Genomic DNA, 117,101 nt, shown 5'->3' on the forward strand with positions numbered 1-117,101 from the left:
TGCCCGAGGCTGGAATCGAGCCTGGGTCCCTGGCACTGTGAGGCTGCAGTGCTAACCACTGAGCCACCATGCCGCCCCATAAAGGTCTTTAAAATCATTAGGGGAATAGATAAGGTGTTTTTTCTCCAAGGTGAGGGATTTCACTGCTAAGGGGCAAAGTTTTAAGATGAGAGGAGGAAGATTTATAAAAGACATGAGGGCTTTTTGTTATACACAGAAAATGGCTTTGAGCATGGAATGAAATTTCAGAGGAAGTGGTGGGTGTAGACACAGTTACAATGTTTAAAAGACATTTGGATAAATACATTAATAGGAAAAGTTTGGAGGGACATGAGACAAGGGAAGGCAGGTGGGACTAGTTTAGTTTGTAATTATGGTTGGCATGGAATCGTCGAAACAAAAGGTCTTTTTCTATGCTGTATGACTCTAATAAATTGATAATTCAATAAAATGCATAATTTTAAAAATGATTGTCAAAAAGTGACAAGTGGCAGAGTAAACTAGCAAAGTCTTTTTTTCCTTTCTTTTCATCAAGTGCAGAGCTAGACAGACTGTATCAGACCTAAGCCTTAATTATCAGTGATGCACGTAGGACCAGAATTGAGCTAAGGCTTTAGGTTTAACCAAAACTGACTTTGCCTTTGCTTCCTTAGCTCTACACTCCAAATTCTGTGCAAAAATGAGCAGGTTCCCTTTTAGTACGGACTTCTTCAAGTCCCAGTGCTTAGTGGATAGGATTTTGGGGACGTCGGTACAGTTGTGTGTCTAGCATATGCTCAATCTCGAGGTCACGCACACTCTCTCTCCCCCTTATTCCTTCTCTCCCTTTCTTTCCCTCACCGACTCAATCCCTCCCAGACAGACTGAGTCGACTTCCTCAGTCGCTCCGCCCTCACAGTTCGCCATACTCTCTCACTCACTCTCTGACTCCTTCATGTTAAGCTTAAATAAACACAATTAAATAGGTATGAGTTAGTTAGGTCAGACTGACAATTAAAATGCATGATATTGCATGCAAAATCAGCAATGGCTGGTCAAAAGAAAATAGAAAATAGCATGTAACAAAACTGGCATGAAATATAAAAACAGATTAAAAGAGCTTGTTAATTCTTAAACGGGATGTGGGAATCACTGACAAGGCCAGCATTCATTGACTATCCCTTAAGTTCACCTCCAGGCCCCTCAGAGGGCAATTAAAAGTTAACCACATTTTGGTGGATCTGGACTCATATGAAGGTCAAACCAGATTTCATGCCCACACAGTAGCCCTCATTCAAGTTTAAAATTGTAGTCTCAGATCCACTCTTACAAACTGAATGTATACTTCAATAATATTAAATATTATTGTGAATCTGGAGTCACATGTAGGACAGGTCAACTAAGGATGACAAATTCCCATTTTGTAATTGATTAGCTTTATTTTAAATTTCAAAATCTGCTGTTGAGGGAATGAAACCCATATCCTGGGACCATTAGACTAAGATTCCAAATTATTAGTCCAGGGCACAGCACTAGCACCACCAACTCCGTTACAAGCAGTCTCTACAAGTATTTAAATAAAAAGAAAATCATAAGGCAAACCTGGGTTCTTTAGATTTTCACACAAGGATAAAGGAAAAGGTTTGTTAAAACAGTGTGTTTTCTTTCACAAAAGAACATTGAAAATTCATGCTAAAAATAGGAGGAGTCATTGATCTAATGAGAATCTCAAAGCAGTTACATTAATAAAGGAAAAAGTACTGGTGAAATCTGAAACAAGCAGGAACTTCTAGAGAAAATCAGCAGGTCTGGCAGCTTCTACAGACAGAAAACAGAATGAATGGTTTGAGACCAATGACCCTTCATCAGAACTGCTACCAAATCCCCTAAACCTGAAAGCCTTCATCCAACAATTCTAAAACATATAGCTGCACTGTCAGGATCATCTTAAAATTCCTTATCATGAATAGTCCAAATGGAAGTTACACAATGTATCATCACCAATCAAGTTCGGAGTAAGAGTGTGTGTGAGAGAGAGAATACCAGGGAACAGCAGACCAGTTATCCATTTGGAAAATGCTGGAGTCCATATCGAGGAAATCATAATATTATTATTCATAATCACCATGGCGTTATAAAAGGGAAACTGTTGTTGACAAATCCACCAGAGTTTCATCAACAATGTAACCCAGTGTAGAGTAGACAAAAAGAAACCAGCAGATTTATTATAATTGGGTTTTCAAAAAAATTCCATGAGGCAGTCCATTAAAAGCTCATTTAACATCAAATTCCTCTGAACATTTAAAAACCAAAGGGCTGTAGATGCTATAAATCAGGAACAAAAACAGAGGTTGCTGGAAAAGCTCAGCAGGTCTGGCAGCACCTAAGAAGAAAATCAGTTAACGTTCTAGGTTCTGAGGAAGGGTCACCAGATCCTCTAAACATTTACTTGTTTCTTAGCATTTAAATGCTTTTTTTTGATATTCCACAGAAGAAGAACTTCACACTTCACTACATTGTATTCCTTCTAGCACCTTCTCTTTCCCTTAACTCACGTAACTGACTATATATTCCTTTGTATCCTCAAACCTCCACTTTTCGACCTGGCTTTGTATTACCAACAAACAAGTTAATGATCTGATTGTTGAATCATGGTACAACCATGGCTAGATTACTGTGAACTGATATTAGTGCACACAAGTTATGCAACACGTTAGGAATATTTATCTGCATTGCTCATTTTAGCTCTCTGCAAGCTATAGCTTTCTTTTTGCACTTTTTCTTATTCTCAAATTATTCAAAATTGTACCATTATGCAGGGACAAATGAAAAACTTTTCACTTATTATATTCTTAATTTAAAATACACATGGCAATAAAATCAAAATCAATTTTACATAAGAACACAAGACCATAAGAAAACAAGCAGATCCCCTCCCCACCTATAATCTCCATCTTCGGTCCGCCTCCCCCTCTCTCCCTATTTATTCCAGAACCCTCTCCCCATCTCCCTCTCTGATGAAGGGTCTAGGCCCGAAACGTCAGCTTTTGTGCTCCTGAGATGCTGCTTGGCTGTGTTCATCCAGCCTCACATTTTGTTATCTTGGATTCTCCAGCATCTGCAGTTCCCATTATCACTGATCAGGAGTAAGCCATTCAGTTTCACAAGCCTGGCCTGCCATTCTCCTAAATCAACTCCTCAACTTATATTTTGTACCAATCTTCTTTAGTCCTCAAATTCCTCAACATTTCAAACATCTATCTATCTACCTAGTCGTTAAAAATCTTCAATGATCTAGCCTCCATGACTCTCTGGGGTAGAGAATTCCAGATATTCGTTAGTCTCCGAGAGCAAAAATTCTGAGGTCTGTTGAGTTGGGGGAGAGAAGGTGGGGTAAGGGGCGGGGCCTGTCTTTGGTGGGTAATGGGCGGGGTCCGTGGGAAATGAGGGGTGGGGTCTGTCGTGTGGATGGTGCTGGGCGGGGTCTGTTGTGTGTTGAGACTGGGGCAGGGTCTGCTGTCTGTGGGATGGGTTAAGGGGTGGGTCGGTCATGAAGGGGGCGGGGCCTGTTGCTAGGGTAATGAGCGGTGTCCGTGGGAAATGAGGCGCCGGTTCTGTTGTGTGGAGCGTGTTAAGGGGCGGGGTCTGTCGTGTACTGGAGGGTATTAAGGGACGGGGTCTATTATGTCTTGTGGTTTAGGGGCAGGGTCTGTTGTTTGTGGATTTCTGAAGAAGGGTCTAGGCCCGAAACAGCAGCCTTCCTGCACCTCTGCTGCTTGGCCTGCTGTGTTCATCCAGCTCTACACCTTGTCGGCTCTGCTGTTTGTGGGGTGGGTTAAGAGGCGGGTCTGTGGGGAAAGTGGGCGGGGTCAGTTGTGTCGGATAAGGGGCGGGGTTAGTGAGGTCAGGAGTGTGGGGTGAGCCGGTGAGGAGCGGGATGGTAACGTGTTGTGTGTGTGAAGAACTGTCGCCGAAATACCGGTGTCCGCGTTGCGGCCTGCGCTAGTGAGTGCTGTCCGGCGCTGTTTACTGCTCGAGTCCGCGGCTGCCCTGCGGCCTGTTGCCTGCATTTAGTTGCTGCTCCTGTGCGTGGCCTAAAGCCCCCTGAGCTGGGCCGGCCATAAAGAGCTACATGGTGGGGGAAGACCAACAGCCCATGCGGCACGGGCCTCACTGTGATGGTCTCGGTAGTCAAATAGCTTGGTCCCTGAGCGCAAGATCCAGTTGAGATCAAGGATCTTTCCACTTTATCCCCCTGGAGCCTGATGTTGTTTTGAATACTGAATGTTTAGTTTACAAGCGGGTGCCCGGTTTTGCGTTTTGTGCTGTTGAACTAGTTGCTTGTCAGTCCATTATCTGCTGCTGTCGGTCCCTTTATTTGCTACGTTGGAAATTTGTAGGAAGTGGAACTTAAGTAACCAGAGTCTAAGGAATCAAACGTTACTTTAAAAATATGCAGAGGATTGACACCATCATCTCGGGACCATCGCCAGTGTCACTTCTCTCTGGCTTGAGAAACAGTTGTCTCTGTTATGGTTCCTGACCCTTGGCCATTGTTTTCACTGTTACCACAATGTCCTGTTATTCTCATGGACTTAAATTTTGCAAACTGTTGTATTAGATTTAGGATCCAGTGTTCCTGCTAGGTTCTGTGGCTGTCCAGTCTAAATCTTACTGTGCAGGCCTTGTGTATAGCCATAAAAAGAAAACTGAAGGAACAATGAATGTAGAATAATGGGCAGCAAACAACAACAGAATTTTGAAATGGACGTTGGTGATGTTTACAAGCAGCTAATAAGTATTGTTGGAATTATAATTCTGGTTTATATTTATTTCCAGTTGTTCTGTGGGATGCTACAAGAAACACAAAGGTATGAATTAATCTTTGATTCCCTAAAATTGTTCTTTAAATAACTAACAACTGTCAGAAAGAACAAAGTTCTTGGGCAAACTCTGGCAGATGTTATCTGTGGAAAGAAATAGTTAAGTCAATGACCTTTCTTCAAACTGAAATGTTAACTGGTTCTGTTCATACCTGGCACTTGACCTGAATTTTTTCAGAAGTTTGATTTTTGTTTTGAAAGTTGTCCAGTGTGGAATTTCAGATTTCCTGTATCTGTATATCTTGCTTTTGGAATAACAATTTTGATTGTTAAACTGTCAGGCTAAAATTACTTAATGGTTGGTTGGTGTGAAATATTCGACTTGCTGAAGCTGATGGTATGACATTGGCTAAACATTGATTTTCTGAAGAAGGGTCGAGGCCTGAAACATCAGCTTTCCTGCTCCTCTGATGTTGCTTAGTCTGCTGTGTTCACCCAGCTGTACACCTTGTTATCTCAGATTCTCCAGCATCTGCAGTTCCTACTATCTCTGGTATAACATTGACTCTTGAGTTTGAAAAATTGATTGATTGTAAATGCCTAAGATTAGTGTTCCCCTTAGATGGGTTGGGGATGGAAGTGATGTCCAATAACCGTCAAGTTGGATGTTGACAGGTGTAGCTCAGAATTCCAGAAATGCAGATTGTTATCCAGGGTCTGCTGTATTAAAAGAAGTTTCAGAAGTTGCACAACACAGGGTTATAATCCATCAAGTTTATTTGATGAAGGAGCAGTGTTTCAGAAATTTGTGATTGCAAATAAAGCTGTTGTATAACCTGGAGTCATGTGGCTTCTGACCTGGTCCAACACTGACACCTCCACATCATCATTATTAAAAAAATGTAACGAATGGAAGGCTTACATCTTTCATCCTTTCAATTTGTTGACATTCTTTGTCTCACTTTGCTGTGATTTTGAATTAGCATACTGTATCCCCTTCATTTGTAAAGGTAATTGCATGCAACATCCATGTACAGCAAATTACAAGGCCAAATTAAAATCTGCATTTAGATGTACTTTCTCCAAATTGTTATTGTTTCGAGCCTTAATCTTTTTCAAAAGATTTAGTTGTTCAAATTAAATTTTTTGCTCTTTAGTGGGAAATCTTGCAACGCCTGACAAGTCTACATACTTCATGGGTTTATATCTATCTTTTAAGACCATAAAAGCATCAAGCGTAGGGACACGCGTATGCTGCTCAGCCCCTCTATCCTGCTCTGCCATTCTGTCGAATCATGGCTGATCCCACATTCCTCATCTATTTTCCTGCGCTTTCCCTGTAACCCTCGGTTTTTTTTTCCCCCCTCATCAAAAACCTATCAATCTCAGCTTTAAATATCCACAAGGACTCTGCCCCCACAACTCTCTGCAGCAATGAGTTCTGGACACTCAACACTCTGAAAAGAAATTCCTCCTTATCTCAGTCTTGAATTGGCTCTTATTTATTCCGGGACTGTGCTATCTGGTTTTAGAAGTTGCTATGTGGGAAAACATTCTCTCGGCATTTATCTGCAAATCCCTTAAGAATCCTATGTATTTCAATGAGATCACCTCCTCCTATTCTTCTCTACTCTAGTGAGCAGAGTCTCAACTTGTTTAAATGTCACTCAAAGACAATTCATCTGTACCTGGGAGTTCCCCACTAGGAATCATCTGAGTGAATGTTCTCTGAACTACTTCCAGTGAAATGATGCCCTTCCTTAAATAAGGTGGACCAAAACTGTTCACAGTTCTCCAAATGTGACTTTACTAGTACGTTGTAGAGCTGCAGTAATACTTTCCCACTCTTACACTCCAACCCCATTGAAATAACATTCCATTAGCCTTCCTGATTACCTACTGCATCTGTGTGTTGGCTTTGTGTTTCTGACCCTGAGTCCCTTTGCATTGCAGCTTTCTGCAGTATTTCTCCATTTAAATAATATTCTATTTTCCTGTTCTCATTTCCAAAATTAACAACTTCTTCTTTTCCCATCTTGTACCCCATTTTCCAACTTTATGACCACTTACTTAACCTATCAGTTTTTCTGTCTTGTAACTTGCTTTCCACCGTTTTTGTGTTGTCTGCAAATTTGGCAACAATACATTAATTTCTTTCCTCACAAGTCAATAATGGTATGGAGGGCTTGTCTTATAAGCAAAGGCAAAACAGGGTGGGTTTCTACCCAATTAGAATAGTAAGAGATGATCTCATGAAACATAAGAACTAAGAGCCGAATGGACTACTCCTGCTCCTCGAGCCTGCTCCGCCATTCAATAAGATCATGGCTGATCTTTTTGTGGACTCAGAGCCCTGCTTTATCACCATAACCCTTAATTCCTTTTTTTTTAAAATTACTTTACTTTAGGTTTAAACGTTTACTGAAGTAGCATCAACTACTTCACTGGGCAAGGAATTCAATAGATTAACAACCCTCTGGGTGAAGAAGTTCCTTCTCAATTCAATCCTAAATCACCTCCCTCTAATCTTGAGGCTATCCCCTCTTGTCCTAGCTTCACCTGCCAGTGGGGATATCCTCTCTACTTCTATCTTATCTATTCCCTTCATAATTTTATATGTTTCTGTAAGATTCCCCCCCCCCCCCGCCCCTGCCCCCACTTCTGAATTCCAATGAATATAATCCCAATCTACTCAGTCTCTCCTCATAAGCCAACCCCCTCAACACCAGAATCAACCTCGTGAACCTCCTCTGCACCACCTCCAGTGTCAGTACGTCCTTCCTCGAGTAAGGAGACCAAAACTGCACACAGTACTCCAGGTGTAGCCTCACCAGCACCTTGTACAGCTGCAACATAACCTCTCTGTTTTTAAACTCAATATCTTGAGCAATGAAGGACAAAGTTCCATTTGCCTTCCTAAATATTTGTTGTACCTGCAGACCAACCTTCTGTGATTCATGGACGAGGACACCCGGGTCCCTCTGTATAGCAGCATGCTGCAACATTTTACCATTCAAGTAATAATCCTTTTTACTATTACTCCTACCGAAATGTATGACTTCACACTTATTTACATTGTATTCCATCTGCCAGATCTTTTCCCACTCACTCAATGTATCAATGGGATAGACATGGGATAATCTAGCCACAGGAAATGCTGGGTTACAGGGATAGTGTAATGGGGTGGGTCTGGGAGGGATGCTGTTTGGACGGTCAGTGTTGATTCAGTGGAGTGAATGGCCTACTTCTACTGTAGGGATTCTATGATTCTTGCTTGGTGTCAGGGCAAAGATACAGGCAAATCTTTGAGAAACCTACCCTGACAATTTCCTGATAAATTTTGTCTTTATTTTCCAAACTGCATTAGCATGGTAGACTTTCTTCTCTTTGCATATTTATTCTTAGCCTAAGCTGTATTGGAGCTTCTTGCAATTCCTAACATACTCCCTTTTAAATTTTGTAATGGCTGCACAATTATTTGTCTGCTGTACAATCTCAACAACATGAAGTTTGAGATAACATGTAGGATTCTTAAGGGGTTTGACAGGGTAAATGCTGAGAGAATGTTTCCCCTTTATGGCAGAGTCTAAGACCATACGACACAGTCTCAGAATAAAGAGGTCTCAATTTTAGATTTAGTTTTTGTCAGAGGGTTGCAGTCTCAATACTGATCCCTGTAGAACCCCACTGGTCATTGGTTGCTACCTGAAAAAGATCCCCTGATTGTTGATTCCTGCCTATTAGCCAGTTTTCTATCCCTGCCAGTATACTGCCTCCAACACCATGGGCTCTTATCTTAAGACGTATTGTTTTATGAGGTATTTTGTCAAACACCTTTTGGAAGTCCAACTTCTGGTTCTCTCTATCCACTCTGACTTCCTCAAAAACTGTAATAAGTTAGTCAACCACAATTTCTCTTTATGAAGCCATGCACTATACTGACTCTGCTTGATTTAGATTTAGATTTTCCATATATTCAGCTATTACTTAGTTGATTCCAAAACTTTCCTTCAATTCTTCAGAATACAACAGGACATTGATCAGATGGGCCAATGGCCTGAGGAGTGGCAGATGGATTTAGCTCCGATAACTGAGGTGCTGCATCTTGGCAAGGCAAATCAGGGCAGGACATATATACTTAACGCTAAGGTCCTAGGGAGTGTCGCTGAGCAAAAAGATCTTGGATTGCAGGTTCATTGTTCCTTGAAAGTGGAATTACAAGTAGACAGGATAGTGAAGGTGGTGTTCGGTATGCTTGCCTTTATTGGTCAGGACATTGGTTGGAATACTGTGTGCAGTTCTGGTCTCCCTGCTGTAGGGAAAATGTTGTGAACTTTGAAAGGGTTCTGAAAAGATTTACAAAGCTGTTGCCAGGTTTGGAGGGTTTGAGGTATCTTGAGAGGATGATTTCCCTTGAGCGTTGGAGGATGAGAGTGACCTTTTATAGAGATTTATAAAATCATGAGGGTTATGGGTAGGGTTAATAGCCAAGTTCTTTTCCCTGGGATGGGGGAGCTCAAAACCAGATGGCATAAATTTAGAGTGAGAGGGGAAAGATTTAAAAGGGACCTGAGGGGTAAATTGTCCACACAGGGTGGTGCATGTATGGAATGAGCTGCCAGAGGCTGGTGGAGGCTTGCAAAATTCTTAACATTTTAAAAGGCATCTGGATGGGTGTATGAACAAGAAGGGTTTCGAGGGCTATGGGCCAAATGCTGGCTTAAGCGACTAGATTAATTTAAGATAATCTGGTTGGCAAAGATGACTTGGATCAAGGGTCTGTTTCTGTGCCAGCTTCTATAATAGATTTTGTCAAGTTTTAAATGTTGGACAAAAGCATATACTTTCCATAAAATAACTAAAGTCAACACTTTATTTTTGTAGATGATTGTAAACCCCAAAAGTCTGGTTCAGTTTCAACAATTTCAGAGCTTTCGCCACCATTTAAGAAACCTATACAGCAAGACAACAATGGTAAGATTGAAAGGAAAATATCTACGGGGATTGAATTGTTCAACTTCAGATGTTCCAAAAAGTTTTTTGATTTGTTTTAGACCCCAATTTTAAAATGTTTTTCATAATATTTTAAGCCGCAAACATGGGTTCAATTCCACCCTTGGGCCACTGTCTGTATGGAGTTTGCACATTCTCCCTGTGACTGCATGAGTTTCCTCCCACAGGCCAAAAATATGCAGATTAGGTGGATTGGTTATGCTAAATTGCCTATAGTGTCTGGGGATGGGTCTGGGTGGGATGCCTGAGAGTCAGTGTGGACTTGTTGGGCCGAACAGCCTGTTTCCACACTGTAGGGATTCTATGTACCTGCATCCACCACTTCCTCTGGCAGTTCATTCCATACAGTAACAACTGTTGTTTTAAAAAAAAAGTTACTTCTCAGGTCCATTTTGAATCTTTCTCCCCTTGCTTTAAAAGTATTCACCTTATCTCCCTACCTTGGAGACTTTTGCTATTCACCTCATCTATGCCCTCATGATTTCATTAACCTGTAAGGTCTCCTCTCAACCACCTGCACTCCAGTGAAAAATGTCCTAGCCTATACTCCATTCCAAGCAATGTCCTGGTAAATCTTTTCTGAATCTTCTCCAGTTTAATTTTGTCCCTATAGCAGGGCAACCAGAACTGCACAGTGTTTCCAGAGGAGACCTCGATGTCCTGTAATCTAAACATAACATCCCAACTCCTACACTTGAATTTCTGAGCAATGAAGGCTAGTCTAATGCCTCCTTAACCACTGTGACGCAAATTTCAAAGAATTATGTACCTGCAGCCCTAAGTGGCTCTGTTCTATATTACCCATAGAACTTCCACCCTATCAATGCTGGAGGTGTACCTGTACCAAATGGGCTGCAGAGGTTCAAGAAGTAGCTCACCAGCACCTTCTCAAAATGTATAGCATGCACATGGGAGAGGATAATAAAACATTGACAGCATCCAAAGGAGATGAAACAGATTAAAGTTTCAAATACACAACATCAATCCACTTCTCCTTTAAAATACTGTTTGTGCTCAGCTTTGGAGCATTTTCTGGATTTCAGTTATACTTAAAACTCCAGAAGATAAAAGTCAATGTTTCTAGAGACATTAACCATTTCTCACATTTCCCTATAATCAATTATGATTCAGGAACTGACTGCCTTTAAGTTCACTCATTTAAAGTGTGTTGAAAATGATTTTGCTATGTTAATAGGACACTACTCCTGCACAAATGAAATCTTGGATGATGATGATGAAGAATCTGATCGGGTACCACTGGAGAAACTGAGACAATTGGGTATGTACACTTTTAAAAATTGACTGTGCAAACAAAAACTGTCTTCCTATTATTTGCAGTTGGGAATTTAGTAATTAGAAGTAGTTAAAATTCTGTGATGTGCAAGAGTTGAACAAGTGCATAACCATTCACTTGACATAGGTTTTAGCTGCAAATTGTCTCCTTTTTATTCTTGTATTGGATGTGGGTGTTACTAACAAAATTAATTGCCCTCATAAGAAGCAGAAGAACTGCAAATGCTGTAAATCGGAAACAAAAATTAAGTTGTTGGAAAAGCTCAGCAAGTCTGGCAGCGTCAGTTCTGCAAAAGGGTCACCAGACCTGATTTCTCTTCACAGATGCTGCCAGACCTGCTGAACCTTCCCAGCAACTTCTGTTTTTGTATTAATTGCCTGTAAGCTGCTTGACTTGCTAGACCATTGCAGATGGCAGTTAAGATTCAACCCTATTGCTGTGGATCTGGAATCTCATGTAAGCTAGACAAGGTAAGGCTGGCAGCTTGCCCAAAGAATATTATGATCCTGATAGGTTTTCTCAACTGTAGTTTCATGGCAACTTTACTGAGATTAGTTGTATATTCCACATTTTATAAATTGAATTTAAATTCCATATGATGTTGTGGTGGGATTTGAATCTGTCAGAGTGTAAGTATTAGTCTTGGCCTGTGGGTTAGTAATTCAATAATGTTAACACAAAGCCATTTCTCTGCCTAAATTCTGAATGGTGGTACCATTCTCCCTTGGGCTTACAAGAAATATTTAACTTTCACTGCTTATTGTCATAGTGGTCAGGGCTCAAAATACACATGGTGGGAAAATATGCCCCCAAAATACTTGATAATGTACAATTACAGGACAACCGATCCAAGAAAAGTGGTCTATAAGCAGAATTGACAGATTTGAAGAGGAGCAATTTGCAGTTCGGGCATTTGTGGCAATTAGGAAGCTGTGCACCGTGGTCTTTGCCAGGGATGGAGGGAGGCTGTGAGGTGGGTCGCATCTGCTAGGGCAAGGAGGAAGCGGCTACAAAGGTGGGGACCTAGGGCAAGTCAGCTTCAAAGTGACTGAAGGCTAGGGCAGGCTGCAAGAAGTGAATTGAAGGAAACTGCAAACCACAGTAAATTTTAAATCCATCAACAATGGAATGCTGAGCTAAGTGGGAGCTGGAAAGTTTGAAATAGAGTGAATTCCTTCCCTAAAAAGTAGAACCTCTAGCTTGGGGTTGCATGTGCTCAGATTACAATTAGAGGAAAAATGCAGTGGATGCTACTGTAATGAACACAGCATCAATTGCTAAATTTTAAATCAGTGATTTGACCACTGAGATGCAGTAAATTGGTTATAATTGCCTTGTTAAAATATTCTAGCTTTGTTATAGAAGCACCTTAGCCTACAGCCATGCTAGTCTGAAAACACCTGATCTCATTTGCTCTCAAGCTAAGTAGACTGAGGCCTGGTTTCTGTTTGGATAGGAGACTGCCTGGGAATACCAGGTGCTCTAGGCTCTTTCTGCCAGCAGTGGCTACTCATATCATCCCTCTGCATTTGTATTACAGAGTCATTGATTTGTATAGCACAGAAACGGACCCTTCAGTCCAACTTGTCTATGCTGACCAAATATCCTAAATTTTTGTGGGAAGGCACTGGTCTTGTAAACCAGAAAACATGGGTTCGGTCTCCACTTCTGCCAAGCATTGATTCCTGGACCAAACTGTATGCCGTTGCCATGGACTGTTAGACATTGAACATTTGTCATTACCCCCTGCCACTTTTTATTTTAGAAAAGTTAATCCTTCAAGATATAGAAACACAATGGCATTAGTCTGCTTCAGCTATGTTTAAAGTCATGACTGTTTTATGTAGACTTGTCACTTCTTTTTGATGAAAAGACTTCGGCAATAAACCGGCAATGTAAATATTAATCTCAGTAAGAAATTACTGCTTTCCTTGTGCTGTGGCTTTAAATTTAAGAAACTAATCTATTGAGGATATTGTTGAATTCCTCTAACTCTGCTTCAGCATGTGAGCAAATACCCCATACGTCAACTAAAGTATAGAAGGTAATGTTAACTGTGTCTTTGCATCACCTAATACATGGATTTTTAATAATGAAAAAGGAACACGTGAAGTAGAGAAGTATTCTCCAAAGATCAATACATCCTGAACTCTTGCCCTCAGCCAAAGGGGGGAAAAAATTGACTCCTTGTAATGGTCAGTGGACTCCAGACAACACTTCCCCGATTAGAGCTCAATTACCTCTAAACTACTTGTATGCTTGGAAGCAGCCTTAGCCCTTGCTGGATTGCTAAAATCCACCATGTGAAGTAACACAACATTGTTGTATTATTCTGCTCATGGTACCAGAGGGAACTGTTTCTGAAACACCCTTTCACACTACCACTTGGATTCTTTGGAATTTGGGAGTTTCCAACGGAGTGGCCTTAGATTGTAAGATATTTGTTTAAGTATGTTCTTGCATTCCTGTTCATTCCATTTCTGTTGTTCCAACAGCAGGATCAGAGAAGTTGAAGGGTCTGCTTTGCAATCCACATCTTAAACAGTTGCTGTTGACAGTAGACAAGGCGGAGGATAAAGAAAGCATCATGAAGACAGCTATGCAAGAACCAATTTTTGTGGAGTTTGCAGATCAGTGTTTACAAATAGTTGAACCCCCAGAGAAAAATGAAACTGCTGCCTCCTAGTATAAACTGTCCAACCTTTGAGAAAATACTTTTGTAATTACTATTTTAAGATGTAAGTTTTTCCATTGAATTGAAAAAGTGTCTTAATTTTTTTTAAGCTGTGTTCTTTAAGAAAAACAAACAATCCAATATTGGTACCTAACCAGTGACTTGAAACAAATTCTTATTTTTATATACCATTACCAAATAAAATACAATCCAATTTTCTTGACTCCTTGTACAGGTTTTAAAAATCTGTTGCTACATTTCACTTTTATTTTGCTTCCTTTTAGTTGTTTTTTTTTTCGCCCCCGCAATCTCTGATTTGGCTTCCAAGCTTTATGTACATAGCTTTATACTTACATGTAATATGAAAATAAGTGAACTACCATCTGCATGTCAGAATATTCCTAAAGTCAATTTGTAACTATTTCCTTTTGAAAAAGAGATTAAAGTACTTTGAAGACCATTTGACAAATTACTAAAACACTTGCCATGCTTCCTTGCTTTGTATGCTGAATAAGCTACTGAAATGTAACCAGGCATTTCATTTATTTTGTGGGTTGTAACTCATTCAAACCTTCAATAATGAATGTATCCTGTACTGTCTAAACAAGGATTAAGTCCTCCTATGTGAGATTTTGATCTACTAGGGTTCTTGGAGGTGATGGCCTAGTAGTAGCATGAAATTGTGATAAGAGCTTGCATAAATTGTAATCACTGGTTTAAATCTAGACAAATGTGAATGATTTCAACTTCATAAGTACTGATCGCATGATTAAGTTTCGAGAAACTAGAAGTGCTGATGAAGAAACTGGGGTGTTGCAGTTATGAGTTCATTCTCACTTTTGAAATCAATTAAGCTTCATTTTACACAATCAGGTTTTACTATATAAAACTACAGAATTGGAAGGATAGAAGCCACTTTAAGGATCAAAATGTTGACAGATAATACAACGGTGGATAAGTTAGATTACCACTCCATAGAAAATGCATGAAAAAATAAGCATGATGTCCAAAAGCCTTCCCTAATCTAATTAAAAATCACAAACATCATCCGGTTGAAGAATGTTTTATTGCTACATACATCAGTTTCTCATTTGCATATAGTGTACATTCATTGAATAGATATTTTAATACATAAATATTTCAATCTATTATCACTAGTGTTATTTTTAAAGAACATTCCAGCATCCCATATTTTTGTTTAGTAACACCTGATTTGAAGCAATTACAGCATGGAAAAAAAACTCCTGCTTGAGACTGCCCTGCTCAAGAAATAAAAATTGTCACTATTGCTAAGAACTGGAGTGCAGCAGTTCTTGTCATCAGGAAAGGACAGTTCAACATTTTTTTTTAAACAAATATACTAGTCTGTCAAAGTATTTTTAAATCTAAACATTTTCATCTATCAACCCAAAGGTGACTACTTAGTGCAATTTTATTGTCCAGTTAAAACTTGCACCCCTCAGCTTACATTCAAAGCCCATAACACAATTTGTTACTTCCGTGAATGACAGCTGAATATAGTGTTGTGAACTCCTGCCTTACAAAAGAAAAAATACAAAAGAAAAGCTGTGATGAATTATGATCACAAATCAATTAGTCCTAAGACGTAGTTTCAACAAGGAAAATGTAGTCTAGCATCTCGGTAATAGAGAATAAAGCAGCAGACTGGAGAGTGCAATACTCTTCAACTAAGGTCAGCCACACACTGTTAGAATGTCTAAAGTGACAAACTTGATTCCAAATAGTTGTTCAGTTCTTTGTGAGGGGTTTTAGGCATGACCATCAGGAAATGGCAACAAGTAGCAGAAAGAAACAAAGGTAAGCACCTTTTTAAAAGCATGGTTACTTTGTGAGAGAACCTAAGAGCTTGACCTCCATGTTTTCTTGGCATTTCACTATATTTCCTTAAACTGAACACCATTAGCTGCTAATGAAAGTTCTTTTCTCCCCCTCTTCATATAAACCTACATTCAATACCCCATTCCCTGCTTAAACAGGGTCTGCTGCTGGCTGAGGCAGAGCATGTGGAAGTTTGGCAAGGGTGCAGAGGAGATTTACTAGGATGTTGCCTGGTATGGAGGGAAGGTCTTACGAGGAAAGGCTGAGGGACTTGAGGCTGTTTTCATTAGAGAGAAGAAGGTTGAGAGGTGACTTAATTGAAACATATAAAATAATCAGAGGGGTGGATAGGGAGAGCCTTTTTCCTAGGATGGTGACGGCGAGCACAAGGGGGCATAGCTTTAAATTGAGGGGTGAAAGATATAGGACAGATGTGAGAGGTAGTTTCTTTACTCGGAGTAGTAAGGGAATGGAACGCTTTGCCTGCAACGGTAGTAGATTCGCCAACTTTAGGTACATTTAAGTCGTCATTGGACAAGCATATGGACGTACATGGAATAGTGTAGGTTAGACGGGCCTGAGATCGGTATGACAGGTCGGCACAACATCGAAGGGCCTGTACTGTGCTGTAATGTTCTATGTAATATCAATGGCCAAATGTGGAGAAGCTACAGCCAAAAATATTCATCATCTAGCAAATTGGAAAGATAGTAATCTAAACATAATATAGCATGTTACGACTTTATATCTGACATGTCTTTAGGGATTTAACAAGACAAAACAGCCGGTTCTACACAAAACCCAAGTGTCTCAGTGCTGTGCAAGAGTTATTTGAAATTTTCAGTGTAATAACACAGTCAGCATCTGATATTAAGAAGTCAGTAAAATAGTTTTTCTTGGTTTGGTTCCAAAGACTATCGTCGCTCTAATCATAAATTGTAAATATAAACAAAAGCATGGTTGTGGTAATTAGTAAAGGCAGAAAACCAAATAAGTCAGTCAAAACTATCAAAGTTTTCTAAGACAGGAGTCAGGTTTAAAACGTGTGTCACATGTAGAAAACTGAAAGGTTTTACATTCCTCCAATTTTAAGACATTTCTAAATAAAAAAAAAACTGTAGTGCTCCTATAAATGCATATGCAATGCAAGATTTTGTTGAAATCAACTGTCCTGAGATAAGGCACTTAATTATAACATGGATTATTGAAATAGCAATGAATTTTTTCAATCAGAAAGGCAGAATAAGCTCAGGCTTAATAGAAAATTTAGTGTAGTGTAACAGGCAGAACATTACTAATCTCTATCTCAGGTTGAGATTCCCTGGCCAATTGCTGTAATGCACTGCTTTCATTAAAATGTCATTTTGCTGAACAATAAAAGTTCAATAAAACTTCTAAGTTATGTGAATTCAATTCAATAGGTGCAAAATTAAAACTGATCACTTTTGGTGATGGTACAAATACCAAATCTATCTTGTATGCACCTTTCCCAAACCTAATTCAGTCCCTCAATAATGTAGATCAGGGACTAATCTAAAAAAAGTTTGATCCTCATTTCTAGCTGTGGCTTCCATCAGTGTGAGAGATTGAAATTGAAGCTTTTCGCTGTAAAATTAAAGTGACAATAAATAATTCAATTCAAGATGATCTCATAAGATGTCTGTTTTACAAATTTCTATTAGAAAGGATTACAGGAACATGGCATATAAATAAAATGATTAATCTTCCTTTTTTTCCAATAAAATCTGGTTAAGGCCTATGATCGTGCAGTGTGTGTGTTCAGGATAAATATCAGCAAAAAGCAATGGTGAACGTCTGCAATGAAACTTTACTTGCACCTGGAAAAAGAAACAAAATTTAGTTACAATTACACAAGGAGCATTGAGCTTCACTAATTTTTAACATGAATACAAATATTACTTCTACAAAAAAAAATCCTTACCTCGGGTAATGCTCTAATAGAAGCAATACCTTGATCAGACTGATGATGTTCCACCTTATAGTTGCTTCTCCATTTCACCTTAAAGGCAGCCAATCGAGTAAAGGCCTTAAGTGTTTCAGATATGGATGGAGTCATTCCAGTAATGCAAACAGATGAAAGCATCAGACCCAGTGGCCAGGCATGTAACTTTAGATCTCTGAATTGAGTAGCTTGGGAAAGCTTGTTTGGTGATTCATACACACTCCGATATAAAGGTGAGCAAACGGGAGATTCCCGAACCAATGCCATTTCTTTAAAATCTGTTGTATCATCTAATTCCTTTGCTGCCAAGAAATCCATTTTAATCTGAAGATGTCAGCAAAAAGCATAGATTAGTTGAATGCTTAAATTTATGTGCCAGTTTAGCAGAGGGTATGGGATTGACCTACTCCAGGATCATTGTACAAAATATAAACCATCATTGCAATTCAGTACTGTAGGGGAGATGCTGTCTTTCTGAGTGGACATTAAAAGGCCCTTTAGTGCATGGTAAAGGATGCAATTACTCCATAAAAAGCAAAAAGACAATAGTGCATTTATACATCAACGTTCTTAAGACATTGCAACATACTTTATAACTAAGATTCAGTTTTGTAGTAGATTCATTGTTCTAATGCAGGCAAAAGAGAAGCAAAGTTCTCATGATGTCTTAGCCAACCACCCAAAAGTAGATTAACTGCTCATTAATTTCATTTGTTATGAATGGGATCTTCCACTGACTAAATCAATTGCTGCTTTTCCTGAACAAGTGCCTGTCACTCAAGAATAAATCACAAGATGTAAAAATTCACGAGAAGCTAAAAGATATAATAAATTCTGTAAAATTAAAGATTTCTATTGTTCAACATATCCAAATCTATATGTACTTAATTTTTAAAAAATTTCCATGTATTTAGTCTACCAATATAAAAATATTTCAAAATTCAAATTATTCTTTTTAGAGAAGACTCATCCAATGTCTGCGCTGTAATGCAACACTTGTAAATTAAGTAATTTAGGAAACATATACAAATTTAAAAATTTTTTAAGGTTTAGCTATTCAGTGCAGTAACGCAGTTTCAGTGAACAGTTACTGATTATAAGGGATAGCCTTGTAAAATTTAAAGTGCATTGGATTGGGGTTAGTCTATCGACAAGAACGGACAAGGGTACTGCAGGCACCAGTGCCTGGGCCCCAGTTATTCACAAGCTATTAATGATTTGGATGAGGGAACTGTAAGTAATATCTTCTGGGTTGCAGATGACACAAAGCTGGATAGAAGGGTGAGTTGTGAGGAGGATGCAGAGATGCTTCAGTGTGATGGGTGAAGTATAATGTGGATAAATGTTAATTATGCTTTTTAATAGAAAGAACAGGAAAATATCTGAATGAATGGAGATAGTTTGGGAAAAAGGGAGGTGCAATGAAACCTGGGTGTTCTTGTACACCAGTCACTTAAAATCAGCATGCAGGTGCATAGGTAGAGAACAAGGCAAATGGTACATTGGTCTCTAATAGCGAGAAGATTTGAGTACAGGTATAGGGATGTCTTGAAACAGGGCCTAGATGAAACCACACATGAAGTACTGTTTGCAGTTTTGCTCTCCTAATATAAGGAGGAATGTGCTGACTATGGAGGAAGTGCAACTAGACTCATTCCTGGGATGATAAGCCTGATGTCTGAGACTGGATCAGTTAGGATTATATTCACAGGATTTTAAAAGAATGAGGGGAGTTCGCCTAGAAAGCTATACAATTCTAACAGGACAAGACAGGGTAAATGCAGGAAGGGTGTTTTCATTGACCAGGTCATCCAAAATGGGATCACAGTCTAAGGAATTGGGGTAGGTCATTAAGGACAGATAAGGAGAAATTTCTTCACCCAAAAGATGCCATAAGCAGCAGCTGAGGCCAAAATATTGAATATTTTCAAGGAGTTAGATGTAGTTCTTAGGGTTAAAGGGGTCAAAGCGTATGGTGAGAAAGCAGGAACAGGGTTCCAAGTTTGATGATCAACCGTTATCATATTGAATGGCCAAGCAGACTCGGACAGTTGAATGGATGGTATCTGCTCCTATGTTCTAGAACATAGAACATCGAACAGTACAGCATAGTACAGGGCCTTCGGCCTACGATGTTATTCCGAACTTTTACCCTAAACCTAAGGTCTATTTAACCTCCACCACTACCTTATACTATCATCCATTTGCCTACCTAATAGCCACTTAGATGCCCCTAATGAGGCCGACTCCACTACCCTTTCCAGCAAATCATTTCACGGCCCTACCACTATCTGAGTAAAGAACCTACCTCTGACGTCTCCCCGATATCAACCTCCTTTCGCTTTAAAACTATGTCCCCTCACAAAAGCTATTCTCACAAGGGAAAAGTCTCTGGCTGTCTACTCTATCTATACCTCTGATCATTTTGTACACCTCTATCAAGTCACCTCTCACCCTTCATCATTGTAAAGAGAAAAGCCCTAGCTCTCTCAAACTTTCCTCGTAAGACCTTCTCTCCATTCCAGGCAACATCCTGGTAAATCTCCTCTGCACCTTTTCCAATGCTTCCACATCTTTCCTGTAATGACGTGACCAGAACTGGACACAGTACTCCAGATGTGGCCGAACCAGGCTTTTGTATAACTATTCTATAGTCTATGTTTCTGTGAACTGTATTACATTATTCATTTAAACTAGGTACAGTAACATTTTTGAATTCAAAACTCCAACTCACTTTCCAGGTTTTCCATGCTCGTTGCAGCACCACTGCAGCCTGATGAAGTTTTTTAATCCAACGTCTGGTCAACCATGATCTGATTGCTGTGAGAAACAAATCAATGAACTGTAAATGAGAAAGAACATGCATTTTAAAATACAGTGCTACAACCTGTATATATATAAAGCTTTAAACCACCTGCTTTTTGATCTAGCTTCATAATACATGTTTTTTTAAAAAGTCCTCAAGTTCAGTTGGAAACTGACATAGCATCCCACTTGCACATATATCAGCATATGAGGCACTCGATGGTCGCTGTTGAAAAAGGAACATCTGTAGAAAAATTTATAGCTGTTCCTTCAAACTTTCTGACAAATTAAAAATGGTTTTTAGTGATAAATTAATCAAGTTATTTCTAGACTATCTCAAGACAGTGTTACAAAAATTGCATACCTTACATATGATATTTTTAAGATAATCAGTTCGTTGTTGAGTTGACCAGAAGTTACATACCTTGATATTCTTCTTTAGTTCTACGATGAGCAGAAGAGATAATCAAAAAATTGAACGGAGTTAGTGATAGTTGGATTTGGATTTGGATTTGGATTTGGTGGGGGAAGCTAGTTTGAGGTGGAACTGAAGTAGGAAGGGAAAGAATGAAACTTAAACTTAGAAGTTAGATTGGAGGAAGTGAGGGATACAAATACACAAATGTCTAATATGGCCAGCTGTGCACATTGTTTTTGGTTTGGAAAGCTGAAACTGATTACTCCAGTTCAGGAAACAGGTTGTATTAGTTACTTCTCTTCTTCTTGCTTGTATGAAATATAGAAGTACAACAGCAAGTTATGGTCCATCCCTCCATTAAGATCACAAAGAAATTCTTCTAAACAGGGAATATTTTCCTTACCTGGGAAGCCATTTCTCAGCTAAGCTGATATCATTGCAGAGTTCCAACATTGCACCCAATCTGCAAGCACTGCCCTCTGACACCCAAGAATGAGAACATTCAATGACTGAGACATCTGTGCAGATACCCAGATCCTGGTGTACAAGGCAATCATCCTTCACCACCTTAATACACTTGAGAAGTACCAGAAAAGCTGTTTAAGTCAGTTTCTCTGCAAAAGCTGTGAGGACAGGCACACTAATTTCATCTAATAGCACCTGCACGGAGTCCATGTTCATCCAAAGCCAACTCCACTGAGCCGGCCATATGCTTAGAATGCCTGAGTTCCAATTAACAAAACCAGTCTTCAGCCAGTTCAAGGAAGGACAAAGGAAGTATTTCAAAGACTCCCTGAAGGCTTCCGTCAAAAAAATGCAACATAGATGTCAACGCATGGGAGCCCCTCATTCAGAAGAAACACAGTCTTGGAAGAATCTCCTTTATGAAGGGACACATTTCTTCGAGAACACCCAAAAGCAAGAGGATGTACAGTAAAGGATTTAGAGTAAGATCTCAAGGCCAAGAGCTACTTCCACCTCCTCGACACACCTGCCAAATGTGTGGTCAGAGATGTGGCTCTAGACAAGGACCCACAGAACCCATCACCAGTGATAAAGAATTCCCTAGGCCGACAATAATACTCATTAGCAAGTGATTGATATAGACAAGATTCAAATGGTTAGTTTGAAACCACTCAAGTTAGAATCGTATGGCAGTTATTGCAGGACCAACAATTCTTTGTTGCAACAGTAACCATGATGCAATTGACTTAAAAGACTCTCGGAGATTAAATGAATAAATTTCCTGAAATTATGACATTCAAAGAAATAGGTGAGGATAGGAAGTTGCAAAACTGTTCATAACTTCCCATTCATAAATTCCCATTAGCATTCTAATTAAGAAATTGTACTTTTAAATTGGAAAGCTGCAAACATGACTTCTGGATTTAGGACAATGGGAGGTTGGGGGGGTGGCGGTGGGAGGAAGAGGGGAGAACAGAACCACTTCAGACCTGCCAGTTTCACATTACCAATAGGGAAATTAGTGAAATTTATCACCAGAGTGAATGAATAGGGTATTGTACATTCTACTTCACCTAAAATATCAATTTATTATGTATCCTAAATTGTGAAGATGGGATAAGCAAGTTCTAAAGGGGCAAGGACAGATTATGTGACTGTGCAAAAAGAAACTATGGCACCTCTGGAGTTCAATCTAAATGGTCACCTAGAGTGGTTTCTACAAATACAAATTAGAATCTTTTTTCCCAAAAATAGCAGGTCATTAAAAACTGTGGAAGTGTTACAATATTTAGATGTCCAAGTACACAAATACTAAAAGGCAGTCCACATGCACTAAAAGGAATTAAGGAAGCTAAAGAAATGCTAGACTTTATTTCAAATTAATAGATAAAAGGATGAACATTAGGCTTCTGTTCTACACACTATGCACCTCAACAGGAATACTGTAATCAGTTATTGGCATGTGAACTCAGTGATAATGAGGATATATTTGTCTTGGAGGACTACACCTCAAATAGACCAGAATAATACCAAGCTAACAAAGCTAAATTGTGATACAAGTTTGCATACTTTTTAACTAATAAATCCCTTGAATTTAGAAGACCAGAGGTAGTTTCTTGGTGTTTAAGACATCATAAGGATTAAATACAAAAATACAAAGTAAATATTATTTTCTCCATGGGGAATAAGAGGGCACTTTTCAAACTAGAACTAGGTCATTCAGGAGTTAAGTCAGAAAGCACTATTTTACACAAAAATGTAGCGGAAATATGGAACTCACTCTCCTAGAAAGATGTGAATGCTGCATTGACTGGAATTTTAACTCATTATCATTGCAATTTTTCTGAGGCCGAGAGAGAGATATCCAGTTTTGAGGAGTCATTATTGGACTTGAAACATTGACTATGTTTCCCTTTCTCCAAAGATGCTGCCAGAACTGCTGAGTTTCTTTTTACTTACTAAGTCGTAAAATTGTTGGCTGGGCCAGCATATTTTGCTTCCCTCCCTGTTGTCCTTGAGAAGTTAATGGTGAGCTGCCTTCTTGAACTGCTGCAAACTACGTGTTGTAGGTAGACCTACAACGTCATGTTATTCATTCATGGATGTGAGCATTGCTGGCTAGGCCAGCAACTTATTCTCTATCCCCAATTCCAGAAGTTTGACCTAACCATACCGAAGGAAAAGCAATATATTTCCAATACGGGATGGTGAGTGGATTAGAGATTGTTTCCATATATTTGTTCTCTTGTCCTTCTAGATGGTAGTGGTGATGGGTTCGGAAGGTGCTATCTAAAGATCCCTGATCAATTTCTGCAGAACATCATGCAGACAGTAGTAGTGTGTACTGAGTAAAGGTGGTGGAGGGGCTGGATGTTTGTGGATATGGTACCAATGAAGCAGGCTGCTTTGTGTTAGATGGTGTCAAGCTTTTTCATTATTGGAACTGCATTCATTCTAGGCAGTTGGGGAGTATTCCATCACACTCCAGACTTTGCCTTGTAGATGATGGATGGGCTTTGGAGAGTTAGGAGGGAACTTACTCACTGCAGGAGTCCTAGCCTCTGACATACTCGTGTAACCACTGTATTTATATAGCAAGTCCTATTCAGTTTCTGGTCAATAGTAACCCCCAGGAAGTTGATAGTGGGGTATTCAGTGACATAATGCCACTGAACGTCAAGGGACTATGGCTAAATTGTCTCTTGTTGGAAATGGTCAATGCTTGCCATTTTGTGTCCTGTGAATTAGATATACTTCTTTTCAGTCCAAACTTAGATTTTGTCTAGACCTTGCTGCATTTTGTCATGAACTACTCATGTATCCGAGGAGTTGCAAATTGTGCTGAACATTGTGCAATCATTGTAGAATTTTCTGAGTGTTAGTTTTAGATTTACAGCATTTGCAGTATTTTACTTTTATTTGAGATTTCTTCTGTGTTTATTCTTAATTAACCAGAGTTGGAAATGCTCAAGACAAACACAGAAGTGTTTCACTCCATCACTAAAATCTCTTCTAACACGATCTATAAAGGTACAATACTAGCCTGCTTGAATGATGGTCGCTGCTCGCCTTGATCGTGCTAATTTTCTTTGACAATATCTTCGCCAGTTATATTGAATGCAAAGTACTTTCTTGGAAAGAGTTTGACTTCTGGCACTTTCGAGCATCTCGAGCTAAAAGAGATTTAATAACGTAAACATTTACTAACCATTTGAAACATTCACATCCACCTATAATCTACAATGCAGCAGTGAATACACTTCACCAGTAGTAGATGCCAGAATGTTTTCAGATGTTATTCATTCATGGAAGTGGGCATTGCTGGCTAGGCCAGCAATTTATTCTCTATCCCTAATTACCCAAAGGGCAATAAAGATTCAGCCACATTGCTGTGGGTCTACACTCATGTAGCCCAGACAAGGTAAGAATGGCAAATTCTTTCCCTAGAGGACAGTAGTAAACTAGGTGGGTTTTCCCTAACAATTTAGATACTCTGCACTTGGCTGGTCATCATTTGATTCTTAATTCCAGATTTTCACTGAATTCAAATTCTACCATTTACTGTGGCAGGATTCAAACCTGGGAGACCAAACATTAACTGTGCCTCTGGATTAATAGTCTAATTTACCAATAACCAATAATACCAATAGATCATCACTTCCCCTAGAGTTTACACAGGAACACCACAAGAAATTACAGAAGGAGGAGTAGGTCATTCAGACCCTCAATCTGCTTTGACATTCAACTAGAGCATGGCTTCTACCTCATTTTACTGCATATCACCTGATATGTTTAATATCTAGAAATCTAGTCATTTGGTAGTACTGAACTTAAGTAATGCTGGAAAAAAGAACACTTGGATTCATCAGGATAATTGACAAGAAACTCCAAAGGGGAAAATAACACTTAGGCTGTATGAGAGGAGAGTGCCGATTGGTTAGTGTGTGGATTCTGTTTGATAGAAAAGTTGACGGGGGAATGCACCAGTTAATGATGACTGATCATTAGTTGCTAAGTTTTGCTTATATTTTAAACAAAGTAAGTTGCTTCAGATTTGTCAAGACACCAAATAATGTCTGTCCCTTATTCTCTTGTCATGAAACACATACAATGAATGCACATGTACTTTTCATTTGCAAAGAACAGGGCCACATATATTAATACATGCTGTTTCCAGCACACACAAGTGCACTGCATTGTGAGCATAACTAACAATTCTAAATCAGTTGTCTTCATGACAACACCTCTAAGAATGGATTTGCCAATCAGTACTGTCTTCTCATACAGTTATACTCACACAGTACAAACCTTGGTGGTGTAAACAGTGAACCTTTGATGCTTTCCCTCTATGGCATTTATATCCTCTCTTAGCAAAAGGAGAAGAAAATTGTAGACAATACTCCAGATGTGGTCTCACCGAGGCTTTATACAACTGCAGCAAGGTTTGTTTCTACAGTGCTCAAAGGATCTTGCAATAACAGGACAACATACTATTTGGCTTCTTAATTGTTTGCTTGTATTCAGGTTAGCTTTCAGCAACTTAAGAATAAGCATACCAAGGTTAAATCAACATTTAAGGAATACTCTACATTTATATCTTTCTACCAAAGTAGATAACCACACATGGTACATAACGTGAAAACAATCTGCCATGCTCTTGCCCAATCACTTAGCATTCTAAATCCCCTTGCAAGTCTCTTCTGCATTTTCCCATTCAGTTTAGTATCAACATCAAGCTGGGAAGTATTGCATTTGTCCCCAAATCAAAATCATTGATAAAGATCATGAATGGTTTGGGCCTTAAGCACTGATCCTCCTGGTACCCTATTAGTCAGTCTGCAAAGCTGACAATTATCTATTCCTACTCTGCTTTCAGTCCATTCATCAATTTCAATCCATACCAGCAGTATATTACCACAGTCTATGTACAATTCAACTTGTAAACATCCTATGTGGGGCCTTATCTCAAGTCAAAAGACATCATATCCACTAATTCCTCTTTATCTATTCTGCTACTCTCACTCTCAAAACATCAACAGTTTTGTCAATTTCCCTTTCATAAATCTGCCCAACCCTACAACTGCTTTCAAAGTGTCCAGTTATTATATCCTTTATAATACATTTTAGCATTTTCCTTACTCTGATGTCAGTGCAACAAGCCTGTATTTCTCCATCTTCCCTTGTCCTCCTTTATTACTGAGGTTACATTGTGTTGTGAAGTTGAGTAGAGTGTGGAGGGACTGGAAGGTAGGGCATTAGAATTTGATGTTGTGGGTGGAGGGAGTGGGAAGGATGAATGTGTGATCACTTTAAAAGAGGAGTTTTACTAGGTTTGGAGATTAAAAACAGGAGTGTCAGAGGTTCTGTTCAGTCTTGACTGCTGGCTCTGATGGGGCTAGATCAGTGTCAAGGACTCTCCACATGTTAATAAAGAGTGGCTTAGTGACAGGATACCGACCTCTGTGGAGATGTTTTAGAGGCGACACGAGATTTTTTTTTTCTTTATTCATTCACAGGGTGAGGGCATTACTGTATAGACAGCATTAATTTCCATCCCTAATTACCCAGAGGGCAGTTAAGAGTCAACCACATTGCCGTGGATCTGGAGTAACATGTAGGCCAGAACAGGTAAGGATGGCAGTTTCCTTCCCCAAAGGGCATTCGTGAAAAAGATGGGTTTTTCTGACAATCGACAACGGATTCACAGTCATCATTAGATTCTTAATTCCAGATATTTATTGAATTCAAATTCCACTATCTGCCACAGCAGGATTCAAACCAGGGTTCCCAGAATACTGTCTAGGCCTCTGATTAGCAGTCCAGCGAAAATACCACTCGGTCTTCACCTCCCCCAGTAAACTGGGATTAATGATGCAACCTGTAAAAGCACTGACTAGCTGAAACCAAACTGGACATCAAACAGGCACAACAACTGGCTTTATCATTGGAAAATACAGCAAGTGGAGAATGTGACTTGCAGGGTATTCCAATGGAAGTGGACACCCTCGCCAGGCCGACCAAGCATTGGGAACACCACTTGAGTAAAGACAATTGTATAGCCTCATTCAGGACATATACTGAAAGGATGGAGTCAAGATCAGTCCACAGCAAAATTCCAAAACAAAGCTAAGCCTCAGCTAAACAATTTACATCTTCTTCAGGATCTGGGCTGGCAAGTCATTGTAGTTACTGCCGGTACGCAGACTCCACACAGCAAAAGAGTCCTACTAGATCTAAATTGAGTGAGAGTACTCGTAGGCCAATATCAAGGAGAAAGCACATCCTGGAAAGTCCATCTACATCAGCTTTAGAACAATTAAGCTACTTAGCACCATTCAACTCAGAACCAATCACAATAATCATCCAGTTTAACGAACACCCAGTTCTATCAGAGGTCGATACCGACACAGATGTTTCAGTGATCGCAGAATCAGTCTTTAACAAAATTCGCACTAGACTCCAACCCCTAAATTTGTGCAAGACCTCAGCTAGACTGAGAATCTATACCAGGATGCCTTTATAGGTTAAGGGTATAACTTGTGTTCTGGTCTCTTATGAGAAGCAGTTGGTTCAGTTACCACTGACCAAAGTAAAAAGTGCGGGCCAATCATGATGGGGTGAAATTGGTTGAGAAATATTCATCTTGATTGGCTTAAGGCTGCCTGTGTGAAGTCCTAATTAAATACCCAGAAATTTTTCAGGAAGAGACTGTCAAAGGAGCTAAGGCCACCTTGCATGTTGACCAGGAAGCAATTCCACAATTCTGCAAGGTCCAGCTAATGTTATTTGCCTTACAAGCAAAAGGTAGAAATCAGAAGGCTGGAAAGCGAAGGAATCATCAAACCATTCCACTCTGCGAGTGGACAGCACCAGTCGATTGTGAAGCCCAATGGGTCAGTTTACCTTTGTGGGGATTTTAAACAAATGGTTTTATTTTGTAAAGACAGTTAGAGACTCAGAGATAGCAAAGTAAAGCAGCACTTAAGAAATTTATTCAAGCAAAACACTAGTGTATATGCAAGGACAGAGGGTCCAAGACTCATTCGGGAGTTTGAACTCTCTCCAAATACAATGGTAAGTACTTCTTTTATACCACTACACAAACAGGCTCATGCAACCCCGAAACTATGTTAATTATTATCCACATCTAGTATGAGCAGTAAATCTAACCCCACACAGTTTACTATCAGTGATACACAGCTCCTACACTATCATACTGGGGGCAATTGTCCTTTGAAACATTTATCAAAAACAAACATGCAGTTACTCATCGTGTCTCGCCCTGACCCCTTGTCACTAACATCTGCAGACTAATTTATTTCCCACCTGGAGCATCCCGTGGCCTGTTCCATTGTGTACCATCTTCCAATTAGCTGCCTGTCTCTGCAGCAGCAAGCAGCTCTTTCAATCCTTATTTGTAACCCTTACGTATATATTTGTCCCTTACTACAGATCTGAGAGAAAACTATACTACCGTAAGGAATCTACATGTATACGCTCTTTTGCCTTTCAACAGTAAACCACTTTTTGCAGCTAGATAAACACTCAATCCCTTGCATAGAGGATATATAGAGAAAGCTGGCAGGGGCTGTCCTTCATGAAGCTGGACATAAGCCAGGCATACTTGCAACTGCGGTTAGATGAGGATGCCCAGAGGTATGCTACAATTAATACTCATATGGGTTTTCACCAATATACAAGACTGTAATTTGATTTGTAAGCCTGTGCAAACTTTCAGTAGACAATGGTGAAGACTTTACAAAATCTACCAAGTTTGCCATTTGTCTAGATGTACTAATAACAGGGAAGACTAATAAGGAGACTTAGAGAACTTGGACGTAGTCCTTATATATTTCTCCCATGTCTGTGTACGCCTTCGAAGGGGAAAAATGTGTGTTCCAGGCACCCCAGGTGACCTACTTGGGCGACAGTGTCAACAATGCCAGGATACATCCATTGCAAGATAAAATGAGGGTGATCAAAGGTGCCCCGGGTCCTACATCAGTACCGGAGCTTGGGCTGGAGAATTATCCTGAACAAGCACATGAGCGAAATGAAAGCTGCAAACTCAAAAACGGGTGCAGGAGCAAAACACGCCCAGCTCCTCAACTGCCTTTCCGATTGTTCCTTGAGTTCTCCGTCTCCATCCAGTGTCGAGGATACCTCGAAATCTAAGATGACAGGGCGGATGTTGCCACCTCAACGCCTTTGCTTCCTGAAGAGGAGAATGAATTTCTTCCAAGATGCTCCAGGCACAACAGGTGAGCTACTGCGTGTTATTCTCCAACCGTATCAGAAGGAAAGTTAGATGAACCTGACCTGGTGCTAAAACGTCCCGGGAGAAGATACAAAAAAAAGAAAAGAACCGGCCTATACCCTCAGAGTCAGGGAGGGAACGATGTAGCAACCGCAAGGTCAGCCAGCTGAGCCTCAGAGTACAAGTTTCCTGATGGGGGCTGTTAATCTGGTCCAATTAGGGACTCCTAGCTGACAGATATAAACAGAAGTGTCAGAGGCTCTATTCAGTCTGACAAAAAGCTCCAAGGAAGCTGTATCATTATCAAGGACTCTCTTTGTGTAAGTAAAGGGTGATTTGGCGATGGGATACCAGCCTGTGTGGAATTAGTTTTAGAAGATGACCACTAACACCCGCCCTACATCCAAAGCCACTCTTTCAACACTTCGGGATGAAGATCATCAGATCAGGGGTTTATCAACTTTCAGTCTTATTAACTTCTCCAGTACTACTTTCATACATATAATACAATTCAGCTCAATAACTGTGTATCCTGAGACTAACATTGAACCACTCATATGTTATGTTTCCTTCTTAAGTGCTATCCCTGCATCCCCAATAATCTTTCGACCTCTCCACATTTCCATTTAGCCCCTTTATATCACTGGTAATGTCTCCATTTAATTCCTGAATTCACAGCTTTGAGAACTGCCATGCCTTTGTTGGCAATACATTTTCTTTATATTAAGAAGTGCTTATAATCCCTGAACACTATGACAGTCCTAGTCTATATCAGTAAAACTCTATCATTTTTACAGACATATGAGATCTCCTAACATATTTGCTCATCAATTTCCCACTGACTACTGGAGGGCCTACAAAACAAGCCCAACAAGGTGAACATCCCTTTCTTATTTTTCAGTATCACCCATTTAACATCACTGGGCAATCTCCTACAAATATCCTCCCTCAGTACAGCCATAATGTTATCCCCACTAAAAAAACATCATTCCCCCCCACCTTCCCTAGTATCCTTCCTATAGCATCTGTACACGCAACATTAAGCTGCCACTCCCTTGTCCATTCTGAGCCATTTTTCTGTAATAGCTATGATCCCAATCCCTGTTCCCAACCATAACCGAAGTTAACCTGCCTTAACTGTCAGGCCTCTCACATTGAAGTAAATGCAGTTATATTTATCAGTCTTATCTCATTCTCTACCATGCTGCTGTCTGCCTTGCTACTGTTATCTATTGTGCCAGACACAGACTTTCTTTTCTCACTATTGCTTTGGCTCCCCCTACACCACCACCCCCACCTCCCCTACTAGTTTAAAGCCTCTCGAGTAGCACTAGATAGTCTCCCAGGAAAAATTCTGGTCCCCTTCCAATTCAGGTGGAAGCTGTCCCTCTTACACGGGGGTTATTTCTACCCCTGAAGAGATCCCAATGGTCCAAAAATGTGAATCCTTGCCCCCTGCATCAGCTCCTCAGCCACATATTCATCTGCTCTATCCTCCTATTCCTACTCTCATTAGCATATATCACGAATAGTAGTCGAGATATTACTACTCTCAGGGATTTACTTTTTAACCTCCTGTCTAGTTTCCTCTTTTGTCTCGGCAGAACCTCATCCCTTTTCTTACGTAAGTCATTGGTACGAACACACACAACGAACACCTGCTGGTCACGCTCCCCTTTCAGAACATTCTGCACTGTCTCAGAGATATCCTTGGCCCTAGTACCAGGGAAACAACAAGCTATCCTGATGCATTGCTGACAGCCAAAGAAATATCTGTACCCCAGATTGGAGGGTTTCCTATTACAATCAATTGCTTGGAACCTGACATGCCCCTCACTACAGTACAGCCAGTCACGGTACCAGGAACCTGACTGTCAGTACCATACTCTCCCCTGAGAAGCCATCCCCCGCTACTGTATCCAAAACACCATACCTGTTTGAAATGGGATTAGCCACAGAAGTCTTCTGCACTACCTGGTTACTTCTCCTACCGTTCCTAGCAGTCAACCATCTACTTGACTGTATCTTTGGTTTTTCTACTTTCCTGAAGCTGCCACTCATCACACCCCTTTGCTCTTGTAAACTTTTCTAACCGCCACTCCAACCTATTCGTGCAGTCTGATAACATTCGCCACCACACTTCCTGCAGACAGCCTCCAGAAATATTCAAATTCTTCCTGTTCTCCCACATCTGAGAGGAAGAGCTCATCGCTCAACTAAAACCCATTTCTGCCCCTTTAACAATCTACAGACCCAGAAATTACCTAAAAACAAACAACACATTTTGCTCTGAAACACAGCATTAGCACAGTCTTACTGCTCAAAAACACTGCTCTGGCATAACTTAATAGAAATCCTTAATAATAAAAGTCAAACAAGAGACAGATCACAGTATAAACATCAGGAAAAAAATGTTCTCACCTTACCCATAATGTTTTTTTTTGTATAACTAAAATAAAGATTTAGAAGTTCCAAGTCTTAAAAATCAAACATTTAGCTGTTCAGGCTCAAAAACCAAAGGTTGTCCTCTTCTCTGGTAGCTTCAGGCATCAATTTTGTTTTCCCTCTAAATCACTGATACCTCTGCAGCTGCACTGAAGCTGGATATTAAATCTATCAGATCAGCTATGAAACTGCACTGCTTGTTCGTTATTTCAGCGAAATCCAATATCCAGAACCCTTGTGCAATTTCAGTCTGACAACTGTGAAACTATACTTAGCTGCTTTATAAAACGCCAGAAGTCACACGACACCAGGTTGTAGCCTAACAGGTTTATTTGAAATCTCCAGCTTTCAAAGCACTGCTCCTTCTCAGGTGAAGAGGTAACTTCTGACCTTCAGCACCAACACATAAAGATCATAAAAAGCCAATCTCCGAACCTTATGCAATTCTTCAGTCTTCAATCCTGCCACATGGTCACTGTCCCAAAACTCCCTCTCCTACTTTGTTATAAAGTTTTTGTTTTTTTTTTAAAATGTTCCAAAAACAATGCGAGACTTGTAAAAAACAGCAATTACTGCCCTAAGGAAGTGAGTAGATCCAGCTTAGTGCTGAAGAAACCTCAAAACCTAGAGCAGCTCTCCCATCTACCATTTTATTTTCTTCCCATCCGCTGTTATACTGACAAGGGATCGGAGGTGAGATTGTGAGGACAGATTACACAAGTTAGATTTGAGATCTTCTGGAAGTTAGAAGGCTAAGAGGAGGTGATTTATTGTATAGGTTTGAATTTTGCAAGAAATTGACAGGTTACAGAGACAGCGCAAGTGATGAATACTCCTAAAAAAAATAAAAAATCTCAATTAATAATTTCAAATCTAAGATCAATAGAATCGAATAGAAGTGAATATTTTGCACTAGCCAAAGGTGTTTCCAATATGAAGTCAGGACAAGGAAATGAAGCTTGAGATCATGCTGTTCTGCATGATTTGAATGGCCGACAGGCTTGAAGAAGTGAATAGTCTCCTTCTGTTCTTATACAGCCTTAAGGAAAATTAAAAATCAAATTTCTAATCAGTTTTTTTTTCCAAAATAATTTAGGCAACTTACCATACTGTGAGTCATGAACACTTTTGTTTTGCCACAATGTACTAATGAGCTACGTGATCGGTTCTCAGTTGGCTTAAAGGATGAGGTGATACTTTGGCCACCTAATACATTAGTGAGAATGTCTTGTACAGTGAAGCTCAAAGCTTCAGTGCTGCCATCTGAAGAAGAACCTGCAAAAGGCAAACGATATCCATTTCCATGGCAAGAGCATTTTCATTACAGGCAGATGTCAGAAAGCAGAGATACTGCAGCAAAGTCGAGTCTGTTAGCAAACTGAAGGCAGCAAACAGAATTGGTGAACTCAAATGGAGAAATACTGGAAGAAGAGAGAAAGAATAAACAAAGGAAACAGGAGAGAAAAATTAAGTTTACACATCTAATACAGCACTAAGTATAAACACAGTATAAACTGTAAACCAACAACTGTACAAAAATAAACAAGCTTTGAATAAAGCAACATTATCAATACAGTATTAAACAAGCTCAATTAGTGTTTACTTTGTAAATTATACTCCTAAGGTTATCAATAAAAATTTTATGGCAAACCTTTCCTCTTTTTTGCAGGACAGCATCCATTAAATCTAGCTGCAGTTTTCAAATTAAGTTTCCAATCTGTTTTCAGAAGTCCATAGCGCTCCACAAAATGCTGGAATGGGACCCTAAATTGCAAAATACCCTTAGACACCATGTGAGGACAATAACAGTTTACAAAACATACCTCAAAAAAAATTTTGAATCCATACCAATTAAAATGCAAACGTTACATCATGTCTTTTCCAATGGAATCATCTGTCTAATCAATCAGTATTTTGTGTGTAACTGGTCCATTTTATACCTTCTTGAGCATATGATTTCCACAATTAGTTATTTGTAACCATCAGGAAGAAATAAACTAGAACATGGTTTATGATGCAATATGATGCATTCCATCATGTTTAGGTATGCATCAAGAACGAGAATTCATTGAAGATCCATTGTTCCACTTATTCAAGCTATTAATATGTAGTATATAATGAGCCATGAGTTCTCTTCATTTGAACAGCATAACTTTCAATAGACTAACATACCTAATAGGGAATCCAGCTGCACTGAGGTGGATTGTTTCAACAATACCGCAAGCTTCTAGCTGGCTGAGAATCTAAAGCAAACAGGTCACTCATGAAAATACGCTTAAGTACCCTCAAACATTTGATGTAAATTTCCTTCTGGCTACACCATGGACAAATTCCAAAAGCATGGTGCACCTATAGTAAAACTGTACACAAAGATAATACATGGATTTTAAATTTTGCAAAATAATACTTTTACAAAAATATTAAACTCAGAAATACTACTTTATTAAACAGTACATAACATCTAAATCTTGTGCATATCCTAAATAAAGCTAGCATCTCCATTTAAAATTGTTCGTAATTTAAAACTAGAGACAAAAATCATTTACTAAACTGCCAACACTAACTAAAATCATGCATCAAGGTAAGATTAAAAACTTTTTATTAAACCAAAACTCTGTTATATCTTCTGAAAGCAGATATGCCAACATAAAGATAATCAATCAATCCTAAGTCAAACTAAGTCAAATTCTAATGTGAATAAGCAAAACTAATTTATTGCTTGTATCTTCACCAGCATATACATTTTCTTCTTGTTTTAAGACAGTACCTCCTCTGATTTGAAAAGGAGGGGTTTGCAGTCCATATTAGGCTTGATGCATCTGATGTAATGAGGTGTGGTGCTGTTTAATAAAGACATCAGGTTTTCCAATGAACTCTGCAGGTAAAGAGGGATGGTGAAACATTGGACGATAAAAGAAGAGACTCTTGTATTTGGCAGGTACATCAATGCAGTGTTAGTACAAACAGACCTTAAATTTGGAGACCACAGTAACTGCTTTGTTTTGAGCTTTACTATCATTGTGTTCTTTCTCTCCAACAGGAAATAGCTCCTTCAATAAGGTATCCTCAGATTTCTCCAATAACTGCATCAGCTCTGGTGGAACAGGATCCTAATGCATGAACATAACGATTCACAAAATGTATAATAGTCCATCTGCAGCATGGTGCCATAGCAAGGGAAATAGCAAAGCTCTTTAATAAACTATAGTTCTAATAAAATGGAATTTAGTACAACATTCCATTCTTTAAATTGTTAGTTGTGGTACTCTACTGTGTTTACTTTTTCCGCAGAATAATGCCATTAATGCACAATTTTTCGGGTTACATTAAAAAGGCACGTCATAAATATTTCTACTTTTTTTAAAAAATTCAACGGTCCATATTACATTGTTTTAAAATAACTAATAAAAGTACTTGTGTGTAAGTTACTGGCACCATTGTACAAATTAAAATTCTACAATTTAAGTTTTTGAATGGTTTATCTTTAAGAAATAATATTGTATAGTGCATCACTGACTCAGACATTTCCAGCATCAATTCAGCCTATCATGTCCATACCCACCAATGAAGATCTGACAACACTCAGCTTCTTTTCTAGCTTTTAACTGGAGACTACTAGAGCAATCAAATGTCTAAATATGGACCATTTAATAGCAGAGATTGGGAGGAATTTCTTCTCTGACAGTTGTGAATCTGTGGATTCTTTACAGCAGAGCACTGTAGAAGCTATGTTGTTAAGTATATTCAGGGTTGAAATAGACAGATTTTTAATCATTAGTGGAATCAAAAGTTATGGGGAAAAGGCAGGAAAGTGGGACTGACAATCAACAGATCAGCCATGATCCCATTGAATGGCAGAGCAGGCTTGATGGGCTGAATGGCATACTTCTGTTCCTTCAACTCAAGATCTTAAATGTTACCAGATTCAACCAGACTTTCAGTCAGTGAGTTCCAGGCTTCCACCATTCTCTGAATGAAATACATTCTCAACTGTTCTCTTACCTAAAATCCACACCGCTGTTTATTGATCTCTCTACATTTCAAAAAGGGCCTTCTATACACCAGATCTATGTCCCTCACAACAACTGCAACATGTCCAAACTTGCATCATCGCTCTGGCCCTTCCACCCAAGCTGCATTCTGATAAATCTCCTCTGCACGCTGTCTAGTACGGTCATGTATTTTCTAAAATGTGGTGACCAGTACTGCAAGCAATATACCAGCTGTACCCTAATTAGCATTTTGCACAGTTCCAACACAGCCACTTTGCTCTTGTATTCTATGCCTCAGCTATCAAAAGCAAGTTATCATATCATCTACTGAATACAACAACTCCATTAATTTGCTGAATACATGTAAAATGGAACTCTCTGTTCCTTCAAACCACACAATTACTATATACTATGACAGATTGAATAATATTAACAGATATTACAATATTTTCTCCTCAAAATGGATAATTCCCTCACCTTTGCTCATCACTTCCCTACAATGACCTCTACGAAAAGAATAGTGTACCAGAGAAATCATATCTGACTCCTGTCACACAATAAGTATGTACATGTTTGTTTTAAAGCTCAGTGTAAATATGTTATAGGTGAACTACTAAAGAAAATAGCCAAGACAATTATTACTTTCATCAGACACTATTTTAAATGAAAAGGCTGTGGAGTTCAAGGTCCAAGCAGGGGTTTTGTTCAAATAGTGCAGACTGACATTTTAATACAATAATAATGGCATGTCAAAAATGAAACCTGATTATTCTAGTCTTCAGTGAATATGTCAAAAGTGCTCAATTTTCCTTACCTTGTTCTTTTCCATCATTCCCTCAATCTGGTAATTAACCTTGCCTGCGTAATGAGCCACTACAAAATTGGGAACCTTGCTAAACACATTCCAGCTCAGACAATGGTTACTCGCCAAAGCTGCCTGAAGGCGAGTTCTGAATTGGTTTGCATCAGAAAGTCGGTTTAGGCGGCTTTCCTATAGAAAGATAGATTCTGAATAAATTTAAATGAAGAATTATTGTAATAATGATTAGTAAATGCTCAATGTATCACTATAATTTATTGGGTAAATAAATTCTCAACACATCTCTGTTTATAGGATCTAGATTAACAAAACTGCAGAAATCAGGTAAAAATTCAGGTCAGTTTTGAAAGTATGAAGACGAATTTTATTTCGCACAATGTGAGTCAATTTTGACATATTAGGAATTATGCGCATTGTACAAAATTGCGTTCAAATGTATTGTGCTAAACATAGCATCCTTCCTACACCACAGCACAGGCCACACTTAGAAATATTAACTGGCTGTTAAGCACTTTGGGTGAGATCTGATCCTTAATTCAAATTCTATGATCAATGTCGAGTCCCTTCATGCAGCAGCCATCTCACACTTTGTGTAGCCAGCCAGTCGAGAGAAAAGGAATTTAAGAGACATGCTTAGTAGATCTGGTCTCTATGTTATAAAAAAGGGCAGAGAATCGGAAAAGATGAAAAAAATTGCAAGCATGATGGCGGATCTGAGAGGATACAGAGATCAGAAAAGGCTGAAGCCCTTTTTTCTCCTGGAAAAAGGGAAGGATGAGAATTGGAGAATTTAAGTATCTTCAGTATTACAAAAGGTGCCAAGCCACTCCACAGGGGCATGAAAGAAAGCAAAATATTAAGTTACACAAAGAAATATTGATTGATATTTGGCCAAAGGAGGTAGATATCACAGTGTCTTAGCTGAGACAAGCAAGGTAGAGAGGCAGAGAGCTATTGGGAGGGAATTCAAGAGCATAAGGAATGAAATACATTGCCACTATTGGTGGCATGATTAAAATTAGAAATGTTCAAGAGGCAAGGATTAGGTGACTGGAAATATCAGACAGGGCTGTGAGGTTAAAGGAGATAGAAGGTCATGAAAGATACTAAACTAAGGGTATTCATTTAAAAATCAGGAATTAGCTTGACTGGAAGCCAAAGTAAGTCAAGAAGTACAAGAATGGAAGGTAAAGGGACTTGGTGCAAGTTAAGATGAGGACCACAGAGTTTTAGATGCTTTCAAGTTTAGGGAGGGTACCGTGTGAGAAAACAGTTAGCCATTTGTTTGACTTTATGACTGGGTAATAAAGGTAAAATTGTGCAATGTAGCAGGGCCAAAGTGTGGTTTAGTCTCCCTGTTACCAGGAAGAGGGATATAGTAGGTAACTTGGGAATGAAGCAAGGACTAAAAACAATGCCTTTGGCATTCTCAATATTTGTACTGATAAACTGACCAAACCAGTCTGTTGCAATCATGGTATGAAATCTGAGTTGAGGTTCTGAACACATATTTGTGCTGTCACAAAGACTACCTATTTCTAACACTAAATTTAGTATTAGACCAAAACATTCTGCAGATGCTTCGACACCAGGGAATAGAATTATGTTTAAAAGACAGCAGAAGTTGCCTACTAACGAGATCTGTACCTGGGAACTGGGTCCAGCAAGTCTGGAAAAGACCTTATGATCTAGCAGATAGTGAAAGTTTCCTCCACAATGTCCTAGTTACCAGTCTGTGTATCAGGGATTAGTCAGAGTTTGAACTCAGTGTTGGACTGTGTTTTCTGTGAAAAAGGAATCTGGCTGTTGATGCTACAGCCTGAAGATTTGAAAGCTACTCCCTTATCAATTCTTGGAAGCTCAGAGAATAGAGAACCAAGTTATAAGTATTACTGCCTTTTTCTAGGTGAACTGTAAAGATGACACTTAACGACATTTTTAGAAAATCAGTCAAGAAACCATCATCTACGCGGGTGAAACAATGCATTGTGAAAACACTTAACTAAACTGGCCAATTCTGTTATTTTGTTTTATTTATCCCTTAACTGTGCTTGTTTATCGGTCTATCTGCTTTTTATGTGAATGGGGCTGAAAGCAAAGATCCTTAAAGATCCACAGACCATGAAACCACTTCGTCTGGGATGTTATTCAAAAGTCTGGTTAGGAAACATTGGGGTCAATTTTGAGGATAATTGAAGGTTTCAATTTTACCATGTTGCAAATGTAGAGGTGGACAGGTTGGAAGTATTGGGAACTGCAGATGCTGGCGAATCCGAGATAACAAAGTGTGGAGCTGGATGAACACAGCAGGCCAAGCAGCATCTCAGGAGCACAAAAGCTGACATTTCAGGCCTAGACCCTTCGTCAGAAAAAGGGGGATGAGGAGAAGATTCTGAAATAAATAGTGAGAGAGGGGGAGTCAGACCGAAGGTGGACAGAGGAGAAGTGGAGAGGAGAGTATAGGTGGGGAGGTAGGGAGGGGAGGTCAGTCCGGAGAGGGCGGACAGGTCAAGGGAGTGGGATGAGGTTAGTAGGGAGGAAATGGAGGTGCGGCTTGAGGTGGGAGGAGGGTATAGGTGAGAGGGAGAACAGGTTAGGGAGGTGGGGACAAGCTGGGCTGGTTTTGGGATGCAGTGGGGGGAGGGGAGATTTTGAAGCTGGTGAAATCCACATTGATACCATTAGGCCGCAGGGTTCCCAAGCGGAATATGAGTTGCTGTTCCTGCAACCTACGAGTGGCATCATTATGGCACTGCAGGAGGCCCAGGATGGACATGTTGTCTAAGGAATGGGAGGGGGAGTTAAAATGGTTCACGACAGAGGTGCAGTGATTTGGTCTGGCTTATTGTCTGTCAATGTGTCATCACAATAGATAATGAAGGAGTTTGAAATAGTCAATGCAAAGAAAGTGAAATTAGCAAAAAACTTAATGTTAAAAGATTGTCACTAACAAATTTAAGAGGGAAACTGGAGTAACTTTCTAAAAAAAGAAGACACAGCAGCTAGGATGTGGAACTCATTACCAGAATAAGAGTTGAGGTAAAAAGCACTATTGCATCTAAGTGCAAGTCAGATAAGCACTTGAGGAATAGAGGTTATATCAGGAGGATTAGACAATTGGAGGATGGGAAAAGGTTATTGGGAACGTGAATATCATCAGGGACCAGTTGGGGGAAAAAGATATTTATACACCATATATACTATATATTAGTGTATAAAGAATACTATACAATAAATATCGAACTGATCTTGGAATGGGTAATGTTAGTGAAATTGGTGATACTAAATTTTGAAGGAAACCTTTACAGTTCAAGAAAGAGACTTCACCTGACAATAATTGATAAAGATAACTGGAGTCTATGCTTGCTCATATCTACCACAGTTAGATTGTTAGTGTAAATACTTCCCTGGAATGCTAATAAAAAAGTAAACTAGTAACTCAGTAGCTCAGACTATTTAATCAATCCAACATCTGTACATTGACACCTTATGCGGGTATAAGCATTTCATTCCCAATTTCAAACAGAATATACAACATAAGCTTGTATAACTTTTGAGAAACCAGAAAGTGAATACAAAGAAAGTGAATGAAATGGAATAATAGAGAAACAAAAAAAAATCAAGCTTCCATTTCTACAACAAGAACAGAAATTGGAGAAACTCAGCATCTGTGGAGAGAAATCAGATTTAATGTTTCGGGTCTAGCGACTCTTCCTTAGAACTTTTTCTTTCCATTTATAAAATCCCTTTCACCTCCTCAGAAGACGCAGGAGACTCAGAAAATTAGACAGTCACCCGATTACTCTTTGAAGTGCACTGTTGCTAGGTATGCAGGCCAGTCAGTTTGCACATAGCAAGATCTTTAAAAAATTTGTTTATTTGTTTGTAAGTGTTGTTGTTTGGTGGATAAATGTGGAATGCAGTTTCCTACCTTATGAGGCTCTTCAGGCAATCAGTACAGATGCCTTTACAAGGATGTTGATTGAGTATACCAGAAGGGGTGAAAGGAATAAAAGTTTACATAGAAATGGTTAGATGAAGTAGGGCAAGGAAAAGTTCTATATGGGAAATTGAGAGGCAATGTTGAGGCCATGCAGATAACGAACACTAGAATCAACTAGGTGAGCAGTTTCCTTGAAATAAATTTTACATAGAAATATCAGTTGAGATGCTGCTTCTCAAATAATGCCATCAAACCCATCTGAATAGGCACATATGATCTCCATAACATTCCACTGTACAGCTGCATCACCGACAATTCAGCACTGCATTTAACTTTCAACTCGCACTATGCACTCAAATCCCAAAGGATTTGAACATCGACATTCTAACTTGGGTGAAAGAGCTATCACTGAAATAAAAAAAACCCACACAGTGCCAAACTTGGAATGCAAAAGGAGACAAATTACAAGTTAATTATTAGGTCACATCAACTCTTGTTTTTTGAATATATGAAGACTTTTGGAAAAATGAAAGATTTAAGGAAGTATAAAATTCCAAACTTTTGAGGTAATGAGAAAGAAAAGTTAGAAAACTCTTGAGATTTTATTTCAGCAGTAGGCAGTGCCAGCTCTTAGGAGATGTCCTATACAACAGTAGGCAATTAGTTCACTGAAAATTCTCAACAGATTTCCACTTTCTATCTTCATCAAAGGCAAGAAATGCAAATCAACTAACAGTGATCCAAACTATTATGACCTTTCAGTCTGTGCTTTCTATTTAGTTTATGCTTACAAAGGACAAGTTTGAGAAACAACCAACCTCATTTAAAAGGGAAAAGATGCTGGTGGGATTTCCTTCAATCAGCTCTAAACAGCTCTGGTTATCTTGGTAACTAACAAAAGACCACTCTAGATCCTCTGCACTGTATTCCTCCTAAAGAATAGAACAACAGAGCATGAAAACATCAAGTGCAAAACTATAGCAAGTTTTCTAGAAAATGAGCCAAATCTCATTTGCATGTTGTTTGCATGTTATGGCCAGTCTCTTGTTACTTCCCTGTTCTATTCACGTGTAGAATTAAACAGAATTACAGCTACTTGTAATTGATTTCATTGTACAAAACTTAACTGAATAGATTCAGTCAAACGTTACTGAGTTTAGGAATAACAATCTCACATTTCTGATAAACAATTAAATGCTTTGTTTCTACAGGTTTCTGTACTGCTTTTGAGAAACATTTGACCCTAAAAGAGGGACTGGGAGTAAAAACACAAATGTCTACACAAATAAAGATTGAATCTTACAACAGCTTATTACTGAGCTTTAAACAGATTTTTCTGCATGTGGAATAATAACTGGAATTCCCACATCCTATTTTAACACATTATAAGTTTCAAGCTTCATATTAAATTGTAACAAACTTTGCTCATTCACAGTGATTAATTACAGGTTTATTATTTCCACCTACAAAGTAATACAAAGAATTCCATATGAAGCATCTGTGTTGCATAACATTAAAGGTATACTGGATCACCATGCTTGCATACCTGCTGAGCTTTGAGATAATGTGCCACAAAATGCTGCTGGAGCTTTTCGTTTGCATAGTTAATACAAAGCTGTTCCAGGTTATTTTGTGGAAATGATTCAAATCCATATACATCCAATAGACCTGCACAAACAATAAATTGTTTAGCATCATTTTGTTTTGCTCAATTTATAACAAATTATTTTAAAAATTAAAAGTGGCCTATAAACATTCTAAGATAAGCATTCAACTTGTTCTTCTTACTTCAATTTCTACAACCACTTGTCTCGAGAGATGCTTCTTTCTGTTCTTGTACAATCTATCAGATTTGTTGAATTAACGCTTAATTTATAAATAAGATGCAAGGCAAGGGATGCCATGGTGTCAAAACACAACAGCCTATGAGTGATCACCATTCTCTACACAAAATTCTTATAACTTAACTTACTCACAAAGCATTGCAAATTTTCTTTACAACAATCAGGAGGCAACTTAAGACAATTTAATTGATCAGGGGATAACAAAATCCTTGGGAAAAAATGTCCCAACTAAAAGGAGCGAACACTTTTCCCAGCCTCAACCCAGTGCTTAGAATCAAGGAAAAAAAAATCATAAAATTAATTCTCCATAAATTAGATTAGACATAAATGATGTACTTATAAAATCAAGAAAATTTGTGACATATTACTCTCTGTTAAATGGGTGTACCTTCACAAAGTAGTCTTCCCCTTCTATTTGCCTGCCCGATCACTTTCTGATTGGAAATTTGTCTAGATTATCACCCTATTCTATTCTCTTAACACAGCCATGTAAAGGACCAGGTAAGTGACCATTCCAAGCTTTGAATATTATACAACCATCATAGTTACCTATAAAATTTGTCCACCTGGAAGAATCTGAGCATATGGAGCAATTTATAATTTTTACCAGCCAGTCAAACAATCTGAAAAATATCAAAACAAAAACATTAAATGAATAATATCAAGGAAACAAAAAAACACCTACTGTGACAGATTTACATATGTAAGTTCATCTCAGTCAGTAGATGTTCAGTCTGCAGTGAAGCATTATCAACCCAAGTCCTCCAACCCAGGTAATGCAAAAATCTCTTGGCATTATTGAAAGGTGTGAAAAGTTGTACCAATACTTTGTCTGTTAACTTGAGTGTCATTAAAAGTTGGAGACCAAAGTTGCCGGAAGTCCAAGAGTCATCCATCAGCTGTTAGTCACTTTGTCGCAACATGGTGGCACAGTGATTAACAATCATGCCTCACAGCAGCAGGGACCCAGATTCAATTCCACCCTTGGGCGATTGTCTGTGTGGAGTTTGCACATTCTCCCAGTGCCTGCATGGGTTTCCACTGGGGGGTCTGGTTTCCTCCCACAATCCAAAGATGTGCAAGTTAGGTGGGTTGGCTACGCAAATTGGCCACAGTGTTCAGGGATGAGTAGGTTAGACGCATTAGCCAGGGGAAATGTGGGGATACAGGGAAAGGGTAAGGGGAAGGGTCTGGGTGGGATGCTCTTCGGAGGGTCAATGTGGACCTACTGGGCCAAATGGCCTGTTTCTACACAGTCGGGGTTCTAATGATATTAAGAATGTAACGGAGTGCTATTTAAATACAAGTGCTTTCTCAATACTCCTCTTTGCAAAAGTAAAAATATGAATTATCACATACTCAGAATATTCCAAAGTACTATATATCTAATTAATTACATTTGCCATAGCCTATTTGTCAACAGCAAGATCTCTCAAATAGAAAACAAAATAAACGGCTGATGAATCCATTATTTCTCATGTTAAATGAGACAGAATAATGACCAAGACTTTGAGGAATTCTATGTTTTTCTTCAAATATTGTCAGTAAAATGAAGGCATTTAAAAGATGGCACCTTTGGCAATAAGGTACACCTAACATTTTGCTTTGCAATTTTCCAATTTCATTGATACCAATTGTATGCCTAAGGTCCATCTAGCTTTGATAGCGTATTATGAGTATACTTACTTACCAAGTCAATGGAAAACTTTCATGGAATCACAGCCAATTGCAGAAGAACATCAACATTTTCATTTTACCAATGCTCGATTTTTCAGAGGAAAAGTACTTGCTCAATTGAATTACAAAATGGCATGACTTTAAATTTTCAGTTTAAATAATACCTACTTTGCATAAATTACTTTAGCCACACAGTCCCTTCTCATGCCGCACTCTATTTTGGAGCATGGCTTTTTAAACACTTGTTGCTGCCTGCCGGCTGTAATCGTCCGGACTCTAAGCTCTTCCAGAAGACTGTCCTCAGAAACTTTAAGTAGATATGCAGTTCTTTTAAGAAAGTCTAAAGAGAACAAATTCTGATTAATGCAGTGGTGCAAAACTAAGCTCAAGTCAGAAAAACACATACTGATTATCTGCAGTACCAAAATATAAACTATTGCCAATAGAAAGCACACCCATCTTGAATTTTTCTGTCATTTCCTAACAAAATTAGAAAGAAAAAAAAAAGAGGAAAGATACTGGCCTCAACCCTCCAGGAAATTTCTCGAAGTACAACCTCTTCAGAGTTTAAAGAAGCATTTTTAAAAATAATAATCCACTTGGTATTTCTTACATTTCGCCTTTTCTTTCAGATCACAAGGATGAGATTCATCTGTAGGAGAGCTAAATCGCACATTTCCAAGATGTAGAAGACCAGCTAGAATCTATTGGAAAAGTACAAAACAAGCAGAAGAACAGCAAGAATTCTGCTTTCAAGCGCACATTTTCCATGTTTATGCTAAATACATTTAAAATATTTGGCAGAATGAATCACAAGAAATATATAATCCAATTAATTCAAAAATCACTTCTATATATTTCAGTTCTTTTAGATTTTTACATGCACTCCTATTCATTGGTGAGGCTTTAATTCACCTTCATCTTTTTCTGTTTCTGAAACACTTCAAAGGCTTCTTCCTCAGAACCTGACATGCCTCCCACTTCCACTCAAAACAGTTCTGCAACTCCATCACTAAATTCCCAGTTCTCCTGACCCATTTTCCTCACCTGCATCTCCTGATTCAGATTCCTTTTCATTCTGTTAATAGGGGGAAAAAAATCTACAGGGCAATATTACGTATTTTCTAATATTCTGAATTGAAAACTGTCCTCAAACTCTAGTATTCTTTTTCTCTTTTCTCCTTTTTAGTCTATTAGTTATTCTGCCCAATTTCCAAATTTCTTAACCTGATGCAATCGTCCCCTGCATGACACACAGAGTCATAGAAAATGGAACAGGCTCTTCGGTCCAACTCATCCATGCTGACCAGGCTTCTTAAACTGAAGTAGTCCCCTTTTCTTGCATTTAATCCGTATCCCACCAAACCTTTTCTACCCACGTAACTGTCCAAATGTCTTTTAAATGTCCTAATTATACTTGCCTCTACCACTCCCTCCGGCAGCTTATTCCATACACGGGCCGCCATCTTTGTTAGAAAAGTTGCTGTCTACTTTCTGATGTTGGAACATAGCTTCGCAATTTACAAATCAACCTGATACTACATTTTATTAAAGTATTATACATAAACTTAACCAGTAGGAGATTGAGAGACGACCTGACAGAAGTTTGTAAAATAATGAGAGGTATAGAGTTAATGGTTGTTGTCTTTGCCCTAGGATGGGAGATTTCAAGACTATGGGGCATGTTTTTAGGGTAGGACGAAACAGATTTTAAAAAAATGAGGGGCAATTTTTTTTTAAAACAGAGGTGAAATGAACTTCCTGGCAAAGTGGTGGATATGTGTACAATTACAATGTTTAAAAGATATTCGGATAGGTACATGAATAGGAAAGGTTTAGAGAGATATGGGCCAGGAACAAGCAGTTCGGACTAGTTTAGCTTGGGATTATTAGAGATAGAAATAACTGCAGATGCTGGAATTAGAGACAATACAGTGTGGAACTGGAGGAATACAGCAGGTCAGGCAGCATCAGATGAGTAGGAAAGCCCTTTTTTGGAGGGCATAAGACAATTTCTTCAAGGTGGGCATCCTTGGAAGAGGCTTCACAGTGGGGTGATAAGTCACTTGGAGATAGCAAGAACTGCAAATGCAGAGACAACACAGCGTGGAGCTAGAGGAACACTTTCCTACTCCTCTAATGCCACCTGACCAGCTGTATTCCTCCAGCTCCACATTGTGTTGTCTCTAGTTTGGGATTATGTTCGGCATGGACTGGTTGGGCCAAAGGGTCTGTTTCTGTGTTGTATGATTCTATGACTTAAGACTCCAATGAATATTTTAAATAAATATCTCGCATTTGCCTTCAGTGTACCAACTTGAATAGTTGTTAATAAGGGAAAACAATTAAACTAGTCTTGAAGAAGGGGCTGCATCCATCTATAGTTTCATAATAATTTTTTTTTAAAACAGTCCCAAAAATTACAATACTTACAAAAAATGCAGTGATTAATGTGTCACTGCTTAGTTGAGAAAGGTAGAAACTGTAAAAGCTACTGGTTCACTTACCCTGAATACCTGGTTTTGTATGCAACTATCAATACCCAGGTGTAACATTGCATCTTTGGTTTCTTCAAATTGGTCCTCTACACAGGTAAAAAATATTAAAATAATTTGACTGTCATTTCAGTAGCTAGCCAAGCTCTCCAGATGAACTGTAAAACATTCATATTGTCTTCAATTTCTTCTACTCTTCATTAGTCTATTTCCCGTCTTGGTCAGTCATTTAGACACTAAACCATTCCAAAGTGTTACTTAGAAATTTGTCCCATGAATTAACTGACAGCATTACTGCATAATAAGACAGACAAACAAGGTAGAACCTAACTTTCAAATAAAGCTCAAGTGTCACATCAGGCATAAAACAGCACCTTTCAAATGACAGATCAGTTTCAGAGGTAAATGTAAAAGGATTCTGTAACTTTTGCATAGTATCTAAAAACAAGACCAGCAACCAATTTCACATACTTTATTAGAATACAAACCAAAGGCCAAAAGGAATAGGAAACTCCCATGTTCACTTCTGAATCTGTGGTGAGTTAGCTTCACTGAGCAATGCCAGCAATCCAACAAAAACTGGCTTCCACATCAAAGACTGAATTAAGGAGGAATGAAAATTCAAGGATTCACACTCAATTGTTCTCAAGAAACCCCAGTTGAAAATCCACACTAGTAACAACAATGTCTTCTTAGATGGGTATTCTGCTGAAACTCAAGATCTGGGTGCTCCCGAGGGGCATCTATATTCAAAAAAGGAGTCAACAACTCAAGCAAATGAGAGAAAAAAAAAACTGGTGTAGGAAATAAGAAAAAGTTCATTCAACATTCTCTAGAGTCAGATATGAGATGGGCCTGATGAATTTTTTTTTCTGTACCGTCTGACTTTCTGAGTGAGAGATTTAATGAATGATCTTGGGCCAGGAATATGCAAAGGATTTGAGCTCTGATATAAAAACGAACAGGGCAGCTTAAAAACATCTCCACTTTATCAGCATCAATCATAAGTTACATCACATTATACATATCACATCATATATCACATAGCTGTACAATAATAAAGCAGGGCATCTTCCAATATGATGTGCATAATGTGTCAGCAGATCTACCTGTATTGTATTAAAATAATGAGTGCATGCATGGATTGCCTACTTGCAAATGCAATACAGATCAGAGTTCAATAAATTTGCTGACCTTCTAATATTTTGTCAGCATTTGGCAACCAGAAGAATTCTTCCTCTTCAGAAAAACCCCATTCCAGCCTCTGCTCCTCAGTGGCTCCTTTCATTACCTGAAGAAAAATTACTGTACTAAGTTACAACATTTAAACTTTTGCTAAGTTAATGGTTTCAACATAATACAAACAAACTATCCAAGTAAACAGCAAAGTGTTTCAATATCCCTACTAGTTTCACTTTTGAATATCCCCAATCACAATCAATGTTTCCTCCAACTTCTGTTTGTTGAGCATAGTTTGGTCTACTGTGCAGGGCCTCTCGGATTGCTGTGTGGCTGCATACGGGTGCAACTTAAAGAAACCACAGATTGTGTGAAACCTGTTTGTTTCCTACATGGCACATTCCCAATTTCTGCATGACTGTCTACTTGTGCAGTTAGAAACAGCATTGATTACAAACTTCTAAGTACGTTGGGAATAAACTTTTGGTTTGCCATTATTCCAAAAGCGCTATCAAATGCCCCAATGCAATCTTGAAAGGGGATTGTCTCCATCAGTTTTTAAACAGGTCTGTGGTAAACATGCAGAAACTAATATGCAAAGAGCTTTGAATGTCTGTAATGTTTGTAAAAGAAACTTGGTCATCATTTCCAGTCACCGCCAGCTTTTCTGGATTAGAACAGCACTGTGGGTTATTAAACCAAAAGCACAGGTTCCAAAATAAAAGTCCATTTTTCCATTACATTTTACACAATGATATGCAGGTATTTGAACTTGAGAGTTTGATTTTAAACATATTAAATAGTGTCAATCTTCGAATCTTTACAAATAATAGTATATTTCCATCTGTAAGTGAGTTTTGTCAGGCATAATAAATGGCAAATACAAGTTAGCTTTTTCTTTTGATTAAAATGAACTGCAACCCAAAACCTCACTTAGACCAGTATATTTCCAAGATTCCAGGATAAACATTCATAATTAACCTAAATAAGTAGTTTTAAACTAAACCAGTTGCAGATTATTAATCAATTTGAAGAAAAAATTAAAATGGAAATTGAATCTGAAACAAAACAGAAAATACTAGTAACAGTCAGTCAAATTGCCATACAGTATCTGTGGAGCAAAACAGATAAGGTTGTTGACTTGCTCGCAGAACTGGCTTGTTTTTATTCAGACATTTCATCACCACGCCAGGTGACATCATCACTGGAGCCTCCGATGAAATGATGTTATTCTACTACGCTTTGAATTTATACTGTCCGGTCCGTTATGGTGAGTACTGCTATTTCTGGTTTGGTTCCATATGGGTTTATATATGGGGTCAAATCCAAATGCTTGCTGATTTAAGTATGGTTGGAGAACCGTGCCTCGAGGAATTCTTGTGCGTGTCTGGTTTGGCTTGGGCTCTACGGTTACATTGTCCCAGTTAAACTGATGGTCTTTGTTGTCTGAATGTACAGATATTGCGGAGAGTTTTGCTGTTAGCTGATGTTTGTGTATTCTGATGGCTAGTTTCCTTCCTGTCTGTCTGATATAATATTTATGGCTATTTTTGCATGGTATTTTGCAAACCACGTTCGTTCTGCATGTTGTGGGAATGGAGTCTTTAATCCTTTAAGTGTTTGTTGTAGAGTGGCTGTGGGCTTGTGGGCCACCATGATTCCTCGTGGTCTTAGGAGTCTTGTTGTCAGTTCGAATATGTTCCTGATGTAGTGAAGTGTGTAAATGTGTTCGGTCGTACAGTGTCCTCATGTTGTTGTCTGTTATGTAGACATCTGTGGATAAAGTTGCTGGGACATCCACTTAATGTGAGGATCTTGTATAAGTATTCGTTTTCTTCCCTTAATTCTGGACTGTTGCAGTCTATCCTGGCCCATTTAAATAGTGTCCTAATGCAGCTTTGTTTGTGGACATTGGGGTGGTTGCTGTGGAAGTTGAGGATTTGATCTGTATAGTCTGTATTGAATTGGACCCCATATAGAAACCCATCAAAATTAGAAATAACAATACTCACCATAATGGACTAGACAGTATAAATTCCAAGCAAAGTAGGATAACATTGCTTTAATCGGAGGCTCAACTGATGATGTCACCTAGTATGGTGACGAAACATCTGAACAAAAACAAACCAGCTCAGCAAGCAAGTCAACAAGCTCATCCATAACCCAAGCTTCAGATTTTTGCCAGTACTTTAAGAAAACAGGTAAATCAACCTGTTAGATGTGAATACATTATCAATATTCTGAAAAATTAATTTCTCTATTTGTTCCACAGATGCTCTAAAATATCTGCCAATGATTTCAAAATATTGTGTTACTGCATCAACATACGTTTCAAAGTGTGCACTACCCAGTCAAAAATCACCACTTCAAAAATTGCCATTTTTCCTTTTCTCCTCCCATGTGAAGTGTGGCATAGAAACATAGAAACCAGGAGTAGTAGGCCATTTGGGCCTTCAATCCTAATCAGTTATTATGATCATAGCTGATCTTCTGTTGTGACGCCTTTAAAATCTGAAACTTTATGCATACCTTCTCAAGCGATAAGCAATAAATGCTGGCAAGCCAGCAATGCCCACATCTCAATAACCTCTTGAGGGACTGTATTAAAAGCCTCCTGAAAATCCAGCTACTCCACATCTACTGGTCCCCCCTTATCTATTTTACTAGTTACATCCTCAAAAACTCCAGTAGATTTATTAAGTAAGATTTGCTTTTCAAAAACCTATACTGGCTTTGTCAAAAACATGTGAAGTAAATTGATGCTTGTATCAGTTTACAAACCCTGATCCAATAACCCACCATCTCGAACTTTGTCAATACAAATTCAAACTTGCACTGATATCCAGCAAACGTGGAAATCACCTTTATATAGAATCACTGCCTCACCTGATAAAAAATGTGAAAATTTCTTTCTAAAGGGGCTTGATAGGCAACCCGTGTTTTCTCCAAAAGGTAAGTCTGCACAGATGCTCCCTCCAGCTGCTGTGATCTGGAAAGTAAAGCAACTATCAGAACTGGCTGTCTAGAAAAAAGGACAAAATTGTGAAAGATCTAGTTGCACAAGAAAGGGCTAAAATAAGCATTGTCCATAATAAAAGCAAAATACTACTGGTTGTTTAAGTCTGAAATAAATTTCTTATGAAAAGTCAATCTCTCTTCATAGCTACCTAACTCCACAGTATATTCAGTACCTAAGTCAAATTAATAAGCAGTTTTAGGTACAGAAATTCCAAAGCTTACCGTCCCTACACGATCATTCTTTACGCACAAGCTTCGAAAGAACCAACGTTAAGCAGGATACATTTCACAAGGGGACATCATGACCAAAGTAAACTCTGTCTTCAAGCTATTTCTACCAAACTATAATTTCATGAAGATCTATTGTTACATGGGGAGTGATCCATTTTTAGAAGAAGTCAATTTCCAACCAGCTAAATAGATCAATTAATTTAGCACAAAGAATTATCAAACTGAATTTTCTTGATTGAGGTGGGTCACACCTAGGAAAGATATATATGACCCTTGAGGGAGAACAACATGAATTTAGCAGATCACACCTCAACTTCACAAGTTAAGATCAAGGAGAGATTCCAAACTATTGCCTGGAATTTAGAATGGTAAGAGGAGATTTGATCAAAGTTGCAAGGATAATAAGGAGAACAGATACAGTATATTGAGAAAAACAAACAAACAATTTCTACTGGCTCAGAGTCTAGGATATGCAGGCTTAGGCCAAAAGATAAAAGCCATAACTTTCAAGAGTGAAATTAGACATGCTTCTACATACAAAAAAGTAAAGATTTGGAACTCTTCCACAAATGGCAATTTAATTATACACCAGATATTACAGTTACAGTGGGGACTGATAAGACATTTTGTAAATCAAATATATTAAGGGACATGGGGCAAAGGAAAGATAGACAGTTAGTCACAATCTCAGTGAATGAAGAAGTAGATTTAACAGGGTAAAATGGCCTAACCTTGTTCCAATATCCCCATCATCATCTAACTCTAACCTACATCAGGGAAGTTGTCATTTAAGAGATTTTCCATACATTTGTATTATAACCATGCTTCAGGCAGTAAAGAATCGGCTTACACCACAAGAAGTATTAGCTTTTTGAAAACTATTTTGAAGAATTTAAGAAATTGAATAAATGCACACACAGTTGATCTATGAAAACTACCTGTTTAATTGCAGTTGAATGTACTTTCCAAATCGACTGCTATTGTGATTCCGCAGTGTACAAGCATTTCCTATGAAAAAGTAAATCTATTAATAATTAATTACTTCATCATGTATGCTGTCTTTAGCAGATTTTAGTTTCATGTGCAAGATCACTTTAACAGAAAGAAATGGAGCAAGGTCTTTTTTTCTCTCCAAAAAAAAATCACTAATAGCAAGTTGAATTGCAAGTTGAATCCAATCTACACAAATTCAACACCTTCAATTGCTGAGGCTATGCCTCAAAAGCCATGTGGTTCAGCACATCACACCAATAACTGAGGATCTCAGGCTGGCCTGCACTTTGTTCAAAATCTCATCATACTTAAAACGTAGATGGCTGGAGCTAATCAAAAGAAAATGTTCTTCTATCCCAACTAAAATGACTTAATACTTCCTTATAGCTCTTAGTCCATTATCTTGCACTTTCTACCTAAGTCAAATTTCCATCAAAAATTGTTTGTAAAACATCCACAAATCTCTAGTATTTATTTTTGATCCTAGTTTTGTTTAACTGACAATTTCTGCACAGTAACACGTTCCAATAAGCAGCTTTTTATCCATCACGACTTCCAAGAAACATGTTGCCATTATTTTGATTGACTTTCTTCCCATGTCCTTTTTTCTGCTTATTAAATCATAAATCCAGACTTTACCAAAAAATATTACAGCTAAATCTGTTTTCCCAAAATGTAAAATTAATTGAGTTCTATTAATAGCATCCTTTTAAATTGTTTTTTCTCTTTTCCCCCCATTTCATTTTCTTTCTGTCTTGTCCCCTACCCCAACTATTCATCTTCCTTTCCGTGACATAGCTCACTTCTGATTTGACCGCAAGAGTATGTAGCCCGTTCCAAAACTTAAACCAGTGATGTTCTACAGTAGCCCACTAGGTGGTACAGAATTGTCAATCTGGGATTTGTTAACATTTTTTATTGCAAATTCTAGTGGAGAAGCACTTTTATTCTCAAATGGTTTTGCTGAGATGGTACCATATTATAAACTGTGGATTTTATGATTTCCATTACTTTTGGCATGTGGATTGGTAAATCTAAAAGACACTGCCTCAATCCTATTTTCATATAGTCCTGCCGAAGGTGTTGATTTCAGATGGATAAACTATTGAAATCTCTTCAGATCACACACTTCTATCTCCTATGTCCGTGTGACCCTGATACATCTCTGATCCAGGAACGCATTTGCAGTTATGACTCCTGCTGGAGACTAGCACACCGGTTAGCACTGCTGCTTCCCAGCACCAGGGATCAGGGTTCGATTCCAGCCTTGGGTGCCCTTGCTTCGAATTTGTACATTCTCCCCATGTCTGTGTAGGTTTCCTCCAGTTTCTTCCCACAATCCAAACATGTACTAAATTGGCCCATAATGTCTGGAGATATGTAGGCTAGGTGGATTAACCATTGTAAATGTAGGGTTAGGAAGCTACGGTGAGGGAGTGGGTCTGGGTCTGGGTGGAATGGTTTTATGAGGGTCAGCATAGATTCCATGGGCCAAATGGCCTCTTTCTGCACTTTAGGGATTCTATGATTTTATATTGAGCTACAAACACCATTTACAATGTCTGCACTGCCAGTGGTGAATGAACGTCACTGCAGCACTAATGCTTATGATTTCAAATTACCTTGCAGAACACTGGCCACAAAGAATTTGATGTGCAAAAACTGATATGTCTAGTAAGGGTCTGGTTAGCTATATATACATCATGTGAATACTTATGTTTATAAATATTTAATTAAATTCTCAAACATATATACGAAAACAGAAAGCTTTGTTACCAAATGCCTCCATCACAGGATTGGAATCTAACACTCTCTTCTCTATCTTTTCCACATTTTTCCGGCAATTAACAGACGTGGGTGAGGTAGCAACTGTAGCAAAGTAGTTCATAAGGCAACGGGATGTCCATGTCTGCAAAAAATAAAAGGAAATAGTATCAATAAGTATGATATCAAAGTTCAGTCTTAACACTGGATACTGAACTCCGTCATTTGTAACAAGAAAGTACGTTTACTTGGTTGCATCCTGGTCACTTCCTTGCCTTTAAGTTCAACAGAAAAAGTGTCCCCCAAATTCTGGAGCTCTTAAAATACCAGTTTTAATAAGGTGATCAAAGCTATTCCATCAAAACACTACTGAAAAAATATAACACAATGTTCTGAACCTACTGTACCATGACTGAAAGAGAGATAGATCAATAAAGAAAGTTAAATGGAATCTTAATATTTTAATCAGTTTTAATGATCAGGCACTTTCCACAGTTTTTCCATAACCACAATGCAAATTTATTTATTCCTCTCATGTCTCTCATGCTGAGTTCTTACCTTTCCAGCACCACTCTCCCCACTGACTATAAGTGACTGGTTAACTGGTTCAATATGGCTTTGTACATTCCTGAATGCTTCCTCAGCCACAGTAAAGATGTGCGGTTTCAATTCCTAAAGAACAGAAAGACTTAACCTCTCAAATGTTTTATCTATCCAAACAGACACTAAGGCAACAAAACAGGAAAATGAATTGAATTATTAATGATGTTAAGCTGGAAAATTTAAGCCAGCACAAACATAAACCTGCAGCTGCTGCTAATAAATGTGTCTCTGTAGAGATCAAAATGAATTTTCTGACTACAATATCATCATTAGATAAAATAATTATGGTGTTTTTCCTAAAGATTGTCAAACCACACAACTAGGAAACCAGAGGAATTTTCTCTCATTTGGTTAACTTTAAGGACAAATTTTAACAGCCTGTGTAAATGCATGGTCTGCCTATAGTGTACGTTACATTTAATAAACGGTCAGAATACTTTAGGCACAAATAGAATATTAATATCTTGATTATCCAGGTTACAGAATTATTAAGAATAACATTAAATTAATTACTTGTTTCAATAATTTTTATTACAAAAGCACAACTTTATACTTGAGTTACCTGTGGTCGAGATGCAGAGTGGTATACCTTCATAATGTCGGGGCAATACAAATTAGAAACAGGCTGGAATGGGTTAAGAGCCACCAGTGTACACCCAGCATTGGTATAAAACACACTGGCCACATATCTTGCTTGTAGACATTTTAAAACTGGGAGACAGAAGAAGAACATGAATTTATGCAGGTTTCTAAACATTGAAATGCTGAAATATTTAAAACATTGTTTTGTACAGTAATCTGTTAACCAAAACTATTTTAATTATAATGTAATGTCTATAAAGAATAGGTACATTTAACGTATGGTCCCCAAGTTTGCCCAAAGTCTCTATCAGAATGTACTTTGGCTTTTCTTTAGCAATAACAATCAGATCACTTATGTAATAATTTCTCAACCCTGAATTTGAATGAACATGGAGAGTGACAGCATTTGAAACCTGTCAAATCAACTCATTCTTGTAAATATGCTTCTGTTGGAGATGCACCCTTATGTTTACCACTCTTCTTTTTCTGACCATAATGGGTGCTGTGAAGTATTTCCAGAGACACCTTACTTCACATTGACATTTTTACGTCAATTTTTTTTAATTCATTCATTGGAAGTGGACTTCACTGGCTGGGCCAGCATTTATCAGTCAGCCCCAAATGCCATCCAGGCGATGGCGGTGGTGAGCTGCCTTCCTGAACCTGTAGTCAATGTGTTGTCGGAAGTGAATTCCAGAATTTTGAGCCGGCAACACTGATCAAACTGTGATATATTTCCAAGTCAGGATGGTGCGACTCCAAGGGAACTTGAAGGTGACGTTCTAATAAAACAGATGTTCTTGTCCTTTTAGATGGTATTGATCATGGGTTTGAAAGGTAGTGTCTATAGAACCTTGATAATTTCTTCAACGCATGTTAGAGACGGTGCACACGTTTGCTACTGTGTCGGTGGTGGACTGCATGAGTATTTGTGAAAGTGGTGCCAATCAAACGAGTTGCTTTCTCCCGATTGGTGTTCAGCTTCCTAAATGTTGCTGGAGCTGTGTGCATCTACGCCAATGGGGAGTAATCCATTACACTCTTGATATGTGCCTCATAGATGGGTGAAGGCTTTGGGAGTCTGAAGGTGAATTGCTTGTTGCAGCATTCCTAGCCTCTGATCTGTTCACTTTGACACGGTATTAATATGGCTGGGCCAGTTCAATTTCTGGTCAGCGCCAGGGTATTGATAGGGGGAAATTTAGTGATGGTAATGCAACTGAATGTCAACAGTCAATGGTTACATTCTTTCTTGTTGGATATGGCCATTGCATGACACTTATATGGCATGAATGTTGTTTGTATTTTTCAGCCCAAACCTGTATATTGTACAGGTCTTGCTGCATTTGGGCATGGACTACTGCAGTATCTGAAGAGTCAAAAATGTGCTGAACATTGTGAATCACTAGAACATGTCTCCACTTCTGATCTAATGATTGAGGAAAATTAATTGATGAAGCTCTTGAAAATACTTGGGCATATGACAATACCCCTGAGGAGCTCTTACTGAAATGTCCTGGAGACAAGATGACTGACCTCCAATAGCCTAACCATTTTCCTTTAATTTAGGTTGACCTCACTCATGGACTTTCCCATTGGCTCTAATTTTGCTAGGAATCCTTGACACCATATGTAGTCAAATGTAGCCTTAATATTAGCCACCGTCACACTCACCTCAACATGTGCCTTGTTCGACCATTACAAACATATAAAATACTATCATACTTGAATCATATTCAAACATCCATACTTTGAAAACAGCTATTCCACATATATCAGGCCATTAACCAATTAAGTAGTTACCTGTGGCAGTTGTCACTGGGTTGACTTTAGTGAGGTCATCAAACAGGTGTAAGTTCTCTTCGTTAATGAGGAAAGCTTTTACTTCTGCAAGTGTAGGATTCATTACAGTGTGATCTGAAGCATTTGGGGACTTTTTGAAACCATTGCTCTGTAAACAGAATCATAAAATAGACAGCATGTATCTTTTCTACAGTATGAACCCACTTGCTTAATTTTATTGCTAGCTAGTATTTTTCCTGAAAGAGCAGTATACAATGTTTGTTTTTACAGAATGGAAATCATAAGAGACGTTGGTCCACTAATGCTTGTTTTGCTCTCTCTATATCGCTCTAATTTTAGGAGAGGTGCTGCTGAAACGAGGGTGCAACACATTTAATTACTGAACTGAACTTGTAATCTTGGCATTAGTTATTTAGAAAACTTCAGTTCATTCTCTTTTTGTGAAACATAGGTCAGTAGCACATGATCTAAAATATACAAAAATGTTGCATTATGTTTTTAAGTTTATTAAATCTGGTAATAGAATTCCATGAAAACAAAAAAAAATACTAAAGAATACTTAGAATATTAAAGAATACAGAAAATAAAAGCACTGGTCTCTGCATCTGCTCTGTGCATTATTATGATCCCAGCTGATGGTAATACAAGTTGTCGGATGCCAGAATGAAACCTGGCTTGAGAGACCATAAGGTTTACTTTTGCAATTTGTTAGCCTTGGTGATAGGTTACTAAATGTATTCACACAAGGCTACCAATGTACTTTTAACAAAATAAGACAAGATTATTATTAAAAAGTAAAAAAAAAGTACATACAATTTGGAAATATAATATGAAGAAAAGCAAAAAGATTCAACTCTTCCACAGAAATATCCTTTCTAGACATTCAACCCCTCCAATCTTCACATTTTAATATTTCATTCTGACGATGAGGTTGCAAGTGTTTCCTTTCAACAACTTTCTGCACATCCACATCCATAGTCCCTCTGTTGCTCCCTGAAATACACCAACACAAGCTAGCTCACTGATTTTTCTTCCTCACTGAATTCCATGGAAAGAAACTAAGGGCTTTTTCCTGTTAGTTTAAATATTTTTGAAGCTATTAAACAATACATTTACTGGTATATATCTTTTCTTCAGAACTGACCCTGCTCCTGACCTCTGGCATCTCTTATTCTGGATCATAATAGCTCAACGTAGTAAACACTTCAATTATCTCAACAATTAATTATTTAGTCATTTAGCTTAAGTCACATTTCTTGGAAATACTGTTTTGACTCAACGAAAAATAAAAATTCCAACAAAGTCACGCCCATAGAACTGAAGACCAAACACCCATTTATCACCACGTTGGAACACCAAGTTCCAAAACTCAATAATTTACTAGAACCTTCATCACAACATACATATACAGCAGGGGCATGGAGGGCTGCACAGAAAGATACAACATTGCTTTTCAACTCTGGGGTCTCAGTTGACATGGAACAAAAGGGTGAGAAGATTCCTTCACATGTCAGTTGTAAGGATCCTAGGTGGGACCATAACAATAAATTGTCCTTGTTAGCGAACTCTTTAAAGGAGGTACAAGATAGTTGGTGTATGAACTAATGGAAATGATCATGCTAGTACAGAGTATTATTCTGATATAAAACAATGAACTGCGGAATAATACACAAATAAAAACAGAAATTGGAGAAACTCAGCAAGTCTTGCAGCATCTGTGGAAAGAAAATAGAGTTAATGTTTTGAGTTTAGTGATGAAGGATCGTTAGTCTTGAAACATTGGCAGCATCTATACAGACAAAACAGAGTCAATGTTTCAAGACTAACAACCCTTCATCACTAGACTCAAAACGTTAACTCTGTTTTCTTTCCACAGATGCTGCAAGACTTGCTGAATTTCTCCAGCAATTTCTGTTTTTGTTTGAGTATTATTCCGAGTTGACGTTGAGATACATCTAAAAGGGATCGAAAATCTAAAACCTTGAAACTAGAGATGTGGGTATTAGGTGCCAAAAAAGATAATACTGCTTCTTCACCTATACATTACAAGGGACATACTACATTAAAAATTCAAGCATTTGACTTGAACTTTGCCCTGGTAAGAAACCAACTAACGAAACATCCAATTCTTTTTAGTAAGTTAAACATCTACATTGAACTTATGAAATTCCCACAGTCAACACCAATAGATATTTGTGCTCATTATGAAAGACGAAATTAACTTCGCTTTCTCAGAACCAAGCATTCCTCATTCTGATGAAAAGAAAAAGTGAAGACCTGTTAATTGTGATATTGATCAAAGATGACAAAAATGTTTTTTTGCTGGATCTGCCTCAGGTAATTTTCTATTATTCATCACTTCCATGCCTATTTTAACTCTCCCATGTTTGATGAAATCAAAATGTTAATTCCAATCTATATTGCTTAGCCTTATGATAAAAAAGTCAGTATTTCTGTTCTTCTTCTTTGGATACATTATTAGAATTGGCTTTGGCAACTATTTCATCTTGAGAACACCCAAATTGAGTTTTTAAAAGTACTCTAAGTTTGAATCTTTTCAGTTTTAAATTTTCAGTTTGCTTTCTATTTTTAATATCTTCACTAATTCTGAAGTCAAAATCAAACTCCATCAATGATAAATGAGGGAAGAGCTGATCCACAAAGATCAGGCATGGCTCACAGTTAGATTTTCAGCTTGTGCTATGCTGGCTGATCTTAGCCTGGGAGGTAGTACTTCAATTTACTTGATCGTACTGGCTTACGAAAAGTGGAAAAGCAACTGAAATTAGCTATAGTTCCTGATCTCTCCCAATCATTAGCAAGAACTACTAGGACCAATTAAGCAAACTCCGGGCAAGAAGAGGGGCACACACAACTGCAATAAACAATTCAGGCTCAAATAGCCTGTAGAGACTTGCTGGCAAATCTTGTGAATTTGGAACTGCAGCTTAAACACACTGAAAGTCAAGCAGCAGCTAAAGAACTACTTCAAAGTAAGGAGACATCATCTTCCAAACGAGCAAGAAATAGCATGGTGTTGCAAACATAACAGAATAGCAATAAAGGAATTAAGGGATATGGTGAGAACACGGGTAAGTGGGTCTGAGTCCACGAAAAGATCAGCCATGATCTTATTGAATGGCAGAGCAGGCTCGAAGGGCCGAACAGCCTACTCCTGCTCCTAGTTCTCATGTTCTTATGTAAGTTTTCTCTCAAAAATAACTCTTAGCTCAATAGCTTGTCTTCTTTTCTCCCCCCACTGGTTGTAAGGGGATAAAAATTTTCTTCTAAAATGTGGCATGAACTACAAATAGGCCAAAAGGATAATTCGGAACACTTCCAGCAGGTTTTATTATGTAAATACCTTCCTCTGTTTTCTGTAGATTACACACATATTTAGGGCTCAGGAGTTTGCCACAAGTTTCTAGATCATGGTTCACTGTGTTTTAAAGAATAGCTTTTGGTTTTAGGAATTAAAGTCTTGATTGTAGAAAATAGGATTAATGTAATCAGTACAAATTTGAAATCTATCACACTTAAAAGGTTGGGGTCATGTTGAGTTAAGAGGCAAACAGCTTGAAAAGTAAAACGTAAAACCAGAAAACTGCAGGTGGGCTTTTTTTAAAAACAGAAAACCTGGGAGCATGTTGCCTGTTCTCCTTGCACAGCAGTACATTCTCTAGACGTTTTGTGTTTTGAAAATATTCAGCGTCCCTGAAAGGGTGTAAACTCATTTATTTCTCCAGATCACAGAAAAAGAACTGTAAATTACAGATAATTAATTTAAAGGTTATCATGAACACACACCAGAGCTGGCTATGCCATTGTGGTGATGGGTAGAATTCTGGGACTGAGAGTGTTAATCACAGTTTGGAATTAGTGTGTGTAGTTTGCAGCTCACGAAAGAACAACAGCCAAAGGAAATGGCAGTTAGCATTACCTGCACTGTATGCAAAATAAAATACCACTCCATCATTAAAGTGTGGAAGATAGATAAAGCTTAAGCTAAATTTGAATCTTGTGAGGGAACAGAACCTGGAAGATGGATTATGTTTGAAGCTAGCTGGAGATAGTTGGTCTCACCGTACCTTATTGTAAAAGGAAGTAGCAGCTGAACTGGTTTGAAAGAATTGAAAAGTAGCCATAACAAAGGACTGACTACAGGTATCCACAGTCAAGAAATGGTAAATGCAAGTATTGCTTCTGAGATTAACTGGAGCAGGAGAGGATTCTCCAAAGGAATGTGGCACACATTTGCATGGTCTCTACAGAATTTTAATGATTCATGTGTCTTATTAGTGATTTTGGGGGTGATTATAAAGTGGAGTGCACAACTATAGTATTAATAATGTTATCTTCTTCATATTTGCTTTTCTAACATATTCCACATACAATATGAACATACAAATTAGAAGAAGTGGACCACTTGGCCCCAAGCCTGTACTGCCATTTGAGAAAATTTGAAAACTCCTTGTTGCCACCTAACCTTCCCCGCAATAATCTTTCGCCATTTTGCTTATGATAATCCAACTCTGCCTGAAAAGCATTCAAAGATATTTTCCACTGCCTTTAAAAGAAACAGTGAAAGACTCACAGCCATGAGCAAAAGAAAACTCCTCATCTTTGTATTAAATAGGAAACAGTTTATTTGTAAAGTGACCCCTAGTTCTGGATTTCCACACAAGAGGAAAACAGACTTTCCACTTTCACCCTGCCTCTTCTAAATCCAGTGGATACAAATCTAGTCTGCCTAACCTTTCTTCAATAACACAACCCACACTTTCTAAGTATTAGTCTAGTAAACATCTGAACTGCTTCCAATACACTTATGTTTCCTTCATTCCTTCTATAACGACACCAATACTGCGCAAAATACACCATGAGAGGTCTCGCCAATATTAGTGAAGCATAACTACCCTACTTATGTATTCAATTTCCCTCATCGTAAGATAGAGTTAACAGTGTTTGTCTTTTGCCTAGGATGGGGTATTTCAAGACCAGGGGAATACATTTAAGGGGAGAGAAGAAAGATTGGTGGGACTAGTTTAGCTTGAGATTATGTTTGGCATGTACAGGATGGACCGAAGGGTCTGTTTCTGTGCTGTATGACTCCATGACTCTATAAACAACACTATTAACTTTAATAATTACTTCCTGATTCTGCATAATAACCTTTTGAGATTCTTGCATTAGGATACTCAGATTCCTCTGCATCTCAGAGTTCCTCAATTTCTCACCATTTAGACAACATGCATCTTTTTATTCTCCATGCCAAAAAGGACAATTTCACATGTTCCCACATTGTACTCAATTTGCTGATTTTTTAATCACCCATTTAACCCATCCATATCCATCTGTCACCTAATGTCCTCTTCACAGCTTACTTTCCTATCCATCCATCTGTCATTAGCTAAAATAGAAACTGTACTTTTGATCTCTTGATGCAAGTCATTTACAGAACATTGTAAGTTGAGATCCCAGCACTGATTCTGTGACAGTGTTCGTTATATCTTGCCAGCAAGAAAACAACCCATTCATATTACCGCTGTTTATAAGTTCGCCAATCTTTAATTCACGCCAATATGTTATTTGCTACACTATGAACTTCTGTTTTTTTTAAATAACTTATGATCTGGTACCGTTTTAAATGCCTTCTGGTAATTCAAGTAGATTACGCCTGCTTTATCCACATGTTTCTACCTCCAAGGAAATACAATGAAACTGGTTAAACATGATTTCCCTTTCACAAAATTATGACTTTAATATAGCGTCTAACATCTTCCCTGTGATAGATGGCAAGCTAACTGGCCGTGCTTTCTTGTTTTCCTCCCTGAAAATAAAGTTTATATTTTGTTAAAAGAAGCTGACGTCTGGTGGTATCGTTCTAATAGTTAAAAGGAGGTGTTTGAATTTCTATTTCAACATCAATGATCTCTAGCCAGATTGTAACAAGGTGCACTGAGACAACATTCATGTTGCTGTTCCCAAAATTCATTGAATTATCTGGGAAGTATGATCAAATGACCATATTAATTTTTACAATAACAGTAAACAACGTGAGAAAAACCCTGCTGCTGTTCAATCTGGCAGAGTCACCAAACATCTCAAGTTCTTGCATACTTTGTTAAATTACCAAACGTTTTTCTTCTCTTTGAAAAGTGGACATAGATTATGGCATGGATGTGAAAAAAAACACGTATTTGAAATATACCACAACCAAAGCAAACTGCAAACTCGTTTTAACAAATCCTCTGGAATTTATTCCTAAAATCAGGATTTTCAATAATTCTTCAATTTCTAAAAAGGTAAAGAACATTTTTTAACCTAGCTTATGGGCCAAAAAATATGGTGGGCTCTTGCCAGTTCATGCGCATTGGTCCCTCTACAAGTTAAAGTCTAGCACTTATATCCTCAACTAGATCATAAGTTTCAATTTCAATTCACAAGACCTTTCTATTATTAGCAAAATCATTCTCTACTCGTGAAGGCTATTTTCAGAAATTACTACCAGAAATGTTCCCAAATAACAGTAAATAACCAATTCTAAACATTTATTGTCTCTGCCTGGTAAGGAGCCATTTTCTCTGCAGTGAGACAAAAGAGGTGGTGTGATGTACTGAATGAATAAGGAGGAAGGTTTAGGATGATGAGGTATCTGGTAGATTTTCAGTGGAGGTGCTGCATGCAATATTTAATATTTTGGACCATTAGCTTTGGTGATATTGTTGGATGCAGGAAGAAACATCAGACTGAAGTCAAATAAAGATCTGATGTTTCAGTGTGCTAAAAATCTTTTTCAGTGAATTGTCCCCAAATTTGACATCACCACACAATTTGATTTTGCACCACTGAACATTAATCTGTACACAATACAAGGGTTCTATTAACTGGATTGTCCCTTTTATGGCAGTGTTACTTTTAGGGAGATTCTTAGAAGGTTTCACACCATGCTTATGACTACTTGTCTCAAAGTTTTTTGCTGCCCACCTCATTATTATGCATTCAGGCACCATGGCACCCTTCTCACTGTAATCACACAACTGGACAGGCAGAGGTGCTCACCGCAAGCAGTATCTTGGCTGTTCTCACCAATGGTGCCATAACTATATCCCAGTTACACATCAAATCAAAAACTGAAAGCCAAGAACTCCCACACTGTTGTTCCATCACTTTTGGCAACAAGTTATCATAGTAAAAAAAGCTGGCATCTGAAGAAGCTGTAGACACATTGCTGGATGAAAGGCCTCTTTTCTGAGGTCCAAAGGCGGCCATATCCAGCCTACACCCAGATAGCAGCCAGAGTCAGTGCTATTTGTGGACCAAAAGAAATGCCCAGCCTTGCTGAAAGGTTAATAATCTCTGAGTTCTGCAAGGATAAGTGTTGCCATCTTATCTCTGCTTCCTCACCCTCACTCTAACGCTGCCAACATCCAACAATATCACCAAAGCTAATGGTCCAAAATATTAAATATTGCAAGCAACACCTCCACTGAAAATCTACCAGATACCACATCATCCTAAACCTTCCTCCTTATTCATTCAGGACATCACACCACCTCTTCTGTCTCACTGCAGAGAAAATGGCTCCTTACCAGGCAGAGACAAGTAAGTCAGACGTATGGCATTGTGGCCGGCATTCGGCTCTTCACCTCTTTTGAGAAGATCCTCGAGATGGCTGGAAAGGACAGAAACTGCTCATGTCAAATTCCAAGAGATAATAGGAACTGCAGATGCTGGAGAATCCGAGATTATGATGCAATTGTACAAAACGCTAGTACGGCCTCATTTGGAATACTGCATGCAGTTCTGGTTGCACATTTCAAGAAGGATGTGGAAGCATTGGAAAAGGTGCAGAGCAGATTTACCAGGATGTTGCCTGGTCTGGAGCACAGGCCCAATGAAGAAAGGCTGAGGGACTTGGGTCTGTTCTCATCGGAGAGAAGGAGGCTAAGAGGGGATTTAGAGACATACAAGATGATCGGAGGATTGGATAGGGTGGACAGTGAGAGTCTTTTTCCGAGGATGACGACTTCAGCTTGTACAAGGGGGCATAGTTACAAATTGAGGGGTGATAGACTTAAGACAGACGTCAGAGGCAGGTTCTTTACTCAGAGAGTGGGAAAGGGGTGGAACCTCCTGCCTGCCAATGTAGCGAACTCAGCCACATTAGGAGCATTTAAACAGTCCTTGGATAAGCATATGGACAATGATGGGATAGTGTAGGGGGAGGGGCTTAGATTAGTTCACAGGTCGGCACAACATCGAGGGCCAAAGGGCCTGTTCTGTCCTGTATTGTTCTATGTTCTACATTCTATATTCTGTTACAAGGTGTAGAGCCGGATGAACACAGCTGGCCAAACGGCAGCATAGGAGCAGGAAGGCTGATGTTTCAGGCCTACACCCTTCATCAGATTTCTGATGAAGGGTCTGGGCCCGAAACATCAACTTTCCTGCTCCTCTGATGTTGCTTGGCCTGCTGTGTTCATCCAGCTCCACACCTTGTTATCTCATGACAAATTCCAAGACATCCACATTGTGGCAACCCAGTGCGCTTTGTGCTGTGTTCTTGGATTTCCACGACTGTGAATTTACAAAGATCCTCAAGCTGCTACCCCTACTGCACAACTAATGGCCTCTGTTTTTTTAATGCAGGTAATGGCAACACCGATACAGCCACCACCCCAAAGATGCCTGCCCATGACCACCTTCTCCACCTCTGAGGATGCACTTGCAGGGCTTTTTCCTGAAACCACCACCTGCTGGAAGTCTTTCGCCTCAATGTGTTCTCTATGTAAATAAATTAAAATCAGGAGCACAAGGTGGTGCACACATCGCGAATAAAGGTGTCCCCAGCCGACAGCTTCATTGATGGTCAGTGGACTGCAGACTGCAGGAGACCAGGCACGATTTGAGTTCAGTCAAAAAAATGACCCTGTAGTGCTAACCATTAATTACTTTGTACAATCACAGGAAAAGCAGACAGTTTTGTTCAGAGGCACACAGAGAGCGAAGTGAAGTTTGGCTGACATGCACATATCTTGCTGTCTTCATGGACAGGCTGACAGTGTCTTGGAGAGCCAGCTCTAACAGGACACTCAGAGGCTGAAGGAAAAGCATGCTCACCTGCATGTCATCACTTTAGCCACTGGTGCTCAGAATTAGGCATGGGAAGAGGAAGCCAAGTGATCTTGACCCCACTCCAGCTGATCCTTCCTCTCAAGGAGAGGTAGTGGTGCCAGCAGACACACAGAGAGAAACTAGAGGACTCCCCAGAGGTTACCTCTCAGTACACTCAAAAGATCTCAGACTCACTGATCTCCATGCAATTCCCCAACCCTGCAGAGGTTGCAGCCAACAAAGATGAGCCTACATTTGGACAGGTCACTCTCAGCATGTCTGAGCCCTCTAGCTGCAAACACCCCTAGGATCATCTACCCAAATCCAACAAGCCAATAAAGTACACTAAAGAGAAAGCTCTTTCTACCGCAGCTGCAGACACCAGGACTGCACTGAGACATAGTGACTGAGCAAGGAATAAAGTGTCTCCAAGGGCACAGAATAGCAGTGACACATTATTGGAAAAATGCCCACAATTCTGAAAACATATGTGCGCTTTCAATGATGACATCTCACCGACTACCATTTTTGATGTCAGACCTAGTTATGCGACCACAATGCCAGAGTTCAGTAGCCTCTTCATGCATCCCAAGGAGGACTGGAACATTGCTCAACTTGGAGGTCTAGCCTTCATAGCAGTAGACATTATGTATCCTTCAATCCTCACATCCATTATTAAACCAAGACCTAGTAGTTTAACAAGGAGAACAGAAGCTAAACAAATTCCCATTTATGTTCCATATTTATGGGCACCTTCTGTGGGTGCAACTACGTCCATAAGTGCACATTTCTCTGGAGGCAAAGGTTAATTCCTACATGCTTAACGAAAGAACACACTCCTTCAAGCACAGGTAATGACCACTGCTCAATTACCCTCCAAACATGAACTCATAATGCAAACTTTTACACCACGCCCAATAGACAAAAATAAAATGAAACTTTATTCCACCCACTGTAAATTTGTTGCCAGCCATTCTTCTTTCTACTTGTGTAGTCGAGGTGTGGTCAAAGATGGCATGCTATTCAGGTCATGTTCCTGAGAGCGAGCTACTGGCTCCACCTAGTAAAGGTTCTCTTCTATTTTCTTCTCCCCCACTTCAGGTACCATGTTTTGTCGCTATCCCTGCCAACTCCTGTCAGATTGCAGACTCCTCACGTTCACATCCAATCCTTTTATTCAACAGTTAATATCCCCAACTTTCCCCACAGCCCTTGGCCTAATATATTGCCTTGTCCAATATTGCTATGCAATGTCCAAGCAGCAAAATCTGATGGTGGAAACTTGTGAAATCAGCTTTCAGTACTCTCCTATGCTATATTAGATCCATTTGTACATTTGTGTTGATCCCTTCACTGTCATTAACCCAGCAGAGTATAACTCGTCCCAGTCCCAAACTGGAATTTCCCACTTTCCAGTACACTGCAAACACTACCCCCAACAATATTCCTTGTTGCTTACTGCCCAAACCCCAGGTCTGACTTGGCCCACATCACAGACTGATAAATGAAGGCCCAGCCCCAAGACCAATATCTCTCCAGCTCCCTAAATGACTTATCTGTGGTGTCCAGACTGTTTTGATGACCTACAGCGCTGACTGCAGGCCGAGACTCAGACTGAAAGTTCACAGATCCCTAGACCCTGCTCACACCAAATGCATGACTCACCATGGCCAACCCCCAAACTGAGATTTGATGATGTCCTTGACTGAGAGTTGAGACTGAGAGCTTCACACTGCTGAGGGTTGTACTTCTTTGGCTTTCAGAGCCAACCATTTGGTTGAAGCACATGCCATGTATTTGCCAGATAAGCTGCTCACACATGCTACAGGTGTGACAATGATGTAGCATAGTGTCAGACAACAACATATCCATCTTCTTGGCTGTTCAGTTCTGGCTACCCTGACAAGCTGTGCCTCTGTTTACACTAAAAAGCAAGCCAAGCCATTATATTCTCACTGAAGCAGAAGTTAGAGGACCACAATGTGCTAAAGACAAAGCAAGCCTCAGATGCTGATTGTCCAAGCAAGTAGGAAATAAGTCCAAGCTAAGAGAAAAAAAATCTAAGACCCATAAAATATATCTAATGCAGATGCATGAAATTGATCTGTGTCTCTGCACAAAGAACAACTTGAAAGGAGCACTGGAACTCATGTACACATTACATTGCAAAGATTAGTGGTATTGGTCTGACTTTCAAGTTGGGAATTGGCATTGTCTCGTTGCTCCCTAGTGCACGGGAGAAGCACAAACTGCACATAAATGAGGCGAGAGTAGCTAATAATAAGACATAAATGCCTGGAAATGTCCAGCCATCAATGGTAGCAAAATTTACAACTCACCATTTTCATCTTAAGGGAAAAATCAGACTGTTTGCTCAATGTCAAGAATAGATTTTTCATTTTTACTATAAATTACGCAAGTTCCCGCCATTGCCCACACCACTGAGGACGCCAGGAAAATTCCATCTTATGTTTCTGCTCTTGATGAACTGCTGTATTCTCGATGTTTCCTAACTAACCTGTTCAGGGATGTTAATACACACCTCTGGAACAGGTATGACTTGAACTCGGGCCTCTTTGCTCAGAGGTAAGAAATCTACTACTGCACCACAAGAGTCTTTACAGATCTAATTTTCTATATTTTCTAAACAGTTGATCTGTTCAGAGATGTTACAACACACCTCTGGAATAGGTGGAACTTGAACCCAGGTGTCCTGGCTCAGAGATAGGGACACTAACACTTCATCACCATGATCCTTACAGTTGTACTCTATCCATAAATATTAAATTGTCAACAACTGTGTACTTTGAAAAACAATTTGTTCTATCAAGAATATTTTACAATTGTCTAAATTTATACTCAAACAGCAAATACAAAAGTTGTAAGAAGTTACAACTAAGAGTTACAGCTTGAAGACTGCTATCATTGAAATCTGAACATTGCTGCCAAAGCATTGCTCACAAGCCAGGACAGGGACTTAACAGTACGCATCTTGGCTCCAAGTCATTTCTAACTTGCTAGTTTTGTAACAGAACACTCACAGCCCACTGAAAATGTCTTTAATCCTAATGCCAGCATGGCATTTTTCAACAGGGTGGAGTTAAACTCAAAAATCTATTAAGGCCTGACTGTTAACACAAAGTCAGACTCAACAAGATGACTCTGTCCAAGTTAGTCGGGGACACAAGCCTATTCTTACAGTCTCAGGGAAGGAATCTTAGGAACAACATTATTGCTGCACACACTACGAATTTAATGGCTCAACTATTATGTTCAGAAAAATTCCACTCCAATATTCTTACGAAACTTTTACAGTAATTTATTTTTCCATTGCAAGGTCAAATTTAATGGGCGTACATAATTTTCAACCAAACTTTAAACTGTCCTTTCAACTGTAAGCGATTGGTCAATTTGAAATGAATCAGTATTGCAAGTGGCTGTATAAAACTACTCAAAATCCAGCAATGCAAGTTCAAACTTACCACTTAAAATCTGTGGTTATCGGACCCAATCTAGTAAAGCAGAACGCAATTTTTAAAAATCATGTGCGATTCTATATTCAAGGAAGCGGGGGTGGGGGTAAAAGAGGGGATTGCTTTTGTGCAACTTTGCCACGATATGGTCTTTAATGAAACGCATTCAGATTTATCATTATCACCATGGTCCTAGTGACAGGCCTCTGTTAAGGTGGAAAGATAAGTTTTCGCTGCATTTAAAATCAAAATATTTTCAAACTTGCTCCTTTCCAGAAATAAACAAGTTTTTCAGAAGTGCATTTTCATTATAACGAGTCATGCCAATAAACCGCAAACTGCATTCCTCGTTATTCAACGGTAGTTTGCATCACGGCCGAGCTTCATCCTGCCCTCTTGACCGTCAAACACACTCGTAAGACAAGGGATAGAGAAAGTCGGTTTGGAAATACGATGGAAATTCGAATACAATTGTATTTTTGGACATCAGGAAAAGCGAATTATAGTCATGAATCGCAGATGATTCAATTTCCCTCTTTTGTCTAGACTTCTCACGACCTAGAATTAAAAGCAAGTATTTAATTCACGGCGGCACTATCACAGCAATCTTGCCACTTAACAGGTTTAGGCGATGCTAGTTTTATCCCAACCAGCAAAAAGAAAACCGCGACCTACAATCGTCCAGGCTCTTTCCCTCAACGATCAGGAAGTCACCTTTTACAGTTTGGTGACAAGACGTAAAATCAAAAGAAGAACCGCACTTACATAGAGCGTTTCGCAACTTCTAACACTCCTTGGCTCTTTGCAACAAAACCAAATCCTATCGTCGTTTGGTGACTATCAAAGTGGTTGAGATTGCATGTTATTTGAAATTCCCAAGATCGGCAGCGCTTCTTTTCCCCCGACGCGTAGTATCGTTTGAAATACTTCTCATCACCTTGCTGATTTTTAATTTTCGAACAAAACACTGCAATTCGCTTCACAATCGAAGAAGAGCGGTAGTGAGAGTGTGCAGTACAGTGAGACATATGGATATCACTCTTTCTATGGATAAATCAAACTCTCCGCCTCATTTAGACCGTTCGAGTGGCAGTGAAGCGCTGACGGTGGCGGTTACAGAGGCCAACAACCCCTCATCTCGAGCCTTTCTGAGCCTCTCCATCTTACCTGGCTCCCCGCTGCCGAGGGGGCAGCTCCCCGCGCGCGCTGAGCCTCCCTCAGATCTCGCTGAACGTTGCCTATGAAAGTTGCCATTCCCGCTCTCCATCCCGAGCAGGCAAGAGGGCGGGATCACGCACATCTCGCGGTGATTGGCGAGAACGCGCCCAGCTCGCGGGGTCGGGCGGCCGTTGCTAATCGCTGTGACCTTTCACCCTGTCCCTGCTGCCGCGTCCACGCGAGGCGGCGCGGCTCGAGTGTCCGGGAAGCGTATGGGACCGATCCGTGCCGCCCAGACCTGGGCCTCGGCCTCGTCCATCGTTCCGTTTTAACCTGTCGCGAAGAGTTTGGCCGTTGAAGGAGCACGGCAGTGAGCAAATGAATCAATCCTCATCCGAACGAATTTAATGTTTGGATAATATTGTGGTGACAAGGAGGAAACGACTCGGGTAATGGATCCTTCCTTGTGGCCCTGTCCCTTGCTCAGCTGGGTGCTCAGTTCATCGGGTTTGTGGGGATGATATTGAGAGACCGTGAGTCTCAGGGGATTACACCCGATGTTCCTGACAAGGAGACTGCTTGCTTTCAGTTGTGTTGTCACAGAAGACATTGAGTGGCTGTCCAATGCTTTCTTTGTTGTGGGTGATTCGAAACACCGCAAGTGCACAACCGGAAAATCTCAGGAATAGAGATAAGGTGTGGAGCTGGATGAACAAGCAGCATCAGAGGAGAAGGAAAGCTGATGTTTCGGGCCTAGACCCTTCTTCAGAAATGCTTTTTTTAATGAGAAATTACGCCTTCAAAATGATCATTTAATACGTGTTGTACTCCTCTTGAAGATAGTTTGATATCGTAAGATTTATTTTACTTAACAGAAACAACTCATCCCAATTGTAAGCGAAAAACAGAATGCCGAAAATATTCGAGATAACACGGTGTGAAGCTGGATGAACACAGCAGGTAAAGCAGCATCAGCGGAGCACCTGAAAATATTCAACAGGTCGGGCAACATCTGTGAAGAGAGACTGAACGTTTCTGGCCAATGACTTCTGTGTGTTTATTAAATCTAATGTAATTCTCTTATTACCAAATACAGAGTATTTTAAGGTGTCTTGTTCAGGAAAAACGATCATTCCTAATATGGCAGAAAAAGAACTCAAAGTAGAATTTATCAGTAACCTGAGTGGTACTACTCTAGCTGAGAATTTATTGGGTTTAATTCTGTCTGCATTATGCGTCACCTATCGAGGACTGATATTAATGTATTTTGTTGGAGAAAGTGCAATATCATCATGGAAAAGACTTCTGTTTGATTTTATTGTGTTAGTGGCATTTCTTGTACTGTCCTGCACAATTTTGGCAAATATGCTTCACTGGTTGGTGCTGGCTCTGGCAGCTGTACTTGTATTATCTGTGTTTCAGATATACAGTCAACGAAAACAGCATTTTCGTCAGCAGTTAAAGGAAGTCTTAAGATCTTTTTTGGAAACCAGCTTGGATGTGAATTACATTCCCTTTGTCACTTTATTTCGCGTCTTCATTAACATCAAGACAGGCATCAGCATTCTAGCTGTGGACTTTCCAATATTTCCAAGACGCTATGGCAAAGCTGAAACATATGGAACTGGGATTATGGATTTTGGAGTGGCAGCTTTTGTTTTTGCAAATGCTATTGTATCTCCTGAAGCAAGACAAAAGAACAAAAATATATCATATTCCAATTTCAGTTTTGTGATTAAACAGATCATAGCAGTTTGGCCTTTGGTTTTCTTAGGGTTAGCCCGTTTAATAAGTGTTAAAGCAGTGGACTATCATGAGCATGTAACTGAATATGGTGTACATTGGAACTTCTTTTTCACACTGGCAATAGTTAGGGTCTTGTCATCTTTTCTTTTGATATTATACCCTGTGAAAAATTCCTGGATCTTGTCAGCTAGCATTGCCATCTGTTATCAGTTGCTGCTTGAAATGACAAATCTGAAGCAATTTATATTACATGGAAGTGATGGCAAAGGCACAAGGTTTGGATTCATTAATGCCAACAGAGAAGGACTCTTTTCATTGCTGGGATACATAGCAATTTACATGGCTGGTGTACAGGTTGGCATTTACGTAATGAAAAAGAGAACATTGGTTAAAGACTGGGTAAAAGTTCAAGGTTTCCTCGTAATTAACTTTTTGATCTTGTGGCTGCTACTGCACGTGTCTGAGGCCCTCACAGACCCAGTATCCCGCCGAATGGCCAATTTGAGTTTTGTTTTATGGACAGTTGGACAGAGTTTGTTTTTTCTGATGATTTATTTACTTGCTGATCTTGTTTTAGTGTTTATCAAGGTTATCTCAGGGATGGCTAATGTACCAAGTTCATGGAACATTTTACCAGATTCTTCCCAAAAGACACAGAATAGGACATCATTGAAAAGCCATTCTTTTGGAAAGTTGGATAAAACCACTGTACGTTTCTGTCTTATTGAAGCTGTAAGCAGGAACCAACTTCTGTTTTTCCTGCAATCTAATATCTTGACTGGTTTAGTGAATCTCACAATAGATACGATTCATTGCAGCACAATTATTTCCTTATTTGTACTTTTAATTTATATGTTTTGTAATTGTGTCATTGTCTACATTTTACACATTAATGATATTACTTTAAAGTTTTGGTGATTAGCTCTTTGCATGATTCACTTTCAACTAAGTAAAATCATCCTGACATTGAGGCCAGAGTTCTTGCACTTTACTAATCAGCCTTTTTGTGACATTTACACCTCAAATAACTTATAAAGTGTAATTCTCTGCAGTTGTAGGTTTTATCTGCTTGTGATTATTCTGCTTATTGTCTGCAAAATAGGAAACAAATACCAAATTATGTATGGCCAATCACAGTCACTCATAAAATTAACACATTCATTTGTTAATCCCAGGCCATCAACAAGGAAGACTAATGTACCAGCTGATTCTTCTTTCTATTTCAATATTGCTAATAGTGATATTGAAACTGAAGTGTTCACAGAATCACAACGGTATGGAAGCAGGCCATTTCGCCCACCCTCCAAAGAGCATCCCACTCAGACCCCACCCTATCCCTGTAACTCTTCATCTCCCATGGCTAATCTACCTAGCCTGCACATCCCTGGACACTATAGGCAATTTAGCATGGCCAATCCATCTAACCTGCACATCTTTGGACTATGGGAGGAAACCAGAGCACCCAAACGAAACCCTCACAGACATGACGAGAATGTGCAAGCTCCACATGGTCACCTAAGGGTGGAATTGAACCCGAGTCCCTGTTTAAAAACTAAACCACTGTGCAATATTGGACAAATGTGAAATGAATGTCATAAGCCTTTTGTATTTTTGATGGGCCGCATCCCAAATACAAACACCTTGGCTCTTTCAGATGGTGAAAACCCCCAACATGACTTTTAGTGGCCAAATATACTATTTTGCTTAGAAAAGGACTTTGGACTTATAACTGGACACGTATAAGGTAGCTATGTCAGTTACTGACTTCAAGAAATAACAGCAGAAGCTATTCTGACACAAACACATGGAAGATAATCTCTGAAAAGCATTGAACCAGCTGCAAGAAAACTACACAGCCTAGATAAAAGCTAAATCTTGAAAATCAGGGAAAGAATTACCCCATTTCCCCCATACCTACTTTAAGTTCAATTTCACCTGACAGTTGACCTGGCAGTTAAACAATAAGAAGCCTTGCAGCTTACTGATAATCATCTGCTTTTCAAAGCCTCCAATCCAGCTGAAACACATTCAGGGCCACGATAAAAGTGACTGAAATAATTCTATCGCTTGTCTTTTTCTTAATTGCGTCTAATCTTTGTATATGGTACTGTGAGAAATTCAACTTCCAGGGTAGATAATGAATAAACATCTTTATTTTAAATTCACAAACGCTCACTGCTGATTTTCAATTGGACCAAATTACTTTGAGGGTAAGAAAACACACAAACTTTATAGAGAGATACTTTGATCATGGATATCAAGAAAACACAAATTTTGTGTGGCATATATGAAAAGCAAAGTTAAAAAGAGACAGTGTTAAACACAAGGCATCCCAAAGGGTCACCAGACCAGAATCGTTACCTCTTGATTTTTTTTTCTTCGCAGATGCTGCCAGACCTGCTGAGCTTTTCCAGCAACTTCTGTTTTTATTCCTGATATTACATCATTAGCAGTTCTTTCAGTTTTTGTCAATTATCATGAAATATTTTAACTGTTAACTCTAACTTTCTGTCTGTTCCCATAACCATTGATTCTCATTACAGTTAAAAATCTGCCCAACTCAGCCTTGAATATTGTCATGTTCTCACCAGTGTATCTGTAAAACGGATCATGAATTGTGAATTTGTATTTCTGTTAAGCTCCCTTTTAGTTTTATTGAGTATTCCTGTTTAAAAATATTACAAAGCAAAGCTTTGCTCTTAAACAAATTAAACGCTAGGTTATTATTACAACTACAACTGTAAATATGTTCTATGTTCTATTTATAGGTACTAAATAGATACAATTATTAGCTGAATTACTGATACAAAGCTTAAAGTAGGTACAAATAAAAGATACTGAAAAAGCTGAGAGTAAAATCAGTTTGCTCTCCTTGCACGCCTGTTAATGCTCAAAGATTTTTCTTTCTGACGAGATGGATTTCAAATCTTGAAATCAGAATTCGGCAGTTCTGGGGCTTTCGTAGTTGAATAGTTGTAAGTTGTTTGTACAGGTGAACTCTCTCTGAGACAGAAGTTTGGTGCACTTCACTAATTCTGCAGTAATGATGTTTGAAGATTGCCTGGACATTTTCAGCAGAACTATTGTTGATTTCTGAAAGTCCTTTTCCTTTGAGCTCTGTTTGACTGAGAACCCTCTCTGAGGACTTTGTCTCCCTGAATCCTTTAGGGCGAATTTTGTTTTAAAACTGTATCTCACAGAAGCTTGTATGGATGCAACGTGAGATGGCTGTTCTGTTAACATTTGATGGATGAATGCCCAACAAAACAAGGAAAATTATGCTAGAATTCCCTGTGAGGTACAAGAACATACCATTTGGCTGATCATTTCTCAACTCCATTCTCCTGCCTTCTCCCTGTAACCTTTGATACCCTTACTAATCAAGAACCTGTCTATCCCTGGCTTAAACACACTCAATGACTTGGCCTCCACAGCCCTCTGTGGCAGTGAGTTTCACAGATTAACCACCCTCTGGATGAAAACAGTCTGCTTCTCTGTTCCAAAGAGTGAGCCCTTCACTCTGAGGCTGTTCCCTCACTTCCCAGTATTTCCTACTTGTGGAAGCATCTCCACATCCACTCTATTCAGGCTATCAGTATTCTATAAATTTCAATGAGATCCCCCCCTCATCCTTGCAAACTCCAACAAGTACAGACCAAGAGGTCTCAACCACTCCTTTGACAAGCCCTTCATCCCAGGATCATTCTTATAAATGTCCTGCGACACCCTCCAATGCCAGCACATCCTGCCTCAAATATGGGTCCCAAAACTGTTCATGATATTCCAAATGCTGTCTGACTAGAATCTTATACAGCCTCGGTAGTACACCTCTGCTTTTGCTTACTTGGCCACTTGAAATGAATGCTAATATTGCATTTTACTTCTTAACTGCCAACTGAACCTGCATGTTAACCTGAAGAGAATGCTGCCCTAAGACTCCCAAATCCTTCTGTGCTTCAGATTTCCGAAGACTTTCCATGTTTGGAAAATTGTATCTGCCGTTATTCTTCCTATAAAGTGCACAACCTCACCCTTTCCCACGGTGCATTCCATTGGCCGCTTCTTTGCCCAGTTTCCTAGTCTTTCCAACTCCTTTCGCAGCCTCCATGCTTCCTCAATTCTACCTGCCCCTCCACAATTTTTTATGTCATCAGGCAAACTGAGCAACAATGTCTTCACGTCCTTCATCCAGATCATTAATTTGTAAAATCAATAGTTATGGTCCCTGTGGAAACCCACTTGTCACTGGCTGCCATCCTGAAAAAGACACATTTATCCTTACAGTCTTCCTTCTGCCAGTCTCTCTTTTTTTCTCAGAAGCTTGAAAAAGGCCTATTGTTTGTCTGAGGGTTTATTGAATTCTAACTGCTTTCCTCTGTTATTGCTGAGATAACACATCAGCCTGTGTTTCTTTCTGGCTGATATGAATCAACAAAGACAGCCATGTGACTCCTGGGAAGCATCATTGTGGACACTGTGTCCATTTTAACAAATCAGATATATCCTTTATAAAAGATGTAATACAATCACATAATTGTGACAGTATATCCAATTACCCAGTCTCCTATACTTTCTGTGAATGAGAGTTCTGAAAATTAATTAATTCTGAGAGAAGAAATTCCTCCTCGTTGCTGTCTTAAATTGGAGACCCTTAATGTTTAAGCTGTGCTCCATGGTTCTAGACTTCCCCCCAATGAAAGGAAACCTCTCCTCAGGATCTATCCTGTCCAGCCTCTTCTGAATTCTTCATTATTCAATATAAACTTTTCGCATTCTTCTAAATTCTAGTGCTTATAGGCTCAACCTTTGCTCACAAGACAAACGCTTCATCCTAGAAATCAGACTTGTGAATCTTCTCTGAATTTGTTCCAATGCAGATATCTCCTTACGAAAGGAGATGAAATGTCTTCCAGGAGCGTGGTCTCATGGGTTAATACATGTGATTGAAGAACAGTGGCAGTGTAGAAATAAAATTGGTTAAGGGACAGAAAGCAGAGACTGGTGGTGAACAGACTAGTATGGAAGAGTACGGTTATGCTCACTAGGGGGTGCCATTTGGAAATTTTTGGTATAAATTGGTCATACAGGGCATAATTTTAAAGTTTGTAGTTAACCTCAATTAATTATGTCTTTTTATTACAGATGTCACGGGATGTGAGTGGCAGTGGCAAGGCCAGCATTCGTTGCCCACCTCAATTTGCCATTGAGAAGAAGGTGAGCCTCCTTGAACTGCTGCAGTCCACCCCGTATGGATACTTTCAAAATACTAGCGTCCCTAGTGTATTCCAAGTCAGGTTGGCATGAGACTTAGAAAGGGACCTGTGGTGGAGGTAGTCCCATTCTTCAGCTACTCTTGACATTCAAAGTTGTAGATGCTGCAGAATTAAGAAATAGGGGTTGGAGAGTCCATTCAGCCCTGCTGATTCAAATATTCATCTAGTTCTTTGAATAGTCCCCACAACTCTCTCTGCAGTAGGAAATTCCAGACATTCTGGGAGACGAAATTCTCTTACATCTAAATTTTAAATGAATTCTATAACCGTTTCCTAGTCTGTGATTCCCCCACTAGTGGAAGCATCTTCTCAAAATTTACCCTCAATTGACTTGTGGTCACAGGTACCAGAATGCAGTGAAAAACGTGTGTTTAACATGCAATACAGGCAAATCGTACCATACAAAGTGCAGGGTGGTAAAACAGAGTGAACAATATAGCGTACAGCTACAGAGAAGGTGCAAAGAGAGAGAAATCAGAATTAACATTTGAGGGGTCCATTCAAAAGTCTGATAACAGCAGGGAAGAAGCTGCTTTTGAACTTATTTGTATGTGTATTCAAACTTTTATATTTTCTGCCTGATAAAAAATGGTGAAGAGAGTACAACCACGGTGGGAGGGGTCTTTGATTACGTTGGCTGCTTTCCTGATGGAATGGGAATTGCAGATAGAATAATGGAATGAAGGTTGGCTTTCATGATCGACTGCACTGCGTTCACGACTCTCTATCGTTTCTTGTGGTCTTGGGAAGAGCGATGCATCCAGATAGGATGTTTTCTATGGTGCAACTATAAAAATTGGTAAGAGTCCTTGTGGACATGCTGAATTTTCTTAGCCTTCTGAGGAAGTTGAGATGTTGCTGTGCTTTCTTGACTGTTGTGTCAAAGTGGCTGGACCATCAGTCTTCAGCCCCCAAGGATCTTGTATCTTCCAATAAGCGCATTTCTCGTTTTCTTATTCATTCACAGATTATGGGTGTCACTAGCCAGGTAATCATTTATTGCCTGCCAATATATTCTTTCTTAAACATGGAGACTTTACTGACATCCTATGTAACTTGAAACAGTACTTTCATCATTTTAAACTGCAAGCCCTGAGTAGTAAGGGCCAAAATTCCATTTGCCTTTTCAAATATTTGCCGCACCTGCATCCTAACTATTTGTGTTTCATTTGGAGATGCATTTTTTTTTGGAGTTTCTCTCTATTTAACTAATCGTATGCATTTTCATTCTTCTCAGCAACATGCATAACTTCACATTTTCCAACATTAACCTCCAGCTGCCAAATTTTTGTGCACTAGCTCAATTTATCTATTCCCTTGCAGATTCTTTGTGTCTTCATCACAATATTCCCTCTCATCTATTTTTGTATCATCCACAAATTTGTATACATTATACTCTGCCCCCTCCTCCAAGTCATTAAAATAGATAGTAAGGAATTGAGGCCCCAGGACCAATCCTTGTGGCACTCCGCTTTTATGTTTTTCCAACTTGAAAAAGACCTATTAATCCTGACTCTGTCTTCTGTGTATTAACCAGTCCTCTGTCTGTGCCAATAAATTATCCCCATACCATGAATTCCTATCATGTGCAATAACCTTTTTTGTGTACGTTATCAAGTACCTTCTGAAAATGTAAATGTACTATGTTTACGAGTTCCCTTTTATTCGGTCTGCTTGTTTCATCCCCAAAAAGGCTAGCAAATTTGTCAAACATGATTTCTCGTTCATACAACCATGCTGAGTCTTTTTGATTGTGTTAAGCTTTTCAAAATGACTTATTTCTTCGTTAATAATGGACTGTAGCATTTACCCAATGACAAATGTTCGGCTATCTTGACTAGAGTTTCCAGCTTTCTGTCTCCCTCACTTCTTGAATGGGGCAATCCACTGGAATCCTCCCAAAATCATGAATTCTGGAATATTTTGACCAATGCCTCCACTATCCCTGGAGCCAATTCCTTCCAAATCCTTGGATGCAAGCCATCTTGTCTAAGTGACTTGTCTGCCTTTAGTCTCATTTACTTTGCCAATAACTTTGTCCATCATGTTTGAAACAGTTACAAGATCTTTCCACCCATTAGCTCTTTATCTACTGTTATCTATGGGATGTCTATAGTCTCTTTCACTGTGAAGACTTCTGCAAAATATTGATATAAACTCTCTGCCATGCCCCTGTTCCTCATTCTCAACTCCCCAGACAGTTCCTCCAAGTGTCCCACACTTAACAATAGTTACTGTCTTATTTTTTACACTCTTATTGTTTTTTTATATTTCTTGCCAATTTCCTATCATAGTCATTTTTCTCTATTAGCTTCTTAGTCATCTTCTGCTGTTTCCTAATATATTCCCAATCCTCTGGCCAATCAATCACTAGCTTTCGCCACTCTTAGCTTCTAATGATACTGCCCTTGACGTCTTTGTTAGCCATGGGTGTTTCGTTCTTTTCACTGAGTCCTTTTTTATGAGTGGAAGAAATTTTTACTGCGTGTTATGAAATACCTGTTTAACTATCTGCAGCTGCTCATTAACTGACTTTCCCCATAGTTTTTATTTTCCGGTCTACTCTAGGTAACTCTTTCTTCATACCTCAATAATTGCCCTTATTTAAGTTGAGGAAACTGGTTTGAGGCCCAGGTTTTTATCCCCCAAGCCTGACTTTGAAGTTTTACCATGTTGTGATCACTACCCCAGAGGATGCTCTTAACTATGAGATCCCTTACCCACGCTTCTTGATTATACATTACTAGATCTAAAATAATCTGTTCCTAGATATATTCTGCAATGTATTACCTTTGTGGTTCCGCTTCTTAATTTAGCCCCAAGCTGCCTGTAATCCCTGAATCATAGTCCTACATGGACAACAACAATTGGATCCTTCCCTTCATACTCCAAGTTCCCCTCCAGCCTCCTGGCATCCTCTCCAGAGATGGTCTGAATATTGGCACCAGGTAGGCAACGTGGCTCCGGGACACTCTGCTTCAAAAACAATATTAATGTCCTAACAATGCTATTCCGTATTACCACTATATTTTTCTCTTCCTTCCCCCGCCCCGCCACCCCCCCACCCCATCCCCTCACGCTTAAGTGACCCTCTGGACCATTGTACTATGGGCAGTTCACTCAACCTTTCTGCAATCTGTGCCCTTGTCCACACTGGGAGCAGGAGCATCATACCTGTTGAACAAGGCTTCTGGCCGAGGCACCTCCATCACTAAATTCTAAATCCCACAAGCTGCTTCACGCTCAATCACGCATTACCCTGCCAGAGCATGGACCAGAATTGATGCAATTAATCTAAAGGGTGTGATTGCCTTCTCAAAAACAGTGTCCAGGTTCCTCTCACCCTCCCCAATATGTCGCAGTGTTCAAAACTCAGATTCCAATTCATCAATACTGAGTTGAAGTTCCTTGAGCAGCCAACTCTTACAGCAGAGATTGATATGGATCACAATAGTGTGTCCCAGCTTTTACATATTATCCCTGCCCAGCCATCTCTGTTCTATTTAATTAAATAATTTGGATATTAAATATTTTAAAAGTGAATTTGTTAACTGGACTCTTCAGTTGTAATAATGTCTCCTTATTTAAACCAAGTGACCAATTCAGAAAAACATGGAAGAAATGCCCATCAATCACCTAGCTGTTTTCCTGTGTTGTCATACTTTAACCCTAATAGGTCAAAACAGGATTATTTCTGTTTTTATTGTCGAAATCTTGTGTTTGAACACAGACTGCTATGTTAGCTGAAGAGTTGTGAATGGTACTGACTATTATCCAAACATCAGTGAACCTCCACACTTCTGTCAGAAAGCAAGCTATTGATGAAGCAACTAAAGATAAATAAACCTAAAATATAGCCATTAAGAGCTCTGGGAGTGATGTCGCAGGACTGAGATAATCGACTTCCGACAACCACAACCATCTTCCTTTCTGCTAATTATGACTCCAATGAGTCATCTGATTTCTCATGACCTCAACTTTGCCAGGTTTCCTTGATGTCACGCTTAGTCAAATATTACCAAGATGTCAAGAGTGGTCACTCTTACCCTCAATTAGGTTGAAGACTGTAACAAAGTTCATGAGGGCGTAGGTTGGTAAGGTGGGCAAACACATGGGAAAGAAAATTTAATGCAGAGATGTGTGAAGAGGTACATTTTGGCACAAAACTTGAGAACTGGCAATATAAGTTTACTGGAATAGGACTTGCCTACATAAATCTTTGAAGTTAGCATGAATAATTGAGATGGCTGTTAAAAAGTATATGGGCTCTTTAACATTTTAGTTTAAGCGTAGAATACAAACAGAAGGAAGTTGCACTTCACTTTTTTAAAACATTGGCCAGAGGCCTCAGCTGGAGTACTATGTTTGATCTGGGGAGCACCCCACTTCAGGAAAGGTGCTAGGGTCTTTAAGAGAATGCATATGAAACTTCGCCAAGTGGCACAAGGGATGAGGGCCTTTGGTTATGTTGAGAGACTATGGTGTTGGTGTTGCTGTCCTTGGAGAACAATAAGGGGAGATTTGTAAAAGGTACCCAAAAATCATGTATGGTTTTGTTAGAATAAATAAAGGTGAAACTGTTTTAAGGACAGAAGGGGTGGTAGCCAGAGGATACACATTGAAGCTGATTTCTAAAAGAACCAAGAGCAAATTGTGAAAAAAAAAATTTGGGCTGTGGGTTTTTCTGACCTGGAACACACTGCCTGAAAAGGTGATGAAACAGACACAGTATTAAATCTAAGCAGGGAATTGGACAGATACTTTAAGGTAAAAACTATGGAGAATAAGCAAGAGGTTAGAACGAATTAGATAGCATTATCAGATATTCAGAATTGACATGTTGGTTTCTTCTTGTGCTTCATTATTCCATGATTCTATAATTCAAGGAAAGGTCTCAGCTGCCATTGCCCTAGCCAGCAAACCAACTTCAGATATTTTATCATGGCCTTCTCCCCTTTGTATCCAAGATGTATCCAGACCAACAGCTAGGTCAACCAAATGGTAATCCATAACCTGTTCAGAGTGTTGACCTTGACCTACCACAACTCTTGCCCAGTTATGCTTCATATACAGTGGTGTGTAAGGGTGTTTGGACCCTGGAGCAACATTATAATGATATCACAGAGCAGCTTCCCACAAGATATAAATACAACATAGGTGAAGTCAGAAATATAGAAAATAGATTGATCAAACTGGAAGATTGTTAGAGGTCAGGCAAATGTCTCTTAACAATGTAATAACAGATCAGAACCTCATAATTCTCAAGTATAGTTATAAATAGCACTAACATACAGAAAGTAGTTTTATGGAAGCCCAAGCTGAAGATAGTTCTTGACCTTGACTTCTCCTCAATCAATCTGTCTTGAACCCAAACCCAAGATGTGGCTTTCTCTGCTAGAAAGGTCACACTTTTAACATGTAGTAAAGTTTGGTCGTCCCTCAGTGTCACTTCAGCCTGGGGAAATGTAGCAGCCCTTCCTTTAGATACAAATGTCTAACCTCATCTATACTCTCAGGACAGCTTTTACAGGGATTTTCAGCTACAGTCAGAGCCATAGCCTGCACTGCTAGGTTTGTGATTGACTGCCATGCTTTGCAAAGGGTATATGTGTGTGAATAAATCGCACTGTTTTTCCCATAGCCTCCACCAGTTGGCCAAATATGCCCTACCTTTTAGTGGCAACACACACAAGCTTTTTTGGCCCTGCTTTTCATTTCAACACTCTGAGGACGGCACCTAGCGTTTCCTTCTAGCCCATTGGTTCTTTGTTTCCTATCACTATCACCTCTATTCTTTCCAATTGATGCCCAGTGACTAGGGAGTGGTTTTTTCTGGAACAGGAGTCTGCGGACCAGCTTGTAATCACCAGCCAGTGTGGCAGCCTGCCTGGAATCAGGCAGTTTCTGATCCTTAAGATGTTTCCTTAATGGGAAGGAGATGGAGTTTTTAAACTCATCTAGGAGAATTACTTCACTGAGGTTTTCTTAAGTGGTTTCTGTTTTCAGTGCTTATATTCACTATTCAAATCATGCTGCTTTAGGTCATCAGATTCCAAATATGTCTCATTAGTTCCTGAGTGTATAGGATTTCTCTTGTTAGCATTAACTGTGTATAGTTAAGATAACTTTTTTAACTGCCTTCTGAGTGATGGCACTTTCCTTAGGCAGGTGACAGTAAACTTTGCAAGCCTTACCTGAATGCTGCTTCTGCAGTAATAAGTACCAATCTTAGACTGTGTTGCATCACTTAGCCTTAATGGATAATAAACAATGGAAGTAAATAAGGTCAAGCCTGCAGACAATTCTTTACATTCCCTTCTCGAGCAGTGTGTCTAGAACCCAAACACACGAATGTAGGTATAAAACCACATAGCAAAAGATGCTTAAGACCTTCTGTTAGTCGAGAACTGTGGTTGGCATTGATGACAGTTAAATATAAGGGTGGGACTGGGTAATCCGTAGCCATACAGGAGAAAGTACCACTTAACACAAAGAACAGAAAAACACCATTAAAAATATTCAATACATCTTTCACAGAACTGGTGAAATTGTTATTAGGACAAAATTGAGTTTAATGAAATAATGATCTGATTTTGCAAAATTATTTTTTTCCCTGTGTGGCAAGAACACAAGCTGAAGTTGGTGATAAATGAGTTGTTTTAATCACTCTAAATGAGCAAGGTTTCCAGCATTCAGGTTTCTCATTTCTAAACTGATCATAAGAAATTAAAGATGCATTTGATATATCTTAAAAAGTAGATTGTCTTGGTAGGAAAGCTCATATTTTAGGGCAGCTTAATTTGAAGAAAAACTAATAGATCACAGCTTGAAAAAAAATTTATAAATGCTAACTGCTGCAAAAAGAGGAATAGGATTACATGAAACATGCCTCAGTTATAAAAATTGATATGAATCCATCTCAAGCCACATAAATTAATCTATGCACTTTACTGCTTTGCTATTCATACAATAGTTATCTTAGCACAAGATTAGCTTTGCTGAAGATACACGATATATATAAAAATACATATAGAAATGTTGTAAATTGTAAAAAAAACTGAATATATAAAATTGTAGAAAATAACAAACTACATACATGATTTTATTAAAAGAAGGGTAGCTAATTATTCACAAAAGTATTAATGTAAATATGTTCAATTATATATGCATCTGAAATATGAAATCATAAATATAAGTGGCAATAAAACAATTACAATTATAAAGAAGTTGCATTTATGTAAGCATCTGTCACTGCTTTACAATCAATTAAGTATTTACTGAATAGTTACTTTTGGAATATTCAACAACCAATTTGCAGATTGCTCTCCTTTGAATAGTGGCTATGGGATCTTGTTTTAGTATCATCTGAAAGCGCTGACATTCAACACTGCAGCACATCCACAGTGAAGAGTCAACATACATTATAAGTAATATTGAACACAGGCTTATGCCTCTGTGGAATGCTAGTTATTGCATGTTAATACAATTTACAACTATACCTGGCAGGTGAAGATGTACCAGGCTCTGATCTTGTTATGTTTAAGAAACCATTCCTGAATGCTTAGGATCTTCCATCTTCAATATATCTGCTTTCTTTTGAACTAACTCCGCCCACAACCATGCTATTTATGGCATGTGGGAAAAAGCTCTGTGACTTAACTTTGAGGCTGCTCCAGCGGCCAAAAGCCTTAACCCAAAACTGCTGCCTAAATCTCTTCATTCTGTCATTAAAAAAAAGTTTAACCTTTTTACACAATATCACATCAGCTACTTAGGCTATTTCTTTTCAAAATATTCAACACTCCCAACACACACACACACAAAGAATATGACAATGTACAGAAACACTTAATGTAAAGTAGGTGAACTTCCTTTTTCTCTGCTCGCTTCCAAGGACTTGATCAACCTGGTGGCCTGAACACACACTCTGAGTGGGTAGTGCTTGCTAAAGGATCTTACCTTGGTGCAACTGCACAGATGTTGGGAACTTAGTTTATTCCTGCTTGTTATTGATGAAGATGTCGGTCATCCTTAGCTAATTGTTTGCCAGATAAAGAAAATTAGCACATTGCACTACTAATTTGTTCCTCAAGGTTCTGTTCCAAAGCATTAACATATTGGCTTAGAAACAATTGGCTTTGATTCATGATCATTTCTTTATACTGAAGCACATCCTTAAGTAGTGACCTCTTTTCCTGCAATGAAAATAATGTTGAAGTAAGGCTGGATAGTTTTGTCATTTGCTAATGTGGAGTTTTAGAACCACACCTTTGAGATATTAACATTACGACATAGGTATTGTTACATATTGCATATTTTTCCAGATGTGGGGTCAATATCCTCTGGTTAAATGCTTTAGTGCACTTTAAATAGTCAACACTTGGCAGATATTCAGCATTGAATGGAACTTTTGCTAAATTATGCTTCTTTAACAATGTTCTAGATCCTGCATCCATTGATATTTGGACTGATCGTTGCGGAGTTTGATCCTTTTTGATTGAAGGAGTTCAGTAATTTATTTATCTAAGAGACCTACAATGATTCTGTCGCAAATGTGCTCTTGATGTATCTGTGTGTATGGATGTCAGGTAAGCACCCAGAGCCAGGTCAGCTAAGTAGGTCAGATTTTCAAGGTGTGCTGCCAGCTTCTCTGTCATTACCCCTCTGAAATTTACAGCAGCCTCTGAAATCTTCACATATATGGTGAAATGTGGAAATCCAGAAGTTGCCATCAGTGATTCTATGCTTTCTAGAGGGTATGTTGTTGAGGGTCTTGCAAATTGCAATCAGTTATAAATCATTGAACTAGTGAGAACTCCTACAGTAACAGTTGCACTGTAAAATTCTTTGTAAAGGTTACATTGTGTAGAATGAGGAGCAACTAGGTTTTTAATTCTGTTCTAAGTAATTATTTTTTATAATTATTTTTAACCAATCTCATTGTCTTAAAAGAATAATTTTACACTTGTCAAGTATCAATTATCCATATTACATGCAATTCTGAGATAACAAGTTGTGTAGCTGGATGAACACAGCGGGCTAAGCAGATCAGAGGAGCAGGAAAGCTGACGTTTCGGGCCTAGACCCTTCTATTTATTTTTAAGGACAGTCTGAAGAAGGGTCCTGACCCAAAATGACAACTTTCCTGTCCCCCTGATGCTGCCTGACCTGCTGTGTTCCTCCAGCTCCATTTATGCCTCAATTTATTTTTAAATTGTTTTTAAAAATCTATTTATGATTTATTAGGATCGATCTAAATTCCACATGAATATCACATTCATTTAACTATGCATAAAATGTTTAAATTAGAAATGAAGGCATTCCTTGGTTTTTACTTCATTGTTTGCTCTTTGTGGGAACACATCAATGTGATTCACTACTTGCTTTGCTTTGTACTAGTTTGTTGGCCACCTGCGATCCCTTGGTGCCAGATTTAAATTGATTCCTGGAAGGAGAGGTCCACACCTCAGAAATCATGGGATGTTTGTCGAAATATTTTTGAGGTCTCCAGCAAGTGCCATTGTTTCAATATTGACTGCAAATTCCGCACAATATCTCCAGGTCTCAGACACTTCCTTCTCAGAGATTACAGGCAACAGTTGTTTCAAAGAGGCCATACTGGACTTGAAATGTTAACTATGTTTCCTCTCTCCACAGATGCTGCCAGGCCTGCTGAGTTTATCCAGCACCTTTTTTTTCAGTACAGGTAGCATACAGGATAATGGCACATAAACACACCATCATTCCAACTAGAACACTTTGGTTTCCTCCTGGGGTATGAATCCAAAGTGCAGAACAAAAAAATGCAGTGTATATTAAAAAGCCAAAGTGCTGCCATTATCAAAAATCCAAAGCAATAACAGAAATTGCTGGAGAATCATAGTAGGTCTGGTTGCAACTGTGGGGAGAAAGCAGACATTTCAGGTTCAATGACAAAAAAACACCAGTTTTGGTTTGCTTTAGAGTTAGAATTAGGTTTATTGTCACATGAGTACAGTGAAAAGTTTACACAGTTGCTGCTTATGGCATTGCCTTAGGTACAATGGTACCAACAGATTCCCTGGAATAAATTAGAAAAATAAAGAAATCAAAAGTCCAGCATCACAGACCTTCACACCATCTTAGTTATAAAAGAATCTAGATAAAAAATCTTAGGAATAAATTCAAACAATTAAGAAATTAAAAAGTTCAGAATTATGGTCCTTCCAAGCAGAGAAGATGGAGCAGATGAGTCCGTGCCAGGTCTCACCTGCAGTCCATTGTCAGATCTCGCGTCCAGTCTGTGCCAGGTCTCTATTCAAGTCTATGCCAGGCATCACTTTGAGTCTGCGTCGAGCCTTGCCTTCAGTCCACAACAGGCCTCACCTCTGATTCACACCAGGCCTCACTTCCAGTCCAAGCAAGGCCTCTCCTCGAGCCCATACCTGTTGTCAGACCTGAGTTTTTCCAATAATTTCTGTTTTCTCTATAACAAAGTTAATGGGCTCTGTTGTAGGTAGTCTAGACATGTCAAAGCCGATGAGGAAGTTAATTGTGAGACCAATTGCAGTCATAAGATATCTAAGGAATCTGCAGAAATAAAAACATCAGGAAAAGAAGTACGTGTTAAAGCTACTAAAGACAAAACTGCAACAGTACATAGAACATAGAACATAGAACAGTACAGCACAGAACAGGCCCTTCAGCCCACGATGTTGTGCCGACCATTGATCCTCATGTATGCACCCTCAAATTTCTGTGACCATATGCATGTCCAGCAGTCTCTTAAGTGTCCCCAATGACCTTGCTTCCACAACTGCTGGCAACGCATTCCATGCTCTCTCAACTCTCTGTGTAAAGAACCCGCCTCTGACATCCCCTCTATACTTTCCTCCAACCAGCTTAAAACTATGACCCCTCGTGTTAGTCTTTTCTGCCCTGGGAAATAGTCTCTGGCTATCAACTCTATCTATGCCTCTCATTATCTTGTATACCTCAATTAGGTCCCCTCTCCTCCTCCTTTTCTCCAATGAAAAGAGTCCGAGCTCAGTCAATCTCTCTTCATAGGATAAGCCCTCCAGTCCAGGCAGCATCCTGGTAAACCTCCTCTGAACCCTCTCCAAAGCATCCACATCTTTCCTATAATAGGGCGACCAGAACTGGACGCAGTATTCCAAGTGCGGTCTAACCAAAGTTTTATAGAGCTGCAACAAGATCTCACGACTCTTAAACTCAATCCCCCTGTTAATGAAAGCCAAAACACCATATGCTTTCTTAACAACCCTGTCCGCTTGGGTGGCCATTTTAAGGGATCTATGTATCTGCACACCAAGATCCCTCTGTTCCTCCACACTGCCAAGAATCCTATCCTTAATCCTGCACTCAGCTTTCAAATTCGACCTTCCAAAATGCATCACCTCGCATTTATCCAGGTTGAACTCCATCTGCCACCCCTCAGCCCATCTCTGCATCCTGTCAATGTCCCGCTGAAGCCTACAACAGCCCTCTATACTGTCAACGACACCTCCAACCTTCGTGTCGTAGTACAAAGAGAACGTAGACTTTAGTCCTTCATCTGCACTAAGAAGGGAGGGATAGCTTAGGGCAGTCACAGATAATATTTTTCAAACATTGACAAGCAAAATCACACAACTGGAGAATGAATATTTTGTCTCAAATCGGGAGGCATTTTCTAATATGTTAAATCAAGGAGGTAAACCAGTAAAGATACTGAGAAATGCTGGAGCATGTCAGTTGTTGATGCTAACTGATTATACCATTTGTCTTTCATAGGGATTATTGAAGGACAACACATTAATTGGATATATACAAGGAGGTTACAAGCCAGTCTCATTAAACAGAGTTGGATTAACGATTTTATAAGGTAAATAGAGAGATTGTAGTGGGAGTAGTGAAACACATATTTCAATAGAAGGAATTGACGTTTTGGGAAAGGATCTGGCAAGTGCAAAAGCTGTGGCTTCACCAGATATGGTGGGACAACCAGTGGAGGTAAAGGAGCTGAGATGTTAGAAGAGGAACAAGCTGGATTGTTAGTTTCCTGACCGTTGTGACAAGATCAAAAATCCATAGAATTAGATAAGAAGACTCTGAAACAGGATGAAATTCTGGAAATCGAGGTATCGGGTACAGGTTTTTAAAATAATTGACTTTGAAGGATGAAGGTAAAGAGAATGAAGCTTTAACAGAAGAATAGTGATAACTGAGAAGTGGCTCCTAATGGCATTAATTTTATAGATATTGATATCTTTATCAACAATGGCATTACTCACCCGACTGGCAGTGCGAGAGCCCAAAAGATTTACAATCCTATCAAGCTTCACAGCTGTTTCATTCTAAACAGAGGTATAAAACATGCCCCTGTCCTGTCCAACATTGTTCTGCATCATCCGCACCATCAAGTAATACAAAGGAAAACAGAAAACAGAATCAGAAATAAAACAGCCGATTCAGATTGAATCTAAAACTACATCTGAATATTATTATTTGAACATCAAAGTACTGATAAGAACATTGGAGACCACCTCAAATACCAGCCATTCAGTAATGGTCACTGGGCTACCAGATGGTAATTCCAACTGAGCATCATAATAAAATTTTATGAGTGACACACGAAATTCCAATGGCAGATCATTTCAGAAAACACAGGTTAAAATGTTAAAACTTTTATAGGTCAGGATTACATAAAGATATAGATAAATCTTACCATATCAGGTAGTGAGGAAACCCAAACCTCAATTAGTTCAATTACCAGTTTTTAAAAACATTTGACAGGATCTTTATTGGTTTTTGGAGATCCTCTACTTAAAACCAGGAATGGGAATCAGTATCTTTTAACAATTATGGATTTTTCCACAAGATTTCCTGAAGGTAGGGAAATTATTTAGGTAAATTATTGTAACAGGTATCATAGAGGTAGAAAGGTTATCCCCATTTTTGACAAAATATGGATTACCTCAAAAAATTCAATCAGACCAAGGCTCAAATTTTATGTCACAAATATGCAAATGAATGTTAGTTTGGTAATAATGTAGTTTAGGAATAAAACAATTTACATCTTCTGCTTGTCACCCAAAAACACATGGTGCATTTGAAAGGTGGCATCAAACATTAAACACCATGATTAGAGTTTACTACCAAGAATATCCTAATGATTGGGACAAGGGAATTCCTTTGTTACTATTTAGCATTCAGGACTCTCCTAATGGGTCCACAAGATTTAGCGGTAAAAGGACCACTTAAACTAATAAGGAAAAATTGAGAAACGAAAGCTCAGAATTAATCCTTCTGATCCATGTTTTGAATTTCAAAGAAAAATTAACAGGCATATCTGAGCTGAAAAGTATTTGAAGTTTTCTCAAAAAACAATGAAAACTTGAACAGACAAAAAGGCCAATTTGTAGCTGGAAACAAGGTGTTAGTATTGTTATGTGTCTCTTAGGAATCATTCAATATAAGGTTCAATGGGCGTTGTTGAATTTTTAAAAAACCCAGAAACATGCAAATTATACAGTGAGTACTCCAGACAGAAGAAAGAATCATCAAGTGTGTCATGATATGTTGAAAGATATGACAGGAACAATTGTCAGGTGTAGAGCGTATTTATGGTAGTGAAAAATTAGGGAGTGAAAGCTGTATTAGCAGTACAGTTAGACATGTGAATCAGAAATTGAAAATTAAAATGCTGACCCTCCAATAATCAGATTTGAAAACAGACATGTTTGAAAGGTGCAGTTGTCAGCTTTCAAGATTTCAAGGGCACTTTGACACTCTTGTGTCCATTTTGTTTTATCTTTCAGAAAATTATCAAAGTGTATGAAGGATATTACAGAATATTTGGGGAAAAGCCAAGGAATATGGCCTTGGCTGTCCATGATGTTTATGTGGGAAATGTGTTAACTATAAAATAACTTTACAGACTCATCCAGAGAGATTAGCTCCTGAGGGAGGGGATTAGGTTATGACAGGAAATGATATTATTGAAACATAGCTGGACCACGCCAATTTTGAAAGTGCTGAAACTGGATGAGTCACAAATAATCTATATTGATTATCATAAAGTCAACATAGTAACAAAGGTGGGCGCACATCCAATGGAGGACTGCATTGAATGAATTGAACAAATATGATTTGTCACAAAAACCAACCTGCTAAAGGATATTGGCAAGTTCCATGGACTGGTAGAGGCAAACAAATGTCAACTCTTATTAAACTGGATGAACTTTAACAACGTAAAGTCAAATACCAAAAATCGTCAATGATTAACCAGTACAGTCATTGTTTACTGTATTGTTTACATCAAGAACCTGGTTGTTTATAGTTAAGCTGGGAAGAAAATTTAACTTGGGACATAGTTCATGACTGTTAAGAACAAGGATACCTCAGTTTTAAAATAAAACCCTTCACGTATCAAGGCACACAAGATACACTTAACTTGAACCTTTCGATCTGCTACAAAAAGAAACTTGGTTATAAATCAAGCCAAGAATGAATTTGCCAAAAAAAGATGATTTATTTGAGCCTTACTGTGGGACAAGGCCAAGTATTATCTCGAGAGGTGAAAGTGTTAGCTATTTTGGAATTTCCCAGGCAGATGACAAAATAGGAAATTTTGTGTTATGTTGACATGAGTGGATTTTATTGCAAATTTGTTCCAATCTTCAGCACTGTTGTTACACCTTTAACAGATTTGTTGAAGGAATACAGAAAATTTGAATGGACTCAAGAATGTCAAAGTGCCTTCGAAAACTTCAAATCTGTGCTGACAACTGCACCAGATTAAGCTGCACCTAATTATGAGAATTCATTCCAACTGGCTGCTGATGTCAGGGACATTAGTGTTGGGTTGTTTTACTGCAAAATGACAAGATGGGAACTGAATAGCCTGTCAGTTACTTTTCAAAGAAATTGGCCACATGCAGCAAAAATAGTCAGCAGTGGAGAAGAAGAGAATAAGTTATGTGCTGGCTCTATGCCATTTTGAGATTCACATCACCAATAATTTGAAATGAACCGTTACTTATGTCAACCACAATCTTCTGATTTTCTTAGAATTTTTTTTAAGAGGAGGACTTACTATTATTTTGATTGAGCATAATTCTCCAACTGTGTAAATTGAGAATTATTCATGTGGCTGGAAAATAAAATGTTATAGCAGATACTTTATCAGAGAACATTCAATGAATATTGAGTGATGAGTTACCTATGGACTTATGTAAAACATGGTTACTGTGTAACTCATTGCTTGTTTAGTGTCAATATGTTGCTACTACTAATATCATTTAACAATAGCATTGAGATAATTTTGGGTGTGTAATGAAAATACATTTAAAGATACATTTTCATTCTTCTTCAGTAGGAGGTGTGATGTAAGATGTGTGATTTATATTCATTTTAATATAATTTATTTGGGATGAAACAAAATATTGGAGACCTCCTGGACAATACTGGGGTTTGTTTATATTGGGAGAGTTGACAAGTGAACAAATAAACAGTGTGGTGTATTGACTTTCAGATAGACTTTTTTGAGGTTGGGTGTCTTGAAGGAAACACGCAGAGCTGAGAAGAAAGTTTTTTAATTTCACTTTGGGCAGCTTAACAGAAGTCTGGGATGAACTGGATATGTGAACCAGTTGCTCCTGAGAAAGGGGCATAGTTCATGACTGTTAAGAAAAAGGATACCTCAGTTTTAAAATAAAACCCTTCACGTATCAAGGCACACAAGATACAATAACTCAGAGATGCCCACAGCCCTCCAGGACCTTCTTCCCCTTCCCTCTGACTCCATCCCCTCCCCCAACCCCACCTCCCGTCAGGTATTCACAATCCCTCCTGACCTTCCGCTCTCCAATGCTGAATGTTTTGTACTCAGCAAAGTCTGTTTTATCCTTCTGCTTCTCCACCTTAATGAAATTCAGAAAAGACATGATGTTGAACTCTTCTTCTGTCACCCTCGCCTTTGCCTCCCTACCCCACAGACCCTTTCACCCATCTCCAACACACTCTTTCCACTTGGACCCCTCCCTCTGGCCATTTACCTGCACTCAAACTGTTCATTGAGAACTGTCAAAGTTGCATTTGTTGCCTCAATTTCTCTGTTCCCCCTTACCCATTCCAACCTATTCTCTTGGGAACTGAGTGTAGTCTATGCTCTCAGACCCAACCCTGACTTTGCAACTGAGCCTGCTGATAAGGATTGTGTTGTTATAGTCTGGTGGACTGACCTCTATATTGCAGAGGCTGAGAGCTACCTGTCAGATATCTCTCCCCACGATGGAACATCAGGCCATTGTGACAAATTTGGTCACCAATCTCATGTCTTCCTGGTGAGCTCAGCACTCCCCCCACCCCACCAAACTGCCTCTAATATTTGTCTCCCAAATCCATACAGTTCGCTTTTACCTCCTTCCCAAAATCCACAAACCAGACTGCCTGGCCAGACCAATTGTTTCTGCTGCCCACAGAACTCATCTCTTCTGACATTGAGTTGGTTTTTTCTCCCCTAGTCCAGTGTCTGCCTACCTACATCCACAAATCCTCTGACGCTTCACACCCGTTTCAGAATTTCCAGTTTGCAGACTCCAGCCGCCTCATCTTTACCGTGGACATACAATCCCTTTACACATCTATCCCCCACCAGGTGGTCTCGGGGCTCTCCGCTTCTTCCTGGAGCAAAGACCTGAACCATTCCCATCCACCACCAGTCGCCTCCACCCAATTGAGCATATCATCACCCTGAACAACTTTTCTTTTCAACTTCCCTCATTTTCTTCAGGTCAGAGGGATGGCCATTGGGTATTCAGTTATGCCTATGTCTTTGTGATGCACATGGAACATTCCTTGTTCCAGTCCTATCCCAGCCCCTATGCACAACTCTTGAGTATTTCGATGGTATCAACAGTGCTGCATCCCTCTCTTGTCCAGAATTGGAAATGTTTGTCAATTTCACTTCCATTTTTCATTCTGTTCTCACCTTCACCTATTCCACCTCTGACTTCTCCCTTCCCTTTCTCAGCACCACCTTTTCCATTTCTGGAGATAGGTTGGCCACCAATATTCACTATAAACCCACCAGCTCCCATAAACCCACAGCTTGACAATACATCCTCACACCACCCTTCCTATTGAGACTCTGTTCCATCCTCCCAGCCCCTCCATCTCCATTGCATCTGTTCTGATGATGCCACTTTCCGAAAGGGAGTCTCTGAAATGTCCACCTTCTTTCTCCGCAGAGGATTTCCAACACTATTATTGACAGGGCCCTCAACCAGGTCTGACCCATCTCCCACACTTCGACCTTGACCACCTCTTTTCCCTCCTGAGAGAGAGATAGGATTCCCCTTGTCCTTCTCTAACATCTCACCGGCATCCACATCCTGATGATCATCAGATGCCATTTCTGCCACCTCCAGTGAGATGCCACCACCAGACACATTCTCCTCCCCTCCCCTGTCAGCCTTCCACAGTGACAAGTCAACTTTTCCTTCACTCCCAACAATCCCCATAGCTTCACTATACATTCCCCTGCAACCGCAGAAGGTATAACACCTCTCTGTTTACTTCCTGTCACCTCAGTATCAAAGCGCTCAAACACACCTTCCAGGTGAAGCAGTGCTTTACCTGCATTTCACACAATCTAGTCCACTACATTAGCTGCTCACAATGTGGTCTCGTCTACTTTGGGGAAATGAAGCATAGGCTAGGTGATTGTTTTGTAGAACATCTGTCTGCAAAAAAGACCCTGAGCTTCCAGTTGCCTGCCACTTCAGCACACCACTCTGCTCCCTGGCCAACATCTCTGTCTCAGGTTTCCTGCAGTGCTCCAGCAAAGCTCAGCACATGCTGGAAGGACAGCGCCTCATTTTCCTCCTGGGGACCCTGCAGCCTTCCAGACACGGTATTGAGTTTGATAACTTGAGTGCTTGAGCTCTCCGATGTCCTTATCCCAACGACCCCACCTAACAGGCTTTGTTATCATGTAATCTGCTATTACCATTGTTAGCCACTAACAGTCCCCATTCATAGCTGTTCATCCTCCTCACTAGATCATTATCCACTCCTTTGTTTGTCCAAATGTTCTTCCCTCTATTTGGGCTCTATCCCCACCTATCGTTTACTCATTACCCCCTCCATCCACCCTACCTTCTGTATATAAACTGAGTTTTTCCTAGCCATCATCTAGGCAGGGTCACTTAACCCAAAACATTAACTCTGATTTCTCTCCACAATGCTGCCAGATCTGCTGAGCTTTTCCAGCAATTTCTGTTTTTGCCTCAGTTGAAGATGTTTAGTTTAAAAGTTCCAGAACAGACATGTTAGATTAAAACATTGAATATGTTATGTGAAGTAACAAAGTCTAATCTTAGTTATATGATTATTCAAATAAGAGGCTATCAGATTGACCAGGCATTGAAGCCACAGTTAAGTAAAACCCAATGTGGGACAAAGAAAAGAATTCTCCCCGATGTTTGATACTGTAATGGTGTGCTGTTGGAATTAATGGTGTTGTAATTTTACCATGTGTTTTAACATCTTTCAGTGTATGTTATATATAAATAGTTTGTTTCTATTTACAATGCTTTAATTTCTTTTGTGTAATAAATTTCCATTTTATTGTTAAAACTGAATGATCAGCATTGCATGTTTGTGTTTCAATGAAAGATCACCTCATTAAAACCAAAGCAAAATGCAAAATGTGGTCAGTGAAGTCAGATTTTAGTCTGAGATCTGACTTGTAATAACACCAGCTGGGATCATAACATTACTGAATACAGTCCTCATGTCAGAATGTGTAGACATCACTATGGCTTTGCTCTAGAAGCTTGGAGGATTATACTGATTTAAATGTGGTCTGTATTTGTTAGTAATATTCCACAACTAGGTGATAGAAGTGCTAGGTAGATGCTAGGTAGACCTTGCTTATGGGATTTAAAAATTACAGTGCCAAAGATGCCATGGATATTGCTGTCACATGATATACTTTAAAGCTCTGTCATTTACACAGTGTGCTATTTCAAAGCTATAATATTAACATCTCATCTGCTGCTGGAAAACAGAAAGGAGAATGAGTGTCAATGTCAGCTTTGGCACAGCATATAGCTTTCAGTGCAATGCAATTTTCTTAATGTAAAGCATTAAAGCATTCTGCAAAATGCAGTGCAATATGGTGCTATCTGAGGGGACATCCAAGGAGCCAAGCAAGCTGGTGTGCATTAAAAGGGCTTTGGGGTTAATGTTGCAAACTGCAGTGCAGACTCACTGGTCCAGCACTGCAGAACAATGCTTGCTAGCTGCCACTGCATAGTAGACAAATATCTGCACCAAACTTCTCATTGGCAATAAACTCTCTGTTCGACTTGTAACCCTCCATATGTGCCTTCCTTGCCGCTTCCTCAATGTATAAATTCTCACCGCTCCCTCAGTGTCTGCCTCACAAGCTGCCTCATCATACTAATGCCCATTGTGTATATGAACCATATGGCTAACTTTGTCTCTTCACAGATAGCAGATGACGGTCACAAAGCCTCAGGAGGTTCTACACAGTTGTTGGATGTGCATTTGCGTCTATTGTTCTAACCTGTAAAGTCTGTGCCTCTGCCTTTGTGACTGGACACTAAGCGGAGATTTACTCAGTGAAAAATGTGGATGCGATGTAGGCTAGTGAAGGAATGTTCGATCTAGTCAATAGGTGGTAGGGTGGGATCTCCAATGTGAGGTGAGTGCAGCTAACCTACACAGGTATTTGTCCTATAATGCAGATGTTGTGTTCTTGTGTGACCTCATGCTATGGAAAATTACATTATAGGGTAATCGCTATCGAAAAATCACTATACCTGTATAGCAGAAAGTTTTCGTTATCCAAACAGTGTCCACTATTCACCACCAATTCACATTAATAAAACATGCGTTATAGCAGAAGTACCTGTAGATGATTCATCTTTGCAATGAGCAGGTGGAGGCAATCTCCATGTAGCATGGGGACTGATGTCCTCCTGATCCTTGGTTACCACTGCTGGATGATGAACATCAGCAGTAAGTTGAGCCACTCCCAAGTAACACTGCCTTTTGGCGATTCTTTATTGCATTGTATAGGCCAGCATCCTCATCTTCTAGGTCACCTGAAATTCCTTGCTGCCAATTGCTGATCCACTGCTCAATCCAGTCCATGGAAAAACATTGTTCCACTTTGCGTGATAATGTGTGTCACCCACTGGAGTTTGTCAGAAAACGTGGAATTTCTCATTCTGACCTGGGCTTTTGGAGGCTTCTGTTTAATTGTCCTGGTGGGAACAGATGTGCATGTTGGTATGCTTGGTGAGATTATGAGCCAGCAACATTTAGGTGTAAAGGAAAGCCAAGATTCCTCTGCGAAGCAACAGTGTGTTTGTAGGGCAACAATGTCTGCATTTAGAAGTTGCAGCTGTGGGTGCCTTGGTCATCATGTATCTCAAACATGCACAGCTCTGGAGCAGAAGGTTTGTCCCATTGCTTGCTCTTGCTCCTTGTGTTTGTCTGTGCTCTTTATGCATTGAGCCCATCTTATGGCTCATCAACTGTGCATACAGTGCCTGCAGATCAGGTGATGCTTCTGCAGCATGCCAGAAGGATAATCCTTGCAGGGAGGTCAAGTAGGAGCATTCTTCATCCAAGACATTATTGTGGGCAGCCAATACAGCAATGCACTTTTCATTGAAGTGGAGAAAAGCATGTTGTTTATCTTTCCGATTTCTAACTCATGTTTGTTGGTGTTGTCCACAGAAGCCAGAACGTGATGCCCACATCCCCATATGTGACAGCCAGTTTTTGCGCAGCTAGGGCCATCCCCACTATTGGCCCTACACACACATGTCTACTCCCCTGGCATAGCAGGTCTCAAATTTGTCTTCACTTTTTTCTGTTGTAGAGTTGCTGATCTTCCTTGACACAGAAGAATAGTGATAATTGAGAAGTGGCTCCAGATGGCATTAATTTTATTGATATTGATATCTTTATCAACAATGGCATTATTCACCTGACTGGCAGTATGAGAGCCCAAAAGATTCACAATCCTATCAAGCTTCTCAGCTGTTTCATTCTGAACAGAGGTATAAAACATGGCCTTATCCAGTCCAACATTGTTCTGCATCACCTGCACCATCAAGTAATGCAGAGGAAAACCACACTAAGTGATATTGTAGGTTCCATCCATGAACAGCACCTCTAGTAATGCCTCCAGTGTGGCCTTTGTTGTTGGTGTCATGAAGGTAACGTATTGGTTGCTTTTCACCTCCAGGCCAATGTGTACATGTGCTTTGCCCAGTGGATAATCTCCAAGGAGTTACACAACAAATCCAAGCTGACTTCTCTGTCCTTAGCTAAACCTTCAGATTCTGATGCCTCCAAAGATTACACTTCTGTTGAAAGTATACTGGATGTGATCGGTAAGTTGCTTGTTCCCAATCCTCAGCTCACCAGCTGTTCCACCTTCGCCCACTCATCTTGATATCAAGGTGTAAACACTCCAAGTGCAGCACATAGAGAGTGTGGACAAAATGATGATCAATAATGCAAGGCCTATTCTTGTAACTGATAGAATTCACAGTCATGAAGGCTCATGGCCCATTGTGAGATATTGCAGAAAATCAGTCAGGGCCACATGGCAAACAAGTTTTCCTGATCCTTAATCTACAGTAAGTCATCCCTCTCTGCATACAAACTTTCCATGTTTACATCCCGAATATCCCATCCCATATAGGCTGATCTGCAGTGGGTTGCTGCCCCTCTTGCGATCCACATAAACTCTTGCCTTGAACCCCTTCAGGTCCTTCCCACTCCAATCCATATATCCGTTAACACTTTCAATCTCTACTCTCACCCTTCCTTCCACATAACAATGTTTGGCTTTCACCATTCATCTGGCACCCCCTCTTTCCTTCTTCAGTCTCTCCTTGTGACTAGTTCTGAAGATAAATCATTTTCAACTCCAAACGTCAACTGTCCACAGAGTTGCATAGTTTCTCCAGGGTCTTCTATGCTTGTTTCAGTTTTTCAGCATACGTAATATTTTGCTTTTACTAATAAAGCCCACATAATATTCTAGCAAACTCTTCAATTAAGAAGGCTGAGCCATATCAATTTTCTTCAATAATATAATCAGAAATTGTTGGAAAAACTCAGCAAATTAGGCGGCATTTGTGGGGAGAAAGCAGTGTTAAAGTTTTGGGTCCAGTGACCCTTCTTTGGAACTTTTTTTGTTCAAAAATGCTTTTTATTCATGAAATTAAAAGTTCTTTATATGTCTGATCAAATTGGAATTGTATAAAGTGCCAATTAAATCAATTTCTTACATACTGTTTGTTATTCATTACATTTACAATAACAGGTTAATATTTATGAGATTCATAATATATCAAACATACAGCTTGAAGGATTCAACCCAATTTGCAGCCCACAGTATACTTTGGCTGCAAGCTTTGAACCCACCGTGTCTCTGCTGCTGAAACTCTATCCATGCTTTCAACATCTTAACTTCTAATGTGTCCCTCAGCATATAGTCCTGGGCCTCAGAAGGGGTCAGTCTGGAAGATAACAAAGTGTGGAGCTGGATGAACACAGCAGGCCAAGCAGCATCTTAGGAGCACAAAAGCTGACGTTTCGGGCCTAGACCCTTCAACAGAAAAGGGGGAGAGGGAGAGGGGGAGGCGGACCGAAGATGGATAGAGGATGATAGGTGAAGAGGAGAGTATAGGTGAGGAGGTAAGGAGGGGATAGGTCAGTCCAGGGAGGACGGACAGGTCAAGAAGGACTTGAGTTTTGAGTATATAAAGAGTATATGTCATCAAGTTGCTGGTCCTCCAGCCAAAGTTGATGCTTATCTCAGTCTGGAGACCTGCACTATGGTGCTGATTCAGGTGAACTTTGACTAAACACATTACAATAATTTCCAGAGATAGTAGGAACTGCCGATGCTGGAGAATCTGAGATAACACGGTGTGAAGCTGGATGATCACAGCAGGCCAAGCAGCATCAGAGTAGCAGGAAAGCTTGACGTTTTGGGTCGGGACCCTTCTTCAGCAATGGGGGAGGGGACGGGGATTCTGAAATAAATAGGGAGACAGGGGAGGCAGATAGAGGATGGATAAAGGAGAAGATAGGGTGAGAGGAGTCAGACAGTTCAAAGAGGTGGGGTTAGAGCCAGTGAAGGTGAGTGTAGATGGGGAGTTAGGGGGGGATGGGTCAGTCCAGGGAGGATGGACAGGTCGGGGGTGGGGGGGGTGGGGAGTGGGATGAGGTTAGTGGGTAGGGGATGGGGATGGGGCTTGAGGTGGGAGGAATGGTTAGGGAGGCGGGGACTAGCTGGGCTGGTTTTGGCATGTGGGTGGGGGAGGGAGATTTTGAAGCTTGTGACAGATGAACATCTGTTTGATGTGAAAGGTCTTCCTAGGGCCTGGGATTGGGGTGAGGGGGGTGGTATAGGAGCAGGTGTAGCACTTGCTTCGGTTGCAGGGCAAAGTGCCGGAGGTGGTGGGGCTGGAGGGGAGTGTGGAGCAGACAAGGGAGTCATGGAGAAAGTGGTCCCTCCGAAAAGCACATCAGGGTGGGGAGGGAAAATTGTCTTTGGTGGTGGGGTCGGATTGCAGATGGCGGAAATGTCGGAGGATGATGCGTTGGATTTGGAGGTTGGTTGGGTGGTTTGTGAGGACGAGGGGGATTCTGTTTTGGTTATTATTGCGAGTAGGGGGTGTGAGGGATGAGTTGTGGGAAATGCGGGAGACACGGTCGAGGGCATTTTTGATCACTGTGGAAAGAAAGTTGAGGTTTTTGAGAAAAGAGGACATCTGGGATGTTCGGGAGTGGAATGCCTCATCTCGGGAGCAGATGTGGTTGAGGTGAAGGAATTGGGAATAGGGGATAGCTTTTTTACAGGAAGGTGGGTGAGAGGAGGAATATTCCAACAAGCTTCAAAATCTCCTCTCCCTCGACCATATGCCAAAACCAGACCAGCTAGCCCCCACCTCCCTAACCATCCTCCCACCTCAAGCCCCACTCCCATCCCCTACCCACTAACCTCACCCTGCCACCCTCCCCCCCCCCCCCCCCCGACCTGTCTATCCTCCCTGGACTGACCTATCCCCCCCTAACTCCCCACCTACACTCTCCTGGTCTAACCCCGCCTCTTTGATCTGTCTGACTCCTCTCACCCTATTTTCTCCTTTATCCATCCTCTGTCTGCCTCCCCCTGTCTCCCCATTTATTTCAGAAACCCCTTCCTCTCCCTCATTTCTGAAGAAGTGTCCTGACCCAAAACGTCAAGCTTTCCTGCTCCTCTGATGCTGCTTGGCTTGCTGTGTTCATCCACAATACTTTCCAGTATAACAAAGTGTGGAGCTGGATGAACACAACAGGCCAAGCAGCATCTTAGGAGCACAAAAGCTGACGTTTCGGGCCTAGACCTTTTCCAGACCTGTTTTTAAAAAGCACATGCCAGAAGAAAGTGGATACCAGTCTCTTCCTGACCATACAATCCCCTCAAGACCAACGTGCAGACTAAAACACTCTGGCCACAATTAAAGGATCTGATGGGACGGGCCTAATGTACCAGCAGTCAAGCTTCATATTAATGCTTGTCTGCAAGTTTCCAGTCTTCTTTCCAAAAATATACTTTATTTACCAAATTTGTAGGTGTGTGTTACGTGACCATTAGAACTTGACATTATAAATGGTGCACACCAAATCAGTTTCTTCAATATTGTATATTATTACATTTGCAATTAATATTTACAGCACTTGTTACGTGTTAAACATAGAGCATAAGGGTTTTTCCCACAATTTCATGCCCTGAATACTCTCATTCCACAACGTGTCGGAGGGATCACCAGCAGATTCTATTGTCATTTCATATCCCCAGGATGCTATATCTGCTTTTAATTCATCTACCTACCCTTGAACACCATGCAAAATACTGCTAGATTTCTACAAATGTGGACATCAGGTGAGGATATAATTTGGCTCAGCTGTGGTATTATGCCATGAAATATTTGGCAGTTACAATTTAGATTCAATGTCAGTGACTTCTACTTGGACAAGAAGGTGGCTGCCTTCCATAAAAACATATGGAAGGAAAGCGTCAACGTCTTCAGGAGGCATGAGAGTAAGTTTTTTTTATTCACTCATGGGACAAGGGTCGCTGGCTGGCCAGCAATTATTGCCCATCCCTAGCTGCCCTTTGAACTGAGTGATTTCTTTTATAGTAGCAGGGATACAATAGGAGGATAACATACTATTGATAAAGCTCCCATAATTAACTTCCAACTGCAACTCTTGCCAGTTTTAATGCTCTTAATACTTACAAAATAAATTCAGCATCATGGTGAAAAATCTTGGTATACACACACAGTGCAATATATTATTCTATGCTATGCAGTGTTTTGCTCTGGTAAATAGCCTAGACTATCTTTTGCATAAATTCTAACCTGACTGCATTGTCATGCAACCATGACGTCAGTTACCAAGGCAACACTGCTTTAGATCCACAATCACTATTCTAAACTACAATTTAGGCTTGTTTTATTCTTTTACAAGGAGAAACACAAAGCAACAAATGCTTGTGAGTAAATAATACATATTCACCAGCATTCAAAATGATATTCAACCAACGTTCAGAACCCTCAACAAAGCACATGCAGTTGCCACGTAATACAAAATATTTGATCATGTAAATTAGATGACATTCTCAGTAAATCTATTGCAAGTGCTTCTGTGATGTCTTAACTACTAATCAGAAAACAGTTAATCAAACAGACCACAAGTGCCTCAGGTTTGACCAGTAATTTGTCCTGAGTTTGCTCATTTTAGGGTGACAGTGGGAGAAGTAAAATTGATCCAAGGGTCTCAGGGAAAGAAAAATTGGTCAACTTTCTTCCTGTATGCACTGGACCATGCTGAAATTGCTAATGCCAGAAATCAGATTTCAATAGGATTGGAATTAGATAGGATGTTCATAAGGAAATAGTCTTCTGACATGAATTCTGTCACACAGGGAGAGGTGATGTGGTAATAATAATGTCACTAGACTGGCAATCCAGAACCCTTTGCAAAGTTCTAGAACACAGGCTCAAATCCTGCCATGAGAAATGGTGAAATCTAAATTCAATTAAATCTGGAATTAATTCCTGGTCTGATTCTCTAATGTCCCTTAGACAAGGAGATTTGCCATCCTTGCTTGGTCTGGCCTGAATGTGATTCCAGAAGCAATGTTGTTGACTTTGAGCTGCCCTTGGGTCAATTGAGATGGCAATAAATGCTGACCTAGTCAGTGATCTCCACATGCTGTGACCAAAAAAAAAATGGCCTAGCAAAGGGTAGCCTGCACCAGTGCAATTATAAATCAATGGAGATAATGGGAAAGGTAAACTTTTAGGCAGTGGTAGTTGTCACAATTACAAGGTTTATGATGTTTTTGTATAAGCCTGAGTGCCTTGGATACTATAAGGACAGTAGGACCTAGACTGATTTCTTGGGAAGATGTATAAGATATTCTCACTTGTGGACAATGGCAAGGGCATCTGTGATAATTGCCTAGTTTCCAAGTCTGCAATTCCCTTATCTCTGATACAATTTTAACCTCACTGTGAAGCCTCTTCCAGGGATGCCTAACCTGAAGAAGTTACCCTCTTCCCTCCGGACAAACCTCAGGGGATCTCTCCCTATTTATTTCAGAACCCTCTCCCCATCCCCCTTTTCTGATGAAGGGTCTAGGCCCGATATGTCAGCTTTTGTGCTGCTAAGATGTTGCTTGGCCTGCTGTGTTCATCCAGCTCCACACTTTGTTATCTCTTTGCATTTGGATTTGTCTTTTTCAAGCCTCCTCCTCCCCATCTACCCTCACCTCTAACAGTAAGTGCAAGGAGGTTATGGATTTCTTTGTCACCAAGATCAAGGCCATCCAGCTGCTTCTGCCCAGTTCTTACCAAAGTCAGAAATGATATCCTATGTTTGCTATTCCTGATAATATAGCAATGACCTAGACTTTGGTGTATAGAGCACGATTCAAAATTTGCATACAAAACTCAGATGTATTATATAACTTGAGGAGGATAACATAGAACTTCAAGAAGGCAAAGACAGGTTAGTGGAATAGGTGGATAAGTGACAAATGAAATACAATGAAGTGTGGAGTGTTTAATTTAGTCAGAAAGAACATGAAGAAAAAAAGGGGTGTTCAGGAGCAGAGTGAACTGACTGTATATGTGCCTCAGTCCAAGTTGAGAGAGCAATTAATGATACATATAGTATTCTCAGCTTTATTATTAGGGCATTAAGCAATGACGTTGTATCGAACATGTATAAAGCATTAGTTCGACTTCAACTGGAGTATTGTGCCTGGTTCTGGGTACTACACTTGAGGAAAGTGTGAAAGCATTAGAAAAAACAGAAAATTCACAAGAATGGTTCTAGTTCTGTCAATAGATGGGAAAGTTGAAAGTGTTTTTCTTGAACAAGAGAAGGGTGACCTGAGATTCGGAAAGGCATTCAAAACTGTGAGGGGTCTGCGCAGAGATGACAGAAAACTGTTCACATTGGCGGAAGGATCAAGAACAAGATTTAAAGTTTATTGACAAAAAGAAACATTTTGATTGGGATTTGAAATGCCCTGCCTGGCCATTGTGGTGGAGACAGGTAAAATGAGGCATGCAGGAAGAAATTGGATTATTATCTGAAAGAAAAATATGGGAGGGCTATTGCAAGGAGGCAGGGAAGTAGTTTGAAGTGAGTTACTTCTACCAAGGATGGGGGACAAAGGCCTTCTTCTGTGATAAAACAATTTTGTTTTTATGTGAATGTTCCAGTGACAGTAGAAGCAAATGCTGCACCATTGGATATGCCATCTTTTAGATGAAATGTTGAGCCTCACCTTTTAGGTGCACCATAAAAGGAGATATTCAAATAAGTGATGGGGTGTTCTCTCTGGTGTTGGATCAATCTTTTTTCTTCAGCCTTTTTATGTTCTGTTTTGTACTTTTTTGTGTGTGCTCCTGAACTAGGCTTTCCCCGCTGACATATATCTTGATTACATGGGAATCTCTTCAATTTATTAAGACAGAAAGCCAAGACAAAACTCTGGTACATCCAGACTGAAAAAACTTCCATATGCTGATGAAAATAATGTGATATTTATTGCCCTAAGGTTCATAGAAGTTTTCCCTGTGTCGTCCCTCACCATTAATGTCAAGGAACCTGTAGGTATTGGGGAGGGTGCTGTGGCTCTACCTGCAATCAGGTTCAATAGTAAACCACTTGAAGCAGTAACTGTTTATTCATTCAGGGAATGTTCCTTCATAGTCAGTGGGTCAAAATCCTAGTATTCTCTCCCTGATGGCATTGTGGGTGTTCAAGAAGACAGCACCCCATCACCTTCCCAAGGGCAATTTGGGATAAACAATAAATGCTGGCCCAGCCTGCATTCCCTCAAATAATAATAAAAAAAACCAACTTATCTCTTGACAAAGAACTCAGCACATTTTCATAGGGGTATTTTACCAGTTTTATTCTTCACTCTGAGCAAAGTTCTTTTCTGTGTAAAGGAAATATGTTTTCTTAACCTGTGTTTTGTTTCCAATTTAAACAATTTCACAGCAGAACACTTTTATGAATTTAAAATAAAAGATTACTTATTTATTTGCCATGATATACAAGATATACTTGCCATGGAAGTTTAACATGACATCTTATAACACAATTCCTCATAAAAATTAGATACAGGAGAAAGAGAATTTAATGCAAGTTATAATGACTTCATGTTCTTTTGTAGCAGGCCAGTAGGTTTTGTTATTCATTAGTGGGTTGAGGGTGTCACTGGTTGGCCAGCATTTATTGGCTGTCGCTAGCTGCCCTTGAGAAGGTGGTGAGCTGCTTCTTGAACAGTTGCAGTTCACATGATGTGGGTTGACCTACAATGTTGTCAGGGAGAGAATTCCAATCTTTTGATCCAGTGATAGCGAAGGAGCAGCGGTGTATTTCCAAATCAGGATGTTGAGTGGCTTGGAGGAGAACTTGCAGGTGGTCATGTTTTTATGTTTTGGCTGCCCTTGACCTTCTAGATGGATGTGTTTAATGATCTTTGATGAATTATTGCACTGCATCATTTAGACAGAACACACTGTTAGATTGTCTCTTATTGGTGATGGTCATTGCCTGGCACTTGTGTGGCACGAATATTATTTGCCACTTGTCAACCCAAACCTGGATATTGTCCAGACATTGTTGTATTTGAACATGGGCTGCTTCAGTATCTGAAGAGTCTTGAGTGGTGCTGAACATTGCACACTCATCAGTGAATATCCCCACTTCCATTCCTATGATGGAGAAAAGATTGTTGATGACACACCTGAAGATGGTTGGGCCTAGGACACTATCCTAACGAACCCCTGCACAGATATCCTCGACCTGAGATGACTGACCTCCAACAACCACAGCCATCTTCCTACATGCCTAGTATGACTCCAACCAATGGAGAGCTTGCCCCCGATACACATTGATTCCAATTTTGCTAGTGCTCCTTGATGCCACGCTTGGTTGAATGCAGCCTTGATATCAAGGACCGTCATTCTCACCTCACTTCTGGAATTCAGCTCTTTTGTCCATGTTTGAACCAAGACTGCAATGAAGTTAGGAGCTTGTGGCCCTGGCTGAACCCAAACTGGTGTCACTGAGCAGGTTATTGTTTAACAGGTGCTGACTTTACTGATGAATGATACCTTCCATTACCTACAGATAATTTTAGTGCAAGTGATGTATTAGCTGAATTGGAAATTTGGTAAAAGTAGATGATTCTAAGTAAGTTTCAAGGTTTCTAGCAATTGAATTGCAAGAAGGGAGATTCCTTCTCTCATGGTCAATGAATACCTATTTTACTTTGGTTGCATAGTGTATTTCAGATGGTTCAATCGCTTGTTGGATCATTTCTCAGATGGCGTTTCTCTGATCTGAGCAGCATCTGCTCTAACCTTTTAAAAGCAGATGTATACATGACTGTCTTAAGTACATGACCTACACAAATTCAAACAGTGTTCCCAAATAAGGTATTACATATAGATTTGGCTATTACATATGCTGTGTTGTGGCCTTTCATGTCTTCAAAGGTTTTGTATCTGAGATGAGAAACTACTCCAATACAATGAAAAATCAAGGTGACTCATTTCATATTTGTCTGAATGTCACCCTCTGTATTGTCCATGGTGAGGCACGGTAAAGACCAAGTCTGTACTGAGGAAGGGTCACGAGCCCGAAACATTAACTCTGTTTTCTCCTTCACAGATGCTGCCAGACCTGCTGAGCTTTTCCGTCAACTTTTGTTCATGGTAAAGCACCATCCTGCCCTACTACTGTTCCTAATTCACATGTTAGAATGTTCAGTCGCAACGAAAAGACTAATGACTTTCATAGATAACAAAGTGTGGAGCTGGATGAACACAGCAGGCCAAGCAGCATCTTAGGAGCACAAAAGCTGACGTTTCGGGCCTATGCCCTTCATCAGCTTTTTCTGATGAAGGGTCTCGGCCCAAAACGTCAGCTTTTGTGCTCCTAAGATGTTGCTTGGCCTGCTGTGTTCATCCAGCTCCACACTTTGTTATCTCGTATTGTCCAGCATCTGCAGTTCCCATTATCTCTAATGAGTTTCATACTTGGCTGGGTTGTCCATATTTCAATGAGATATTTATTTGAGTTTCAGGTCTGTTCTGGAGTTGTTGTATCCATTTCAAAAGTAAGTATTTAACATTTGTAACTTATAACATTGTAACTTTGCCTCTACTTGTCCTGGCAACATGCACTGGAAAGGCAGCCACCAACATTGGCAGATTAATAAAATAGATATCAGAAAGCAAAGTGATCTGCAAGACCAGTATGCTTATCTTCAAATTATATGGCCTGCGTACATTGTTGTTTGGCTGTAAAGTCTGGACAACTAACACCCACCAAGAAAGAAGGCTCAATAACTTTCACCTCCAGTGTCTGACACAACCTTGACAACACATGGAAAGACAAAGTCACCAATTAAGTGGTTCTTTGTAGGGCAAATATGCCAAACATACAAGCACTAATCATGTGAAGGAGGTTTTGCTGGCTTGGCCATATTCATGGGATAGAAGGTGGCCCAATCCTCAAGAACATGCTATATGAGGATGTAGCCCAAGTCAAGTGACCAGAATCCAACGATTCAATTCGAATACCCTATCAGATGAGACAGGAAAGTGTCAAGTGGGAAATGTCAGTTGATGATGAATGCAAATAGTGACACCAGCATTTCACCAACGTGGTGAGCAAAAATTCATAAGCAACATGACATAGTTTTAGGCTCCTTGCAAACATGGCATCAGCAGAGATCATAAAAACATAAGAAATCAAAGCAGCAGTAGACCATTTGGCCACAGAATCCTATCAACAAGGTCACAGCTGAACTGCCCCAGGCCTCAACTTCACTTTCAATCTAACTCAGCATCTCTGGCACATCAACTCCGTGACATTTCAAAAATATATCTACTTCCTCTTTAAACACTTTCAGAAACCTAGCCTCCACAACTTTCTGGAGTAGATCATTTTAGACATTCACTGCTCTCTGCAAGAAGTAATTCCTTCAGATCTCAACTTTAAATGAGTGTTTTATACTGTAAATTTGTCCCCCAAATTCGAGAACCCCCACTAGTGGAAACATCTCACCATCTATTCTGTCAAGACCCATGGAGTGGGAGGTGGATTCAGCCCACGTATCAATAAGATCACCACTTAGCCTTAGAGTCATAGACATACAATACAAGAAACAGACCTTTCAGTCTAACTTGTACACGCCAACCAAGTAGCTGAATTTGTTTAATCTTTCTCAGTGACTCATCTCTTCATCCCAGGAAGCAGTCCAATGAATCTCTTTTTAATTGTCCCCAATGCCACAACATGCTTCTTTCAATACAGGTACCAAAACCATACATAGTACTCCAGGTTCAGCCTCACTAACACCCTGTATCTAGTCCTATTCGGCCCATACCCTTCTAAACCCTTCCTATTCATATACCCATCCAGTTACTTCTTAATTCCATCACTTCCTCTCATAGCTCATTCCATACAAGCACCACTCTCTGTGAAAGAGTTGCTCCTTCGGTTCCTTTTTGAATCTTTCCTCTCTCACCTTAAACTTATGCCCTCTAGTTTTAAAGTCCCCTTCCCTGGGGGAAAAAAAGAGTTTTTGCTATTCACCCTCCCATGCCCCTCATGATTTTGTACACCTCTATAACATCTGTTAGTCTCTGACCCTTCAGAGAAAAATAGCACCAGCCTACTCTGCCTCTCTCTCGAGTTCAAACCCACCAACCCTCTCAACAGCCTTATAAATCTTTGAACCCTTTCAAGTTTAACAATATCTTTCCTACAGTAGAGAAACCAGAACTGAATGCAGTATTCCAAAAGTAGCCTAACCAATGTTCTGTACAGCTGCATCATGACCTCCCAACTCCCATGCTCTGACCAATCAGGGTAAGCATACTAAATGTTTTCTTCACTACTCTGTCTACCTGTGGCCATTAAAGACTGGGCCCAGTATGAGGAAATAATGCATTATTTTTCTGGGTAAATGACACTGGGGCAGATGAAAAGCATTGGGTAATCCTTCTGACTGCTTGCAGACCTGCTGCATTTTTGATTATTAGGAGCCTTACTTTCCCTGAGGCACCAGATACCAAGACCTTTCAAGAATTGATGGATTTAATTAAGGCATATTATGACCCCAAGATTCCTCTAATTCTGAGATGCTATTGGTTTTATTTCTCAATTTGAGGACGAGGGCCATCTGTATCAGAATTTTTGAGGTTCAGATGACTGGCAGAGCCATGTGATTTTACAATCCTGGATGAAATTTTGAGACCATTTGCTATGATGGATTAATGATGTAAACCTGCAAAGTCCAACTTGACTTCAAACAGGCACTATAACAGGCATCATTAGAAAATGTGACAAGTAGAGCATGTGAATTACGGAGTATTCCAAGAGCAGTGAACACCCTCACCTGTCTGATTGAGCTTAGGGAACACCACTTGTGTAGATAATAGCATAGACTCACACAGGCCATATCCTGAGGACTGGGACCCTAGATCAGCCTATGGCAAATCCCGCAATCAAAGCCAAGCCCCAGCTAAATGGCTAAAATGTTCTTCAGGATCTGGGCCACTAAGCCATTGTAATTGCTGCCAGTATGCAGACTCAAGACAGAAAAGGAGTCCTATGAAGCCTGGCTGGAGTAAGACAACTCATAGGTCGGTATCCAGGAGGGTGCACACTCTGGGAAGTCCACCTACATCTGGTTTGGGAAAAGTAAGGTTGCTCAGCAACATTCAAATTAGAACCAATCAAAATAAATATCTGGTTAAATGGTGATGTGGTTATCATGGAAGTTGATACTGATGCTCCCTTTCAGTGATCATAGAATCAATCTTTAACAAGATTCATTCCAACCCTTAAGTTTGCACAAGACTTTGGCCTGACTGACAACCTATACCAGGGAACATTTACAGATTAAGGGTACAACTCTTATGAGAAGCAGCTGGTTCATTTACAACTGATTTTACTAAAAGTCTTGGGCCCAACCTTAATGGACAGAATTGGTTGAGAAAGATTAGGCTTGAGTGGCTAAACATTTTTCCTTTCCAGAAAGGCTACCTGGGTGAGGTCCTAATTAAATACTCAGACACATTTCCTTTTCAAGAAGGTCTAGGGACCATCGAAGGATTCAAGGCCACTTTACATGTGGGCCAGGAAGCAATTCCAGAAATCTGCAAGGCCATTTGCCTTATGGGCAAAAGTAGAGGCAGAAATCAGGAGGCTGGAAAGCAAAGGAATCATCAAACCAGCACAGTTTGCTGAATGGGTAACACCAGTCATCCTGATGGTTATGTTTACCTTTGTGGGGTTTAAAGCAAATGGAAAACCACTTCTTGCAATTGGGTAAACATATAATCCCTTGCTTAGAGGATGTTTATGTAAAACTGGAAGTGTGGGGGGTGGGGGTGGCTGTCCGTCTCAAAGCCGGACATACAGCCATGCAAACTTGCAGTTGCAACTGAATGACTATTCCCAAAAATATGTATAGGTGTTTGTACCAATATACAAGACTGCCATTTGGTGTATCATCAGCCTGTGCCCTTTTCAAGTACAAGGTCTACCCCACATTGTCATTTATCTCAATTACGCGCTAATAACTGGGAAAACCAATAAGGAGCACTTGGACAGACTGCTTAAACGTTTCTCACGAGAAGGCATACACCTTGGAAAGGGAAAAAACTTGCGTTCAGGACACCCCAACTGACCTACCTGGGCTAAACAGTTGACAAGACTAGGTTATACCCACTAGAAGACAAAGTTAGGACAATCAAAGGGGTCCCGGCTTCCCAGTCTGTACTAGAGCTTAGGTCTTTCCTTGGGCTAGGGAATTATTACAGAAGCTTCATATGTAACCTGGCCTCCATCTTGGCATCTTTACACCTGCTATTGAAAAAAGGGTCAGCCTTGAAAATAAGATAATAAAATGTGAGGCTGGATGAACACAGCAGGCTAAGCAGCATCTCAGGAGCACAAAAGCTGACGTTTCGGGCCTAGACCCTTCATCAGAGAGGGGGATGGGCAGAGGGAACTGGAATAAATAGGGAGAGAGGGGGAGGCGGACCGAAGATGGAGAGTAAAGAAGATAGGTGGAGAGAGTATAGGTGGGGAGGTAGGGAGGGGATAGGTCAGTCCAGGGAAGACGGACAGGTCAAGGAGGTGGGATGAGGTTAGTAGGTAGATGGGGGTGCGGCTTGGGGTGGGAGGGAGGGATGGGTGAGAGGAAGAACAGGTTAGGGAGGCAGAGACAGGTTGGACTGGTTTTGGGATGCAGTGGGTGGGGGGGAAGAGCTGGGCTGGTTGTGTGGTGCAGTGGGGGGAGGGGTCAAACTGGGCTGGTTTAGGGATGCAGTAGGGGAAGGGGAGATTATGAAACTGGTGAAGTCCACATTGATACCATATGGCTGCAGGGTTCCCAGGCGGAATATGAGTTGCTGTTCCTGCAACCTTCGGGTGGCATCATTGTGGCAGTGCAGGAGGCCCATGATGGACATGTCATCTAGAGAATGGGAGGGGGAGTGGAAATGGTTTGCGACTGGGAGGTGCAGTTGTTTGTTGCGAACTGAGCGGAGGTGTTCTGCAAAGCGGTCCCCAAGCCTCCGCTTGGTTTCCCCAATGTAGAGGAAGCCGCACCGGGTACACTGGATGCAGTATACCACATTGGCAGATGTGCAGGTGAACCTCTGCTTAATGTGGAATGTCATCTTGGGGCCTGGGATAGGGGTGAGGGAGGAGGTGTGGGGGCAAGTGTAGCATTTCCTGCGGTTGCAGGGGAAGGTGCCGGGTGTGGTGGGGTTGGAGGGCAGTGTGGAGCGAACAAGGGAGTCACGGAGAGAGTGGTCTCTCCGGAAAGCAGACAGGGGTGGGGATGGAAAAATGTCTTGGGTGGTGGGGTCGGATTGTAAATGGCGGAAGTGTCGGAGGATGATGCGTTGTATCCGGAGGTTGGTAGGGTGGTGTGTGAGAACGAGGGGAATCCTCTTAGGGCGGTTGTGGCGGGGGCGGGGTGTGAGGGATGTGTTGCGGAAAATACAGGAGACGCGGTCAAGGGCGTTCTTGATCACTGTGGGGGGAAAGTTGCGGTCCTAATGGTCACTTGGCCAAGAAGTGGCCTTCACACAATTGAAAAAGCAGTATTGAGAGTGGTGGCCCATTACAATTCCAACTGAGATGTGGTGCTGACATGTGATGCCTCCCCACACAGTATCAAGGCAGTGTTGGGTGACTGGTGGCCCAGTGGAGAGGAACGCCTGATAGCATATGCCTCCTGGACTTTGGCTGATGCTGAATTCAAATAAGCCCAGATAGAGAAGGAAGGTTTGGCGGTCTTTGGTGTGAGACAGTTCCACCAATACCTTTATGGATGGGAATTTGTCATAGTAACAGATCACAAACCCCTTGTAGGGCTACTGAAGGAGGACAAGTAGGTGCTACCCATAGCTTCTGGTAGATTTTAGCACTGGGCCCATATTCTCAGCACATACAAGTTAGAACACCACTTTCATGAAGCCAAGTGGCCAATGCAGATGCCTTGAGCCACCTCCCATTGGCAGATGCTCCACAGGTGGTGTCACCCTACTAGTTTTAAACTTTCTGGGCACTCTTACGGTCGCCACTACATCCAACTGTAGATACAAAAAGATCCCATCCTAGCAAAACTAAAACAGCTGGTGATGAGGGAAACAAAAGGGCCATCCCAACCAGAATTGAAACCTTTCTGGATCCAGCAAGACCCGATCACAGTGCAGGATAGCATACTATAGGGAGCAAAAGTCATTGACCAAAGTCAAGACCAGATACCGGTTGAAATCCATCATGATCATCTGGGAATTTCCAAAATGAAGATATTAGTAAGAAGTTATGCCTGGTAGCCATGATTGGACGCAGACATAAGTGTGTTGGTGGGCAGTGTCAAGAGTGTCATCAAGATCAAATTACCACCAGCAGCTCCCCCACATTTGTGGGAATGTCCAGGACTTGGTTACACATCCACTATGCCAGTCCTTTCATGGGCTCAATGTTCTAAGTCTTTGAATGGGCATTCACAAAGTGGTTTGATGTGCAGAGTCAGAATAACAGAATCCCTACAGCGTGGAAACAGGCCATTCAGCCCAACAAGTCAACACCGACCCTCCAAACAGCATCCCACCCAGACCCTCCTGTCTAGTCTATCCTGTCCCTGTAATCCTGCATTTCCCACAGCTAACCCATCTAACCTACACATCCCTGAACAATGGGCAATCCAGCATGGCCAGTCCACCAAACTTGCATATCTTTGAACTGTGGGAGGAAACTGGCGCACCTGGGAGAAACCCGCACAGACACAGGGAAAAGGTACAAACTCCACACTGTCACCTGACAGTAGAATTGAACCCAAGTCCATGGCACTGTGAGGCAGCAATGCTGACACTCCATTCATTTGTTAAACTCCGGGATAACAATTGAAAAGCTGTAAACATTCTTTGCAATATACTATCTCCTGGAAGTATTGGTCATAGACAACGATTGTCATTTACCTCTAGGGATTAAGTATTTCCCAAAGTCGACTGGCATTCAGCTTGTTCGGACAGCTCCTCAGCGTCCATCATCCAATGGGGTGTGGTGGACACAGCAGTCCAAATGTTGAAGGCAGGCTTAAAGAATAACCCACAGCTCTACTTGATAGCAAACTGTCCTGGCTCCTATGTGATTTATAGAACCACCCCTCACGCAACAGGGATAGCTCCAGCAGAGCTGCTGATGGGGAAAAGAATCCGCACCAGGTTCAACCTGATATTCCTGGACCTAGGAGGGGTAGGGTAAAATGGCAGCAGGAACACCAATGCCAGCCATACACCTCTAAGTGAGAGAAACCATTTAATTTGGGGATGATGGTTGGTATTAAAACCATGGAAAGAGCCCTGCATGGGTCCAAGGCGAGGTCAATGCAAGGTCAGGTCCAATGACCTACAAAGTTCAGACAGGTGACGTAGTCATGAACAAACATGTGGATCATGTGGAAGCTGCAACCTCGCAGAAGGGCCAGAGCAAAACATACCCAGGCCCTCAGAGCAGGCTGTCAGAAACTACAGGCTCTCCGCTCTGCCTAGCATCAAAGAAACATCAGCATCTGAGATGGATGCAGCCAGGGTGTCACTGCCTGAAGAAGAGGTGGAATTTCTTCTGAGATGATCTATGGTCCATTACACACTACCCGTGTCTGAGTCGGAGGAACCAGACCTGGGGCAAAAACATTCCTGGAGAAGCTAAAAGAATTGAACAGGCCTACATCCTTGGACGTAGTGATTTGGAACGAGGTTGGCTGGGTAGACCTCTCTGAGTATGAGTTCCCTGATTGGGACTGTTAACATGGTGTATTCAGGGAGTCCTTGCTGAGCGATCATAAAAAAGAGTCTCAGGGATTCTCCTCAATCTAGGGACTGGCTCTGAGCTTACTGCTCAGAATCCATGTACTGTGCACATGTAAATAAAGGGTTACTTGGTGACAGATACCAGCCTCTGGAGTAACAAAATTTCCTGTTTTGAAATTCCAATCTTTAGCAATAAAAGCCAAAATTTTATTTGTCTTCTTAATTACTTTCTGCATGTGCATGCCAACTTTGCTTCATACATAGGAACAACCAAACTTCTCTGCACTGCACTTTGAAACCAAAACTTTCTCTATTTGGATAATAGTCTGCTTTTTGATTCTTCCTGTCAAAGTGCCTGATCGCACAATTTATTACATGGACCACCACCTGCCAAGTTCTTGCTGACACACTAAAACTGTTAAGATTCCTTACGTTTTTGTCATAACACGCCCTCCCACCCAGTTCTGTACTATCAGCACTTTGCGATGTATTAAATTCTGTCCCCTCTTCCAAGTTTTAATCTAGATAATAAATAATTGAGATTCCAAGACTGATCCTTGTGGCACTCCACTAGCGCATCCAACTTGGAAAAATACACATTTCTTCTGTACATCAAACTATCCAGTCTGTGCCAATACATTGCCGCCAATTCCATGTTCTCCTATTTTGTGCAATATCCCTGTATGTGGAAGCCAAATACTCTACAAGTTTCCCTTTGTCAACTCTGCTTCTGCACCACCAACAAGGAAATCTTCATATAAGGCCCATTGGCGCACATTGCCTAATTTCTAGAATTGGCTTTGTTCAACGAACAAACAACCATAGGAGACAAAGTTATATTTCCTTTACTAAGGTTTCTGTCTGACGCCGCCTTTCCATCCTCACTTCTGGATAGGATGCCTATCTCGATTAATGTTTAAAAACCAAATGCACTGCAGATGCTGTAAATCAGAAACAAAAATACAAGTTGCCGGACGAGCTCAGTGCGTTTGGCAACATCTATGAAGAGAGATCAGAGCCCAGCGACCCGTCCTCAAAACCTTCACCAACGGTTTCTTCGCGAAATAACACACATCAAACTGCCATTACAGCGTCGCTCCAACGCGAATGAAAACCTTTCCTTCTGTGTTTTTTAAGAAAATAAAAACAACACGCATGCTCCGCGGTGCGTTTGTTTATGTAACTGCCCAAGGTCTAAGTGATCTCCCCCGGCACAGAGAGGTGCTCGGCGCTGTCACTTTTCACCAACCCTTTTGGCCGAGAATCATTACCATTCGCTCCGCATATTTTGAACGAGAGGCTGAAACCCGCGCATGGCATCGGGAGGGCGGAGGTGAGCGCGCACGCGCGGCCCCTGCCCCTCCCCCTCGGTCAAGTGCACACTGGCCGGAACTACTTTAAGCAAGTGGGGGAGGGAGGGAGAGAGAGTAAGTGCGGATCTTGAA

At 39.9% G+C, this 117,101-nt stretch overlaps 3 protein-coding genes and 1 long non-coding RNA gene across 9 annotated transcripts; 3 read left to right on the plus strand and 1 right to left on the minus strand.

The window, feature by feature from the left end:
* Positions 1 to 3,566: 3,566 nt before the first annotated feature.
* znhit3 (zinc finger, HIT-type containing 3) lies at positions 3,567 to 14,830 on the plus strand. 3 transcript variants are annotated; one of them, XM_048557240.2, is made up of 5 exons: positions 3,567 to 3,809; positions 4,819 to 4,850; positions 9,687 to 9,776; positions 11,011 to 11,094; positions 13,608 to 14,830. In XM_048557240.2, exons 1-5 carry the CDS (start codon positions 3,664 to 3,666, stop codon positions 13,793 to 13,795), a joined length of 540 nt encoding a protein of 179 aa, XP_048413197.2. In that variant the 5' UTR covers positions 3,567 to 3,663; the 3' UTR covers positions 13,796 to 14,830. The 3 variants fall into 3 exon arrangements, with proteins under 3 accessions (XP_048413197.2, XP_048413196.2, XP_048413198.1); XM_048557239.2 differs by having other exon boundaries at positions 3,572 to 3,809; positions 13,605 to 14,830; XM_048557241.2 differs by lacking the exon at positions 3,567 to 3,809 and adding an exon at positions 3,880 to 3,984 and having other exon boundaries at positions 13,605 to 14,830.
* Positions 14,814 to 85,752, minus strand: LOC125464536 (unconventional myosin-XIX). Of its 4 annotated transcripts, none has more exons than XM_048557025.2 (24): positions 85,646 to 85,752; positions 56,920 to 57,067; positions 55,097 to 55,245; positions 54,490 to 54,603; positions 53,944 to 54,076; positions 52,113 to 52,182; positions 50,812 to 50,914; positions 47,941 to 48,037; positions 46,759 to 46,835; positions 44,865 to 44,955; positions 44,420 to 44,591; positions 43,124 to 43,197; positions 42,277 to 42,398; positions 41,549 to 41,662; positions 36,782 to 36,958; positions 34,945 to 35,085; positions 34,743 to 34,850; positions 34,148 to 34,218; positions 33,627 to 33,739; positions 33,081 to 33,250; positions 24,317 to 24,446; positions 20,320 to 20,405; positions 17,565 to 17,909; positions 14,814 to 17,460 (listed from the first exon to the last, which is right to left on the minus strand). In XM_048557025.2, exons 2-24 carry the CDS (start codon positions 57,020 to 57,022, stop codon positions 17,341 to 17,343), a joined length of 2,880 nt encoding a protein of 959 aa, XP_048412982.1. In that variant the 5' UTR covers positions 57,023 to 57,067; positions 85,646 to 85,752; the 3' UTR covers positions 14,814 to 17,340. The 4 variants fall into 4 exon arrangements, 3 of the variants coding, with proteins under 3 accessions (XP_048412982.1, XP_048412980.1, XP_048412981.1); XM_048557023.2 differs by lacking the exon at positions 85,646 to 85,752 and adding an exon at positions 70,677 to 70,777; XM_048557024.2 differs by lacking the exon at positions 85,646 to 85,752 and adding an exon at positions 70,275 to 70,638.
* On the plus strand, positions 70,882 to 96,200 carry LOC125464538 (uncharacterized). The gene is made up of 4 exons (XR_007250035.2): positions 70,882 to 71,627; positions 77,556 to 77,627; positions 86,130 to 86,274; positions 89,459 to 96,200. It is a non-coding gene; the product is annotated as an uncharacterized LOC125464538 (long non-coding RNA).
* On the plus strand, positions 71,621 to 74,582 carry pigw (phosphatidylinositol glycan anchor biosynthesis, class W). The gene has a single exon (XM_048557026.2). It carries the CDS (start codon positions 71,808 to 71,810, stop codon positions 73,329 to 73,331), a length of 1,524 nt encoding a protein of 507 aa, XP_048412983.1. The 5' UTR covers positions 71,621 to 71,807; the 3' UTR covers positions 73,332 to 74,582.
* Positions 96,201 to 117,101: the final 20,901 nt, after the last annotated feature.

Source organism: Stegostoma tigrinum, chromosome 27, assembly GCF_030684315.1.
Source record: "Stegostoma tigrinum isolate sSteTig4 chromosome 27, sSteTig4.hap1, whole genome shotgun sequence".
In the NCBI taxonomy this organism is placed as follows: domain Eukaryota; kingdom Metazoa; phylum Chordata; class Chondrichthyes; order Orectolobiformes; family Stegostomatidae; genus Stegostoma; species Stegostoma tigrinum.

Coding starts and splice junctions, on each gene's coding strand:
- znhit3 (XM_048557239.2), top strand. CDS start 3,664: ATGTCTTGTGGTTTAGGGGCAGGGTCTGTTGTTTGTGGATTTCTGAAG. Junction 3,810..4,818: donor TCGGCTCTGCTGTTTGTGGG/GTGGGTTAAGAG, acceptor ATTTATTTCCAG/TTGTTCTGTGGGATGCTACA. Junction 9,777..11,010: donor TATACAGCAAGACAACAATG/GTAAGATTGAAA, acceptor CTATGTTAATAG/GACACTACTCCTGCACAAAT.
- LOC125464536 (XM_048557023.2), bottom strand. CDS start 70,763: ATGGCAACTTTCATAGGCAACGTTCAGCGAGATCTGAGGGAGGCTCAG. Junction 33,251..33,626: donor TCCTGCAAAAAAGAGGAAAG/GTTTGCCATAAA, acceptor TGCCTTTTGCAG/GTTCTTCTTCAGATGGCAGC. Junction 17,461..17,564: donor CTATTAGAGCATTACCCGAG/GTAAGGATTTTT, acceptor TTCTTTTTCCAG/GTGCAAGTAAAGTTTCATTG.
- pigw (XM_048557026.2), top strand. CDS start 71,808: ATGGCAGAAAAAGAACTCAAAGTAGAATTTATCAGTAACCTGAGTGGT.